This window comes from Passer domesticus, chromosome 6, assembly GCF_036417665.1.
Source record: "Passer domesticus isolate bPasDom1 chromosome 6, bPasDom1.hap1, whole genome shotgun sequence".
Taxonomy (NCBI): Eukaryota; Metazoa; Chordata; class Aves; order Passeriformes; family Passeridae; genus Passer; species Passer domesticus.
In genome coordinates, this window is record NC_087479.1 from 70,648,739 (window position 1) to 70,789,525 (window position 140,787).

The window sequence follows — 140,787 nt, forward strand, 5'->3', positions numbered from 1 at the left end:
AGGCAAAGGGGGAAGGGCAGCAGTGCAGCCGCCTTTTCGTTCCACCCTGTGTGCGAGCTGGCATTGCCGCGGGAGCCGGCAGGCCCCGGCCGCTGTGAAAACGTGCTCTGCTACTGGGACTGTGGCTGACCAATGTGGAGCGGGTGTGGGAACCAGCACAGCCCCAGGGAGTGGGGGAATCCCAGAAAACGGAGACCATCCGGGGGCTGCCCGAGCCAAGGACACCGATGTCGTCCAGAGGGCCGGTGGCGCCGATTGCACAATCCAGACACGTGGAGAGACGGCGGCCGCCACAGCCCCGGCAGCCGACCCGGGCGGGCACACCATGCCGCCCTGCCCTGGGGGAGCAGACCATGTGGGGAACGCTTCTGCTCCCCCCCGGGGACACCATGCCATGCAGCCGCTCCGAGCCCTCCCGGGTTACAGGGGAATTCCGCAGCCATTACACCGTGCCACGCAGCCACTGAGATCGCCCCCCACCATTCGCACCGGGGCCGCCGCAATTCCCATCACCACGGAAACCGAGTGGACTGGCTCCAAAGTCACCCCTCCCTGGAGCCCAGCGTGTCTGCATCGTGAGTGGCCCTGCCCCCGAGCCTGCCTCCAAGGTCGGATCTGAGAAGAGCTGCAGACACCAAAGCCAGAAGCAGAGTGTAGGAAAAGCCCCTGTGGGGGCCCAACCAACAAAATACAGTGGAAAGAAGCATGCCAGGGTGTGGGGCCGTGTCAGCAATAGCAAGCAAGCCGTCCTGAAAAGATGCTGCTGGCCACATGCTATGGCCATTTCACAGCAGCTGAGAGAGGGCCACTTTCTCACCAAGTCCAAGAGAAAGCCAACATTGCCCTACAAAGCTTTTCAAATCAAGGCTGTCATGTTTCAAAAACTCTAATAAACACACTGAAGGGTTATCACACAAAAGTTAGAAAAATGTACAACTGTTTGTAAAATATGCCTTAGAGTTCATAGTACAATACTCATTATGACTGTTTGCGATTGTTAGGACCAAAATCAATAGGCCTATGATTGGGAAAATGTGCTATTTCTTCTTCAGGCAATAACTGCTGTGCATCAAGGAAGCCTTAGTGTGTCTATTAATATGTGTTTTCCTAGTATTCCTACTAATTATTATTGCCTTGTTTCAAGAAGGATGGTTAAGCTCCAAGGGATATCCACTAAAATACTCATTTAAAAAAAAAAAAAAATCAATTTGTCATAACCAAATTACTGTTGCAAAGTTCTTTCACTGAAGTTCTACCACTTGTCATCATTTTGTCCTAGATTGCAAGATAATGTGTGTATTCTATTTGCCATCTGTTAGAGGTGTGGCTCTGTTATCTTCTCTTAATTGGGCAGTTTTCTTTATCTCTTCCATGACCAATCCTCCCTCTGGGGACACATCTGTGTTAATGGGCCATTGAGTGCCACAGCATGACTGATAAAACTACATCATCCCACACTGTGAGAAGCTCTGCCCAGAGGGAGGAGCCAAGCATTCCTAACTGGATATCATCTGAGATTTTGGACACCAGGACAGCCTTTTCCACTGGATTCCCAGAGGAGCAGCTGCCTTTTCCACTGGATTCCCAGAGGAAGACCAGGCCCATCCACACAACCACTGGGTCATCAGAGGATGACTACACCTTTCTACAGGATCACTGCTTCAACAGAACCACACCTGACACTCCAGGAGGACAGCAGCCACCATTCCAATTGGACTGCTACCAAACCCCTGACCAACAGGGTGTCTGTTGGAGTGTTGGAGGACACAAGGCAGATGATGGACTTTGGACCGGGTTAACATAAGAGATTTGATAACAGGATGCCTTGGCAAAAGCAAACGGAACTTTGAAAATTAGACTTAGATTGCAAGAAGATTAAATCAAAGAGGTTTACCAGAAAAAGAAAATCCCATTAAACTCTGCAAGCAGGAGATGTTGTTATATGCATAAGTTTGTGTATGTGATTTTAACCTAATCATTGTAGTACACATTACTAGTCTCCCTGAAGTAGTATATAATATAAAAGTGTTTGTATCCCACAATAAAATTGGATTCTATCACTGAGTCAGTCCTTCGTCTCTCTCCATCGCTGACAGGTGTCAGGTTGTATTCTGACTCTGGCAGTGTTGTTTTGTATTACTGCATTGTTTATTTGACTTTTATTTTCTTCCCTAATAAAGAACTGTTGTTCCTGCTCCCGCATCTTTGCCTGAGAGGCTCCCTTAATTTCAAAACTACAACAATTTGTAAGGAGGGGTTTCACATTTTCCATTTCAGTGGAGGTTTCTGCCTTCCTCAGCAGACATCTGTCATTTCAAACCAAGACACATTTTAAAAGTTAAAAGTCATCTATTAAATCACTAACAAAATGTATAACTTTTAACAAGGGGAGAAGGGTGGATTGCTTGCACTGTTATTCATGTCTAAAGTTTTCGTGCACTAGATATTAGTAAAAGTTTGTTTTTAAAGTATAAATACAAAAAACCTCCCCCAACCAAGCTCATGATCCTGATCAAGCCATGAACTTGGCTGGTAAAGAAAAATATATTATTAAACCTAGATTCTCTTTTTCCATTGAGAGAAATGAAAAAAGCCTCATCCAGAGAGGTTTTTCTCAGGTTCTCATAGTGAAAAAGAGACTCAGGCAGAGCTCAAAACCCATGTTTTGTCCTTATTTTTATTTATTATACAAAGAAAAAAGGGGAAAAAGGGGTTGTTGTGAAGGTACGTCTTTGACTCTTAAGTAAATAATATAACAGTATAATAACCCTATGATATTCAGCTGCCTAAAATACACTTCAGTGGAAACCACAGACAAGCATCCTGAAGTCTACCCACCTCATGGACAGTTCATATAAGAACTTGATTTGTTTACAATCTATTCCTTAAAATATTAGACCACATCCTATTGTAACTGGTCCTGTTAAAAAAGCTGTCTCCCACTTTCTTCAAAGCCACCCTGAAGTTTTGGGAAGTGGAGCTAAAGTCTTCCTGGGGCCTGTTCTTCACAAAGCTGAATAACTCCATGTCCCTCCACATTTCCTGAGAGGAGAGCATTGCTGGCCAGGGGTCTGTGTCAATCCATGAACAGGACGGGAATGCTGAGGAACGCACCTCGAGCTGTTTGTTTTCCAGCTGTTTGGTTTCCACTCTCATTACATGGTTATGACAATGGGAAGATGCCAGCAGCTCATGTCCCCGGCAGCACACAAAGAACTTAATGTTACCTTACCTTAAAAAAGTAAACTTTTTTGACCAATCCCACAAAGCAAAAGCATATTGACAATAGTTCTATCCAACCCCTAGAAGCACAGGTACCTTTTGTTCAAACAATGCTTGCTAATTTGGAATGAAATACCCATTGTAAGCCTTAAAGTACAATGCACAGAGCTCCATTATTAAGCTCAGAAGTTCCTAATATCTCACTAGATATACTTTTCTGTAGCTTAGGGAGTTATTCTAGCCAAGCGTTACTACAAAGACCATTGTTCCATTTGTCCTTACTTTTTTACGTCTTATGTAATTTTGCTGCAGACTTATGGCTGCTGATTAGCTCTAATCGCAGTTCTTATGTCTTTGAGCCCTGCCTTTTGCAGCTTTCTCAAAACCTTCTGATTTTAAGGATTCCCACAATTCTCCCTCTCGGTTTGACTAAAAAAACCCTTCAAAACCATGTTATTTATTAACTGCCTTGCGTTTCATAGCTTTACTATAGTATATCGGCTTTTTACTTGCTTAAAGCATCCTTTTTGCTCACATTAAGCCTTGCTATTTTACAACAGCAATTTTAATGTTGTGAAAGTCCAGTCAGTTCAAAGGGCATAAGTCATGTCTGATAGCAATTACAAGTCATTGTCAGAAGAAGTCTCACCTGTTCCAAGGTCTTAATTCAAAACCTTCTTCTGTGTCAATACCTTCATCCACCATCTCTGTGAGATTTTGAGAACTCTCTGTGAATCCATTTCCTACCTATGTCTCTTATATGCTAAACACTTCTTTGATAGTTTTGTCCATCATTTGTGGCACACACTGAGGTATGCAAGGTATTACTACAGTATCACTGCCAAAACACCCAACACATATAGACCTATTTTACTAAGTTCCCTTTGTCAAGGTGCAAGGCTCCATCCTAGGAACAAATCATCTAACCAGAATCCAGCATCTTCTTTAATTGGAGCTGTCAAGTCTTTCAGCTTTTGTATACTTTTGTGGATGGATTCAGAATGATCAGACAGGTTCATGCAACAGAATCCACAAATTCCTCACAACCATGTCCATGTGCCAGGAAAAAGAAAAAATCAACAGCTGTTCTATTTCAAAGGGTAGCATGCCCAACAATCTTAACATCTGTTTAACAGTGATATGAAACAGATGTTAACATCTGTTTAATATCACTGTGTTATTGCAGTGATATTGGCATTAGTTTGTTAAATTGTTAAACAATTAAAAACAACCAACATCAGTGTATCATTCAATTTTGCTCCATTCTTTTCGTGAGCTAATTTTTGGCAAAAGAACCTCCCATATCTTCCTCAATTTAAAAACTTTGCTTTTGACCTTTAATAAAAACTTCACTTTTGAAAACCCAATAGAGGGGATCTATAACGTCACAAAACAAAAACCACACTTTTGCCAAAAAAGCTCTACAAAACCAACAATTGACACATTTATAAACAGCATAAAATCAGAGTTTGCAGGTCCCAGCAATGAACAAGGAATGTCAGGTGTGACACGTGACCCCCTATTCAGCTCACGTCTGTGTACTTGCTTCTACAGTCTTGGACTCATCAACACCTTCTGGGGTGTGATATGGTTTGATGTTTTTCACTGGGACCCACTTAATTCCTGCACCTGTAGAGACAGAAGCATACCCTTTGCCCCAAGTGGTTAATCAGAAAGGACCTTCAATTTGTCCTGTCCCAGGGTTTCTAATTAAAACAGGGGGATTTTCTTTTCGTTGCGCCTGAGTGTTATTTGAAAAATGCCTAAAAATTGGTGGATCAGGTTCTGCAACAGAGCAGTTCAAGAAATGAAAAATATATAAAGCTTTGTTCAATCTCATCTGTGGTGTGATCTCTACTCCCCCCCTCATTCTTGATCAAGAATGTGTTCTAATGTCTGATGTGTCCTCTCAACAATTGCTTGACTTGTGGGAGAATGGTGACAAACAGTCCAATCCTTTAAAAATGTGGCCAATTTTTGAGATATGTATGCGGGACCATTGCAGACTTTTACTTTTTGGGGCACACCCAATGAAGCAAAAGCTTGCAAAAAATGTTGACAAGCATGGTTACCTGTTTCACCTGTGTGAAGAGAAGCAAAAACTGCACCAGAGAATGTGTCTACTGAAAAATGAGCATTTTTAAATTTACCAAAGGAAAGGTATTTAGTGATATCCATTTGCCACAACTGCAGGCTCTGCAAACACCGCGGGTTGACCTATCCTGTAGAAACAGGAGGCTGCACAAGCTGGCAGTCAGGGCAAGTACTGATGACAGCTTTAGCCTGACTTTTAGAAATTTGAAACATTCGCACAAGTGCTTGCACATTTCAGTGAAAAAGGACATTACTCAGTTTTGCTTGTTCAAAAATGTTTTGCAAAGTGTTTGAAATAACCATTCCCAGTTTGTCTGCTCTCGCATTTTCTTCCACTAGAAATCCAGGAAGTGAAGAATGAGCCCTGATGTGAGAAACAAAATATGGATTAGTTCTATATTGCAATGATGTATAAAGACAGGGAAGCCAACAATATAAAGTGTCATTACTAACATCCTTTAGAACTGATCCTTCTAATCTTTTAACCACATTAGCAACAGAATCTCTGATTAAATTAAAAGGTTGTGGGAAGAGCTGAAAAGCCTGAACCACAGCAGCAAGCTCAACAATCTGAGGAGATCCTTCTATTATTAGAAAATCTGATTCCCAGGTTTTAGATGTTTGGTTCAACCAAATTACAACTGATTTATGACTTTTCCCAGATCCCTCAGGGAAGAGAGTTATTGCATTTAAAGGTTCCTCACTTAACACAGGTTCCTCTCTAAAACTCAATTTTGCTTGCAATAATTTGTGAGCCACGTAAGGAACAGAACAAATACCTGTAAAATTTAATAATGCATATTGTAAATCATCAGAATTTTGCATTGCCCAATCAAGAGAATCTTTTTTTCAGTGGTAAATAGATAACTGCAAATTCTTGACTTGCTAAACTGAACAATCTTGTTCTGGCCTTAATGACAATTTGTGCTATCATCCCTAACACTGTAAAACTAGTCTTTGGAACCTGTAGGGAAGAAAAACCCATTCTATTCTCAACAAAGGATATCTCTCAGAAAGGTCCCATTGAAAAATGAGACCATAAAGTCACATTTTTAATGTGACATTTTTAAAGAAAGAAGTCCAGGCTGAAGAGGTCCCATGTCTTCAGTCATTCCATTCATCTTCCTCAGGTCATGAAGCAACCTCCAGGAACCCGATGTCTTCTTGTGGATGAGGAATATTGGTGAATTCCAGGGACTATTCATGGGTGTGATGTGATCTTGGACCTCTAATTGCTCCTTTACCAATCTCTTAAGGATATTTAATTTTTTCTCTGTTAAAGGCCATTGATCAATCCTTATAGGATTATTGTGTGGCAGAGGGCCCTCGAATGGGGGGAATAATGTGCATTGACTCCATGATTGCAGAAGGCTGAGCAATTGCTTTATCGAGCTATACTATATTATAGTATAGTATAGTATAGGCTGAAGAATTGCTTTATTAAGCTATGCTATATTATATTACACTACTACACTATACTACTAGGAAAAACCCATCTCCATTCCCAGCCAGTCCAACACACTGGATCCAATTGGTCAAGGAATCCAACACCAGCACTAGAGTCCAATTAGGAAACTACCTTTTGGTAAACAACCTCCAGAACACATTCCACATGTGCACAACAACAGGTGCAGAGATTAAGAGAAGAATTAGTTTTCTCTGAGCTTTCTCACAGCTTCTCAGGAAAATCCTGGCAGAGAATGAAGTCTCTTTCTGTCCACAGAATATGTGAATACCACAAGAGGATGATCGGATTTCCAGTTCAGGTTTAAAGTGGTAGGTTTTGATGTGGTTTGCTCCCTTCCCTGACGGTGAGAAGCTTCTGAACAACAAAAGGACACACTGTGGCTGTCCCTTCTTCAGGAGCTCTGCTTTACACTGTGTTTTCTTTTTTTCTCTCATCACTCCTGTATCTGATACAGAAGAACAGGTAGTGTTGGCACAGTAACCAGCTGCCCCAGGAGCCCTGCCAAGAAAGGCGCAGGAGCAGAGCTCCAAGTTCTTGGCAGTAGGGTTATAAATAAGTTAGCTTTTGTAGGCGGGGACATGAATTGTTACCTAATGCAATCAATTGTTATACTTAATTTAGGTAATAAGTTATAGAGTAATAAGTTACGGAATTAAATGTGCTGAAATAGGAATGCATGCCCAGTAGAGGGAGGGTGGTGAGATCTGGGTGAGGGAATTTGCTAGAAAACTGCCTCAGGAGATGATGACATTAATATGAAACATGATTGCAAGAGCAAGCAGCCAATGAAGCCTCAGAACTCTGGAATGATTGGCCAGAGATGTACCATTTTATGGAGCAACCAACAACCAAGAAAAGGAGCAAGCAAAAGGTGGATTGAGAGTGCACCACTCCTGTGGCTTTAAGAGACTTTAAAAGCCGCGGGTGCTGAGCACCTGGGTCCTTCTGCCCAGCCCGTGCCCAAGGAAACACCCTGTGCAGCACGCAGCATTGTTAGCTTGGAACTCGGACTTGCCGCCCAGGTCCCAGGCTCACCCTGGGCTTTCCTCTGCGCTTGTCTTGACTTTCAATAAACAGGCCCGAGCCTTTGGAAAGATCTTGGCTTCATTTTGCCAATTTCACTCAGCAGTGAGGCTCTTAAGACAGGGTGGCCAAACAAACTTTCTGCTTGTGTTGGGTTTTCACCAGCTATCGGTCACGCGAGTTTTTCAACTAGAAAATATTTTCTGCTGAATCATGACTCCTGTCACAAAATGTTAACTATCCAAATCTAGCACACAAATTCCACACTGAGAGGAGCTAGAAATAAATTTATACTTCTTGTACTAGAGGAATTACTTTCATCTATACTACAACACTTATCTTTCAGCCAAATGAGGCTGCCACATAAAGGAAGGAGGTCAAGGGCTTCTCTTTTCTTGGCTACTTTTTTCCTATTCTTTTTGCTTTGTTTTGTGCTGTGGCCTCATCACAAACCAATATAGAATGAGATTGGTTTGCCAGACAGCAAGCTGGCACCTGATGAAAATAAATTGAATAAATGTGGAAAGCAGAAAATGGAGTGAAATTTCTTACATGGAGAAATAATTCAACTGTGTTAACTGTGCTATTAGACCTCTTAAAAAAAAAAAAAAAAAACAAAAAAAAAAACCAGCAGATGAAAAAGTCACTATGGCTTTCAGAATCCATTATGATACAGAGTTGGATATATAGAAACAAATAATGTAAAGAAAAAACCCTTTTCTTTGATTGCATAAAACAAATGTTAGTGGTGGAACATCAGTTACTGCATTCACCTACTACACGAAGAGAGCTGTCACATGCATGTGATATAGAAAACACCCACCCACTCAGCCTGAAATACCCACAGGCCCACTTTTGAGCAACTAGTGACATGTGCTCTGTATGCATCACCACTCTGCAGTCAGGTTTCTTGTGTGCCATCAGGATGCCTATTAAAGATGGATATCATAAAAGGATTAAGGAGTCTGTCACATGCATTGTTTTCTGCTCTATTTCCTAGCCTGAGGGATTAGTCGGTGTAAACAGCTCAAGATCTCCACATTTTCCAGATGAGTCTGTGAACAGAAAACAGTCATGAGAGCATCCAATATGAAACTTGGAAAGAAATGTGATTGAAGGCTGTCCTGACTTGCAAAATGATTGGTGCTGGTTTGCACTGTTGGAAACTCCTTGCTCTATGGAACCTCTTGTTTTCCTGACAATGAAGTCTGTCATTCCTGAGTAACAGCAGGCTCACACTTCCATAGCAAAAAGGTACCATCACAGCACCTAGGTGTATTTCCAGTCAATCACAGTCCATTTATATCTCACTAAGCCATTCTGAAAGCTTCCTTATACATTTTACATCTTATTAAAAACCTATAGTACTTGTTTAAATAATTTAACTTTGGAGACAGGAAGTTTTAGAAGTGACTCTCACAGCTGATGTTCTTTAAGTTGCTTGCAGCTGGTTACTGCATAAAGCAAGCTGCTGAGATGGATGTCAGGTCCCAATATCCCTAAAGATTAGTAGATGATATTGGTCCCAAGTGCAAAATCAGCATTCAAATGTCATGTATTATTCAAAGCATCAGATATTTCAAGTATGAAGAGACATGGGTTAGCTTCTTCTCTAACAAAAAGAGTTTCCTATCTTATAGGCTGGAGATGATTTAAACAATTTAGAAGTGATTTAGAAATCACTTGGGGTGATTTAAACAGAACTCTTCACAGCTCTCCCACAGCTTTCTGAAATATAGACATAGTATTTAATTTATGCAGCCATTTGTAAAGAAGAAAAGAATTTCTTATGTTCAATAAACAGAAATTCTTTTATTCATAAAAGTCATCCTAATTTTACAGAACAATGAAAGTAAAATCAGAAAAATACATTTCTATTTACAATGCAATTTTCAGAAATCCTTTCTCTGCTAATTCATATTTGATGGGATTTTTTAACTCTTTCACCAGCACTTTCAGAATGCAGTCTGCTCAGAATAGTGAGCAAGTTTCTCCTAATTCAAGAAGCTGCTCAACTGCAGAGCATTGACAACTGCCTTTGTGAAATCCAGTATGAATTCACTTGTGAAAGTCAATTAGAATTTGGTATTTGGTTAGAGATTCTTATGCACACAACATCCAGACACCTCGCCAGTCAGAGTGTCTCAACACAGATGTGCACAGATTTATTTTACTTGCAATTTGTTTCTTTACCTTATCACAGAATGAGATCCCTACCAACATAGGAACAAATTAAATCCCTTGCCCTTCAGCACTAGGGGTATTCAGCCCACTGCTGTCATTTTTTAGCAGCCTGCTGATTTCCTGCTTGTAGATAATTGTATTACAATATGCCAGAAACCCATCACAGAAGTAGTGTAAAGCATCTCAGTACTTCTGTTTCCCTTCTTTCTAAGGAATGCAAATTGATTCCTCCACCCCTCCTTGCACTCCTTTGACATCCACTACAGCTGCTCCTTGTCATATCTTATGGGCACACAAAGAGCATGACACAGCTGACACAGCTTCCAGCAGTGCAAAAACAAAGTGCATAAAGTTTTTGTTGTCTGGTAAGTAACTTACCATGGCAGTCATGATGTAGATTACAAACAAACAAACAAAACAAAACAAAAAAAAAAAAAAAAAGAAAAAAAAAAAAGCTGAGATAATATTATAGATTTCCATAGACCAGAAAACAAATAACCGAAACAAAGAAATGTAAAAAATAGATAGACTGAAACTCTTAAGCTATCAAGAGACCAGAAAATTTTAAAAAGCAAACAACAAACAAATCAATGCTAGTCAAGACTTTTTTATTCTCTGTTCCTCCCTTTTCGAGCCCTTCAAGCCCTGAGCGAATACGAGTGCCCCTCCTTCATAAACCAGTTTGTCAAGCTGACCTTCGACGCAAGATCTGCCGAACTTCATCTGCAGGCTCAGAAGATCCAGTGTCCTTTGGCCACTCCCACTTCCCACTGAAGATGGGAGCACCTGCAGAGCAGAGGGGACCAGCTGCAGCTCCAAGCCCAGCTCTTGCTGGTCACAGCTGAGCCTGTGGCAAGCTCCAGGAGCTCCTGCCTTCTTGCTCCCTGTTTGCAGCTCCCTCCCTCTAGCCCCCTGGCCCTGCCCATCCACGTTTTTCCCTCCCAGTTCACCCCTTTGCTTGGCCTTCCCTTAATAAACACTTTGGCTTTTTCACTTGACCCGTGGCTCCCTCTGTGGAGCTGAAGCAGCACAAATCCTGAGCCCGGGGACATGCAGGGCCCTGCTGCCGTTCTCTTCCACGCCGTCGTCTGTGCATGGGCAGAGAGGAGCAAGAGCAGCTCAGGCTGCAAAGGTCCCTGTCCTGCTGCTCCAGTTGCACAGCACCGTGGAGTTAAAGGTTGTGCTGAGCACACTGAAGGGAACAAGGACCCTGGGTTTTAGAAGAGCCAGCTTGAGTATGCTCTTCTATGGCAAACATCCACCAAGGGCAGAGGAGCTTGCCATGCTGGAAGTTCTCCCCGAGAGCTTGCTGAAAGCACAGGAATGCTCCATGCATACACAGGGACAGGAAGAGGGCAGAACCAGACACCATGATGGCCTAACAGTGAGCTCTGGGTGTGCCTCAAAGCAAATGAAGCAGCAGCAGCAGTGCAGTGGCTGTGACTCAGAGGCGCGAGCGTCCCAGTGGCTGCAGCGCTGTCAGGCAGTGCCTGCAGGCTGGGTGCGCTTCTGGCAGCTCTGCTCTCCCCACAAGTGAGGAATCACAGCCTCTGCCTCAGGCCCAGTCAGAAAGACAACCAAGTGAGACCAGAGGCAGGGGACCCTTCCCAGCTGTCTTGGGCATGGCTGCAAAACAGCGGCTGAGTCTTCCTGTGCCTGTGTTTGGGGAGTGCTGAGCCCAGAGCCGGCCAGCTTGTGCTCTGCTGTGCCAGGAGTGCTCTGGGCGGGCAGAAGAAGTGCTGCGTGCACAGCGGAGCATCCTGCAAGGGGCTGAGCAGAGCCTCCTGCGGGAACAGGGCTCCGCTCCCTGGCTGGGAACAGCCTGGTTTTGCTGCCGTGAGCGCAGGCAGGAGTTCAGGCACGTGCAGAGGCAGCGGCAGCTCGTGTTTGTAGGGACCCGGGGCTGCACGCCCAAAGCGACACGTGGGCGTGGGGAAGGAAGTGACACAGAGCTGGGGGAAGGAAGATGAGCTCGAGCTGGAGTGCCTGTGCTGCAAGGAGCAGAAGGAATTCAGCCTTGCCAGGGTTTCTGATGTGTGTGTTGGTGTTCTCTGGGAAATGCAGACATTTGGGGAAGTGTCTTTGGAGGAGAGGAGCTTGATTCTCAAGGAAACTGCTTCCCCAGGTCCCAGGGTCAGAATCCCACCTGCTCTACCCTGGCTAGATGTTTCTTTTCACCAGATGGAAAGAGGGAAGCTCGAGTCCTGGATAATTTCAACTGAGTTATTGCAAGGTGCAAAAGTGATAGGAAAATATGGAGGATAAACTGAGGAACGGACGGTGAGTCAGAGGGACAGCAGGATCGGGTAACAACCAGTTAGAAGGACACCAGGGGAGTGCAATGTCCTTGGGGAAAGTTACTGTTTTTAAGCACAGCAGCAAGTAAGAGGGGTTAGGTACAAAATGACCCAACTCGTGGGTCATTGGAAAGTTCGTGGGGAGGGCAAAAGGTGGCGTGATACATGTTGAGGGGGATGGGGAGGGGAAAAGTTTTTACAGGAATAACTAATGAAAGATACAAAGGGTACAGGTGTGAAAGGGAGTACAGCATTTGAATCAGCATTTGAATCATGGGAAAGGAATGAATTTTCCCTAATGTAGACAATGGTGCTTTCCCATGTTATTCCTGAAAATCTGGCTTTCTCACCCCCAATGCCCATGCCCAGGAGCCCCCAGTGAGGTAGGTGCAGCTGTCTCCCTTTGGCTCCCTGCGCTCCTTTCAGTCCTTGAGGCCCCTTGCACTTGGCAGAGGAGCAGGGAAGGGGGAAGGATGTGAAGAGCAGCTTTGACATCTGCCGGGCTTGTGGAGACCAAGCCAAGCACCTGTGGTAGGGTGTGTTCCCCCGCTTTGAGCACAGGTCTGAGACGGATCGTCTCTGTCCACGTGAGAGCCCCAAAGCTTTCATGGAGAGCTGTGAATTCAAAGGCCTTTATGCACACACTAATGCCACGTCCCTGTCTGCTGTGTTTTAACTCTTGGCAAGATGCATTCGCATCTTGCTTGCTGGAAGCTGCTCTGCTCCAGGGCCAGCACTGAGCTGGGCTGTGCAAGCCAGGCACTGTGGAGAGTCCTTCCCTGAGCACTTGGTTGATTTTGGTGTGTCCCGGGCTGCCTTAGACACTTGGGGCAACACATTCCTTCCAATTGGAGGCACTTTGGGTGGGGTGGGGGAGGCCCCAGGGCACATGGCAGCGCGTCCGAGGGCCCTTTGTGACACGCTGCAGCATGGTCACTGTGGAACGGAGTTGGACAGGGTGTGCCAGCAGCCCTTTGTGACACACGCTGACATAGGTGCTGGTGGCGACGCGGGCAGGCCCCAGTGCTCGGTGCACACGACGGGACAGGACAGGAGAGAGTGGTGCTGTGAGGAGACCCCGCACAGCTGGCTCACCCCTTGCTGACCCGGAGCTTTTCTGAGACGTTACTCCTGTGGCTGGCCCTGCGGCCAGACTGCAGGACTTGGTGACTCAGCGCTTTCCTGAGGCATCTCCCATCCCTGCGGCCGGTGCCCTCGTGGCCTGGCCGTGGGACTTGGTGACCTCCATCCCTCACAAGGAGTCTCCTGTCATTGCGACAGGAGCCCTTGAGACCAGAGTGCAGGACTTGCTGTCCTGTGGCCTTCCTGAGACTTCTCTGTCGCAGGCACCTGGAAGGCGCGACTGCTGCACCCGCTGACTTGGACCTTTGCCGAGGCATCTGTCTCCAACGTGCCCTCGAGGTCAGACAGCGGGATGGCAGGCAGAGTGCTCAGCCTGTTCAGGATGCTTCGGGGGAAGAAAAAGAATGGCGCTGCAGCTGCCCCAGCGCAGCAGCCTGCAGAGCCAGAGCAGTTGCAACCACTGCAGGACGGTGAGTGGCAGGGCTGGGCCATAGGGCTGGTGCCTGCAGCCAACCTGGCCCCATCCCATCCCTGCCCCTCTGGACATGCCCATGGACAGGACGGAAGAGGGGCCAGGGCTGCCCTCTCGGTGGCCGTGCTCTGTCTCTTGGGCATCCCAGGGCTGCCCTTGCCTGGGGATCACAGGGCTGGGCTGTGTTCTCCAGCCTTTCCTGCAGCCCCTCAGCTCTGGCTGCACTTGCTCTTTGCCAGATGCAGGAAAGGATGGGACACGAGAACAGGATCCCACCAGCGGACGCTTCCACAGAGCAGCACAGGTACCTGCGGCCATCCCGGCCTGGGCTGGGCCTGCTGGCACTGCTCGGCACAGCCCCGCGCTTGGAGCAGACCCTGGAACGTCCCTCTCTTCCCGCCCTTCCTTCTGCTGCAGGCACTGCGGAGGTTCCTGCGTGTTCGGCGCAGAAAGACCAGTGCCACCGCCACCGAGGGCATGGCCGAGCGCGGCTCCAGGCCCAGCGAGCTGCGGGCACGGCCTGGTGCCAGCGCGGCGTCCTCTGAGCATGCGGCAACCTCGGACAGGGCAACAGCTGCGGGCCGGGCGAAGGCTGTCATGACTCCGACTGAGGGCACGGCCAGCACAAACAGCTGGAAGCGAAGGACACCAAGGACTCGGGCCATCTCAAAGATGAACAGCACGGCCACTTGGACTGGGATTCCTGCTCCCATTCCGGATATTTTTTCATCTCAGCAGCAGGTAAGCAGCCTGGGGCCAGGGCTGCAGGCCTCCCAGGATCGTGTGGCCCCTTAGGCCACGTCCCCTGGGTCCCCTTAGCCATTGAGGCCAGCACAGTGGGGTGGGAAGGCAAGCACTTCCTGGGGGAAGGTGGGCAAGTTGCTCCCTTAGACAGCACTCCAAGCTATCCCCATGCCTCCTCCAGGTGGCAGCCAGGGTGGGGGACATTCACCAGAGACTCGTGTCCCGTGTCACTGCGGACACGGGGCTGGAAACAGACTTTCTGAGCCTGGCTGAAGAACACCCTGCTAATGTGGTGATGAGCCTCCTGCGCTGTGCCCCATCCTGTGACAGGTACGGGGCACAAGGGCCTCAAGAGCTCGGTGCTCACCGGCCCATAGGACCCCTCACCCTGCACAGCCTGTCCAGAGGGGTCTGCCAGAGAGACAGGCAGAGAGCTCCAGGACCCTCGGGCCCCTCTGTTTCCTGAGCTGCTGCCATGCTCCCCCCCTGCCCCTCAGGGCACCGGGGCTCTGTCACCCGGCCCCACGCGGCTGCACAGGGCACGGTACTGACGTGCAGCTCTGCTCCCACAGAGCTGCTGTACTGATGTGGAGAAGCATCGGCACGTCAAGACCCGCAGTGCAGAAGGTGCTTCCAGCACTGTTCTCTGTGATAGAGGACAGGCCACTGTACAGTATGTTTTTCTACAGTGGGGATAACGAGGCCGTCTTTGCCCTGGCTGTGAGTTTCTGCAACTGGCCTTTGCTCACCCTCCGGGTTGCCTCTCCATGCTCTCCCTGCCCTGCAGCTCCCTGCCTCAGCTGCTGGGCTGAAAGCTGGGCTAGGGGCAGGCTCAGGGCCAGCAGGCTGGGTGCTCGCCCTGCGTTTCCCCTTGGGCCCTGCCACATGCACAGCTGGGCACTGAGCGCTGCTTCGGGCTGCTCTCTCCTTGCAGGCAACTGTGGTGCTGTGGAAGATTGCCCACATGCCCGAGTGGCACGACGCAGTAGTCCTTCATTCGGCCCAGCTGTTTGTGGCTCTGCTCTTCCAAGTTTTCTCCACCACAGAGCAGATACCAGAAGAGGTTGAGGACTTCTGGAGAGCGTGCCAGGAGGAACACCGCCTTCCCACCAAGCCTAACAGGTGCCAGTTGCCCTGTCCTTCCCATGGCCCTGTGGCCAGGGCCAGTGCTCCCAGTGTGACCTGGCCTTTGCTCGGCACACAGGTTTGCAGTGCAGGCCGTGAAGGCTCTGCTCTGCCAACTGGGCTTTGAGAACAAGCTGGTGGCTCTGGAGTGCAAGCAGGTCTGGGACACCCTGCTCTGTGCCGACACCCAGCATTATGCAGTAGGTCTGCTGGCCAGGTGAGAGCCCCTTCTCCCCGCCACCACCACCAGCATTTGTGCCCTGTGCCCGGAGTGCCCCACACAGTCCCTGTGGTTTTGGGCCAGAGTGCCTTGCCACATAGGGGCACCCAAGCAGACTGGAAAAGGCTGGCAGAGGAGGGTGCCCGGGAGCAGCTGCCTCCCAAAGCACCCACGTCCCCTGGCAGTGCTAGGGACAGATCAGACCTCTGTGAGTCAGTCCTGGGAGAGGTTTTCCTGCCTGGCTTAGGGCTTTGGTGCCTTTTTTCCCCTGCCAGGGAGATGCGCCGTGGCTTGGCCCCCTTGTGTTCCCGCATCGCCTTGCACCTGCTCAGCCTGCTCATCAGGAAGCAGCCACGCTGGCATCTGCCTGCCCTGGCGTTCTTGGTGGAGGTGAGCCTAATGGCCAGCGCTGCCTGGCTGAGCTGCCTCCCAGCTCTCTGGCCTCTGGTAGCTGCAGCCCCTGGGACGCTGCCCGTGCCCGCTGCTGCTGCCTGGGCCCAGCCCTGTGCGGCTCCGGGCTCCTGCTGGCCAGGTCCCCATCACTGCCCTGTGCATTTCAGCTCCTGGAGTGTCTGGACTTGAGCAAACACGGTCACAGTGCCCTGTCGGTCGTATCCAGGCACCTGCCCAGCGAGTGCAGGGACAGGCTGCGCCTGGAGCTCAGAGGCCTCGTGGTGCTCAGCAAGGAGCCCTTGCTGGTGAGAAGGGGGCAGTGGCTGAAGCCACACTGGCAGCGTGGGGCTGGGGAACACAGACCTTTGGGCTCAGCTGGCCTTTGGCACCAGAGGCAGCTGCTCCCAGCTCTCCTGCCTCCCGCTTCAGCTGCCCGAGTGCCCCAAGCAGCTGCTGCTGCTGCAGCTGTCCTCAGCTTCACAGCACAGCCTCGTCTTGCACACAGAGTGGAGGAATACGTGGCCTGTATCAACACCTGCTGGAGCAGCTGGCTGATCCTGATGCAGAGATGGTCGGGATGATCCTCTCCGTGCTTACATATATGCTCCAGGAGAAAGACCTCAAGATACCCGGCATCACCGCCCTGAAGCTGGCTGAACCACTCCTGCCACACTTTGAGAATGTAAGGCTCTGTGCCCCCAGCCAGGAGCACTCGAGGCTGCCTAGAAATTTTGTATCTTGTGCAGTTTTAGGCCTCTGCCCTGCTGGGCCTGGAGTAGTTGGTGCTGAGGTCTTTTTCTTTGTTCCAGGAGAGCAGCCATGTGCAGCTGCTCTCCATTCAGCTCTTCAGCAAGGTGATGGAGCTGGTAGTGGAAGAGGGCAAAAAGCCTTTGACAAGAATTGTGAGCCGCAGCCTGCTCCCTCTCTTCTTCTGCTGGCACAATGAGAACCGGCGTGTGGCCAAGGTGAGGCTTTGTGTGATGCTGCCACATCCCTGGCAAGGGGTTCGGCTGCCTCCAGCCCTGGCAGCTGGCAGGCTGCAGCCTTGCATGGCCTTGGCACAGGGACACAGGTCCTGTGCCCTGGGCTCTGGTTCCACCTCTGGCTGTGTGCTGCTCTCCAGGCCTCTTTGGAAACACTGCTTTGTGCGGCCCGGTTCCTGAGGAGGAGGGACATGGAGGAGCTGCTGAGGAAGGAGCAGCGGATGAAGTTTGCCGAGCACCTGGTAAGGAGAGCCTGGAAGCGCCAGCCGCGGGCTGGAGAAGCCCCCTGGCCCCGGTGCTCAGTGTGCGGGGCTGGCAGCTGTGTCCCTGCCCAACGCTGCCCCCGGGGCCGCCAGCCCGCGCCCCGCACGCCGCTCCCTGCCCTGGGCCGTGCGGGCCGGCTCGGCCGGTGCTGGGCGCAGGGAGCGCCCGGCCGAGGGGCAGAGCCCGCGCCGAGCCTTTGCTCCCCGCAGCTGCTGCAGGACGCGAGCCGAGCGGCCGAGCACCTGCGCTGGGCCCTGCCGCGCCTGCAGAGCCCGCAGCGGCCCCTGCGAGAGGCGGCCGTCAGGATCATCGGTGAGCCATGAGCCCGGCGTCCCTCCCCGCCTCCCGGCCCGGCCCGCTGCAGCCCCGCCCACCCTCGGCGCTGCCGCCGCCCTCCCGCAGCCGTGCCCTCCCTCGGGCGGCAGCGTGCGGCAGGGCCCGGGCTGAGCCCTGCCCGGGGAGGAGGGCGTGCGGCCCCGGGGCTGCCAGCGCTCGTGTCGGGCAGCTGTGCCGCCTGGGGCCCCACAGCCTCTGTGTTGCCAGGGGTGGCCGGAGTGCTCCTGATGGGACAGAAGGAGGAGCTCCAGGTCCTCAGTGAGGGTGAGTGAGGGCAGCCGTGTGCCAGCAGGGACCGCCGGGGGCAGCTGCACATCCTGGCCCCGGAGCTACAATCCCTGCCCGGGCTGCCCAGGGCTCTGCTCCCTGTGTGGACCAGGGGCAGCGGGAGCAGAGCCCGGAGAGCTTTCAGAGACACGTGCGGGATGCGAGGCCAGCGCCTTCTGGCCAAAGCCCTTGTCAGCCGCTCACTCCTGGCCATGGCAAAAGCTGGGTGGGAAGGCCCTGGCAGGAGGCTTTGCTTGGATGCCAGCAATCAGGCCTGTGACCGTGGCACTGTTCCTTTCTTTTCCAGCCCTTCAAGCCCTGAGCGAATATGAGTGCCCCTCCTTTATAAAGCAATTTGTCCAGCTGACATTCGACGCAAGATCTGCCGAACTGCGCCTGCAGGATGGGAAGAACCAGTGTCCTTTGGCCACCCCCACTTCCCACTGAAGATGGGACTAACTGCAGAGCAGAGGGGACCAGCTGAAGCTGCAGGCCCAGCAGCTCTTGCTGGTCACAGCCGAGCCTGTGGCAACCTTCAGGAGCTCCTCCCTTCTCCCTTCCTGTTGGTAGTTCCCTCCCTCTAGCCCCCAGGCCCTGCCCATCCCCTTTTTTCCCTCCCAGTTCACCCCTTCACTTTGCCTTCCCTTAATAAACACTTTGGCTTTTTCACATGACTCGTGGCTCCCTCTGTGGAGCTGAAGCAGCACAAATCCTGAGCCCAGGGACATGCAGGGCCCTGTTGCCATCCTCTTCCACGCCGTCGTCTGTGCATGGGCAGAGAGGAACAAGGGCAGCTCAAGCTGCAGAGGTCCCTGTCCTGCTGCTCCAGTTGCACAGCACCATGGAGTTAAAGGTCGTGCTGAGCACACTGAAGGGAGCAAGGACCCTGGGTTTTAGAAGAGCCAGCTTGAGTATGCTCTTCCATGGCAAACATCCACCGAGGGCAAAGGAGCTTGCGGTGCTTTTCACTACACCCGTCCTGTACTGAAGTGGCTGTTGTGAAAAATACAGCCAGCCCCATGAAACTTACCAGTGTGAAGAAACTGCTGCACAGCAACAGCTGAACTTCAGTGTGTCTGAGCCAGTGCTGCAGGCTCAAATGCTGCCAGCATTATCTCTGCACCCTGGGACACTTCCCGGTTCCTGTGCCTTGACACTGCTTTCCCATGGGGCTGGGGAAGGAGTTTGGCTCTATGAACTGCCTGGTGCTGTGAAACAGGTTCATTTTTGTCAGATGAGATGATGGTGTGCACGTGTCCACATGTCTCCCTGCCTTAGTGCCCTTTGTGAGCTGCTTACTTCTGCTAGAATTTGTGGAGTGTTTAAAGCTTGCTGCCTTTTATTTCTTTGCTCCTATTCAGAGAAATGAGTTGTTGAAGTCTTTGAAATGTTCCATTTTCATCCTTACGCAAGATAGTGAGGAATGCCTTCTTTTCATCCCTTAGGTAATTCTTTGCTTTATTATTGCATGCAGTGAGATAGGATTAGTGTGGGTTACAAGTAGTAAGAGAATATGGAATAAGAGAACAATAAGCACAAGAGCAAAAGATAAAAATAGTCTCAGGAATTAACCTAGTAGTTTGATATTTCTATGAATATATAAAACACTTGCAACAATGCTTAAATCTCTTTTTCTTTCTGATAAAAAATGTGTTTTCAAGTATTTTGCATACAGGATTCCCCTGGGATGTAAGAACTTGAAGCATTTCAAGTCTGCAGCTTCAGGAATGAAATAAACTTTTGACTCAAGTTGTCAACCTGAATAAACTCTTAACTACCCCACAGCAATTGCAAGTTATAGCTAATAAGAATGGAATAGAAACACAATTGCTCTTTTTCCTCTTAGCATTTTCTCCCTGGCCCTATAAAATTTGGTTTTTTGCCTTGTTCCTTAGTTTGCTTTCCAAACCATTCCATGTCCTCAGTAGATCTGGAGAACTGTCTCATGCGTAGATCTGAAGAATCAGTTTTGAATCTAGGAAATTAAAGGAAGAATCACACTTCATAAGCTTGGGCTTGGATTGAAAGCTTGAGATCATTCAAGTAGACATTGCTGAATGTTCAACCTGGTCTGGCAGGCTCCTCTCTCTGAAAGGTGGGCAACTGAAACCTCTGTGTTTGCAGAGAAAGGCAAGTTTTGGGGTAGCTGGGAAATGGCTCTGGCCAGCTGGTGTCCCAGGTGTCATCTTTAATAGTTGTTTTCTTATGTTATTAGTAACCAGGCTATTAGGCCAAGCACCTGTAGTGTTTGGGTTTTTGGTTGTGCTTGTTTTAGTTTTGGCCAGCTGCATTGGCAGGTGGCTGTGAGTGCACTGTAGTACCCCCTGCTGCTGCCCAGTTCTGCTCTATTATGTTTCTTTTTCTTAGCCAGGTCTCATAAGCCCTCAAAAGAAATATAATACACCCAAGGACAGCTTATCTATTACTCTGGGGGCATAAAATTAGCAGGATGACTTCTGCTGCAGTGTTAGAAACAAAAAGGTTTAATAAAAGGTATAATAACAAAAAGAAAAACTTGAGCCAGGTGCAGCAGTCTGCTCCTGGTAAAAACACTTCACAAAAGCACTTAGCTCTTTTCTTCTCTTCTTTTTCTCCCTGATGGATCAAGCGGGACTTTTTGGCTTCTATCCAATTAGATGTCCTCAAGTATTTGGTGAAGTCCCTGAGGTCCCATGAGGTGGCTTTTCACCTAATCCTTGAGAGAAACTTCTGGCCTTCTTTTCTTTTCTGGGGGACAAAGGCTAGTTTTGCCACTCTGCCATTAGGGTGCACACTCCTGCAGACATGGCTCTCTTTTCTTTCTTGGTCTCTTACCCCTCTGGCACTCAAAGCCATACTTGCTATTGTAGTCATTAGGTACATGGTCCTGCTAGGATGGTTGACTAATTCAGGAACAAACAGCCTTGCTGCCATACCAGGGACACTGCTCTGGAAATGGGCAAAAAGAGAAAACATTTAATGTTTTTCACTTTAGAAATGTCCACTGCAGCTTTATTTGCAGCAGAGTTACATTTACTGGACTGTCCAATACAATTCCATGTGTCCAGAGCTAACTTTAATCACATAATTTAGGAGTGTCCAGCTGTAAATCTCACAGCCATGGGATCAAAAGTCCTTTCCACTTCTGGTTAAGTGGCTCTCCTTTCCGGGTCTGGATGTACACCCAGTCTCCTGACTAGTGAGGACATTCTTGAACATTCAGGCTTATTAGTGAGACCAAAACAACAAACTTGCACGATGATAAAAGCATTTTCTCCTAAGGGTTATGCTCTAGCAGCAGCATTTCGGCTTCCAGCCTTTGGTGGCAGACAAGGCTCAATAGCCAGGGCTGCCAGAAGGAGGCAGGGCAGGAGCAGTTTGCAAAGCTTCATTAAGAATCCGGGGAAACTGAGTCCCCATTTAATCCCCATTTTCTTTCCAGAGAGCCTCTAGGGATATTTCAATCCACCACCTTCTATCAACAACCATAACTTTTTGGAGGTGGTGCCAAGATTTTGTTTTCTCAGTTTTGATCCTTGAATGTTGAAATAACTTACAATAACACAGAAGAAGGTCAACAGGCATTAGCTGTTTCTCATGCATTGTATGGGGTTCCCCCCTCTGCAAGGGGTCCAAACTTTTCATACCACAAGTTGTTCCCTGAGCAAAAGACCAGTGCTTTTCACCATGTGCTTCCTTCTCCAAAAGTTCTATTTCATTCCCCCAAATCCAAATTCGCAAAACATTCTCCATTTCCCTTTCTTTGCGATCATTGCTTATTTTCCCGTGTAGTTCAACCACTTCTGTTGCAGAATGAGGTATCACTGCAGACACTGCATCCTGGTAAGTGAATTCCTTCTTTATCAGTGAGCAGGGCTTGGGATGAGGAGGGAAGAAGATTGGCTTTGCAGAGCCGAACCTCTCCTCCAGGGAGCAGAGGAAGGTGACATCATTTTCGGGGCATCCTGCCTCTGTATTTTATAGGGGTGGGGAGAGTTTAGGGTGAGGGGCGGGGTTGGACTTTGAGGCACTAAAAGCCTCCCAAGGGCTGTGGGGCTGACCTTGCAGTCAGGAAGGCCTGGCTGTTCCTGGACTACGGAAAACACTGCTTCCGGGCCTTCCCCAGCAGTGTTGAATTGCAACTCTAAAGCTCTTTGGCTTTGGAAGAGCGTGTTTCACTGGTTTCTCATGGTTTGGGGGCTGGCTTCATCCTGGCATTCAATCCCTGCTCTGGCCTGAGGCTGGCTATTTTTTCAGGCTCTGAAGCAATTTGCAGCTGATGCAGCTCCTTTTCCAGCTGATGGGCACCATACAGCTCTGAGTCAAGCCTCCATGCATATGGATACCAGGCATGGTCCTTTACTGGGAATTTTTAATTTTCTTCTACCAAATTTCATGTTTCTCCATAAGTAACTGTGGATGGTGCTAGTTTCTCTCCATCCCCATCTCTCTTTAGGGCTGGACAAGCTTTCTATATAAGCTTTTAGCAAGTGTGTCAGTGGAGAGCAGTTCAGATCAGTTTCTGCGTGGGATTCTATTACTTTTCTGCCAGAAAAGAGCAGCTTTGACTGACAATTTATTTCTCCTTTATTATGTCATGAACAGTTAATGCTGTATAAAAGGCCCATCTCACCTCAAGAGTACCCTGCTTGCTGTGCCAATTAAAATGCAAGCCTCCAAAAACATTGCTCTATGAGATACTTTAAAAGGATTTAAACTTGTTCATGTACTCTAAGTTAGAAAAGCAGGAGAAATACTGACGAGATGTTCTCAAGAGTTCGGAACAACATCAAAACCCTTCACTGGCAACATTTGAAAATAAGAGAACTTTAAAGCCAAAAATAATTTAGAGCAGGATTCAATCAACATAAAACATCCCATGAAGCATTAATTTAGCCCATTCAACTTATAATCTTAGTAAGTTAATTTACATTTAGATTACTAAACCTGTTACATTTTAAGTTATTTTCAAAAATCTGAGAGGAGGGAAAAGGGAGAAGAAAGAGAAAAAGAGAATGACAGAAAAGAACCAACACAGCTATCACTCCAGGTTCCAGTGGTGTTCAGCTGATAGAAATTCCAAGAAGAGGTAGGGTCAAGACATGTGGTGGCCACATATCCCAAGGTAAATAGCCTTTGGCTCTCCTGGGGCCTTCCCCCACATGGGGCTCCCACTCACCTGGCCATTTAGGAGCTGGGTTAGGGGCTCCAGACACAGGTGTGGAGCATTGCCTCTGGTGTGCCAGGGATCAGTGGCCACTGCTGGGCTGGGATACAGGCCTGGGGGTGTGGGGCGTGCCGAGTGGGGCATGGCCTCACCAGAGCAAGGCTTGATCTGCCCCTTCCCCACATACAAGCCCCTGAAAAGTGTTGAGCCAGCAATCTCCTCTAGTCTCTCACAACAAGGTGTCCAGGTTCCTGTGCTTCTTGGCTGTCAAGACTCCACAGATTTGTGGCTGGATATTAAGAAACTTGGATATTTATTCCTTGCAAAAGCAGCAGCATGAGGGTTGTTTATTCTTTCTAAGGCCTTCCCTCCATTCTATGTCCTCTTCTTGAGGTAGTCCTTGTAAAGCCTCTCCTCTCTCTCCTTCTCCATGACAATGGAAAGGGTCAATGGAGAAAACAATAAATGAGAGGTTAAAACTATTAGAGTTATAATGTAGTGAGGAAATAAAAAGCAGTGCACAACAATAAGAAGAAAATAGTGCAAAAGGAGTAATGGCTTAAGCAACAAAGGTGAAGTGTCACATGGGGCCCCTGGAACAAAGACAGGATGGCGAGGGCTTACAGAATGGTTCTGATGGTAGATGGGGGCTGCTGGTGCTGCCTGGAGGAGCTGTGCACCTGCAGTGGCAGTTTCCTGCTCCCTCTCTGCAGCAGGGATGGTGGCAGTGGCGATGGTGATGGGTGTCTCTCTGTCCCTGCAGAGCTCTGTTTGGCACTGCCGCTGCCATCAGTCTGCCACGCTGGGCATGTGTGTGGGAATGGGATCTGCCACTTAGCTGCCTCTTCCTACCACCCTGCTGGGCTCCACTTGGCTTGGCTGGACTCACTTGGGATCAGTGTCACCACTCTGGCTTGCCTGGTTCTGCTGCAGTGGAAAAACAGTCCCACATGCCACACTGGCCCTGATGGTTTCAGCTGTGTGTCAAAGCTGTCACTTCCGTGCCCCCCATCTCAGCCCCGCCTCCTGACTAATACTGTGGAAGGAGAAAAATGGGGGAAAAAATGGTGGTGGTGCTTTGGTCCCAAGGCCTCCCTGCTAGAGTGAGTCATACAGAACGATCCTCCTTGCATTTTCTGTCATGGCATTTCCCTGCTGTGGGAATGCCATTTCCCATGGCTATGATGTAAAATGTTTTGAATATATAGTATTCAATAATATAATACACATACATATATATAGATATATATATATATATATATGTGTATATATAAATAAAATATATATATACAGAAAGATCCATGACCATGTCTCTGTACCTAGGAAAAACCTCTAAATGTAATTAAAGCAGTGCTTCTCCTTGTTTTCTGATTTCTAGAACAAAGGAATAAGCTTTCTGGTTTTTGCTCAGCAGAAATAGTGGTCAAAGACCACTACTGCGGCTCCTCACATCCTGGTCCCTTCTCAGTGCTCAGCTTCTCAGTGTGGGCTCTAGGGGCTAAGTGTGTTTCTACTCTTACATGCCTTGAGCAACAGGTGATGGGCTAGGAGGGCTTTGTGTGTTGCTTTGTAGCAGAGGAGAACTTTGCAGGCTTCTTTTGGCATTAGGTGTAGAGCAGGTCTGGTTCTATGCATGAATTCACAATCCAGCCTAGGGCGGCTGCTATTGTGATGTCAGCGGCCGCATCCCGGCGTTGTCAAGGCAAAGTTGCTGTGCTGAGGCCCGGAAGGGCTCAGTGTGCAGAGCAGCTCTGTGGCACGCTCACTGCAGGCAGAACCTGCTGATCGACGAGGTCTCTGCCAGCAGGACTCGGAATATTTTTGGTTTTTCCCACAGGCGTTGTCTGGTACAGACTTGAGCAGCGCTGCTCAAGCCATGGAGGGAGTGTGTGCTGCAGTTTGCGCGGCTTTTTCCGTGGCTTATTCTGGGTACTTTCTCACCCACCTGGCACGTAAGTAGATGTTGCAGCATATGGAAATGCCACAAAGAGGCCTTTGGTTGGGTAAAGCCGCTGTCAACAGCTCCAGCCAAGAAGGGGGTGTCTCTAGCCAGTGGGGAGTGGGCAGCATTTGTAATGTGGCCTGCAGGGGCTTCACTCCTCCTGTGGCACAGCCTGTGGCTATGGAGTTTAGTCTCCTCAGTTTACTGGCTCAAGGAAGACAACTTCCAAGATAGGAAGAGTGGGAGAGCTTGTCAGGAGTCCTTGTAAAAGCTGTGCACTGCTCTCCAGGACTGAGGGAATGTCCCTCAGTTCAAGTCTTCTTGTCTGCATTCCCTCATCCCAGCATGTGCCTGTGGACCTTGACACTTCCTGCACACTAAAAGAGCCATTTGTTCTGTGATGAAGTCACAGAATCAGCTTGGAAAAGGCCTCTGAGACAGACATTTCAGAGGAGTTCTTGTATGCTCCCGAACCCTGGAGCTGTTCCCGTGCTGTGTCACGATAGAATTGCCACCCTGTCTAAGGGGCACTTGGGTGAAGCTTTTCCGGGGAAAGGTTTTCAGTGAGCTCATGGCAATTGCTGCATGCAATCTCTTGAGAAAACTGAAGCACAGGAAAGGGAGGAGCTGTAGCTCCTGCTGGGTGGGGTGGGGCAGAAGCAGTCATTGTTACAGAACCACTGGGCCTTTCTGAGTCTCAAGTTTCTGTGGGTTGAGTGGCCACAGAGGACAGAAGGTAGACACCAGGCAATATTTTGTGCTGTTGCCTTGCTTGCTGTGTGACACAGGGTTTGCAGCTGGAGTGATGTAGTGAAAGCAGAATGCTCTGTCTTTGGGTTGACTTTTTGTGGGCTTGCCCAGCACAGGCAGTTTTCTTACAGCATCTGGTTGTTTTTCCCTTGTGTGTTGCAGGTCACATCACCCGTGCCTGGAGAGAATCCGGTCTTTGGGTGAGTGGGAAAGAAGTCTCTGGCCTTGGTAGCATTTGACAATTGTGGAGCAAGCTGTGAGCTGGGTGTGTTGCAGTCCAGTGCCAGCCTGGTTGGATGAATGAAACTACAGTCCAGACCCTTTGCAGCAAGAGCAGCAGCAGCAGGAGGAGCCCAGGCTGTTTTCTCCAATTCCTTTTCAGAGCTTTTAAGCAGCTGGAAGTGGGGTTGCTTGGTGCTTTAAGCCATGACGGAATTTCCCCTGCACAAGAGAGTGCAGTCCCCTCTAATTGTCCCATTTTACTTCAGTGGGAACAACTTAGAATCCCATTTCTCTGCAGATGATTTCTCCTTAGTGCATCTGGGTCTAGAGCTGAACATAGAAAAGGTCACTTGTCCCTCACGCTGCTGTCTGTCTGCAGAGCCCAACACCAACCTCGGAGGATCCTCTGGCTGCGTGTCTTCCTGCAGAAGAGGCCAGAGGGGAGGAAGATGCTCCCCAAACTGCGCCTGCTGCCACTGCAGGGCCTGAGCATCCAGCATCAGTAAGTAGCAGCTCTGGGTCGTGCTGTGGCTGGAGCAAAGCATAGCTGCAAGTTTCTGATCAGACAGCACCTCCTGTGCCTGGCTGAAGATGCTGGAGGCCGGAATCTTTCCGGCCCTTCCCCCAGTCAGTGGAGCTTGGAAAAGCAGAGTGGAACTTGGATTGTTTATGCAGCAGCTTCCTACTGTTCTGAAAGGGGCTGTGAATTTGTCTTAGTAAGAGACAAGAGGTAGCATTAGGATGTCTTTGGATGCTCCTGGGGTACAAGTGAGGTCCTTGGTGGCCAGTGGCTGTGCAGGCTCCCTGTCCCCTGTGAGGAGAGCAGTGCAAAGATGCAGTTCACAAGCTTGCAGGATATGAGGAGGCACTGTCCCCAGCAGGGACCTGGCCCTCCCCACAGAGCAGCTAAAGTCAGTAGCTAAAGGAAGAGCTGAGCAGGGCCTGTAGCTGAATATAGGTAAGGTGGTGAATGACAGGTTCTTTCCTATCCCTCATGCTGCTGTCTGTCCACAGAGCACAAGGGCAGCGTCAGCACCTGCTCTAGCTGCCTCTGTACCTGAGGAAGAGGCTGAAGAGGAGGAAGGTGCCGATGAACCTGGCCCTGCGGTCAGCCCACGGCCGGAGCAAACAACACCAGTAAGTGCCCGCTTTGGGTAGCAGCGTCTTTGGTGTCATTTTGTCCGTCATGTAAAAACAGCCTTTGGATTTTGTGCCTTGAGCTGTTGAAGCGGGCTGCACAAGCTGAGAGGTGAAGAGCCCTGGGTGTGGCCAGCAGCATCTTCCTAGGGGCTTGCATTTGAAATGGAATGGGGGCATCTCTGCCAGGCTCATTTGTGACCCAAATTCATTTCTTGTCCCAGAGCTCCATCTCCTCTGTCCTGGCACCTGCACGAGCTGCAGCAGAAGGCTCGGGAGAAGGCTCCAGTGCCCAGGCTGGAAGCTCAAGCACGAGCAGCTCGTGCACCTGGAGCACAACCAGCTCGTCTGGCAGCAGAGAGCAGCAGCGAGAGAGGACAGAGGACAAGTGCCTGGCCATGCTGAGTAGGTCCTTTGTGATCCTTGTGTGCCGGAGCAGTGCCTTGTGTGCGCGTGTGCCGGCATGAGCTGTCCCACCTCCTGCTCAGCTGAGTGCCAGGTCCTGAGGCCTCCTCCACACAGGATCTGTTGTTGTGCTCTGAGGTGGTGAGGGATCAGCGGGGTGTTGCTCCTGCCTCTGAGAGCAGCTCGGCCTGGTTTGGCTTTGCCTGAGCTTCCCTGTAGGCAAAAGGCCAAGCAGAGATTGTTTCTGGCTGAGCAGGAGGCCGTGACCTCGCGAATGAGTAGGCCTCAAGGAGCTCCTGCGGGGCCCAGCTGCTGTGGGCACGGCCAAGGTCATCTTCAGCACTCAGCCTGTCCTGAAGGCTGAGGGACCTCATTCCTAAGGCCATCACAGTAGCTTATAACATGAGCTGCTGCTCCTGAAAGGCTGAAGGGCATTGTTTAGGCAAAGTCCTGCTTAAAGCTGGAGATCTGGGCTCTGCTGGAAGCACTTTGCGATATTCTTCCTGTTCTGGAGAGGGCAGCTGATGACAAAAATTGATTCCAGAACCCAAGATGCCTTTGATGTTTGCAAGGATGAAAGCTTGTGTTGAATGTCGCAGAGTGTTCATTGCCAAGAACAGGAAGGTTTTGTTTTTCCTGCTGCCCTTAATGTTTATAGACAACAATCACTTCTCTTGGTTAGAGTTTTCTGATCCCTGTCTCCTCTGACTGTTTCTCTGTGTGCTTAGATTTTACTTTAGGCTTTTAGTTTAGTGCTGGCCATCTGTGCTGCAGGGCTGCTTGTCTTGCTGCTGCTGTTTTTGAGGTGGTGCTGGTGCAGTGGTGTTGTTGTTTCCCGACTGACTGAGTTGAGAGGGCCCAGTGTCCCGGAGAGTGGGGCTGCCTTTGTGATCTGATGAAGGGTGGGATCTCTTTTGAAGTGAGCATCTGTCCTTGGGATTTTTACAGAGATGCTGGTGAGCGAGGGAGATCCTGAGGCTAAATACACAGAACTGGAAACTCTTGGCAAAGGGTGAGTGCAGCCACAGTTCCTTCTTCAAAGAGAGGGGCAGTGTGTTTTGCTCGTGTCCCATCTCCCCAGAGTGACATCAGGCAAGTTCCAAAGCTGTTCAGACACTGCGTTAAGATGATGCCAGGTGATCTCTCAATGCTGGCCAGCATTTATAGCTGTGTTGTGAAGGCACAGCCAAGACACCTGGATGCTGGCAATGTCTTGTCTGCGGCAAAGAGCAGCACCTGGCAGCTCTCCTGTCCCTCAAGTGTGTTTGCACCTGTGTCCTGGTTTAGGGCAAGTTTGGGAGATAACCCCCAAAGGGGCTTCTCTACAACAGCAGATTCAATTGCCCCTCCCCCCTCCAACCGGTTCGGGAGAAAATATCTCCTTGGAGAAAAGTGGAAAGAAACCTGTTTATTAAACAATAGAAACCAAACAATATTAAACAATAAAACAATATTAAACAATCTAAGGAAAAGCAAACTCAGAACAGTCCCCTCCCCGGGTTGCAGCTCGGCTCACTCAGTCTTTGATCAGTCTCTCTGGTGCTGGAAATGCTGTGGCCCAGGCCCGGCCAGGGGGGCCACAGGTGGAGCTGCCGGTACTCTTCTGGGTGTTCAGTGCAGAGCAGGCTTGAACAGGTCCAAGAAAAAAGGAAAAAATCACAATCCGGAGAACTTCTTTGCCTCAGCTAGCTAAAACTAACTAAAAGCAAGAAAAAGGGAAAAAAGGAGCTCTGTCCGGCTGTCTGTCCATCCGCAGACAACACAGTCCAGGAGCAGGAATGTGGAGGAGTGAGAGCAGTCTGAAAACAAACTGCGCGCTTCTTCCCTCCCCTCCTCACTGTCTGGAAGAGAGTCTTAAAGGTGTAAAACTTATTATTCAGTATAAACAGAACAAGACGATTGGGGATAAAAGCATCATATAGTCAACCCAGGACTTTGCCGCTTTTCATAGGAGAAATAATTTTTGAGTGTCTCAAAAGAATACAGAATACGTGGGAATGAAAGGAGGAGAAACTTCATTGTCTCAAAGGTCAAGCTAGCAGCTGACAGCTGTCAGGGAACAGCTCTCAGTAACATTTCTTTCCAATATTTGCTGCAAATAAAATTCAGTAGTCAGGATGACCACCACCTAGTCTAGAAGCCAAAAGCAGAAATGAAAGAAGCAGCTCTCTTTTGTGGCTGCAGTGGCAAAAGACAAAGTTTCAGGGGACTGCCCAGTGGCAATGCACTCTAGAGGAAAAGGCATCATCTGCCTGATGGCAGACTCCTCGTGGATCCTGTGGGGTTTAGGCGTTTGCTGCAAAGAATCCACCAAGCTGTTCCCTTTGAAAGCCAGCTCTGCTGACTGTAGATGGGATTGATTTGCAACATTTTCTCTGTACCAGGTGTTCTGGTTTAGGGCGAATTTTGGAGGAAACCTCCAGAAAGGGCCCCTCCTAAAAGCAAACCCACATGGCCACTGCCCCCAGCCAGTTTGGGAATAATTTCCTCGGACAGAAGTGGAAAGAAATTGTTTATTTAACAGGGAAATCACTCCCCAGCACACAAAATGAACAATACCGGATGACAAAACTCATTTGCTGCTCTGAAGAGATGGCAAGTTCAGAAAGTCTCTCCTGGGGGTTGTCATTCTCCAGTGCTGGGAAAGGCTGCAGAGTAGGCCCTGGTGGGCTACAAAGTGTGAGCTCTCGGTGTTTTGCTGGGTCCCAGTCTGGAGCAGGTTCGAATGGCTCCAAGAAAAGGGAAAGAAAAACACTAAAGGCGAAACTCAGACTACCTTAGTTAGCTAAACTAACTAAAAAGCAAAAGGAGTGTGGTGTGTGGCCCCATCTGTGCCCAGACCACAACACTGGAGTTCTGTGTTCCAGCAGACTGCGGGGGAGAGTGCAGCTGATAACAAAACTCTGTGCTCCCTCTTCTCCCGGCCCCTACTGTCTGATCCCGTCTTGGAGGCACAGAATATAACATCCAGCATAAACAGAACAAGTGACTGGGGAAACAAGCATCATAACGTCACCCCAGAACAGAAGCCAAATGTACAAGAAGTCGCCAGAAAAGTGGAGTCCTTCCAGTGTCTGTTGCATCGAAGAGAAGCAGCTGCCAATGGCTCTGGACCCAGAACACAGCTGCCTAAAGACCCTGTGTTTTGAGGATTTCTCCATTTGTGTGCAGCAATGGAAGCCTTTGCCTGCTATGGCTGTGGCTGGACACTACTTTCCTTGCAAGCTGGAGAAGGGATCTGTGTCTAGAGGCTTTCCTCCAATGGCTGTTACATGGCTTCAGGCTTCTCAGAAAAGCCTGAGTGGTAGTGCTTGAGTTTGGCAGACAGACTCCAAGGAGAGGTGTAAGAAGACCCAACGGGCATATTCCTGGAAAAATCCGACACATGCACAGCTAGAGAAAGAGAAAAGGGAGAAAAGACCCAGAGAAGAATCTGTCATGTTCCATTTACTCTTTGCTCCAGGACTTTGTTCCTGTTGGACTGCAGTGTTTTGCACTAGCAGGGACTAAAGGACTTGTTCTTTCTCTGCTGCTGTTTTGTTTCTAGGGGTTTCGGCACTGTGTGCATGGCAGTGGAGACTGCCACAGGAGAAGAGGTAAGCCTCAAGCAGCGCCACAGCTTCTGCAGCTCTCGAGTGCCCTCCCCTCTGCTGTGAGCTGTGGCTGAGCTTTGGCTCACCAGTGGAGCTTTGCTGCAAAGGCAAATGGAGTGCAGAGCAGTGTCTGCCTGCCAAATACAGTGGGGACAGATTTTGTCCTTCTCAGCTGCCCCAGGGGATGCAAGGAGGCCAAGCGGTATCATTCAGAGGAGGACACAGGGCTGGGTCTACGTGCCCAGGTGGTGTCTCAGAGCATGGCACTGCTCTTTGGGGCTGCAGCGTTCCTGAATTCTCATTTCTGGCTGTTAGCCAATACATGGAAATCATGCTGGCAGTTCTGCAGCCACCTGCAGTGCTGCCCTTGGGATCTGTGCTTAGAGAGAACAAGGTCTGCAAGGAGTGTCTCAAGGGCCTGAGTCCTGCTCAGAGCCTGGTGTGCATCCCTAGAGGATCAAGGCATGGGTTATTTCTTTTTACAGTCAGGCAGTAATTGCAAATATCAGTGGTGTGAATTAAAGTATTTTAGTGGAACGAAATGCAAATTCCTGAAGTGAGGAAGTGCTTGGATTGTCTTTTTTGGAGGTGTCCTTAATGATGTTTTCATCATCACAGCATTTTTTCCGTGAAATATGTAGGGTTGTGTTTCTTATGGGGAATAACCCTGAGGATGATTTTAGGACAAACAGCATTTTATCAGTCATGTCTGTAAGAGTTTGCTTTGTAGTTGTGCAATGGAGAATGCTAGTGGTTGCTGGAGTAATGATCAAGCCCCCTAGAAGTGCCCAAGGTTTCCCAGCAGTTTTGTTCCATTTCTACTGGCACAGAATCGATTCCTGCTTGCAAGAGGTGTGTCAATGACAATGGGGATGATAAAGGAAGGTCCTGGGGAAGACAGTGGGCACAGTGAGTGTTGTTAGAGCTTTGAGGTGGAGAGCTTAGACCATGTTTCTCCCAGGTTTACAAGGCAAAGGATATCTGTCTCTCTGTCCTGGGAGGTGCCCAAGCATGGGGTTTGATGTCCAGTCACAAGGCAGTTTGGCCCAGCCCAGCTGGGGCTACTGTCATCCCATAATCACTGTCTTCATGTTCCCTTTGTGCTCCTGTGCCACAGACTTCTTTGGTTCATGGCTTTCCATGTTGTTTTAGGTGGCCATCAAGAAAATTAGTCTCCTGCAAGAGAGCAGCAGCGAGCTGTGCCTGAATGAAATCCAGGTCATGCGTGGCAGTAAGAATGCCAACCTTGTGAACTATGTAGACAGGTGAGTGGTTCTGCTGTCCTGCCATGAAAGGTCATTCTCATCCTGCAAGCCAGAGGTGCAACCACTCCTTTGGTCGCTGGCAAAAGAGGATGGAGCTGTTAATTCCTGTTCTTGGGCTGATCTACAGCGTCTTGGGAGGAGATTGCATTGGGCCTGCATTCATCTTTCCTGGCATACCTAGTGTGAAGGGCACTTTCAAAGACAGGACTGGGCCCTGTCTTACTGAGCCAACAGCCTCCAAGTTCCTGTCCTCTCTCCACATTTTTTTTGTTGGGTTTGGGATTTGATTTTTTCCCTGTGTCTGAAGTGCTGACAAAGCACTGTCTATTGTATTTCCCTTGGCCTGTTGCATTGGTGTGGATACCGAGCTGTCTTTTAGACTGCTCAGAGTTCAAGCCCTGCAGAGCGTCGGGAATGACTACTCACTTCCTCCTGTGTTCCTCTGAGAGAGACACAGAAACAAGAATCCATCAGGTTGTGTAAGTGCGTGCGTTCATCTCCAGGCAGTTTGCTCCTTTCAGCTACCTGGTGGATGAGGAACTCTGGCTGGTGATGGAATACATGGACGGAGGTTCTTTACATGATGTCATCAGGGAGACTCGCATGGCAGAAGGAGAGATAGCAGCTGTCTCTCGGGAGGTAAGGGATGGCACTTGTGCTTCCCATGGCTTGGTTGGGATGGTCCTTCCAAATGGGTGATAAGGAGAGGAGAGATTTCATCTTCCAAGCCTTTCTCTTATGTCCTTGGCAGTAGCAAGAGCATCTGAAGTGCCTGCCAGTGTCCCTGCCCTTCTTCTGGTGTGTTTGTCTTTGCCTCTCTAAACACTTGCCTGGAGCCTGTGTGTGCTGCATTCCTTCCCTGTAAGGGCAAAGGCGCTGGTGGTGCAAAGTGAAGCAAGGGGCAAAGATGAAGAGATACTCACAGGACTTTCCCAGAGCTCAGCCTCAAAGGAGAGCCTTGCACCCAAAGTGGTGTTTGCAAAAGCATCCACTGCTGTCTGGCTGCAGAGAGCACAGCCACTGCAGCAGGGCTCCTTCAGCCTGTGTTTGCAGGGCACTGGCCAGAGGAACAATTGCCCTTTCTCTTTCAGAAGCAAACATATCCTCACTTAGAAAGGCACTGCTGTTCTCGTGGTGGAGCAGCAGGCTCCTGCCCTTGCCAGCAGCCTGTCCTGCCATGGCTCACCATCCCCCAGGAAGTCAGTGTTGCAGATGTGCCACTTTTCTGCCTGTGGGATGAAGTCCACTTAGGCTCGTGTTTCTTTTTCCTCTCTCAGTGCCTGCAAGGCCTGGATTTCCTGCACTCCAAGCAAGTGATCCACCGAGATATCAAAAGCCACAACATTCTCCTGGGCTTGGATGGATCAGTCAAGTTGGGTGGGTGTTGCTGGCCAGGCTCAGCCGTGGCAGGCTGCGGTGTGGGGCTGCCTTTGGGTGGCTGCCAGTTCCCTGCAGTGGTGCCTGTGGCCAGGCTCAGCCGTGGCGGGCTGCGGTGTGGGCTTGCCTTTGGGTGGCTCCAGTTCCCTGCAGTGGTGCCTGTGGCAGTGCAGGCTGCCCTGCTGCAAGCACAGAGCACAGCCACAAGGTGCAGGGAAGTGTTGCTGGGAAGAAGGGCTCAGGGGTGGCTTTGGGTTGTGTGTGTCCCTTCCCAAGCAAGGCAGTTACAGTCTAATAGCTTCAGGGGACTAAAATCCACTGCCTGAAACTGGGGGGTTTTGCTAAGTGGCCAATTCCGTATTTCCTTGGCTGCAGGCCTGAGGTATGGCCTCTTTACAGCTGGGTTCCACACTGCCTTCTTGGACATTGGTACAATGGGGATTTCTTTTGTTTGCTTTCCTAATTCACGCTGGCTTGATCAGAGTGGTTTTTCCTCCTCAGCTGATTTTGGCCTTGCTGCTCAGCTCACCACCGAGCAGAACAAACGGAGATCAGCTGTTGGAACAACTTACTGGATGGCGCCAGAAATTTTCACCAGGAAGCCCTATGGCCCCAAAGTGGACATCTGGTCCTTTGGCATCGTGGGGATCGAGATGGTGGACGGAGCGCCTCCGTACCTGATGAAAACCTCCCGCACGGTACGCTGCAGCTGCTCTCAGACACTGCTGTCACCCCAACAAAATCTGCTCCCATTCTTCTGCCTGGGAAGCTTGCCAACACCTGAAAATGATAGGTTCCAGGCTGCACAGTCTCTCGTGCTTCTTGGCCAGATCATCCCCTTGCCATTTTTGTGCATGAACAGGACCTAAAAATCAGGATGCCTTTTGCTTGGCAGAAGCTTTGCCTAAGGGAGCAGTGAGCAGTGCTGAGCTGCATTTTATGGAATAATCCTTGGAAATAGAAGAGTTAGATGAAAGTCAGTCTTCCATGTCACTTGTAGAGGCTGTGTCAGTGCTCAGAGAAGCAAAGTGTGCTTTAGCTGATGGAGCTGCTGCTGATTCCATCATCCAGTGAAATGAGTGGTCAAGGCAAGAGCCTTTGCCTACTGGACTGGCTATGGCTGCCTCTGGCTTTGGGTTGTTTTAGTAGGGCTAGGAAAGGTATCTGCCACCCTGTGGCAGGGAGTAAAGTGCCACTGCAGAGTGGAGCTTGTCCAATGGGCTCTGTGTGAGCAGTTTGGGGTGCGAAGGAGACAGGTAGAGTGTGGCATTTCCTTCTTCTCTAGGTTCAACAGCTGATAAGCACCGGGGCCCCCCCGAAGCTGCAGAAGCCCAGGCAGCAGTCGGCGTGGCTGCGAGACTTTCTGCACTGCTGCCTGGAGAGGGACGAGGACAGGCGCTGGTCTGCCCAGGAACTTCTGCAGGTAACAGGCAAAGCGGCTGCAGGTCCTGGATGTGGAGAGAGAGGTGCACAGAATGCCCTCCTTTCTGTATCTTTCTGCTAGCCAGAGAAAGCCTGCTTCAGGCTGTGGGGAAAGTAGAAGCTCATTGCTTCTTTTTCTCTTTGGGCAGCATCCATTTGTAACATCAGCCAAGCCAGCCTCCTCCCTGACGCCTCTGATCATGGCCACGCAGGAGTTCATGGCCGACAGGAGATACTAGCCCTGGAGGAGGCCTTTGTTGTTGTTTGTTGTTTGAAGTTTGTAGTTTGTAGTTTATAGCTCGTAGTTTGTAGTTTGTTATGAGTGATAGTCAGAATAAATACTGTAATAAATAAATAAACCCTTTGTGTTGGAAGCTTCCTTTTGTTCTCACCCTGTGAATAAGCTCTAAATTTGCTTCTGAATGGTCAGGTGTTTCTGCTATGTGGGAAGACCCATGGATGGGGTTTGTGGCACGGTTTGTTTGTGAGCAAAGATCTTTTTCCTTCCTCGCCTCCAGGCCACAGCCTCTTGTGGAGATACAGGCTTGCAGCTGTGACTAGAGGAGCAGAGCAGGGCAGAATGGAGCAGAGCAGTGGTGTCACTGCTGGGGATGCTGCTGTGCCTGTGGTTGTGTTGCAGCTCTTGGGAAAGGTTGGGAGTGTCTGTGTTGCTGTGGGCAGAGGGGGAGGGAGCCGGGCTTCTCCACAGGCTCAGGTGCAGGTGAGTGTCCAGTGGGAAGGCATGTTCTGCCACGGGAACTGATGCCAACACAAGGGAGTACTACACATACTTGCCTTGGTGGAGTAATCTTCATGCTTTGCTCCGAGGAGCTGGCATGAAGTCTGAAAATTTACTGAATGTGGTAAAAAGATACAGCTTTGGCGATTTGAACAAAAATAGGGTGTTTATTTAAAGGGGAAAAACAAAAAGGGAGGTAAGGAAAAAGAAGAAAGGAAAGAAAGAAAAAAGGATAAAGTCCCAGGCCCAAGGATTGAGGAAACCTCTAGCTGAACTGGCGTCTGGCCCCAAGGCAAGAACCCGAGGGCATTGCAGTGAATCCACTTAGTCTGCCCTCAAATCTGGAATAAGGTCTCTAAAAAGAGATATTGACTGAAATCTGCAGTGTGGGGTCCCCTGCTGTAGGTAAGTCACAGTCCCAGGAACAGTAAAAGACAGCAAAGACAGCTCTTCAGGCCAGGTTGCCCCTTTGATGTTCTCAGTCCCCTCAGTCTGTACTTGCAGTCCTGCCCCCATAGTCTCAGGTGATTGGTGCTAGTAGATGATGGGCTAAGATCTTCTTTCCCAGAGTGTGCTGTCACTGGGGTGGGATGATATCTCTGAGGTTTTTGATGGGAAGCTCTCTCTCATTAGTATGCACCATTGCTGTGGCATCAAGTTACCAGTTCAACCTGGAGTGGGCTAGAAATTGTCTGTAAAATGCTGCATGCTGTTGGTGAGAGGAAACTGCACTGGGAACTTTGAAAGTATAAGGCTACTAAAAAGAGATAATTAAATTTACAAATAATGTAATTAGGTTAAGAACAAAGGATTATAAAAATAATATAGTTCTTATTTTGCTACCTATTTTAACAGGACTGTTAAACATTCAGTTGGGATCTACTGAATAGCTAGTATAACTTGATAATGATTTTATATTATTTACTTCATTAATTTGAACACTTTTACTTGATCAAACTAGTAACTTTAAACAGTTATAAATGCAAAAGCTAATTAACAGTTACAAATATAAACCAGTCACAAGTGCAAAAGCCATGTAAGGGATTTTATAAATGACAGTTCCTCCCTCTTTCTCTTATGTTAGTCATTGGCTTTTGCATTTACATAAATGTAAAAGTTCTTTGTTGATAGTGTTTAATTGTTTAAAATTAATCTAAACTTGCTGGGCCTTTTTACCCGTTTTCCTATCTGTTTTGATTGGATTGAGATTTATGATTTTCTTGACAGTAGGCATAGAATGTTGGCTCGTTTGAAGATTTTGACTAGCGAACATGCTTTGTACTACTGAGGTAATTAGATGAATGAAACATGGGATTAAGCACGGGAGAAAGAGAAGGCTAACTAAGGAAACTCGAAAAATAATTAAGGCTTTCTTCTACCACTCCCTAGAGAACATATTTTTCCACTAATCAGGTGAAAACTGGACTGGAACATGTGTAAGCTTTCTGATGTTTTGGGTAATTTTAGTAATAGTTTCACCATGGTCATCAATATGCAGACAATAGTCTGATGTGTTGAAATTGCCGCATATTCCACGCTCTTTGGCTAATAAATAATCTAGGGCTAAAGAGTTTTGATATACAGCTGTTTTCATTTGCTTCTGTTGGGCGTTGAAAAAATCAATTGCACTCTTGGCCTGATTAGATATGACGTGAATCAGGGCTTGTAGTCCAGTAATGTGATTTAGCATGTAAATGGGAGTTTGATAGCCCCAGCTCCCCTCCTGAGCCCAAGTGGCAGGTCTGTAAGTTTCTAAAATTCTCTCTGGTGGCCACTCTTCCTTACCCCATTGTTACATTCCCCCTATTTCACATCTTTTTAGTCTCTTTAATTTATCATCTAGGGGAACTCCGAGCTGGTTTCCAGCTGCTTCTGATAGTAGAAAGGGGCTAGGTCGTATTGCTCCTAAGGTACAATTGCCACACCAGTGAGAAGGGAGTTTAGAATATGCTCTTTGCCCACAATTCCAGTATAAACCTTGGGGAGCCTCCCAAAAATGTGAAAGCGTGATAAAAGTGGAGGTCCAATACTTAGAAACTTGGGGTAATACTGAATAAAGGCTGACTTTTAGGGTCCCAGCACTGATAAAGTTGTTCATTGGGATGTAATATGCAGTTCTTGTTTCTGATTTTCTTCTTTGACCAAAAGGTATCTGGTTCGTTCAGTATCCACCACTGATACATCCATGTGATCCTCAGTTAGTAAATATCTTTTACAGGTAGTTTCTACAACTTCCTCAGTGTATCTTTTTCCTTTTCTCCAGATGCATTCTTCTCCAAGAACTGTGTCCCTCAATAGCCAATTGTCTTGATCTCTTGGAGTTTGGGAGGGGAAATAATTTAGTTTAAGTCATTTGAGGGGTCCAATACTGACTCCTTGCTGAGGCCAGGCTTCTGATTTGAAGGTGCCTCCACAAACCCAACAATTGGTTATATTTTGATTTTTACTAATTTGTTCTGCTAAAACAGTAAATAAGTTTTTATCGGTAGCTAATGGATTGTCCCCCTTTTGTTTCCCCCTTTCAGTTATTACAATTTCTCGAATCAAATCAACATCATAAGTTTTCCTTTTTAACAAATCCTTCTTTTTCGTTATATAATTAAATTTGACATATAGCCAAATCTCTTGATCAGGACACTCTCCATTCCTTTTCTGGTTTGCATTTCCAATATTTCTACCAATCCATTGGTTTTTGTCCGATTGTCAGTATCTACTCAGTGTCATCATATTATAACAAAAGGGATTTACATAAGAATGTGCCTGGAATGAGTGTTTTATGAGGTAGGAGTTTCCTTTGGTCAGGTACACTGTATGTTAGCATTGGTGGCAGCAGATGCAGGCTCTGACAAGGGGGATCTACAGGATCCAGAGGGAGAGTATGAGGAGTAGGGCGCACCTTCCCTTCCCTCGCTCAGGGGTCAATGGGAAGATTGAAGTGCTGTGGTACTCTTTGATAGGTGGTGCAGACCATTCAACCTCTCTGGTTTTCCTACTGGGTTCAGACCCCTTGGTTTTCATGGGAGTGTACCTGGATGCAGGAAGGGACCTAAATGCAGGAAAGTCCTACCTGGAACTGGCCTTGGTTCTATTCATGTTGTTTCTCCTAAGGAAATTTAAAAAAAAAAAAAAAAAAAAAAAAAGACATAGTTATTGGAGAGGAAGGGTCATTTCTCAGGGAAATGATACTCTTCACTGGTGGAGAAATGGAATTGAAAATTCATAATAACTTGTTAAATAGTAAGTACAATAACCATTAGATTCTCTACTGTAAAACAGTGAGAGAATAACAATTGATATAATAATTTCAGGAATAACACCGGGGAGGACTGTTGTAGAGAGTAGTTCATGGAGGTTTCTCGTTATCTTGCGGTGGTGTTACTGGACCTTTTACTCGGCTGACGGAAGTGCACCCTTTTTCCTGTGCTCGGATGGCTGTCTCTGTGGTCAGTTGAACTTGGAAAGGACCTTCCCCTGATGGAGTCAGGGATTGTTCCTTCCAGCATTTAATAAGTACCTACTCTCTGGGGCATATCTTATGTAAATAGAAGTCTAAAGGAATGTTCTGGGGTACAAGACCTCTCTGCTTTAAGTCTTTTAGATTCTGGGCAATCATTTGAATATCCCTTTGCACATTTATATTTCCTCACTCTTTGGCAGTTACTTGATGCGGGGTGGCTAAATAGGGAAGCCTGTATAACATTTCATATGGGGAACAACCTAAGTCAGCTCTGGGTTAGCTCTGGATTCTGAGAAGGGCAAGGGGTAGGCACTTTATCCAAGTCCACTTCATTTCTAACATCAGTTTGGTCCAGGCTGTTCTAATAGTCTGATTCATGCGTTCTACCCCTCCCGAACTTTGAGGGTGCCAGGGGTATGTAATTTCCAAGTTATTCCTAATTGTTGAGCCAACTGCTGCAATACTAATGATGTAAAATGGGTACCTTGGTCTGAATCAATGTTATTTATAATTCCATATCTTGGGACTATCTCTTCTAGGATTACCTTACTTACTGTTTGAGCAGTGGCATTAACAGTGGAAATGCTTCAACCCCATTGGTAAGGTGATCTACAATCAGTAAGAAATACTTCCATCTTTGGGCATGGGGCATTTCTGTGAAATCAATTTGAATACTTTGGAAGGGTCTAATTGCAATTTCAATTCTTCCAGGTCTCGTTCTCCTCGTTAATTTTCTATTGACTTTTTGGCAAATTATACAACCTGTGGTAATTTGATTAGCTAATTCATCAATTCCCCGACATCCAAAATTCTGAAGAAAGTGATCTGCTAAAGCTTTAGATCCCCAGTGTGTGGATTGGTGGAGGTTCTGTAAAATTTCTCGAGTGAGCTCTTTATTTAACATTTGATGGCCATCAGGAAGATGCCACCGTCCCTCAGAATCTTCCTTTCCAGCTAGTGATATGAGTTTCTGTTTTTCATTGTCTTTAAAAATAGGGATAGGAAGGGTGTTGTCTGGTGTACTCTCGGGTGTGTCTCTTGGATAAAATCTGTATACCTTTAATTCCCCCTCAAAAGCAGCCTCCTTTGCAGCATGGTCTGCTAGGATGTTTCCTCTGGTTTCTCCAGAGTTCCCTTTTGATGACCTGGAACACGTACCATTGCAATTTCTTTTGGTAACTTAAGTGCCTCTAAAATTTTTAATATAAGTTCTTTGTGTAAAATGTCTTTGGCCTTAGATGTGGGAAACCCTCTTTCAGCCCAGCTTTTCCCAAACGTGTGGACTACTCCATATGCATATTTAGAGTCCGTATAAATGGTTCCAATAGCTCTGTCTAGTCTGTGCAATGCTTTTTCCAAAGCATCTAATTCACATACCTGGGTAGACCAGGAAGGTGGTAGTTTTCCTTTTCTAACCTGTACAGTTCTTTTCCATCTCTGATGGAGTATCCAGAGCACCTCTTTCCATTTACTACTCTAGATGATCCGTCGATGAACAGGATTTCTCCTTCATCTAATGGGCTCTCTAGGAGGTCTTCTTGAATTTTTGTTTGCAGGTTTATAAAAACTATGCAGTTGTGCACGAGATCTTGTTTTTGGGGAATTCCACATAGGAACTGTGCAGGATTGGTGTGGGTGGTTGTTTTCAGGGTTACAGTTGTGGAATGGATGAGGGTGCTCCCATATTGTATAATATGAGAGTCTGTTAGCCATTCGGCTGCTCGTTGTTTAAGAATGGTTTGGGTGGAGTGTGGTATGTATTCTGTCAGATTTCTCTCAAATGTAAGTTTTTGGCTGGCTGTTACTAGGATGGCTGCTGCAGTGATTGGTTGGATGCATGTTTGCCATCCTTGGGACACAGGGACCAACAATATGGACAAGTAGGCTACAGGTTTATGGATTCCTGACCACTCTTGGGCCAAGACCTCATAAGGAATTCCTTTCTCTATGTTAATATAGTGGTGAAAATCTTCTTCTAGTGAAGGAAGAAAGAGAACTGGGGTCTGAATCATCTTTTGCTTTAAATTTTCTAAGTTTTTATTATCCTCTTGGGTCCAATTAATAGGTTCTGATGTAGTTAATTTTTCATATAAAATTGTGACACTTTGTGTGTATTCATCAATCCATATTCTACAGTACCTCATTAAGCCTAATAATTGTCTAACCTCGCTCTTTGTTTGGGGAGGTTGTAAATTTAAAATCCCTTCTATCCTTTCAGTACTCAATTTTCTGGTACCATGACCAATTACATGTCCGAAATATTTTACTTTGGTTTAACAAATTGTAATTTGGATTTAGATACTATTAGTCCATTCTCTCCTAGAAGGTTCAGTAACTGAATGGTGCCTAATTTTACAGTGGATTCTTGCTCTCTGGAGAGTAGTATGTCATCTACATACTGTGTTACTTGTATTCCTGAGGGTGGAGAAAAGGGAATGAACAGGCTCTCCAAGGCTTGACCGAAGAGTGTGGGAGACTCCATGTACCCTTGCAGTCACCAGGTCCAGGTGAGCTGCTGTTTCCTTCCAGTGTCTGGATCTTCCCAGGTGGAAGCAAACAGGTGTCTAGAAGGAGAATCTACAGGGCATGACCAAAATGCATCCTTCAGGTCGGTTACTGAGAACCAAGAGTGTGTAGGTGGTAACTTAACAAGGTGTAAGGGTTTTGTACTAATGAGCACACAGCTTGCACTCTTTTATGTACTTCACGTAGGTCTTGAACTAGCCTGTAGCTATTGTCAGGCTTTTTAATAGCAAGAATGGGGTGTTGTATGGGGAAGTACATGGCTCTAGTATATTATAATGTCACAATTCAGTTATTATGGGTTTTAGCCAATACCTTTTGGTCTTTGTAAGGGGGTGCCAGGGTACTTTTGCTGGTTTAATATCTGGAAGGAGATTAATTACAATGGGTGTAATGTTCATTTTATCCCAGTTACCTGGTTGGGCTTACACTGTAGGATTAATCAGTTTTCATCTTGTGTGGATAAAGTAAACAAAATGACCTTCATCCTTCCTTCTTGTGGAACTACTCCAACTTTCAAAGGTATCTGGAGATCCTGGCCAAGTAAGTTGTTACCTGCTGGAGGTAGAAAAACAAATCTCCCTTTCTGGTTAGTCCATTACCCTTTATAGTGACATTCTTAATGATGGGAATGGGGAAGGATTCCCCTTTAGCAGCACAAATATTGAAAGTGTCTTTGCTTATGGCACATGCATTTGGTTTTTCAGTTAAACAAGTTGTCTCTGCTCCTGTGTCTACTAAAAATTCCATTAATTGTTCTAGGGGTCCTATCCTTGATTTTATCAAGGGCTCTTGAAGATGGTTTTTGTGCCCCAAGAAGAAGAGCCCCTGACCCCCTCAGTTCTCTGAGGGTTGATTCTCCACTTGGAGAATCTCTTAAGTCCCTCAATGTCTTAAAACAGCAGGATTGCATATGGTCTTCTTTCTTACAATAAAAGCAAATAGGTTTCTTCAATTGAATATTCTCCCCATCCTGCCTAATTGGTTTAGGAATTTGGACAGCAGCCATCATCTTAGCTTTAGTCTTCATTTTCTCTTCATTTCACCTGGCATAAACTTACTGTGCTTCAGCTAATAACTCATCTAAACTTCTTTCTGGCCATCCATCTAATTTCTCTAATTTCTGTTTTATGTCAGGCCAAGAATGTAACCCAAAGTGGACCTAGAACATTGTCTTCCCTCCTTCACTACCTAAATCTCTTTCTAAATATAATTGGATGTTATTATTTAAGCGAGTTATACAGTCAGTTGGGCTCTCATGTTTTTATTGTTTGCTACCAAAGGCTTTCTTCATGTTATTAACTCTGGGGACTGCCTCTTTTATTCCCCTTACAATTCGGGTTCTGTATTCTGCTATACTTTTTCTTCCCTCATCTGAGTTAGGGTTCCATTCTGGATCTGTTAATGGTAATTTCTTCTCTCCAGTTGTTCCTAAATTATGTTCTCTGTCCAATATATTGATCCCTGCAGTCTAAATAACTTTTCTCTTCTCTGGAGAGAAAAGGGTTTGCATTATTGAATTTCATTTTCCCCTAGGGTAAATCCTAGAGCCTAAGAACTGGTAAACTTTTTCTGACATACCTACTGGGTCACTGAATAATATCTCCATTTCCTTTTTAAAATGCCTCACTTCTGAAGAGGTGAGGGGTGCATTTACATATCCTATTCCACCTTGTGCACCCTCCATTGGGACCTCTCTGAGGGATGCCACCTTTGTTTTATCTTTACTGCTGGAGCAGGAGGAACATTTTTGTACTACCAGGGTTCTCCTTCAAGTGAAGAAGGCTGGACCTTCTTGATTGGATGGAACTTCCTGCATGGCTGAATTTGTAATTTGCCTGGAGGAGAATGATAGAATATACGTTTCTTCTGATGTCCCACTGCTACTTTCAATTTCTTCAGCCCTCTCAGTTACATGACTCATTGAAGCCTCCAATGGCTCAGCTGCAGTTGCAGCTGGTTCGTTGGGAGGTGCAGTAGGGGGGAGGAAATTTAATGAGTCCCACCTTGGTTGATTGGTTTTCCTCGTTGTGTCTTTATCATTGATCGTTACAGAGAGAATTTGGTTTATCTGTTTCTACTTCCTTTTCGCTGTTCCAATATTTAAACCAGACCTCCACATACTGCAATTCCAGTCTGCATTTAATTTATTTTGGGCGTAATTGTAAAGTACTTCGCAAATCCACATCCTGGTAGACCCATGCTTCAGCCAGCGAAGACCTTGTTTTAATTTCTTCTTTGGCCATTCTAACATGCAATGCACAATCTTGAGCTGTGGGTCTTTATCTTTAGTAAGTTGATGTTCTTCCCATTGTTTTAACATGGTTTCCAAGGGATTTTCAGGGAAGATACTGTATTTCTGTAATTGCTTGTTGTTCTTCCTATGCTTTTGTCCTATGCTTTTGTCTGATATTATGGGGGCAAAATAAATTAATAAATATTTAATTAACCAAGGTGAGTATAATGATTTGAATAGAGATGCTGTATTACAATGTTGAAAAAAATGAAACTTTGGGAATTAAAAAGAAATGAAAACTAAACCACTCAATATGGCTGTTGTCCATCTGTGGGAAAAGGTATGATCCCTCCCTGTGGGTATGATCCTGTGTGGGTGGATCATTGGGCCTTCCAAATGACAAATTAGAAGTGCTCCATGCCCCAGTACAGGAACAATTATTAAAAGGACACATTGTACCATCAACTAGCTCCTGACCCATGTCTTTTTATAAAAAACCTGGCAAAGACAGATGGAGGTTATTACAAGACTTTTGGAAAGTAAATTATGTTTTAGAAGACATGGGCTTCTTGCAACCAGGGCTCCCCTCACCTTCTGTACTTCCCAGGGACTGGCAGCTCACAATCCTTGATATCAAAGACTGTTTATTCAACATCCCTCTCTGTCCCGCACTCCCAAATTCGCATTTTCGATACCAATCAACTGTCAAGAACCCTTTAAAAGATATCATTAGGTCACATTGCCACAGGGAATGAAAACTTCCCCTGTTTTATGTCAAATGTTTGTGGCTGGGATTCTATCTCCAATCAGGAAAGCCTTCCCTGAAGCTATATTTCGGCATTATATGGACGACATTTTAATTTGCTCCCAAGAAAAGACTTACCTTAACCCAGTGATCAGAAAGACTGTGACAGCAGTTGAAGATGCAGGTTTTGATATTGCTCCTGAAAAACCCAGTAGACCTCCCTGTGGAAGTACCTTGGATTCCTTATCAGCGGGTGAGCCATTATTCCCCAAAATATCTCCATCAAAGATAAGGCTCAAATGCTAAGGGACATACAACAGTTGTGTGGCTCCATCACCTGGATCCGACCACTGCTTGGACTCACGAGAGAAGAGCTGTGCCCTTTGTTCAGCCTACTGAAGGGGAGCCATGACCTGACTTCCCAGCGCATCTTAACTCCAGATGCCCACGACGTGCTGCGAAAGGTAGCACCTGCTATCTCATCTCGAAAAGCACACCGCGCTGACTGCTCTCTAACCTCCCAGTTTGCTAGTCTTGGTAAATCCCCACATTTCCAGGCACTGCTTTTTCAGTGGGACCCGTCTTCTACAGAAAAATTGTTAATTGTAGAATGGGTATTTTTGCCACACCAAAAAAACTATTACAATCCCTCAAGAGCTTTTAGCTCAGTTAATCATTAAAGACAGGAACCACCTCCGAACCCCTGCAGCGTGTGACCCAACATACATTTATCCAGCATTTCAACTACACAAATTAGAATCGCTATTACAGACAAATGGATACCTTCAGTTTGATTTAGACAGCTATCCCGGACAAGTCTCTATTCATTATCCAAAACACAAGCTACTAAAAGAAACATTCCATCTAGTCCCAAATTCTCTAAAAGGTAAGGTTCCTCTTAAAGCCCTCACAGTTTTTACAGATCGCTCTGGAAAATCACACAAATCGGTTATCACTTGGAAGGATCCAAACACTCAGAAGTGGGAGTAGGATGTTCAAGTCATTGAAGGAACCCCCCAAATTCCTGAGTTGGCTGCTGATGTCAGAGCATTTAAAAAATTACAACAACCTTTTAATCTAGTAACTGATTTGGCCTATATAACCAGGACAGCTAAAAGGGCAGAACACTCCATGCTAAAAGAAGTGTCTAATCAACAATTATTTGGCTTGCTCTGCAAGTTGGTTTGGCTTGTCTCCCACTGGGGAATCAGAAGGCAGATCTTCTAGCTGTGACTGGTAACACCAATCACAGTCCCATGTACTGGGAAAGGTGCAGCAGATGTTGCCCAAGGCTTCGTTATGCTGCTAGCCTAAAATACGGAATTCTGGAGCAGAACTTTGACCCAACAAAGCAGCAGCACCACCACCAAAATGGGCTTTGACTCTCTACAAATCAGTTTCTCAAGGGCTGGCACCCTCAGATTCCAATCAGACCTTTCATTCCCCACTGCTTGCTAACATCAGCCATCTGGGCCGCCTTCATGGAGATGCTGCCAAATTTTAGAGATCTTTTGTAGCACCACAGCGTATCCCAAGAAGGAGCTGCCGGTGCTATGGCACCTTTAATACTTTCCTTACCAGCAAAGAGCAATTTGCTTCACAGAGAGAGACAGAGAGAGAGAGATTATTTTGGGTAGCAGAAAATGGGTAATCATGTGTCTTCACTAGTTTGACTGAATGTCAAAGCCATGCCCTAGACATGTGGGGAGGAAAACCAGAGATAAATAGATGTTAGGCAGAGAGGTAGAAATAAGACATGAGGAACTAGAGATAGCCACGTATTTATCCCACCCCCTTAGAGCTGTGGTAAAGGGGAGTATTTTCCTCCAACCTCCATCGTTGGCAGCCTGCTGCAGCCCCCTGCCATATCCAGCCCTTTTCTCAGCTCTTCGGGGTTTGGAAGAATTTGCTTAGGCCAATAGATTTTTGGGGTGGACACTGCGAATTCCAGCTTTCTGAGAGGAAGGAAGCACTGATAAGGATTCTTTGATTCCCAGACTGCGGGCAAACGGAAGAGGAGGAAAAGCCCTCCCAGAAAGGAGACTGGGGAGACAGGGAAGAGAAGCCGCAAGCGGGCTGGCAGCGCGGAGTGTCCCTGCTGCCAACCGCGCCAGCCGCCCCAGCCGGCGGGAGGCCCCTTTCCGTGCGGGCAGTGCCAACGATGCTCAAGTTCCTCCTCCTTCTGCTCCCAGCTGCCCCTTTGGCCTAAAGCACGCTGACCCTTTCCAAAGGCACCACAGGGCAAGCTGAGGCCACTTGCAGGATCGCCCCTGGCAGCCCTGCTCAAGCTTACAGCCCACTTGAAACCCAAACAGCTTCGTTCAAACCCAGCATTCCCAGTGAAACCTTGCCATGCCCCAACAAGACACAGTTTGTACAAGCAGGAACACATGCATCAAAGCTTGCTTTGATGCTGCTGATCCAATTAAACCTACGATGAAGCAAAAGGAGGAAGACATTTCAAGCAATTGCAACCAGAAAGATCAGACTCACAGTGCTGATCACTTTACAAAGATGTCACAGCCTGAAAAGACGGAAATTCATCCAAAAAGTGAGATCTCGGCGCCTGGCTTCATGGTGTGTATGAAGTTAACAATGGATGGTTTGTTTCCTGTCTTCCAGGGAGTTTGAAACCATCAAGGAGAGGAACAAGCATCCTTGCGTGGGAGAAGACATCACCCACGCAAGGATGCACAGCCTCTCCCCAAGAAGAAAAGGCCAAATTAGCCCTGCACTTGTCCAGGACTAGCAAGAGTTAGGCTCAAGAGGATTAGAAAGAAATAAGATAGCTTTTTAAGATTTTAGGATTCTTTATTCGTCCATTAAATTTACGTGGTAGGAATTTCTCAATTAATTAGTTCAGATACATTAATAATATAAAAGATGTATTAGTACTATTAGATGATAAGTTGTGTTAAATTACTAGTAGATTAATAGTATGTTATTTATCATTACATGTAAGAGGTTACGTGTTCACTATGCTCCATCCTTTCTCATTTTGTCTTTGTTGAGACATGATCTGTCTTTATCATTAAACCAAAGTTTGTTCCATTTTGCCTTTTTGTCTGTATGAAATCCCTGAGGCAGTGTTCGTTACATTTCCTTGGTGTTGGAAACACGACATTTGCCCTGAGAGGGCAATGTGGGCACATGAGTCCCCCCCAGGCCCAGCCCCTGGCTCAGCTGGCAGCACTTCCAGAGGCGTGTGCCCATTACTGCCAATGAAATCATGGTGGAGCTTCCTCCTTTGATTCCTGAACATCTCAGCTGGGAGTGGCTGGGGAGGCTTTGCTGAATTCAATGCACTGGATCTAAAGGAGTGCTCTTGTCTCACTGTACTTGCTGGGATAAAAGTAGTGGGTTGAGGCCTTTTGGTTGCCCAGCAACATAACTTTGTTTCGTTTTGGGGGACAGATGGACTTGAGCACCTTGGAGGACTTTTCTAACCTCTCTGATTCTAGAAAAGAAACATCCACATGCACCACAAAGACACCAGGAGTTCAGATCAGTTTCTCTTTAAAGGACCAGGCTCTGAGCCTCCAGTAATGTCCTCAGCTAAAGCAGAGCAGCTGTGAACCTGATCCTCTCCCTTCTCACAGCTTTGGTATTTGCGCCAAAGAAGAATCCAAGTCACTCTTTTACCGATCCCAGCAAATGGCTCTGCCTAGCAAGGCTTTGGCAGCAGGGGCTGTGGAGGATGGCGGGGGGCGAGGCAGGGGGGAAAGGCCAGGCTGCTTCTGGGAAGTGACCAAAGCTTGCCCTTGCCTGCTGGAGCCAGTGCAGGCGGGTCTGGAGCCTACAAAGTATCTGCCTTGCAGTGGGCCTTGTTCCAGGTGTTTTCCCAGCTGGTGGCTGGCGTAGGTGTAACATGCAGGCTGGGAAGGAAGCAAGATTTGCTTTTGCTTAAACCTTAGGCAGGGAAGCAGTACAAGTGGCTGGGTTTTGCCATATCTGGCACCTAAGTATTCAAACAAAGCTGAAGGTCATTAGTGTGGAAAAGAAATTCTCTTGGTGTTCCTTCCTTAGAGGAATGCCAGAGTAGTAGAGATGAACATTCTCCCTTCTTCAAGGGAGCTGGAAGAGAGACCTAGAAATTCTGCATGACCTGTTGACTACAGCAATGCTGGTGCACTGCCCCAGTGTGTGTGTCCCCATCAGCTCCCCTGAGAAACATCCCGATTCTCCAAGTTTCTGGGATGGGGTGTTGAGGTGAGAGACCAGCTCAGCAGGCCAAAGGAGGGAAAACATCAAGTGACATTATTGGGCACCAGACAATTGAGAAAGGGGGCAGGATGAATGCCGCCACTTGGAGAGAAAGCTCTGCACTTGGTTCTGCATGGAACGATTTGCAAGCTCTAGCTCCTCTCAGAGCCAGAGGAGAGGCAGCGGCAGGAGTCCTTGTGGTTCTGCAGTGCAGGAAATGTGGAATGGGCCCTTGGACAGAGCCAGCCTCCTCTGCCTGTTCAGCTGCAGGCACCTTACAGAGAAGCACAGAGGAGAGCCAGAGCTGTCCCTGCTCTGCTTTTCCCCGTCCAGAGGGCTGAGGAGAAAAGCCCCAATGGGGAGCTCCTCAGAGCAAACTCTCAGCAGAAGAAGTAGAAGGGGCAAAGGTGGCCTATCCCTGTTTCTGTCCCATGGTTCCCCTGGGGTTCTGCATGGAATGTTGGGCTGTGCCCATAGCAACTGCCCTTGTCTGCTGCTCCTGCGGCCGTTGGTGGAACACTGGTGGAGCAGCACTGGAGCAGCAGCTGCAGCATCTGCTCCTGGCTGTCCCTCAGCAGCCACCTTCTGCACTCAGCGCCATAGCTGGCCTCTGCAGCGACATCCTCATCTCCTCGTCTGCCGCCAGGCATCCCCACAGCACTTTGGCACTGTGCAAGGTAAGAAAATACCCATGGGCCCCAAAGCACTCACAGAACAGCAGGAGGCTCCAGCTGGCTCTGCCACCAACCACCACAGACATGGTGTGTGGTCACTTTCCCCAGACGAGGTTGCACATGAAAGCAGGCTGCAACTTCTCCAGGAATAATGCTGCCTCCAGGGGAAATACAGACCTTTCCATAGAGGATGTAGGGAGCTGTCACAGTGCACTTGTAGATTCTCGTCCACTGATCACCTGATTAGAAGTTCTTAGCACCCATTTACGTTGTGGTAACCCCAAAGCCAATTGGTCATTCCGGGGGAGGTCAGGGGTTCAGTGTCCACTAATCCTGTTACACCCTCACTCTGGTCACACCTCCTGCAAAGCTTCAAAAACCAGAAGGATGGGACTTCTCCTCTGGGATGCTTGCCCATCAGAGCATGGAAGCAGTTTGCTGGGCTTGTCTGCAGTACTGGCTTTCATCCTCAGAAATGATCTGGTTGTAGCAATTCTTATGTACTCACATACTTACATCACTTACAGACACTGGAACAATATTCTATTTTCATAGCTTTTTTGATTTTTTTCCACCTGCCTTGCATCTCTTTTCCAGAGAGATATTGCTATAGATTTGTCTGTGTTGTTCAATGTGTGTAGGGCTGGCTCTGCCTCACGGTCAGAGGCAGCTGTGAAATGTCCTCTTGAGTGGTGCTTCTCAGGAACACAATCACAGTATCACAGCATTTTCTGGGCTGGAAGGGACTCCCAAAGATCATGGAGCCCAGCACCTGGGTCTGCTCAGGACAGCCTTAAGAATCCCAGCCTGTGCCCAAGAGCAGTGTCCAAAGACTTTTGGAGCTCTCTCAGCCTTGGTGCTGGAAGCCCTTCCCTGGGGAGGCAGTTCCAGTGCCCAAGCCCCCTCTGGCTGAAGAACCTTTTCCTTCCATCCAACCCAAGCCTGCAGTAGTGCATCTTCCATGCATCCTCTTGGCTCTTCTCACTGGCCCCAAGACTCAAGGCACTCTAGTGCCTGCCCTTCAGCTTTCCTTCTTCAGGAAGCTGCAGACTGCTAGAGGGACCTGCCTCAGAAATTCCAAGTGAAAAACACAGCAATGACACCTAATGGAGGGGAGCTGGGACAGAGGAGCTTGGGGTTTTCAGTGGTGAGGATGAGAAGCAGGCTACCGACACATCTTGGCAGAATGAGTTTTATCTGGAGCGTTGTTTTGATCTCTTTCAGGTGGAAAGGAGAGGCACAATGAAAAGGAAAGTGAGAGCCCACACTGAGCCGTGAGTTTTGGCCTAGGGTTAAAGGACAGCAAACTTGAGGGACAGCGAGCAGGACAGCTGCTCTTTCAGAGTCAGGGTGGGATTGGTCCAAGGCCGTGGCTGCACGCCAGGTGTCTCTTGACCACTTGCCTTTCTTACGTCCTACTCCTTCTTCCTCTAGACACATCAATGTTGGCAGTGACTTTCAGGCCGAGCTCCCCGAGCTGCAGACCGGGCCGCCAAGTGAGGCTGAAGAGCCTGCAACCCTGGTCTGGAAGCCCTTGGAGGAAGACGACCCTGACCTGGATAAACCGGACAGAGGTAGCTGTCTAGCTTTCCTTCCACTCCTGAGATAGTCGGGCATGTAAAATGCTGGTTTTTGGGTAAAATGGCAGCTTTTGGCAGGCTCTGCTTCTCTCCTTGTCATGCCCATCTTCCCTTGTGGAAGTGGTAGGGGCAAGGAGAATGCTCTGCTTTTGCAGCAGAGCAGGAAAAAGAGCAACTGTGCTGCTCTCCAAATGGGTCAGGGGCATCTGCCACTGGAAGAGGGGAGATTGGCCCCCACTCCTTATGCCAAAAGCTGCATGGAAGGGAGAGGCAGCACTAGGTGGGCCCTTGCTTCAGCTGCCCCTTGCTTTGCTCTCCTTTTCGTGCTCTCCAAGCTGCAGGCTTTAGCTCTTGTGCTTTCCTTCTGCCTTGTATGGCAAGCCTTCCCCTTTGTTGGCTCAAGGCTGACTTTGGGTGGGTTTTTGTTGTGCTTGCAGTCAGAGAACTGTTGGACATGGCCAGCTCCCGTGGCCTTCCCGGGGCAGCAGCTCAGCTGGAGCTCGCCCTGCACTGCCTGCACCAGGCTCGCGGCAGCGTTCCGGTAGGAAGCGGCTGTTTGGGCGCGGACAAGAGTGGGCAGGGAATTGATAAGGCCCGGGCAGCGGGACAGCCTTTCCTGGCTGCTCCTTGAAGAAGGGAGTTCACAAGCAGCAGAGCACTCGCTGCCTGCTGTGTCTCGTCCAGCTGCGGCAGGGCTGAGCCCAAATGGCTCCAGCAGGGACAAGATCTCTCCTGGAGGCAGCGCCGCAGGAGCCTGCTGCCTTGAAAACCTCCTGGAGATCTGTGTTCTCTAAGACATTTTGAGGGGCAATTCCCAGAAGCCGCAGTCAGCTGAGGCAATTCAGGGTGCAGGAGGAGCAAAATCATGGAGTTGGAAAGGAAAATGCTACCCTTGGGAGCAGGAGCCAAGGGCCGGGCAGCAAAAATGAGGGACTGGGAGCAAAGCACAATCTTTGACCCATATGAGATCCAGTGGCCTGAATCCTCAGCTGAAGACGCAAAGCGGCTGAAGGGCAGCATGGGTGGGGTTTGGCTCCTTTTTTGTGTTGTGGGGCAGCTCAAGCCTTTTTCCTTTGCATCTTGCAGGAGGCTCTGGAGATGTTGCTCTCGGGGGGGCCTTCAACAGCTCAAGGCCATCCCTTGGCTGATTATCATTACGCAGGTAACCTAAGCCCAGCTTCTTCCTTCACTGACACATGCTGCCGTGCCCTTAATGGCCGTGTCAAGCATTTCTGCTTCAATTAGTTGTGCTTTAAACCAGCACACGATCTCGCCTTCTCTGGGGGCAGGGAAAGCACCAGCATCGACTCCTTCAGCTTGACTCGTTTTCCATGCTTTTTTCCCTGGGGAATGCCTGCTCTCGTCTTCATCACCTTCTGAGGGAGCAGACATGCACACACGTGAATGACGGCTGGAGCCAGCTTGCTTTCGGCAGCCAGTGGGATCTGCTTCAAGTGGCTAGAGGGATCAATTCAGCTGCTGCTTTTTCTTGCCAGGCTCTGATAGATGGACACCTGAGGAGAAGGAGGCCTTCCAAAAGGCTTTCCACACCTACGGCAAGGATTTCCATCTCATCCAGAAGCAGGTAAAGCCACAGGACATTTCTCACCTTGGCAGATCATCAGAAGGACAAGTTGACTATTGTGGTACCAAATACTGCACCTATGTCCCTCTTTTCTCAAGTACCAAAACTGTTAAAGCAGTCACAGAACAGGACATGGAAGGCCTGCGTGAAAATGGTGATCCGGCCTCTGCAGCCCTTCTCTCCAGGCTGTTTTGGAAGACAAAGCTCTGTTCTGTTAAACTTGTCTCCCAGGTGTGCTGCTGCTTCCACAACACCTTGTGCTGGGATAACTGCAGTGAACGGGGCAAAGAAGAACTCTGCTAGAGGGACTTGGTGTTGATCTGTGCATTATATGTGTTACCACGTAGCATAAAACTCAGTTTATTACATTGCATAATGCCTCTCTGACTCCTGCATATTGATTTCATTTTACACCCTCCTCAATTTTCTCCGTGACTTTAATTCCTACTTTACTCTGTAATCTCGTTGTTCTCCAATGCACCCTACAGGACGGCTGTTTCAGATTCCTTCTTTTTCTCTTCACAACAGATCCCGAGTAAGACCGTGGCACAGTGTGTGGAATACTACTACTGCTGGAAAAAAGAGCAGAAACTTGCCAGCAGCACTCTTCCTCAGGTGAGTGGGAAGAAAATCCAGACATGCCAGCAGGGTCAAGAAACAGGCAGAAGGGCACAAGCCCTGCTGGCAAGCCACGCCAGACACCGCTTTGCCTGGCTCCCTTGGTCCCACGCACTGGGAGAGGCGCAGCAGGTGCTGCCCGGGGCTTTCTTGTGCTGCTACCCTAAAATACGGAATTCTGGAGCACAACTTTGACCCAACAAAGCAGCAGCACCACCACCAAAATGGGCTTTGACTCTCTACAAATCAGTTTCTCAAGGGCTGGCACCCTCAGATTCCAATCAGACCTTTCATTCCCCACTGCTTGCTAACATCAGCCATCTGGGCTGCCTTCATGGAGATGCTGCCAAATTTTAGAGATCTTTTGTAGCACCCCAGCGTATCCCCAAGAAGGAGCTGCCGGTGCCATGGCACCTTTAATACTTTCCTTACCAGCAAAGAACAATTTGCTTCACAGAGAGAGACAGAGAGAGGGAGAGAGAGAGATCATTTTGGGTAGCTGAATATAGGTAATCATGTGTCTTCACTAGTGTGATTGAATGTAAAAGCCATGCCCTAGACATGTGGGGAGGAAAACCAGAGATAAATAGATGTTAGGCAGAGAGGTAGAAATAAGACATGAGGAACTAGAGATAGCCACGTATTTATCCCACCCCCTTAGAACTGTGGTAAAGAGGAGTATTTTCCTCCAACCTCCATGGTTGGCAGCCTGCCGCAGCCCACTGCCATATCCAGCCCTTTTCTCAGCTCTTCGGGGTTTGGAAGAATTTGCTTAGGCCAATAGATTTTTGGGGTGGATGCTGTGAATTCCAGCTTTCTGAGAGGAAGGAAGCACTGATAAGGATTCTTTGATTCCCAGACTGCGGGCAAACTGAAGAGGAGGAAAAGCCCTCCCAGAAAGGAGACTGGGGAGACAGGGAAGAGAAGCCGCAAGCGGGCTGGCAGCGCGGAGTGTCCCTGCTGCCAACCGCGCCAGCCGCCCCAGCCGGCGGGAGGCCCCTTTCCGTGCGGGCAGTGCCAACGGTGCGCAAGCTCCTCCTCCTTCTGCTCCCAGCTGCCCCTTTGGCCTAAAGCACGCTGACCCTTTCCAAAGGCAACACAGGGCAAGCTGAGGCCACTTGCAGGATCGCCCCTGGCAGCCCTGCTCAAGCTTACAGCCCACTTGAAACCCAAACAGCTTCGTTCAAACCCAGCATTCCCAGTGAAACCTTGCCATGCCCCAACAAGACACAGTTCGTACAAGCAGGAACACATGCATCAAAGCTTGCTTTGATGCTGCTGATCCAATTAAACCTACGATGAAGCAAAAGGAGGAAGACATTTCAAAGAGTTGAAACCAGAAAGATGAGACTCATGGTGCTGATCACTTTACAAATGTGTCACAGCCTGAAAAGATGGAAATTCATCCAAAAAGTGGGATCTCGGCGCTTGGCTTAATGGTGTGTATGAAGTTAACAATGCATGGTTTGTTTCCTGTCTTCCAGGGAGTTTGAAACAATCAAGGAGAGGAACAAGCACAGAAGAAGACATCGCCCACACAAGGATGCACAGCCTCTCCCCAAGAAGAAAAGGCCAAATTAGCCCTGCATTTGCCCCAGGCTAGCAAGAGTTAGGCGTCAAGAGGATAGATAGAAATAAGATTGTTTTTCAAGTTTTTAGGATTGTTTATTCTTCTATTAGTTTACATGATAGTAATCTCTCTGTTTATTAGCTAAGATATATAAGTATTATTCAAGATGTATCAGTAGTGTTAGATTTAGCAATAAATGTAACAGGTTTGGTGTTTCTATGCTTCAACTTTTCACATTTTGTCTTTGTTGAGACACAATCTGTTTTTATCATTAAACCAAAGTTTGCTCCATTTTGCCTTTCTGTCTCTATGAAATCCCCAAGGCAGTGTTCATTACATTTCCTTGGTGTTGCAGGCACGGCATTTGCCCTGAGAGGGCAATGTGGGCACATGAGTCCCCCCCAGGCCCAGCCCCTGGCTCAGCTGGCAGCACTTCCAGAGGCGTGTGCCCATTACTGCCAATGAAATCATGGTGGAGCTTCCTCCTTTGATTCCTGAACATCTCAGCTGGGAGTGGCTGGGGAGGCTTTGCTGAATTCAATGCACTGGATCTAAAGGAGTGCTCTTGTCTCACTGTACTTGCTGGGATAAAAGTAGTGGGTTGAGGCCTGTGGTAATCGGCGGAAGAAATGCGGCACTCAGTATGAGTGATCAGCAAATCTCAAAACTTTATTGATAGGCACATACATTTATATTGGTGCTAATGAGGCCAATACATATTGCAAAAGGCGAGCTCATTATTGGTTAGTTACTTATCAGCTAACCACGCCTACCTTAGCATTCTTGTGGCTACTATCTTGCAGCTGTCCACATCTTTTCTTCATATTTCTAACTAACCATCCTCTCCCCCATCCTGATGTTGCACCAAGGGCACAGTGCCCTTGCCAGGTTTGGACACTGACTGCTGACTCCTATCCTCATCTCCTTCTTGCTTAATTAAGGGTATTATATCAGTGTGACCTTTGTCAACTGGCTAGCTGTTCACAAAATCCTCCACACTTCCCCTGTTTTTCTGTTGCACAAGCATAGTCTGATTAGATGCAGCAAGTATCATTTTTTGAACCATGTTGTGTAAGCACATGCAAAAAACAAGGCAAAACTAACACTACTAACAAAGCTATAATGCCTACTATAATGATGACTCTAAGAATAGAGTGCAACCATGATCCCAAGCCTAAAGATTTGAGCCATTCATCAATACCGGAGCCCGATTCTACCTGTAAGTTTCCAATTAACCTTCGCAACTCAGAGAGCTGGGAGTGGATGGACTGGGAATGATCAGAGAGGTTCATGCAATGCATGCCCTCAAATTCCTCACAACCATGGCCTTGTGCCAGTAAAAGGAAGTCAATTGCAGCTCTATTCTGAAGCGTTGCATGGAGAATAGAATCAACATCAAGCAAAAAGCTAGAAAGTGCCAAAGAAGTGGCATTAGTTTGTTTAGCAAGCCAGCATCGTAGCTTGTTTAAAATGGCATGGGCACCTGCTGCTGATACCCCTGGAGCCAAAAAGGATGCTGCCACTATGGCCCCTGGGGACCAAAGTTTTACATCATCTTTGCAGTCAGCAGTAAATGCAGGGGCCATTCTTTTAATTCTATGATAGCGGTGGCTCATATTCAGGATCATGGATGTATTGGGTGTGAGTAGAGACAACCGTGCAATTGTACATGGCCCCCTGTTCAGCATCGATGGGACACCGGGCCAAGCACGGTCCCCACATATTAAAAAGAAACCTGCTGGTAATTGAATAGGGTCATTTGATGAGATTGACACCCTCTTTGTGGTATAATTGCACCAAGTTGTTGCATTACGGTAAATGGCCATGCTAGAAGTTACAATAGTAGAATAGTTCTTGGCTGGCAGCTGACTTTTATGCTTAAACCTAAGGCATGCATCCACTATCACTGAGCCTAACAGTTCCAAATCTTGGGGTTCCTGCGGTGCTATAGGAAAATGAGAAATCCATTGGTCCCAGTTATCTACACTGACCCTGGCGTCATTGGTTTTGCAGGTGGGTATTTTTGATGGGCATGGCCAGGGATCTGCCGGTAGTCCAATCAAACAGTAAATGGATTACCGGGAGAAGATAATGACAAGCAAATAGCCTCCTGGTTAGTTAAATTTGCCATGGTGATCCAAATATTAGTCTTGGGCTGAGGTGGGGCCCATGCTTGATGGGTTCTCACTCCTTTGGCAATGTCTGGGCTGTCTATTAAGAGGGTAAATATGAGTAAAACAGCAGCATAAGTCTGCCACATCACCCTGATTTTCCTGGGCGCTGTTTTGAACCATCCAGACATTTGGGAAATTAACAGGTTGCTCACAAACTGTTAAGAAAGTCTCTTCTTTCCTTTCCCCTTTTTCTTTCTCGAGCTGCCCAGACTTAATCTTTTTAGAACCCTTAAACAATCGTCCTACGCTTGGTTGGGATCTTGATCCCCCAGAATCGGACTTACAACATCTAACTGGGAGAGGGGAATACCCCAACCACACTTAGACAGTAAGATACACAATTGAGATTGCTGTAAAGCGTGTTTGGCAAAGTGCTGTGTTTCCCACCTAAACCATGCGAGAATTTTCTGTTCTGGGGACTCATACAGCTGTAACCCTTGGCAGCCAGGTAACCCTGTAAAGGCCTGGAGTTCTGCTTGCCAGGAATCCCACTGCCAATAAAATGTACAGCTTCTGCACCACAGCTCAGGTAACTGGGACTGATGCACCCACTTAGTTTGCTGACAAGCCCCGCAAAAAGGCAATATCCATGCAGCACACTGAGTATTTTGACACTTAATACAAGCTAATCTCTTAGGCCTTCTACGATAAAACGTATGAAGCGATGGAAGCAGGCTTAGTATATTGTCTAGAGATTGACACCGATCAATCGCTCGGTCAATGGCAAAGCTACAGTGTCCTTTCAGCTTGAGAAGTATCGGTCGAATGGTGATCAGCAGCTTTGCCTCCACTCGCCGACGGTCCTCTTCGCTCAGTTTTCTGGGGTCTGGTTCCATCTAACACGGCTGCTGGGGTCCATTTAGCAGCTACCCACAAGGATCCTGTAGGGGTAGAAACACAAAGATATCCACGGCACCAGTATAATACCTTAGCAGGACCTTGCCATTGTCCTGTCTTGGGATCTCTGTATTTTACCCATACATCCTGCCTCACACTATCTTTCTCTGTTACATAATGATGAATTACAGCAGGAACTTTGCTTTCCCCAAAAACACACAGGTGCTTTAAGACAAATAGACACTTTAGCAACCTTTCTTGCGGCTCTCTAATATCTTTGTATTTACCTAGATATCTTTTCAGGGTACCATTAGCTCTTTCTACCATCACTTGTCCTGTCGGGGAATTAGGGATGCCTGTCACGTGTTCTATCCCCCACATTTGCATGAACTGCTTTATTCTTTTGCTGCAGTAGGCAGGCCCATTGTCTGTCTTAATACGCCGTGGCACTCCCATTACTGCAAAGCAGCTACTGAGATGCCTCTCTACATGCCCTGCTTTCTCACCAGTCTGTGCTGTGGCCCATATAAAATGACTACAGGTGTCTATAGTAACATGCACATACTTTATCCTTCCAAACTCAGCAACATGTGTGACATCCATTTGCCAGGTCTCATTTGTATTCAGCCCTCTGGGGTTAACTCCTAGACCTAACCCGCAGCCCCCGTTATGATGACTACATATGGGACAGGCTTTGACTATTGCCCGTGCCTCTTCCATAGATATCTGAAATTCTCTATGGAGGCCTTTTGCATTTTGGTGAAACATGGAGTGTGCTTCTCTGGCCACAGTCTGCCTGGGAATTGGAGTCACATGTGTGATTGAGACTAGCTTATCTGCTCAGGCATTACCCTTTCCTAGACCAATATCCCACTTATGACTTCTGATATGAATGACAGAGAAAGGATACTTCCTCAGCTTAATTGCCCTCTGTAACTGTATAAACAGCTCATGTAACCTCCTGTTTTGAACCTCTTTTATAGAGGCATCTTCTATTCGCTCGCATACTCCTGCAACGTACAAAGAATCTGTCACTATATTGAGGGGCCCAGAAAAATGCATCATGGCCCAAACAACAGCCAATAACTCCATGGTTTGTAAAGTATCCAATTCGGAGGCCTGGAGAATCTGATGGTGCCATTGTCCCTTTTCCTGCCAGGTCACTGCAGCAATTCTGGATTTTCTTCCTGCATCCGTGTAGGCTGTTATGGCATCCGCCAGGGGTTTCTGTGACCTTTTTGGGCATTGAGTCCAACCCCATTGCCCTACCCAATTCAACGGTATATTGGGGATATCATCAGTGGCGATCACACTTCCGGCTCCTAACAGTGCCTCTTGTAATTCCATACTGTTTATCAGGTACCAGGTCAATGTATCTTTCTTCATTGGTACCCGTATCTGAGCAGGCTCCTTTCCCATGATCTGTAGTGTCCGTTCACAACCCTCCTTGATGAAATCAGCCAAAATTTCGATTTTTTGAAAGAGGGTTTTATGCTGTTGAAGTGGAGGAGATATCCATTCCAAGGCCCACGCCTCCCCCGTTTTTCTGTTTTGCTGAGTAAGTGCACCTAGTAAGTATTTAGTTCCACACCAAACTGTCAGCTGTATAGGGAGGTTAAGGTCTCGTCTCCGGACACTGCCCTGTGTCACACAGTCCAATATCTGTCTGTCTTCTTTGCTTGTTGAATGGTCAACATTTCTCTTGCTCTTGATAGAGTTTCACATTCTTCATTGAAATCCATCTGGACTTTGCACCTGTTAAAACACAAACAAATCCCACGTCCCCGCAGGACTGAAGAATTTTCTCAAAATCCTAGAGGTGAAGAATGGGTCCTGGTTTCATTTTGCAATGTTACATAGAGAAATGTTAAGATAAGAGTAATTAGGAATAAATTCAGATAATACACACCATCAACAGCACATACAAGATCAGAAAATTACCAAACACTACAACACTGAACTCTTATCCCAGAGTCTGTGACAGCTGATAAACCTTAAAATGACAGAGAATTGGGGAAATCATGTCCGGATTCATGGTTGTCCAAATTACCTCTGAAAATGGCTCAGCCATCATAGATGGTCAAATCGCCAAGTCAAAAGGACTTGAATACTATTTGATGCAGAAAACATCTGGGTCGATTGTCAGTCACTCTATCCAAATAGATTCAGAGCTTGGCCAGAGCCCGAACTCTAATTGGTGAGTATCACTTAACACATTTTTTAAACAGGACTTTTAAAAACAGCTGTTATAAACAAGAAACCTTAGGGTTACAAACCAATCAAACCAGCAAATAATTGAATCCTTCTGAAGTTTCTGTCAAGACAGAGATTTTCTAAACACAGCACACTTCTTGAATTCTCTGCTGGAGTATTTCTGTAATAATAATAAAAGAACCACAAAACTGGCAATTTGGATAAAAACCCTCAGAAACATCTAAATAGTTAGGAAATAAAAAGACAGGATCTTGAAGAGACACGTGTCTTGTAGGTGATCCCACAAAAAAAATAGAAAAACACATGAAAGCCGGCTGCAAACACCACAACAACACACCAACAACAACTCTCATCACAAAAATCTGAAAACTCCCTAACAAGAAGTGCTTGAAGGGGTTAAGACAACCTTCCCAAAGTATTCATCTAGTATTAACAACAATCGCTATCTATCAGCATTACTTACAAAAACCGAAAATAACAAAGGTTATAAACTTAATATAAATAATTCTTAAAACTTTGAATCATTGGGGAATCGACTGATGACCCCACAACAGGATCTGATTCACCTTTCCCAAATGCTTTGTCTTCCAAGACACCTTGAGTAATTAAATCTTTACTAATACTTTCATCTTTACACGACATTTTGTTTCCCAGGGAATAATTTTTTATAATAAAAGCAGTTCCCCCTTTTTTTTTTTTAATTTTGTTTTGTTGCTTTTTGTTGTTTTTTTTGGTTTTTTTGATGAATCCAGGTGGCATTTTGTTACACTGAGATTTCTTACTGATTGACAACAATCATTAACTGAAGGATAACAGGCTGGTAAAGCTGGACAGTTCGCAGAGATATTTTAAAACAAAACTGAGAAAGATGACAGATAATTTCAAACACAAATAATTTCACTTAAAATAAGGACAGTACAAAAACAATTCGCACATTTACATCCATTTATCTAATGCCATCTCTTAATGAATAGAAGAGAGCAAAGACCATAAAGACCATAGTATACAGAAATATTACAGTTTAAATCTTCTCACATGTAGTCCAAACAGAAACTAGGAAGTTTATTTAGATTCTGTTCCCTTAAAAGGTTGTTCCTGCCTCAGGTAAGGGAAAGGCAATGAAGTCATCAAACTTTAAGCCATCAAACCCAAATACTCTACCACTTTTAAAAAAGCAAACACATTTACAAAAAAACCACAAAACGGTAAACTAACTGTAAAGCCTGTGGAACAGTTGGGTGAAGTGCCCCGTGAAACATCTGCTGCATTTTCTGTGGAGTTGCCCTTTTTTTTTTTTTTTTTATAAAAAGCTGGATAAAGCACTGTGTGAATTTTCAGAAGTTTTCCATCCTGATCTTGAAGAAAATTCCTGACCTGTTTTTTCTCAGACACTTGTTTGAATTGCTGCGATGGGCTGGCTGCTGTGGTTGCCTGGCAGCTGTGACAGGGCGGTGCCTTGAGGAATGTCAGCTCCCGCCCCGTCTCCACCTGCTCCAGCACAGCCTCAGCCTGTGCCACCTCGGGGGTGTGGAGAGGAACGCCCTCGCCCGGACCCGCGCAGCCCCGGTCTCCTTTGGGCTCCGCTCTGCCTGGATCTCCGCTCGGGCTGGTTCCCCCTGGCTCTGCGCCAACACCCACAGCCAGCAGGAGAATGTCCCACACCGCTGGTGCTCTTGTGCGCTTGCAAAAAGTGAAAAAGCCCTCCCAGCTCCAGCTTTCGGGTTTCGTGTTACTGGTGCACGTCCGCGCCGCTATCACTGGCACTGCGCTTGTCGCTGCCGTGTATTCGGCCCCCGCGTCTCACCTTGGCTGGCCCGGCCCTGGCTGGCACTTCCCTCGCGATCTGTGCGCTTTCTCCACGGACAGCTGCCCTGTGAGTTTTTGTCACCGTGCGCGTCACTGGACCCGCGGTGCGCGTAACCGCCGCCGGCACCGAGCATGCCACCACTGCCACACGCGTTCTCGCCGCCGCGTCTGCCCCGGGCTCTCCCGCGGCCCCTGTCGCACTCCTGGTCCCGAACTTATGCCACTCTGTTAATTCATGTACTGTATAAGGATTTTGAGAAACTCCTTGTGCATACCCGTAAGCTAACAACTGTGGGAGCTCGTTCTGCAAATCTATGTCCTTAACCTGATGCTTTTTTAAAAAGCAAGTAAATAAATCATATTCTGCTTGCCTTTCCATTTCCATTTTTGAGAACATCAACGTTTTTGCAGCCCTTCAAGGTCTCGGCAGCACATATTGGCCGGGCTCTTCTATAAGGTCACCCAGGGCACGGCACCTTTCCCTTTTTCAGCAATGCTTATTCGCCGTCCTTGCTGCTGTAGGACCCGAACTCGTTCACCGATCCACCGTGGTTGCCGTTACCGGTTTCACGTCCAGGGTCAGCATTTGTGGTAATCGGTGGAAGAAATGCGGCACTCAGTATGAGTGATCAGCAAATCTCAAAACTTTATTGATAGGCACATACATTTATATTGGTGCTAATGAGGCCAATACATATTGCAAAAGGCGAGCTCATCATTGGTTAGTTACTTATCAGGTAACTACACCTACCTTAGCATTCTTGTGGCTACTATGTTGCAGCTGTCCACATCTTTTCTTCATATTTCTAACTAACCATCCTCTCCCCCATCCTGATGTTGCACCAAGGGCACAGTGCCCTTGCCAGGTTTGGACACTGACTGCTGGCTCCTATACCCATCTCCTTCATCCTTAACTAACGGTATTATATCAGTGTGACCTTTGTCAGCTAGCCAGCTGTTCACAAAATCCTCCACAGTGGAGGGCTGAAGGGGGAAGCTTTGTCCCTCAGCCTTGAAGTCTTGTTGAGGAGCTGCTTGTGCTCTGGGGGACGCACACCAATGATGTTTATCCAAGCCCTGCAGATTCATTCCTGAGCTTCCTGACTCGCCACAGAGACTTTGAGGCTGTCATGTTGGGGCACAAATTTCAGTCTGGGAACTTCTTGAAATGCTTCAATTACTCTGTTTTTGTTTGGTGTTTTTTTTAGGGTTTTTTTTTGTTGTTGTTGTTGTTTGTTTGGTGGTTTTTTTGTTTTGTTTTGGTTTGGTTTTTTGGGTTTTTTTCCTTGCAGAATTATTGCCATAATCTTTTGCTTCCAGAGAATCTTTTCCATGTCTTTAGGAAACTTCTCTCTGCTAGGCTCCCAGATGAGGCCAATTCCCAGGTTCCTTCCCACACTGAGGTGTAGGCCATGTTTTCCACTCTCCAGCTGGAACAGAAGAAAGCAGAGAGTTTGCTGTTGTGGGAGAGCAGCTTCTCTTTCCTGCCTGCTTTCTCTTTGGGACAGGTCGGTGTGTGCTCATTAGATAAAGGCAGGTTTAAACTCTGGAGGAGTTGTGTTCCAAATTGCTCCCTCCTCGAGCTCTTCTGTGGGCATCCTTGGACAAAAGGCCTCTTGGTGGGAGCTCCCAGTGGCAGGTTAAGGAAGGAGGTTGATATTTCAGGGCTGTGACTGCTGAAAGCAGCTGGTTTCCAGAGGTGTCCAGAGCTGGGAGTGGCTCCTTTTCTCAGCTGCCTGCAGAAAAGGAAGTTGCCAAGTGAGAATTTCCTTTGCAGAGATGGCCATCAGGGATTTTTCCAAGAGAAGGGCTGGCAGAGAGGCAGGTCTGGTGCTAAAGTGGCTGTGTGTTTGTTTTGATAGTGGGGAGGGTCGGAGATGCAGACACAGACACCAGCTGGAGGAATAGTGTCATTTACTGCAATGCAAAAGTGCAAGAAAGAGTCAGAAAAGGAGAAGCCAAGCAATGCACCCCAGCATTATTACAAAAGGTTGCCTCTAGTGGTTAAGAAAGATACATCAGCAGATACCCCAATGCTTTCCCCTTCATCCAGAGCGGCACATCAGCTGGGGGAAGCTGTCCCAGCCAAGCCCTGGAGAGCCACGGCCGGGAACTGGGAAATCCTGCAGAGCCTCCACCTTTGCTGGCCACGAGGCTTCCGAGTGCGCTGTGAGAGCAGCCCGGCTGTGACAGTGCTGGACAGGCAATGTGACAGAGCTTCTGCTGGGGGACAGCTGATTTCATTCTCCTCTTGGTTTTCTGCCCGAGCCTGCCCAGGGCTCAAGGAGGAGGCAGGGCCAGGTGTGGCCTTGTCCATTTTCCTAATGCAGAAAGGTGCAGACGTGTTTCCCCAGTGAATGGATGCATTGATCCTTTTGATAGCAATACTTGGTTAAGGAGCAGATACACAGCACATTTGGTTGGAAGGGTCACCTAGAGGGCAGCTTTGGCTCAGGTCCTGTTGTTGAGGCTTCAGGCAGGGTCTGAAGTTCAGGCTTCAGTCCTTCAGTATTTTGTGGTGCAAATCATTGCTGTGCAGAGCTGGAAACAAACAAGTCTGTCTTTAGCACATTTGAGACAGGGAAGAGGATTAGCCCTGCAAGGCCAGGCTAGGGCCAAGAGCAGAAGGCCAGCAGCCTGCATTTGCCCACAGGGAGCCCTCCAGAGCACGAAGCCACTCCTGGCCAGGGGCTGAGGTGCCGGAAGCTGCCTCCCCGCTGTGCAGCTCTGCAGAGCTCGCGCAGCGCCGGGTCCTGGGCAGCTGGACAGCCCGACTGCCCTGGAGCACAGGGAGTGTCCCAGAGAGAAGCTGCTGCCCTTTGCTTTGCAACTGTTTCACAGGGTCCTGTCATTAATCCATAGTGTCTGATATGTTTTCCTTTTGTCTCCCGTATTTAACACAGCTTTTTGATAAAATGGACTGATGTAGCTACTGCTGGTGGTGGTGCTTTTGTCTGCAGGTGAGGGCAGGTGATTTGAGCCAAGGACAGAGTCCACTGTTAACATCCCAGCTTTGCCAAGTCAAGGAAACCTCTCACAATTGGGCTCATGGTGCTGAGCAGTTTTCCTAGTTTTTGGAAAGCTTTGACCTTAAGAAACCCAGCAGATTTTCCTCCATGAGGATACCAGCAGTAGCATGATGCCAATTTTTTCCACGTCTTCTCTGTGTCTTTGTGCTTTTAGGAGTTCCTCAGTGCCCAGCAGGAATGAAAGGACCTGTGATGATGTGATTTGAGAGCTCTGTTGTTCCTTGCCACATGAGTGTTCATGACAAGCTGGACACCCCACTCGTGGCTCTGTTGAGTTAAATTCATCCCAATTCTGTGCAAACAGCAGCCCCGAGGTGCTGAGGAGAGCAAGGACAGTGGGTGGGTGTGCATGCACACAGCCGGGGCTGATTGCTGTGTGGGCAGAAGGTTTTGGACTGCTGTACATCTTCACTCTCCCAAGTTGGAGGAATATATCAAATCTGTACAAAATAAAAACATTTATCAAAATATACCAAAATGTATCACACAACACATATGAATGTATTATATATGTAATTTGTCATCTGTAGACTACACACTATATATTTTAATATAGATACTATAATAAACAGAAAATATAAAATATAGACTTGGTCTTTTTCTCAGCCATTGCCTGTGGGTCATACAGACCATCTCCTGGTGTTACTGCATTTGTGTATTCTGGTACTACTTATTATAGCATCCATATCCCTGGTAGTTCCTTCAGGGAACTTCACACAAAGGGCTTCCATCATTTCAGTGCTTGTCAGAACTTGTTCCTTCCCGGTTCTCCAGCCTCTTTCTGGATTTTGGAGCATCTCAGCACTTGTGTCCATGGCCCTTCCTTCATCCCCAGCCTGCAGCAGTCACAGTCACTGCTGCCTCCCCCTTGCTGCAGCTCATTTGCCCAAGTGCTGCCAAAGGCAGCGGAGCTGGCTCAGGATCCCTGTTGGCTTCTGGGCTCTGGGATGAGCTTCAGGGGGACACTTGGAGCTCTTCCTGAAGAGCTGCCCGTGGGATGGGGGGTGGATTTGTCCTCCCCAGGTGGCTCCTGCTTGGAGTTCTGCTCTCAGTGTAGCCCCGGAGTTTTCTCAGCAGACCTTGGCAGCGAGTTCTGAGCCAACGTGTGGCTCTGCTGCCATCCCAAATCTGGGCTGCCCTTGCCCAGCCTGAGTGCAGGTGGGGCCTGTGCTGGGCATGGCCGGGGATTTCCATGGCCCAAATCCTGCAGCATTTCCATCTGCTCCTGGCTTTGGGTAGCACAAATCTACAGTTCCTTCAATTGAATCATTACATTTATTGCAGATAGCTACACCTGCACTAGTAATGTACAAATATGCAAAAAACCCTTTAGTTTAAAAATGAAATTTGTTTTAAATTGCTACACTTGTGCTGCCAATGTATAAACATGCAAATATCAATTTAAGTTTAAATCTAATTCTTTTTGAGATAATTGTGCTTTGTAAATATATACAAATATCAACTTCAGTTTAAAAAATTAGTTTATTGCAACTCTACAACTCACTATACACAAATATGAATTGAAGTTTAACAATTAAATTTTTTACATATTACTACAACTGTACAGCCCATATACAAATACAGGAATGTGGGAACTCAGTACATCACTCCGGATGTCCAGAGCTACCGAGACAACCCTTGGGGGGCTCGGAGGCCCTGGAATGTTGCCAAAAGTACCTGGTGGCTTGACTTTGATTCTTTTAAAGAAATGACACCTGAAGGTGAGGAGATGAGAGAATTTCATGTCTGAATGGTGAGGGGATGTTATTCACTTGTTAGAACTTAAGTTAGAATGCACTGTACAGGGGGGTTTTATGTATTGTACAGGGGGGTCTAGAATTCTGTACATGGATCAGGAGTCCCAAGATGGAGGAATTTGGGCGTGCCCTGTCCTTCTTCTTTCTTCTCCTTGGCATCCATGTTCAAGATGATGTTGGCATGTGTGGATTGGTTCATAGAAAGAGTACACTTGCCAACAAGGGCAGAAAGTATTGGGAAGTAAAGGTAAATATCGAATACGTAATTTTCATTATAAAAGAGACAACCGCCTCGTGGGCGAGAGAGAGTGCCTTTGGCTGTCTTGCTGATCTGACCTCGGCTGGACAGACAGAAAATCTTTGTAGATAAGAAATAATAAACTCGACTGAAGACCTAAAAGCAAGAGTCCAGACTCCTTCTTCAAGAGCGCGGCCTACCCAGAACCACTTTTTCCCGTGCTGGGGCAGAGACAAGCAACAGCCGACCCCAGCACAGGAATATCAATATCCCTCTCTAAAGAATCTCAGATCCAGAACGAAATAAATACAATTTTAGAACTATGCAACTCCATATATATTTAAGTAGAAGTAAATACATATATATCCATAAGAATATATAGATGTAAATATGTATTACGTATTTCATTCCATATATGACTTATAATACACACATAACAAACATATCTATAAATATACAAATATCAATGGATCAATAAAAAAATCCATACAACCCCAGCAATAGAACTACACAGCTACACAAATGTACAAGTATGTAAATATAACTACAGATGTAAACCCATCAATATCCATGCATCAATATAACAATATACATACACAGATACCTACACAAATATCAGTCAATGTATGTAAATATCCCTACACTTGTAACTATCCAAGTCTAACTCTGCCCATCCATAAACAGAACCAGATCAGCAGGGATTGCAGCCCCCCATGTTCCCAGGCTCTCCCTCGGTCTCCTCCTCCCGTGCAGAGCAGCTCTCCTGGACAGGGACAGCAGATGGGACATCTGGGAAGCAAAGGGAACACTGAGTCAGTATGGGGACGTTTCCCTTGGCAGCAGCTGCACTTCCATCAGGGAAGAGGAAATGTCAGAGCCTCCCCAGGAGGATCAGAAGGAAAAGCAGCCGAGCAGGCCAGGCTGTGGTGAGCTGTTCACTTCTTTCAGGCATCCCAGTTGCCCTGGGGGAACTCCCTCATGTCACGTTATTGAACCACCTCTGCACTTACCTAGACTGTGGCCCCCAAATCAAGCAGTATTTCTGTCTCCAGCTGCTTGCACCAATGACAGGGAACGTCCTCTGACAGCGCTGGGGCACAAAGTTACCTTCCACAGCTCATCTGACAGGGCCTTGCTCTTCCTCAGCTTCCTGTCTTTCTCCTTATCTTCCACTTGGAATTTTTACAGCATTTCTTTTTCTTTCCCCTTGATCAGTGCTAAAATGAATATTTCTCTTCCAAGCTTGAGTTTGTTCAGTGATCCTGTCAAGCATTTTCTCAGAAGCCTTTCTCATGGAATTGAGTGTTAATTTCAGCAGTTTTGGTGATTTTCTGTGTGATTTCTGCAAATCTTCTGTTCATTATGGCACCACTTAGGAAGGTACAAAGAGAAAAAGGATGTTTCTGTACATCAGTCCACTGGTGGAATATTCATGGGTAGAGAGAGTGATTAGCTGCATTTTACATGTACTCCTAACCTGAAAGTGCAACAGGTAACTTGGGGAGAAATCAAAGCCAGATCTCTCCTTCTACCAGCCTGTATTCAAATGTAAAGTAAGTAGAGCAGGGTGAGAATGTTAGTGCTCCATTAGTGCATCCATAGATTCCTGCTATGCTTGGGAACCTGATGCTCGGAGTCTTCCGCGTTTAGGGGAACTGCATTTCAGCGAACTGCATTTCAGCAAAGAGAGTCCCTGTTCACAGGCACCAAAGGGAAGAGGGTCCCACGGAGAGTTGGCCGAGGAACGACACTCACAGCCCATGTGGCTACATGCTGCTCCCCTTTTTTAAGCAACTTTGGCACATTTATCCTTCTCTAGACACTGTCTCAGGCCACTAATGCTTAATGCTCCTTGGTTCAGTAGCTGCATTCACACATGCATGTTAATTACTGATTGGCTGTCACACCATAAGCATCTTTAGCTAAGGTGTGCCAAATTAGCAGTTCCCACTTGTGTGTGTTTGGCATTTGGTTTCATCTGGGCACAATGCTCCTTCTTCCTTGATGTATCTGTTGGAGGACAGTACATGGTCTGTCTCGTTCTGGGGACAGTACATGGTCTTCAGAGTAACTGTGTAAACTGCAGACCAGATTTTCCAATTCTCACAGGAGAATGCCATGGCCTTGTTCAGCCAGGAACCCTTCTACAGTTTGTGGACCCATTTTCTGTATGGCCAGAGGCTTTTCCTTGCCACAAAAAAACCCCAACAGAAAAACAAAAAAACCCCACAAACTTTCAAATACAAAACCAAACCAAACAAACAAACAAACAAACAAACAAACAAACAAACAAAATACCCAAAACAAAACCACCACCCAAAATCAACAATAGCAACAATAGCAAAAAACCCAAACAAACAAACAAACAAACAAAAACCAAAAAAACCAAAACAAAACAAAAAGGTAAAAAAAATAAAAATCAAAAAACAAAAAACCAAACCAACTCAAAGAATTACCTCAAGTAGTAATAAAAGAAAAACTACTAAGATTAGGATTCATTTATTCCTTTTGGAATGTCATCCATAGAGATTCTCATTTCAGAGCTGAAACTGTACAAAAGTTATCTAAAACACTCCCAGTTAAATGGGACCTACTCAGCCCATGGAGGTCATTCCCAGCAGCAAGACTGAGAGAACAAATCAGAGTCTAAAACCAGAAATGAATAAAAGTGGCCAGGAAAACTCACTGAAGTGGCCACCAGTGCTTCCCCTTGCTCTCTTGAGGTGCAGAATTCCAGTGGCTTCTAAAGAAAAAGTGAGCCCATAGGAAATGCTCTATGGAAGGCACTATAAAGTTCCAATGCTTTCTAGAGAAAATCATATGATAGGAAATGATAATTTCAGTCCCTTATCATCTTCTTGGAAAGTGCTCTCATTTTTCCACAAGTCTCTGCTGTGACCAACCCTGGTGACTTTGGATACTCAGGTACATCCTCATCAGCCTGGGGACTGTGTCTTATGTCAGAAAGCAGAGCAATAAGCCACCTAAAGAAAAGTGGAAAGGACCATTTGAAGTGTTCCTAAGCACTCCTGCAGCAATAAAAGGGGATGGGATCAGTACATTGATACACCTGTCCCCAAGGGAAGCCAGCCCCAACACATAAGGGACTGGAGGGGAAAATATAGATGAGAATTTGAAGCCTCAATTTGTTAAGCATGGAAATAAAACTTTCTAATGCAGTGTAGAGTGAGTTAGAAGAAATCCCATCAAGGGAAAGATATATCATGAAGGGGTAACCATGAAAAGTCCTCAGTCTCAGCCCAGCCTGGGCAGCAGCACTCTGGCACGCTCTGTCAAGCAGCAGCAGCCAGCAAGCCCAGGGGAGGCAGCCCAGCACAATTCACCCCATGCCCCCCACGGCAGCGTCCCTGGGGCTGCTGCACTGCAGAGCTGGAGGAGCACCCCTGAGCAAGGCAAAAATGGACCCAAGTCTCAGGGTTTAGGAGGTGACATTTTCTTGAACTTGGCTTGAAGGAGAGCAGAAGGGCAACAATGGCTCAGGTGTTCAATCACAAAACACCCCAAGGGCTCTCAGGTACAGGGACTCAACATCATTGGCTTAGAGACAATGGAGGAATTTGTGGAATGCTCTGCAAGGAAGAAAGGGGCATTCATAGCCACCTTTGAGTGTTCCCAAATATTATCCTCCCTCAATCAATTTCATATCCTTTCCCTAAAGACGCTTACAGCCTTGCTGGCAACAGCTCTACCATGTCAGCTGAATGAATACATGGAGGAAACTTAGGAAAAGTCTCAAACATCAAAGTCCCCATAGGTTTGTGCTGGAATCAAGATCTGTGTCTCTCTAGAAAGGCTGCTTGAGACAGATTAGTCTTAAAAATGCTAAGAAATTGACAGCATTTCCATAGGGACACTTGAACTGAATTTCCATTTAAAATCCATTGAAGTACCTTGCCTCCAACATTACTCCAAGTGTTTTAGAAAACTCTTACAGAGATCTGGATCTTTCCTGGCTCACTGACAAGGGGAGGCCATGATCTCCAAGCAGTCCTGAGAGCTGCTTCAGCTGACAGCTTAGAGCAGCCCATGTGCACTCCTCTGCAACCCTCCAAAACAAGGTCATTTGGGGACAGGTTTGTCCAACTTCTAAGCCTTTGACAACTTTGGCAAAGAGTTTGAATTTAACAAGAAAGGTCAAAACCCACCCCTACACTTATCATAAAGAATTTCCATCCACTACCATCTTTTCTTAAAATGAGCTCAACTTCATAGTAGAGGTAGTGGGCTTCCACCCTCTACTGATCAATTTATTTCAGTGGACAAACTTAGGACTTGAAGAAAACAAGTGACCAGAAGAAACCCAATGCAAATGATACAATCAACAAGGAGAGAAGGAATTACCAATAGTGAGATTTCTTTATTGTTAAATTTCAATACTATCATCTTTCAACTTTGACTTAAACTTACTAAACTTCTTTGAACTAATCCTACATTTATAAGAAATCACCTACTGCTCAGTGCTAAGATAACCTACTCTTCTGTACTAATTTAAAGAATCCTAAAAAATCTAATCTTCTAGTTGAAATGAAAAATCCTGATTTCAGAGATCTTCCATGCTGAAGCTGATGTCTGGTGCCAGTACTCCACTCACTGCTGGTCAAATTCAGAAATGCGGCTCTGAATATGGGCCAGCTTCTTGTGGAGGTACTGGCACCCACTCTTCATTTCAGAGTAGCTGGGGCTACCCTGTGAAGGAGAAAGCAAAAGAAAATCAGGGCACGCAAACACTTCTGCAGAGCTTAGAATCTGATGTCCTTTGCTTTAAAAATGCCTTGAGGCAAACTTAGCAGTTGCCATGGCCCTGCAGGTCTGGTGTCACACGTACCTGTTGTAACTGCTGATAATCTGCTAGGATTCGATAATGCAGCATCTGCAGGAAAAACAAAGAAACAAAAATAACAAATCATGAAGAATGTTTCACTGGCACCATAAAATGCACGCTTTGGTAAAACACTAAAAGTACATTCAGTCTGACTCTATAGAGATTTTCTTCTCTGTGAGCCACCACTCTTCTGGGAGCTCTGCAAAATAAATCTCCATCTCCCAGCATCACCCAAGATCTGTAATTAAGCCTCTCAATAGGCAACAGAAGGAGTCCATGCTCTAAGACTCTGCTTGGGACATCTCTCATAGACAACTGTTTCTTCATAGACAGCTCAAACAGGGGCTTTTGGGCAGGGTCTTGCAAAAATCAGACTCAGCCCAAGCAGTGTCTGAGCATATTTGCCAGTTCCACAGTTTCCCTCTGTCTCACTGAGCAGCTCCAGGGAATCCAAAACACTGCTGTGATGAAGCACAGTCTTCGTGGTTTTATCCTTCTTTACCTGATAAGCTTTGGAGCCTGGAGTCAGAGACTTCCATTGCTCCTGAAATTGTCTGAATTTCTTGATGATCTTGTCAATCTTAAAATATAAATTCCAATATTCCTCATATTCTGCATTGAAGTCGTCCTTGTAGTGCTAGCGTTGCTCCAAGGAGACAATTGCTCTGTATTTTCTAAAGGAAAAAATGAGACCATTTTTCTCTGAGTGAACTCTAAGAGAACATTTGAGTGTGTTTCTAATCCATAAAACACACATATAATTTGACACCAAGCACAGTGAAATCTCAAACACAGACAACCAAGCTTTGAGTCAGTGGCTCTGGGCCTGACAGTTTTTGCTTTCAAGCTCATGTGCATCAAGAGAATGTAGTCAGGTAACTCTGGGAATCTGCCACATTTCTATGTGGCCCATTTCTAGTTCAAAATCGCTGACATTGTAGAGGTTTCCTTCATGAGCAGGTGGAGCACATTTAGAAATTATGTGCCCTCATTTCAAATGTCAAAGGAAAAACAAACACAGCAGCTTCAGGAAGAGAAGACATAACTAAATTATAATCTCTTCCTCTGTAGGAAAAACTTAATTGAGTTACATATGACTGCAAAAATTCATCTGCAAAATATTTTTGTAAAGGAATGTATTTATGGAGATGAGTGAATTTTTGAGCTACATTCTTTTCTGCTAATGGTAAAGCAGAGTCAATGATAATATTTGATTCTTCTAGTGGAGAGCAAGTTACATCACTGACCTGGGAACTGAGGCATTTCTAATACACAAAAGGAAACAAAGCCACAAAAGCAAACTCTAGACAAGTCAGAAACTACAAGAAGAATACCCAAAGCACATCAGCTCCTAAGGAGGGAAAAACTCATTAATGCTCAAAGCCACTGATGGGAGTCAAACCTTCTTCATTTCCTTCTCCCTCAAATCAGCAGGTGTGAGGTTTATCAAGCTCATGATACAAATCCAAGATGAAGTGGCAATGAGAATAATAGATGTCACTTGCCAACACTCTCACACCAATGCTTCTGCTCCTCTGGGCCTTAAGGTCTGGTTCTTATTGGATGATAAAAACTCCCTCCACGTTGGAATCAATTCCTTCAAACCACCCTGAGATTAATTTTGACAAGCAGTAAATTGCTAACAAGTTGAAATTCAGTAGTAGGACAGACAACAACTTGTGCCAAGGATGCATGCCAGGCCTGATACACCTGACTAGCAGGATAATTTTGAAAAGAAAACCACAGATGCCTTTCCCCATTTTGGGCAGTCCCGGAGCAATGTGAGCCGGGGCCCTGCCGCGCCTGCTCCAAAGGCCGCAGCTGCCCCAGAGCCCCAGAGCTGCAGGAGGCCTGGCTGCCCCTGCCAACACCACTACCCTGACACAAGCTGCGAGCAGTTTCCAGGGCTTTATACCACACACACACTTCTCCCTCCTCTCCTGCAAATGCCATGAGGGGATGCAGCAGCACTGCTGCAGCTGAGCCTGTGCAGCTGCACTGCAGGAAGGGAGGGCCCGTCTGGGCCTAACCCACCTCGGTGTTCATCTCTGCTCTGAGCCTTGGAGGCCCAACAAAACCTGCTCAAACTCATCCTTTCAGCACAGCAAAGAGATGGACACTGCACCCCACTGAGAGTGGCAAGAGTGAATTGCTATTTGGCTCACCTCAAGTAGTCTGCTTGGTTGCTTGTTGCAGAGCATGTGGAGGCAATGGAAGGATCTTTTCTTGTTCCTGCAGAAAAGCAGAATTTTGACACTCTTCGTCAGGAGATCGTTAAAAGGCCAAAGGATCCCCATTGGACATTCTTGAGAAAAGTCCTTCAGTGCTTTCTTTTCACAATAAATTATTTAGAAGAAGCAGTAACATTTATTAATGGGGCACACACAACCCTCTCCACAGTAGCCTGTCCTGGGGTTTAGAAAGAGGGAATGGCCACTTTATCCTACAGGTTGTGCATTCCCACAGTGTTAGCCCCAGCTATATAATTTGTCATATATAAAGCATGAGGTGTCATCTGCAGAGCCATTCAATTATTGCAGCAACAGATGCAGCTTCACAAAAGACAACAGCTTGAGAGAGACCAACATCGAGGTTCTAACAAGAAATGAAGAAGGAAGCTGAGTTCTTCTCACACCATGTTTTATCCCCAATTCCCTGCCAGTTCCAGAGGCCCAAAGTTTGGAGGAGTGCCTGCACTCTTGTCAGCAGGAAAGCCAATTCCATTCTATTTGGCTTACTGGCACTAAGGCTCCAATGACCTGCAGCCAAAACAGATTAACATGGCAGGATGGGGTTGGAAACAGCTCTGCACTTGTGAATTGCCCTTTGGCTCTTTCCAAAGGCATTTGGGAAGCATTGCACACATAACCTCAAAGCCCTCTTTCCAAAGAAATGTTGAAGAGCTACGATGATAATAAAAAGAGCTGCCATAAGGAAAAGTCAGCAGAAACAGGAAGGAACACTCAGGATCTTGGTAATCTCTGCTTTCCACTTGAGGTTTTGTGCCAAGCATCAAAGACCCACAGGATCCTTTATGTTCCTTGTGAGCTTCCATTGCCCTTATTTACACAAAGTAATCTTGTTCAAACTCAGCCATTCTTGCCAATCTTTAGGCCACCTGAGCTTTAATTTTTGAGGAAAGAGCTGTCATGTGATATTCCATTTGCTTTTGTTGATTTCAGTGTTCAAACTATTACATGGTATAGCAGAAGTATAAAAAGAAGTGTAAATATAGTAATAAAGCTGGACAGAAATACCAATAGTCAGAGCATGTTCAATACAACTTGCCTTTGCTGTGAGCATTTAATTTCCAAAAGTGCAGTTGCTCTCATGGCTCAGTCCACACAAAAGCTTCAGCCTGAGCCCCAATTTGAAACACAGAACAGATTTTTCCTTCACCATCTGGGCAGAATTTTGTTACTGCCTCCTGATAAAAGCTGCTCATGTGTTTATGGATTCAAGCAGAAATCCTTCCAAAGGCTCCCAAGGTTTGCAGGTGCCGTGTGCATGTCCAGAAGAAATGTGGGAAGACCATCTCAAAGCACCTGTCTCTACAAGCACACCAGCACTTGCAAGAGGCATCTGCACACTCTAAACCTGCCTCCACGCCAAACCCAACTTGGAATCTGCAAGGTCAACCTCCAAAAGAGACAAGCCACAGATTTAACAAAGCAACTGAACTCTGCCCTACTGCCTGTGTCCCTGTCATCAGAAATCAAGTGTTCTTTTGCCTTTATGTTTAGCTTTTCAACACTGTTTTCAGTCTGTACTACTTCCACAGCTTTTGAAGAAGGAAATTCTGCAGCTGGGATGGAGAGGAACTCACAGCCCCATTCAAATCCAGATCTCCAGGAAACCACACCCCAGGTTTTGAGCCTTTGGAGTTTCCATGAAAAGGCTGAGTTCAGTGAAAAACCATGCAATCACAGAGATTTGACTGTTTCAGTAAACTAGTCTGAAATCAATGTGTGACAGGTTTGTGCATTCAGCATGCAGTCTTGGAAATCTGCTGATGGAAAAAGCGGTGTCTCAGTCAACGGTCAGTTTACTAGAAATCAAATGGAAAGAAATAACCCATTCCCTGTGGTTTTATAATGCCTGGTTCTTCATTTTAATCAGCTTCTCCCAACAGCAAGCAATTTCACATTTCTTTGTCCTCAACTGGTTTTTGCACTACTTAGAGGGAGAATTTCTAAAAATTAATGTCATTTTAGACAAGGTTCCAGCAGCACAGGTTCTGGGCTTTGCTGTTGTTGTCTTTTAAAGCAAGACATACAATCTAATCTAATGGCAGGAAAAAAAAAAAAATTCTTGATTTTTCATGACCATACAGCAGGGGTAATGGTAGAGCAGTGATGTAGAGCAGTGCCTTTGTGTATCCAGAGCCAGCTTTCAAAGCTCCCTTGTCACAAGGTGCAAGAGCACAATTAACTATTTCCAAACACTGTCAAAGAAGGATGTTTCCATATAATGAACCACCAGAAGAGGAATATGAGAGAAGCACAGATGGCAGGAAGAAAAGCACTAAGCCTTGGCCTAGCAGAGATGAAGGTTTGGAATTAGGACACCAGACAGAAACTCCACTGTAGAGAGTGTGGGTAAGGAGAATCACTGCTTCCATGGCTTCTAGCCCAAGACGTGGGGACAGCTGTGACCACCCTGTGGATCCCCCAATCTTGGTCAGTATAAAGGTGGTACCCCCAGAGAGACTTGGGAACCCCCACCACCGAGAAGACCAAGGGTGAGGAAGGACCAGCTGGATGACAGAGGGCCCATGTGGGGATGATATCTTCCTACTGAATGTCTCTCTCTTCCCCTCACCCTGCCTCTCTTCTCTTATTTCTTTCTATCTCCCTACTTTGCATTTCCTGTTCAATAACATTTTTACTCTTGACTGTGGAAAGAGGTGCGCTTGCACCTTAATTGCACCTTAATAACCAAATCTTTACACCACAGTTATGAAAACAGGAGTCAGGGAAACCAGCACATTAATACCTTCATCGAAATCCAAGGGATGCAACTGCTTCAGTCTTCCCAATTCATTTTTCTTCCTGTTTGAATTGGGGATCTCCTCTGCACTCTGGCAGGTGCTGGGATGATGGAACTCTGAAATTTCTCTCGTTTTTGCACCACATGAGTGCAGGGGGAAATGGAGCCAAAACTTGGAAGCATGTCCAAAAAGCAAAGGGATGTGGAAGGCAGAAAGAAGGAAGAAAAGTGGCCACCAGCTGCTGCCTGGACATGACTGGGCCAGTGACCAATTGTCCTCTTCTTCCTCATCACAGGACTGATAAATTCAGAAGCCAGAGGCCGTTTCTGCAACAATGACAACATAATTTGTTCATCAACCTAGGAGCAGGGTCAGCTTTTGCTCCCATTCTGAAAAGGCAGCATTTCTGAACTGGCCAAGGTTGAAAACACATCTTTCTTAACTAAAAAGAGCATTCAAACTAGCAAGTAAACTGCAGGTAAATACAGGCTCTATCTCATCCCTCCTTTCTCATCCTAGCACTTAGCAAGTCCTACTTCAAGTCTGGAGCTAAAATGCTTTGAGAGAAAGACATTCCCATTCAGGAGCTCCATCAAAACTTCCCGAAAAGGGAAGGTCCTGCACATTGACATCACAGCTTTTACACCACCAGCAAGTCTGCTAAAATTTACCATACAGTCCAGAAGGTTAAAAATGCACAAAATACCTGAGCAGGTCTTGCTGGAGCGTCTCTCTCAGAAGGTCCCAGAGATGTCACTTGACTGGTGTTGGTGGGGTTCTGAGATGGAGCTGATTTTCTGTATGGATGATCCAATAGTTCATGTTAAAAAGCCTGAATATCAACTGTCATAGTTCTTTCCATGCAAGGAAAACAGACCTTGAGTGTCAGGACTCAAGGAAACAGCATGAAGCTGAATTGAGGGAGCTTAATCAGGATATCATGAAAACATTCATGGCCCAGAGGGTGCTCGAGCATTGCAACAGGCTCCCCAAGCCAGTGGTCACTGCAGAAAGAGCTCAAAAAGCGTTTGGACAACTCTTTGGGCACAGGGTGTGATTCTCGTGGTGTCTGTGCAGGACCAGGATCCTGGCAGGTCCCTGCTACCTCAGCATATTCTAAGAATCTAGGCTTCATTTCCAGGGCTTTTTTTTTTCCCGTTCTCTGAACGACTGAATATTAACTTCAAATTCTGTCTGTCTGTGTCAGTGTAGCCAGGCCAATCAGTCTGAAGGGTTTGAAATAGATGTTCCTTCAGACTGAAGGAATTCTCCTTTGGATTCCACTTGGCTACCTATGGGCAGACATTTCAGAAAACAAATCTTCATTATGGTTGCTGCATGCACACTAGAGAAATATGATTGTTCCTGAATTGGGTGTGAGCACGCAATTAGAGCTGAACAATGTCTTTTTGCACAGAGCTGAATTATTCCCTTGCCGCATGAGTTTTAAGCCATATTAATGTTTCACCAATTGGAAACAACCAAGTATCTCCATTCATATCCAGCAAGACTTCCATTGAAAAAAACACATTTAGTGGTTTAGTCACAATATGTAAAGAGAGGGGGTCAGGAAGAGGTGGATGGCCCCTTCTTCCCTGAGAGCCAATTCCCTTTGCCCTGCCCCTTGCTACGGACCCTGTACCCACCCCCGCTTAAACCTTGTGCAGAGGACATGGCTCATATTTGTCTCTGGTTCCCCTTTGGGGCGCTCAAATAAACCTCACTGGAAGTGACCTTATAAAAGTCCTCTCTGCCTCTCTGCAGCTCCTACTATTTGAAGCAACTCAGCTGTACTGCAGAGTCACCAAGGCCTTGGTGTGCTTTCCTCGAGTGCAGGAATCTGTGCAGGGATTAAGGCCAATGCTTAGTATTCCAAGAGTGTTTACCAACTGGGCATTAGCAGTGACAAAGTGCCTGGTACTGGAGGAACATGCAGCAGAGGGGCTGCAGGCTTCCTCCTGAGAATTGCCTGCAGGGCAGTTCTATCTGGAAATGCCATATGGATGTGTCTCTTTGATGCATCTACAACTAAAATATCCAACAGGGATTTAAAAAAAAAAAAAAAAGTGTGGTCGTTTTCTTCTTTTGGGGCACTTTGAAAACAACTCTTCCTCTCTTATTTGTGCTGTCAACTGATATGCTCCTCCAGGAGGTCAGGCTAACCAAAATGTAGAGTTCTTATCAAACCCAAACTGTAGAAGGAGTAATAGATGTACTAACAGTCATAAAAACAACACCAGCATTAAACCAGCCACACAGCCAATCAATTTCTTGGAAGTATTTTGTCTTCAATGGCTGGTGACAAGTCAGAGTCTAAAGGGAATCTAGGAAGCCAAGTGTTCTCATCAGTTTGGCCAGACTAGCACACACACCTTCACGGAGGCATTGGCTGGGTTGCAGCCTTCTGCTGCTTGCAAAACAATCCCTGCTTTTGTCTTCACTGCACAGGGAAGCTCAGGCAAAGCCCACCCACTCCCAGCTGCCCTCAAAGGCAAAAGGAATGCCCCAAAGTGCTGCGTGGCTGCCCCTGAGCACAACAGTGGCTTCTGTAGAGATCCACAATGTCTGTCTGACACCAAAGGCAGGAGGAACATGTGCTCCAGGCCATGCTGAGGCACACACACCATGCACTGGTCCATCAGACAGAGAACACTCAGGACGTACTCAGCAGCTTCAGGCACCTCCTCAGCAGCCTGACAGCCGGCCTGCTCCCACAGCTCCAGCCTGGCTCTGCAGGGACCATTCTGGGGGACCTCCCTCCTTCTGAGACACAGCTCTGCCTTTCCCATTATCTTTGGGCCTGCAGTGCCATTCCTGCCTTCCTCAAACCTGCATTCTGGTAGTCTCTCACCTGACCGCTCCTTTCCCTCATGGCACAAAGGTCTCTCCAGCACTGTTTACCAAGGGCCAGCAGGGAGACAAAGCCACCCAGACTGACAGAGCCCAGAGAAACAGTGCCCATAAGGAGTGCAGAGCAGTCCAAAACAACACACAAGCTCTCTTTTCACACCCTTTGCCTTTTGACTGCTTCAGCTTCGTACCTCTTCTTGGTCACTTGCATGGTGGCAACTTCCTGCTTCATCTCAAGCAGCCTTTTCTCCTGCTCCTTCTCTACCTCTGCCAGGAAGTTTGCCCATGGTGCCAGCAGCTACTGTGCCTCCAAACGCTGCCCTTCCAGCTCCTGGTGAGGGGAGGAAGACACTTTCAATGTAGTCCCAGACAAGCTCCCCAAATAATCAGTGGAAGCTTCTTGCCTCACACCACCCCCCACCAGAAAAATGCACATCAGTAGTGACTCTGTGCCCTCCAGAAATGCTGTCCTAAGCAGAAATTCAGCAGGTGGGAGAAAAGGAGATGGCACCTTCCTTTCCTGCTCTGATGGCTCCCTCTTTCCTAGCCCCTCTCTTCTCTGGATTCCTACGTGCTCTCAGAGGCTCTGTTCTCCAGTGCTGACGTGGTCCTTCTCATTTCCTTTGCTTCCTGCATTCCCTTGCTGCAGGGATGGCAGCAATCAGGCTGTCAGAAGAGGCTTAAGAGAGGCTCTGCTGATTGCAGAAATGGATGCTGCCCAAAGGGAAAAAGAAACAAAACAAACCAAATTAAAAGAGACAAAGGAAAAAGGAACCATTCTTTTCCAAACTGATTTCCTAACAGGGTCGAGCTGGATTCCTCCAGCACCCAGAAATACACAGACATGGGGCTGAGGGCACCAGCAGCACATCTGCCTTCATGTCCAGCATGCTGCTGTCACAGGCAAACACAGCCCAGAACTGCACTAGTCCATTCCTCATGGTGTCGTCACTTGCTGGGATTTTTGTCCTCCTATAACTGTGGGATTGCTGCTTGCTGTCCTAAGGATTTATTCCTTTCAGGAAAGTCAGCAGACTTATTTAAGCTCCTTTTTTCTACAGACATGGGCTCTTTGAGTGTCCAAGAGAGATATATGGCAAAAGGCACTCCTCAAGAGACTCCCAAGAGCTCTGAAAAATGTTGATCCCACGTGTTGATCTCAGGAAAGCTGGACATGCAGGTTTTCAGCAGCAAGCCAGGAGCAAGGACACAAGCAGCAGGGTGCAGATGTGCTCAGCTCTGGCTTGCAGGAAGAGCAGTGTCTGCCTCAGCACACCCCACTCCCTCCTGTGCTGGCTGGCATCTTCCTTCACAGCAGGCACAGCCAAGGAAGTGGCCCGGTCACCAGCTCCTTGTCTGCCACCAAACCTGGCAGCAAAGCCACAGCCATTCTCATCTACTTGATGGGGCCAGGCAGCACATGGGGCTGGCACAAATCCTGCACAGCTGTGCCTGTTTGGCTGGCAGAAACCTCCAAGGGTGGGCCAGGAGGGACAAGCTGGCTGCCCTCGGATGCTCAGAGTGAGCTCCACCCCAGCCCCCACCTTCCCACAGACCAATCTAAAACCGCTTGGCAGGGACTGCTTTCATTGTGTTCCTCAAGCCCCCGTCCCCAGCATTGCAATACTTCAGTTCCTTTGCTACCAGGCAAACCTGAATACAGCACCTGAGAGCAAAAGAGGGACACAGAAATGACCAGAAGGTGCGAGCTCTCCTCTGAGGAAGGGCTGAGAGACTTGTGCTTGTTTAGCCTGGAGAAGAGCAAGCCCCAAGGAGACTTTTCAATAGTTTCAGGGGCTCCTAAGAAAGCTGGGGACATATCTTTTAGCAGGGCCAATTGCAAGAGGACAAGGGGGAATGGCTTTAAGCTAAAAGACACTCAATTCAGATTGGCTCTGAGGAAGAAACTGTTTGTGAGGAGAGTGCTGCAACACTGGCACAGGCTGCCCAGAGAGCTGGGAGGAGCCCCAAGCCCAGCAACATTCAAGCTCCGGTTGGATGGGACTCTGAGCAACCTGATCTACTTGAAGATGTCCTTGCCAGTGGCTGGAGTTCTGGGCTAGATGACCTTCACTGGGCCCTTCTAACCTCAGCAATCAAGAGCCTACTTGGCTTTCATTTGAAAAGCACCCAAAGCAGAGATTACTCTGTGGGGGGCCCATCTGATTCCCTGGAGTTTGGCCGAGGAGCAAACCCTGGCAGGGAACAGCTGTTTGGCCTGCAGCCGCTTTGCCTCGTACCTGCAGAAGTTCCTTGGCAGAGCCTTGCCTGTCCACATCCATCTGCAGGCAGCAGCCCAGAAATTCACACAAGCCAGGGGGTAGCCTGAGCTGGTGCAGATTTGGAACCCCTTGCTTGCCTATCAGGTAGCTGGCCTGAAGCAAAAGGAAACATGAGACTCTATGTGATTCTTCCATATCCTTCAGGGCTCACCTAGACCCCATCTTTGAAGCTCCAGTCTGCAGTGGCAATTTCTTGCCTACCAGATACTTAGAGATGAGCCTTCTCTCCCAAAGGAAAAAAGGTTCCAGTGCAGCCCCAGCTATTCCAAGCTGCACCAGGTCTTGCCTTGACAGCTGATGTGAGCCCCAGGGACCTTTTGAGAAGTGGCCCTTGCTGGAAGCACTTCAAGCTGTGGGAATGGGATTTTCTCTAATGGACTCGGAGCAGAAGGACACGGCTATCTGAGCACATTTGCACCTTACCTTGTCACTGGTCTCCTGCATATAAGGAGCCTCTCCTGTGGCCATTTCTATTCCCACAATGCCAAGGGACCAGGTGTCCACTTTGGGGCCGTAAGGCTCTCTTCTCACCACCTCGGGTGCCATCCAGTAAGTGGTCCCGACCATCGACCTCCGTTTCCTGTGCTCAGGGCTGAGCACAGCACAGAGGCCAAAATCAGCTGAGGAGGAAAACAAACACTGCTTCAAGTAGGAAACCAAGGAAAAGGGTTCCTCACTCTCAGTCCCAGAATGCAGTGCTGAATCAATCTGGAAAAGCAGCTGGGCTCTCCTTCCTCAGGGCTGCAGCCAAGGACATGGGCAATTGTGCAGGTGACAACCCGCCCATGACTCCTACAAAACCTTGGCTTTTCCTCATTGCCCTGAACGTTTACACTGTAACTCTCTCCCTTTGGAAGGAACACCCACAAACCAAAGTTACTCTGGATACCTGGTTGCTCTCTAGACCACTCAGCACCTTCCAGCTGCGGCCTGGGCTTGCACAGCGCTCCCTGCACTCTCAGCAGCCACTGCTGGCACCCGGCAGCCTCTCCAAAGAAGCCCCACACTGCCTCCCCGCAGCGCTGCGCCTCAGCAGGAATACCCACCCAGCCTGACGGAGCCGTCCCGGCCCAGAAGGATGTTGTCACTTTTGATGTCTCTGTGGATCACCTGCTTGGCATGAAGGAAAGCCAGGCCTTGCAGGCACTGCCAGGGGAAAAAGAAACAGGAGGCCAAAAGTTAGCCTGATCTGATTTCATCACATGCAAAAGGAGGCTGCTCCTGAAGATTCACAGATCTCCAAGGAGCAGTGAGTGCTGGCAGGAGGAAGAGCTTGCTGCTGCAGCACTAGGAGAGCAGGATCTTTCCAAGGGAAGGCATATTCGCTTTGGAGGGGGAAACATCAGTCAGTTGTTGCTCGAGACTGTCCCCTGCAAAGCCAGTCAGAATGAGCGCTGCTGCAGCGGATGCGCTCTTCCCGTCCGGATGACAAACAATGGTTTGCCAAAAGAGGAAAACGTCCCTGCCTTGGATACCAAGGAGATCACTGTCGGGCGGGAGACTGGAGGACAAGGGTTCTACGGCTGCCTCGACAGCAGACTTGGAAGTAGCTCCTTTGTCAGTTTTCAGCAGCAAGCACCATGCTGGGTGCCATGCCATCCTTTGGAGTGGAGACCTGTGGCAGATGAGTCTCTCTTTGGCTTGGCCTCTGGTTTAAAACTCTCACAGCAGCACCTTTGCACTTACAGGCAAAGAAGGCAGTGCAGAAAGGCTCTGGGCAAAGGCTTGGGGAGGCAAAGTGCAGAACAGAAAATAAAAAGGAAAAAGAGACAGAGAGTTCAATGATGGTGGATAAGAGTGAAGAACAGAGTACAGGAAGGGCAGGGACACTGGCAGGCACTTCAGTCCAGATGCTCTTTCTTCTCTGAAGCAGAAGAGCAACACAGAAAGAAAGCTCTGAACATGGAATCACTCACTTTGCAGTGCTTTCAGAGGACTAGCCTTGTCCAAGCCTTCGCAAGCACAAGCAGGACCCCTTACCTCCCGACACACTGTTGCTATGTGTCCTACAGCCATCCTTCTCACGGTGACCACATCAGCTAAGGAGCCTCCATCCATATATTCCAACACCAGCAGGACAGCCTCATCCACAAGGTAGCTGCAAGAGGAAAGCAAGAGCATGGAGCTGAATGTGCACAGCTAAATTGCTGTGGGGAAGAAAAGACTACAGCTGAGTTTTGTTTCCAGGTCACTGGTAAATGAAGACGGAATCAAATGAAGACACACTCCACCTAGGCTAGCCAGTGCCTGCCATCTGTGCCACCTAAAGGAGGAAGGCACATCCATGGAAAAGGAGACGGCTTAGGTGGCAAGCAGGGGAAAAAGGAGGTTTAGTGAGGAAAAAGATAAATCTGGAAGTGGACACATCCCAGCAGCTGCTTCATCATCTTCAGACACAAATTGCCGCATTCCTTTCAGGAGCAAGGAGACACAGTTTTCACAGCTTTTACTAAAGGCAAGTGGGTGTGCAGCACTGCCAACACCCTTTGGAAAACCTTGCAGAAAGGACAGTCACAAACAGGAAAACAATTTCAGACCTGGCAAATTATGTGTCTCCTAGCCTAGTCTTTTGGCATGCAAGGCTATGGAAAATAGTGGGAACAGCACAAGGTACATAATCTCTGGCATGTTTTCTCCTCCAACACTTAGAAAAAATCACGCCCCAAACCAGCAAAACCACATGCAGCAAGTGAACATACAGGCTGCTGGCTTAGTAAGAGAGCCACGTTTCTGAGATCAATCTTCAAGCTGTTTATGTCAGGAAGCATTCATGGGGACAGAATGCAAACTCCTCCCATGCCTGGTGCAGGAGTGGATTGATGTTCATTGAAAGATCCATTTTCTGCCAATGGCTAAAGAGCTTTTAAATCTTTGCCTTGCAAGTATGGAAATGAACGTTCCCAGAAAATCACCAGAACTACTTACCTTTCTAAGTAGCTGACAATATTGGCGTTCTTATTTTCTCTCATGAGCAGGATTTCTTTTAATATTCCCTCACAGCCCTGGTGCTGGAGATAAAGTTCCTTTACAGCCACCTACAATGACATCAAAAGCTCTTAGGGACAGACATGACCAGAGCCTCTTTCTCTGGCACTCATGGGCGTGGATGCCTTGTCACCTCGGAAAAAAGGGACTCTAAACCATCAACCACAAAGCGCTAACACCACCCTCTGCACTCGCAGGCTTCTCAAACAGACTTTGTTTAGCACTACTATTATCATTTACACACGCTTTGGAAGCCAAAAGTAATTTTTCTCCTGTGAAGAGATGGCTGCCAATTCAATTGTGTGCCAGAGTAAACACATACAAACATGATGGGGAAAATGCTGTCAAAAAAGAACTGCAAAGCGACTCAAGGTAAAGTTACAATCCCAGCACATCCTCACTTCTTCAGTTTGGCTTTTGCAACTTTGAAGAACAATCTTTAGACTTGAAATTATTGAATGGGTTTAAAAATGAATACCCCTTTCTGTGGTACACTATGGATGTGCCCCAGGTTCTAAGTACAGGGCTCAGGGCTTTCGGACGCCTCCGAGACCTCCCTCCAAGTGCAGTTCCTGAGCACAGCTCTGCAGCTGGATAAGGAACTACCTTCTTTAATTCCTTACTATTAAGGAAGATGGAATGTATTTCCTGAGAGTCAAAAAGGAGAATTCAGGACTTGGAACTTCTAGCCCCAAAGAGCAGCAAGACTCTCCAAGACACCACCATGCCTGTTCAGAACAGAGAGCATCTCTCTAGTGGAACACAGGATCAACACAAGGTTGTATTATTTAAGGCTCTTCATCAACTTCTTCTCATTCATCTGTGCACGTGTCTCTCTCTGTGTGTGTGTGTGTAGGTGTGTGTGTATGTGAACTAGGTTCCCTAGGACTGAAAGGCAAAACTGTGCTCCAGACAAGATCTCTCTTTCTGAAGGGCTTGCATTGTATTTTCCAACTGAATCACGTGATAGAAAACAAAATATCTGTGTCTGATCCTGGGCTTAAGAGGAATTGGGCTGGAATGATGGCCCTTGCCATCAGCTAATCTATGCATATTTATCCAGTAAGTCCAAGCTAGCGTGTCCTCTGAAAGACACCACGGCCATCCTTGCATTCATTCAGGTAGGTAGGAAGGACAAAGTCTGTCCCAAATGCATTTTGCAGCCTGCCTCTAGACAGACTGCTTCTGCAGAACAGCCTCTGCAGCAAAGACAGGCAGGCCAAAGCTCTGGCCACAGATCACATCACAGGGGAAAGCACTCAAGAACTGCAAGATCTGCATGGGCACTCACCGCTTGTCCCGTGGCAGTGTCAAAGGCCTTATAAACAGCTCCAAAGCCCCTAGAATCAGAACAGTGGCAAGAGCAGAGAAGTTGTTCAGTGCTGAGGAGCAAAAGGCACCCCAGGCAGGAGCTCTCTGCTGCCTGCAGTGTCTCTAAAACACTGGGCTTTGTCTACTCTTCAGCCAAGGCACAGCAGCCCAGCAGCCCTCTGCCATGCAGAGTGTCCAAGAGAAAAGCTGGCTCCCACAGGAAGAAAAAGGGCTGCTAGAATTCTCCAATGGACACACTAGCTTATGCATGTTGGGGGGTTTTCTTTGCCTTTTCCTTCTTGTGTCTGTGCCTGTGACGTGCCTTTCCAGGCAATGAAACACACAGTGCTGCTGGGCCTTCTCACTGCTCTCTTTTCATCCTACCTGCCAAACTCAGGCAATGCCATACAGCCTTTCTTATTTTCCTGACCACTGAATATTGTTTCCAGAAAAATACTACTAAGGAATGCTACTGAGAGCTGTTATCTGACAGCTGTCTGGTGGGAAACAACACACAAAACCTGCTCTCTCAGCTTTTCCTTCCTTCATGAGTGTGGCCATATTACTTTGAATCATACAAAACCATGTCTCCTGGGAAAATAGGCAAACTGGTGCCCCATCTTGGAGGGACAGGAGGGCTTCCAGGTCCTGCTCCTTGAGGCAGCCAAGACATTGTCAGCATCCAGTCATCTTTGATGATGCCTTGTACTGCCTCAGTAGTGAGACAGGGACAATCTGGAGCCAGGCTCTGAAAATGCTTGCAGCTTGCCTGACTTCCCACATGCTATTGCACCACCAAAATTCCTGGCCCGTGGTTCTGTGGCCCGTGGCTGCACTCACCCACTGCCAAGATGTTCCCATCCAGTGTACTTCTTTTCTGGATCTTCCACACTCACCACACACCCTGAAAGAAACAAAATGCAAGAAGCAAAGTTCAAAACAGAGAGATTGAGCTTGCAGGAGATCTGAAACCCAGCTCCACTCTCTGGGGCTCTGAGCAATTTGTGGTCTTTTGGCTAACGATAACATCAACAAGAACAACAACAACAGCAGCCCCAGCAAAAGAGGCAGCTCTGCACAGAGTCTGATTCTCCCACACTCCTTTGCAGGGTTGCCTTGACAGGAAACTAAGCCCATGGAAAAACCATCAGAGCAGACAGAGACCAGAAGAGAACAGGCACCAAGGCAAGCGGCTGTCATCTACAAATGGGAAGGAGGGCTGAAAAATCAGCAGCCTTCATTTTCTTGGGAAGAAACACTCTCTTGGGAGATTCAGCACAAGATTACATACTTCCAAAGATTCAGTGCACCCTGGGATCTGGGATGAATTTTTATCAACATCTGCTTTTTGCAGACCAGAAAGAATACTGCAAAGTGAATTCCAGGAGAGGAGGGGATGTTCCCTTCCTCTCAGCAGTTTGCCTAAAGAATGCCTTGACATTTTCAGAGAACAGCAGCTCATGCTACATCCAAGAACAATGGCTCTAAGAATTAGAACCCTTTTCATTTAGGAGCAGGCTAAGTTCTGAAGACCACTTTGCCTGTTCCTCATTCAGTGAAGAACTACAAGTGCTGGTCTTCAGCCCGGGCTGCAGCAGCCACGGGCACTGGACTTGGCCCCTTGAACAGCACCCACGTGCCCCATCTTCCCAAAGGGCACAGCCCAGACGGGTCACAAGGACAGCGCCGCTCCTCAGGCGCTGCCGTGACACAGACACCTGCACAAAGGAGATGCTGATCCTCTCACCAGCCCAGGCAAAGCTGCAGCAACGGGGCGGCAGCTGCAACCCCACAGCTGAGGAAGTCTCCAGCCCCTGCAGGCACAGCAGCTGTCAGTGGCAGGGCAGGTATGACAAAAAGCTTGGCAAAGCCCACGAACGGCCACTGACAGCCACTGTCAAGAAGCCAGAGGCACACCCAGCTCTGTTACAAGCTGTTGACCCCACTCAAGACAGAACATGGTTGTCTTTCTCTTCAGACCCACGGAGGAGTCAATCAATCCACCTTTTGTCCCAACAGCTGATGGCAGACACTGAGTAAACTGGGCTCTGCTCTGTGCCTGACCCGTCAGTCCCTGACAGCACTGCACTGGCAGCCCTTACTAGTTGTAAGAAGCAACTCAGCTGTACTGCAGAGTCACCAAGGCCTTGGTGTGCTTTCCTCGAGTGCAGGAATCTGTGCAGGGATTGAGGCCAATGCTTAGTATTCCAAGAGTGTTTATCAGCTGGGCATTAGCAGTGACAAAGTGCCTGGTACTGGAGGAACATGCAGCAGAGGGGCTGTAGGCTTCCTCCTGAGAATTGCCTGCAGGGCAGTTCTATCTGGAAATGCCACATGGATGTGTCTCTTTGATGCATCTTCCTAGGCATGCAACTAAAATATCAAACAGGGATTGTCAAAAAAAGTGTGGTGGTTTTCATCTTTTGGGGCACTTTGAAAACAACTCTTCTTCTCTGATACCTCGGGATTGTTCTAAGAATTTTAGCTTTTAGGGCACATTGAAAAGACCTCTTCCTCTCTTATTTGTGCTATCAACTGATGTTCTCATCCAGAAGGTCAGGCTAACCAAAATGTAGAATTCTTATCAAGCCCAAACTGAAGAAGGAACAGTAGAAGCACTAACAGTTATAAAAACAACACCAGCATTAAACCAGCCCCACAGACAATCAAGTTCTGGGAAGTATTTTGTCTCCAATGACAAAATTTTGTCTCCAATGACAGGTCAGGAGTCTAAAGGGAATCCAGGAAGCCAAGCGTTCTCATCAGTTTGGCCAGACTAGCACACACACCTTCACGGAGTCATTGGCTGGGTTGCAGCCTTCTGCTGCTTGCAAAACAATCCCTGCTCTTGTCTTCACTGCACAGGGAAGCTCAGGCAAAGCCCACCCACTCCCAGCTGCCCTCAAAGGCAAAAGGAACGCCTCAAAGTGCTGTCTGGCTGCCCCCAAGCACAACAGTGGCTTCTGTAGAGATCCACAATGTCTGTCTGACACCAAAGGCAGGAGGAACATGTGCTCCAGCCCATGCTGAGGCACACACACCATAAAACACTGCTCGGTCACACAAGAAATCCCCAGCACGTACTCAGCAGCTTCAGGAACTGCTTCTCTCTCTCCTGGCTTGAGCGGGCCGAGCTGCTCATGCTCTGGTTTTCAGGCTGTGGAGAGGAGGCTTCTTGGCAGGATGCTGCTGCACCAGCAGCTTCGATGGCAGATCCTGCGTCCACCTGGGAGAAGAAATTTGTTTGTGTCAGAAAGGTGCTTGGCAGAGATGCCCCAGACAGAGCATTTCAAAGGCAAGCCCTTAGGAACAGCACTGGTGTTAGGCTGCAAGCTGAGCTGTCAACTCTTCCTCCTCAAGTCAAACCCACACAAGCAGTCAGAGACTACAGCTTGTCACAGCCAGCCGTAGAGGAGAGTGTGAAAGGGAAAGAGCAACTTTACACTTCAGCCCGTTCTGAGGACTGCAGTCACCATGGACAGGGACAACTTGCTCAGAATCTGTGTGGGTCACCATGCTTACCTGAACAAACCCCTCAAAAAACAAAGGGAGCACTAAGAGGCCAGCAGAAATACATTCACAGGATTGCTGGCCCACTGGCCAAAGCACTAGCCCTGCTGCCCAGGGCAGCAGCTGAGGTTCAGCAGCCCAGGAAGTGTTCTTCTGTCCAGCTGCTATGGAGCCCACAGAGCACGGCGGTCAGAGACATTGCCCCCATCCACTGCTGCTCTGCAGGGGAAAGGCAACAAGGGCAGAGACCACTTGTTGCATGACTGCAGTGCCTCCTGCTCTTTCACTCACCTGCTTTTCTTCAGCCAGCCTGTACTGCAGCAGGACCTTGTGCATCCTTTCCATTTCCTCTTGGTGCCTCTTCTCCATTGCCCTCATCTTCCTCTCAGCTTCCTGCAGCTCAGCCTGCAGCATGACCTTGATATTCCATCAAGAGAAATCTTACTGGCACCTGCCATCACACTCACGTTTCCTCTTTTCCAGTCTCAAAAGCACTTCTATTCAGCCACTTCTTTCTGCTTCTTTACCCAGCTCTAACCCTTCCACCCCAGCTCTTCTTCCTGCTGCTCAGCACTGGAGCCTGCCAGGCTCTGTGCTTCCAGTGCGGGCAGTAGTCCTTGCCTCCCCTTTCCTCAGATCTCCAGTTCCTGCCCCCATCACTGCCCTTCCCTCTGCTGCCTGCCTACTCAGGCTCACCTGCTCATTCTGCCACTGCTCATTCAGCTTCTGCCTCAGCTGCTCACTTTGCTTCAGCTCTCTCTGCAGCTGGTACACCTTGTGGATGACAGCAGCCTTCTGACGCTGCTCTTCCTGCAGCACCTGCCCACAAAGGAAGAGAAGATGGCTTTAAACTTCCCACACTCCACTTGTGTGGCAACCAAGACTGATGTGCTCTCGCTTTCCAAAAGCATTTTGTTCTCATGCTCGTATTTCTGTGGGGCCAGCTAAGAGACAATGCCACCCAGACAGACAGTGCCCAGGGAAGCAGTGCCCATAGGGAGCCCAGAGGAGTCCAAAACAGCACACAAACTCTCTTTCCACACTCTGTGCCTCTTGACTGCCTCTGCTTAGTAGCTTTTCTTCTTCAGCTTGCATGATGCCAATTTCCCCCTTCATCTCAAGCAGCCTTTTCTCCTGCTCCCTCTCTACCTCTGCCAGGAAGTTTGCCCGTTCCTCCAGCTGCTTCCGTGCCTCCACATGCTGCTCTTCCAGTTGTCTCTCCTGATCAGGGGAACAGACAATTCCTGATGAAGTCCAAGCAATGCTCCCCATAGAGAGAAATGGAAGCTTCATCCCTCCAACAACCCGCCCAACTGGAAAGTGCACGAGTCATGACTTTGTGCCCTCCAGCAATGCTGTTCTAACCCAAAATGTAGAGGGAGTGTCAGCAGGTGGAAGGAAGGAGATGCCACCTTCCTTCCCTGCTCTCATGGCTGCCTGTTTTCTAGCCCCTCTCTCCTCAGCATTTCTGCCTGTTCTCAGAGGCTCTGTGCTCACATTCCCCCTGCCCTTTGATCAAGGAAGAGCTGCACATGGACTGCAGGATGAGGATGAGGCCAGCGCCTCCATGATCCAGTCACAAGGCAGGCCACCAGCTGAAATACCAGCAGCACGGGGCCTCTTGCGTATGATTCAGGCCCAAAGACATCTGTCCACCATGGGAGGACAGAAAGCAAGGAACCCGGTTGCTGGGACTGCAGTTGGCAGCAAGGTCAGCAGCCGCCTGCTGCATGGCACAAGGCTGTGGGGAAGATCCTGCCCCTTCGCTGCCATGCTTTGGGTGGCGACCACCCAGCCTCCTGGGGAACTTGGCTGATGCCCATCCTCAACCTGTGCATGCATATACTGTCCCAGCATTGTCCTCTGGCTCTTCACAGGCCTTCAAGTATGAGCCCTTGAAGGCCCCTGCTGCCTGGCCCAGCAACGTCTGGCCTACAGCAGATGCTTGTGGCCATGTCACATACTCAGGCTGCTCTTCTGCTGACCCAGCCCACCAAACCTGCCTGAAATCTTCAGGGGCCTCTTGTTTCTTACCAGTTTTTGCATGAGGTTCCTTTTTTCCTCTTCCTGGGCAGATTGCCAGAGTCTCAGAGCCTTGCAGCACTGTTCTTGTGCCCAGCGGAGCTGTTCAGCCATGTCTTCACATTGCTGCTGGCTGAGAGCTCTTACAGCCAGCAGCTCACAACGAAGGCCCCTCACATCCTCTGCAAACATGACACACGGCAGCAGTCAGACACTCCACAAGCAGAGCAATCTGCTGGCCTTAAGCCCTTCCAGTTTCAGGCAAGGAGGGACCTGCCCTCAGCTGCTTCACTGCTCAGAAGCCCTGGGCACAGAGCTGCCTTCGCAGCCACTGCACGGGGCAGGGCCACCAGCAGAAACAAAGCGCACCAGGCTCTCACCCAGTATCGCCTCCTTGGCCTGCCTGGCCCTGTGCACTTGGGCTTCCACAGGGCTCCTGGCCATCTCCAGCTCCCATATGTGCTGCTCAGCCTCCAGCAGGCTGCTTTGCAGGCTCTCCTTCTCTGACCTACAAGGCGTGAAGATGAAGAGCAATTGCTCCTGGCACACAGGGGCAGCTTCTCCAGTAAGATGTGCTTTAAGATCCCTACACCTTAGTACACAAAATGGCTTGCATGGAAACTCAGATACAGCAGGACTATCTTGCCACTTTACATAGCAAAGCAGGCCCCTCCAGGTGACTGGGCAGCCTTTCCTCATGACCTAGCCCAGCTCAGTTTGGTCTCAGCAACCAAAGCTGAAATTGCTGTTGCCTGACCTATCACACACGGGTGTGCCCACCAAGTATCTGCAAAGGGACAAAAGCCCAGCCTCTGCTCACAGCCCTGATCTCATCAGCACTTCCAAGTCACTCCGCAGGTGCAGGACAGAACAGGGCTCTCCTGGCTGACTCCTCAATGCTTCATGCCATTCATAGTGGACGTATAGGTACTTTGTTGGCCAGGCACTCTCTAAGTAAAAGGGACTGAAGGAATTCACCAAACCATATAGCAAAACCTCTGGCTTCTAGCAGCATGAGTAGGAAACCAGAAGTAGGTTTCTATCTGCACAAGAACTCTCTAGGAGGAGGGACAGATATCCGGCCAATTAAATTACTGGAATTGGATGAACAAGACCACTTGCTACCTTTATTTTTGGCTAACTAAGCCAGCAGTGCCCAAATATCTGGGCACTCTTTAAAAAGGAAGAAGGATCAGCCAAAAAGATCCTTGACAGGTTACAGAGGTGACTGGACAAGTGGGCAAGAATCAGTGCTCAGCAAGAATCCCCAGACACTGTCAAGAAGTCACAAGACCTTTCCCTTCTGCTGCTGCTGCTGTTTGTAAGTAGTTCTAGGTTCTGCACCATCCTTCACAAGAGTCAGCTCTGCAGGCTCTCAAGATTTTCAGCATGACCCTCCAGCTTCACCTGAAGTATCAGCGTCCTACTCACATCATTCACATCTAAGAGCCTTGAATTCCAAAAACCCCGTGTCAAACAACTTGGCAAGAAAAGATTGATGGTCAGATGCACTGAAGGAGAAAGCAAAACCAGAGGGAAACTTCTGGATTCAGCAAACATCTGCACAGTGTCCCTGGTCCTCAACTGAGTGCCAAGTTGGCTTGCTTTGCACTAGTCACAGGAATGTGCAAGGGGTCCCAAGCAGGCACCCAAAAAAAGCTTTGAGAGCTTGAGCTGGCAGAAAAGTAATATTCACATCACAGTATCCTTCCCTTTTTGCTTGTATCTCTTTGCTTCTCTGCCCAAGAAACATCTGGAGAGCACACAGCAGGCAGTAAATCCTGGCATAATGCTCACCACCTTTGTAACTACAGACCTTCAGTAATGTCCCACCCAGGGTCTCCTCCCTGCCTTTACCTGGCCTCTGGCAGCTGCTCTGAAAGGCCTCGCAGGTCCCGCTCCGTGGCTGCCAGTCGGGCTTCCAGGGCAGCGTTCTCTTGCGCCAGCACCGCCTTCTCTCTGCACACCTGGGACAGGGTGTGCCCTTGGCGGGAGAACTCCTGCAGCAGCTTCTCCAGGCCCCTGTGGGCTGGCCGCTGCCGGCGGAAAACCTGGCAGTGGGGGGGCACCATTTTTCAAGAGGAACAACAACAACAACAACACAGGCTCGGTCTTGGCTTACTGCCAGAAGCAGCATTCGGGGGAGTCTTGCTAGGACAAATCCCTCTCCCACAAGTGCTGCCTAGGAACAAGGTGAGCGTACCTTTGGCACTGCCAGAGGAACCGCTTCCTTCAGCAGATCCCTCTGAGGCTGCCATTCCTCCGCTGTCGGTGCTGCCACTTCAGACACCCTCTCTAGTGAGGAGTGGCGCTTTCTCTCAAATGCAGCCAACTCCTTCCACCTACGGCAAGCAGACAGACAAACAAGCCTTTAATTGCAACACAGTCTCCTTGCAAGACCAGGACTGCATACCATGTCCCACACAAGGCAGTCTCAGGGGCTTCCAACCGCCCTCTACTTCCACCTCAAGAGAATGCTGCAATTCCCTCCCTAGACCAGCATCTCTCTTTGTTGTTCCTGCAGGTGAAGGAGTCACCGCTGAGGAAGTCAAACAAGCTTCCAGAAGCCACAGAACACTTCCAGAAAGCTCAGGTACTCTCAGCGTAACAGCTTCCTGCCTGCTAGCTCTTACATTCCTTTCTGATTACAGTGGATACTGGACTTGTAAAAGTTCTTCTTTGGCTAAGACATGCTTGCTAAGTCTAGATGAGTACTGCCACAATTACTCTTGCTTTCACTAGTGAAACAAGGAAAGAGCCTGCAAGCCATAGCTTGGGCAGGAGGTGGGGACGATTTTCCAATCCAATTATCAAAGGATGGTTAGGCTGGCAGAGATCCCAGGAAGCCTCTAGCCCAGTCTTCAGTTCCAAGCACTTGGGGTCAGCATCTGGACAGGCTGCTCAAGGCCCCATCCAGCTGGGGCTTTGGAATGTCTAGGGCTGGAATCTGCCCAAGCTCTCTGAGACACTTGTTCTGCTGCATGACTGCCTTTGCAGGTCAATGCTGTGCTCTCCTTAAGCCCAGCCTGACCCTCCCTTGCTTTTACTCTGGTCTAGTTAGGAATGCTTTTTGTCAGGGTTTAAGGAGTGAGTCCCAGAAAGCAGCTGTGCTCTAGGTTGCTCAGCAGCCAGACCTGCCCTGGGCTGCCTTCCCTCATCTGTGCTGAGCAAGTCAACAATGAGAAAGCCAAATTTGTTCTTTGACACTGGGCCTCCTAAAGCCCAGCAATGCCCACCCCTGCTCAGAGAAAGCGAGAAAGCTCAACACACACCTGAACTCCTGGGCACCGTGCACTCTGTCCGTGCTCTCCTGCCGCTCTGCCTTTCCTGTCTGGGCCCAGGAGTCCTGACTGGCAAGATCCTCTCCTCGCGGGACCTGCAAGGAATAGGCAGGGAAAAAGCACAAACAAGCAATCAGGAGCAGGGAAGTTGGCTCCTGAGAGCTGCTAGAAGCAGCAAGCAGCAGCCCTCCTGAAGACAAAAGCTGTTGTGTGGGGCTGTTTATGTGGTATTGATGTGGTGTTTATGTCCCAACTAACCCTGGAGTTGCTCTGGAAGTGTCTGAATAGAAGCAGGGAACATTTCTCTGCTCAGCTCTGCTCAACTGGCTTCCCCTCAGGATTTCAGGCCTTCAAGAGCAGCCAACAGGAACTGCATTCCAGCCCTTCACAGACAGATTTTGTCTCTGCCATGCAGAGCTGCTCAGGAGTCTTTTCAACACACTTGGGTCATGTCAAAGTTAAGGAGGCAGTGGAAGCAGTGCCTGTAGCTACCTAGATAGGGCGTGGAGAGGGGTGGGTCCCTGCAGGCAACAGCGGCTCCTCGGCACCCCACAAGGCTGTGAACTGCACCTGGGGACCTCTCTCTGCTGACAGCAGGGAGCCTGCACAGACTCTGTGCACAGAGGGGCTGACTTCCACACCAGTAGCACTAAAGGACATCATGCTACCGCTTCTCTGACACCAAGGGAAGTTCACAGTCCCTGTGAGAATGCCAGGAAAATGATGCCTGCATGTCAATTTTCAGATGCCATTTCTCATGGGTCAGTGGCTGGGCTGAAGTGCGAGCTCATGGCAGGACTCCAGCCCACAGCATCCTCAGCCTCAAAGGGCAAGGGCTGTCTGCTCAGAAACTTGCAGCTCTGCACTGCCCCAAAGCTTTGCACTCAACCAACCAAAGCTGCCACTGATTGCTGTAGGATGCTCAGGCCCTGGACTGACAACGCCTGGAGGTTTGTTGTCCTTTGTGTCCCCTTTAGCCTCTGGAGGAAGAGAGCAAGCCAGAGGAGGTTCTGCTGCTGCTGTGGTGCTCTGCAGACAGGCAGCAGTGTGAGGGACAGGGAGTAACCTGTCATTTAGAGCCTGATTTCTCCTGAGCTCTATTCCCAGCTGTCCTAAGCACAAGTCATGAATTTGGGTAAAAGTGAGATGCTCAGGCATTAAAACTCAATTAAAAAGGGCTGATAAGGCTAATGTTTAGACAGGATTGTGCATGTTTCTGCAGGAGATATTTCAGGCTGGCTACAATCAGCATGCAGCCTCCTGCCTGCAAAGCTTGACTTCCATTAGTTAAAACCTCTTCAGTGGAAAAGGAGGAAAGGGATGGAATCCTTCTGGTAGTGTTCATACAGGCGCTGATGTGGCCTTTCTTTCAGCTTGCCAGGCTGGCACTCTACTGCAACAGGCCAAGCCCACAGCTTTCTCCACACTCCTCAGACACCAGGAATGTCAAGGGTGCCCGTCCCACTCACTGAAGCGCGCGCTGGACTCCTTCCACCTCTGAGGCGAGCTGCCGGGGGCAAGGGAAAATGAACCAGGTGCTGTTAGAAAACTCTTTGTGCTGAGGAATCCCACAGAACAAGTCCCCCCAAGCAGAAAGCATTCTCCTTTCACAACATCCCTCCAGGAGCAGCACTTCTTTAACACAGCAAGCAAGACTGCAGGCCAATACCCTAGGCTGTGTCTACCTTTTGCTCAGCTTTGCCACTAAGGAACTAGAAACTTGGCCGTGAAGATGCAAATTGTTCCTTAGCAGGCAGTGCCTACATTGGAGCTCATTGTCCAGCCTACAGCTAAAGCAGCTTTTTTCTCCTCTCTTTCCTGGACTTGTTTTTTTGTTTTGTAAATTGCATGAAGCATGTCCCACACAGTTGCTGTAAACAATTCCCTACAAAAGCTTCCACCAAACCCCTCTCAGCACTTGCAGTTCTGTTGGGACACAGCACAGGCCCAGCTCTGGGCTTCAGGAGCACACACAAAGTGCTCGGCAGTTTGCCCTGCAGCGCAGAGCCAATGGCTCTTGGAGCACACAGAGGGGGTCCAGTTAGACTGGCACATCCTTTAAGTATTGAATGCAATCCAAAGATGCTTTTCCTCAGTTCTGCAGAGACCTGCACAGTTTTTAGAAGGATGCATGCAAGGCTCTCCCAGTCTGCATTTTGGAGGTTCCTACACCCTGCTGGGCAAGAGACACCCCCTTCTCCAGCTGAAGCTCTTGACAGGAGCTTTACCAAACATATGGCATCTTTATGCCATTTGTGTCCCAACATGCTGCCCCAAAGGGAAAAAAAAACTTCTATTTACCAGCCAAATGAAGAAAAGCTTTCCGAGAAGCCGCCAATGAAAAGACGCTGCTGACTGCTCTACGGACTCGCTCCATCCTTTGAGCAGGGCTGCTCGAGTCCGTAGGCCAGGAAACAAAAATGGAAAAAAACCCCACTTGCACAAGTCCTGGGACTGTGCAAGTAAAAAGGGGAAAAACAGGACACTTGCACAAGTCCTGAGACTGTGCAAGTAAAAAGGGGAAAAAAAGGACACTTGCACGAGTCCTGAGACTGTGCAAGTAAAAAAGGGGTAAAACAGGACACTTGCACAAGTCCTGAGACTGTGCAAGTAAAAAGGGTAAAAACAGGACACTTGCACCAGTCCAAGGACTGTGCAAGAAAATACAGAGACAAAAGGAACACCGGCCGTAATCTGAGAACAGCTCAGACGAGGTGATCCTCCTGCAAGGAGCACGCCAAGAGCTGCTCTGGACGCTGAGGCCTTGTGGGCACCAGGAAAACCTCCTGGTGACAACTCTGTGACGTGGCAGCCCTCTGCTGACATCACAATAGCAGCTGCTCTGGCTTGCTCTGTGAGTTCATGCAAGGCAACCAAACCTTCCCTACAGCTAACACAACAGAAAAGCCCAGAAAGTTCTCCTCTGCCCCAAAGCAGCACAAAACCCCCTTGCAATCCATAACCCACAGCTCAAAGGATCCCAGAGTAACACAGAACAGGCACCAAGCCCATTCACCCTGTATGCCAAGCTGAACACTCAGAAAGAGCCAGCATGTGAGGAAGCCAAAGGCAATGTGCCCTTTTGCCCAGCAGTGCTTCTGATTAAAACCAAGAACATTTGCTTATATGCTGTGGATGAAATTGTGCTTTGCTAATATCCTGGAGAGTTCACTCAGCTGGAATGCCTGTCATTCCCACCCATTTGCTGCATGGCTAACATCAACCAGCAAACTGTAGGGCTTGCTGAAGGAAGAATGACACCTAAGTGGGGGGAAAAAGCCAAGTAACCAACCTGCTGCACACACAGCACACTGCTGCTGCACAATTACAGCACCTCAAAGAAGCCTTTGGGGCCTGTGCCTCACTTCTGGCAGCTTCCCTGCAGTATGCATCTGGCAGTCACAGGGATCTGACTCCAATGGACACACAGAAGGAAGGAAAAGAACCTTAAATCCCAATGTGGGACAATGTAGAAGCTGGTGGGGGGAGGAAAACCACCAAAATGGGAAAGTCCCACCTAAAAGGGAGTTATGAGGCAGAGACCAAATAGCTCAGCTGGTGGGCACACCTTAGCAAGGCAGGCTCAGGAAAACAGAGCAACCACAAGCTTTCCAAAGTTCAGAAGCTTCCTTCCCCCTCCTCTCCTCTGCCCTTGAAACCAATTTTTTTTCCTCCCTCCTAAAAATACCTTCCTGAGCACAAACAGAAAGTGCCTGGAAAAACCACCAGGTCTCAGTTAAAAACTAAAAAGAACGGAGAAAGATCTGGGCTTTTGCTGTTTGCCTGCTCTTGCAGCCATGGCAGCATTTTGGAAGGGCTCTACACAAGTCCAGGTGTTTCCCAGCCCCAGGACCACCTCTGGCATGAGCCCAGCAAGTGGAGTGGAGAGAGCAGCTGGTCAGACACCACATGTGACAGCTGGGAGGCTGCATATTGTCCTGATGCAAATTCCGTCTCCATGTCACACTGGAAGTCAGGACAATTCTCAAGAAATGTCTGATTAGATGAGGAATGCCTGTGGATCTGCACACCCCACATTTGTGCCTTACTGGTGTCATAATCCTGAAGCTTTAAGATGTTGCTGGGTGACCCTAATTTCCTCCAGGCTAGAGATCAGGGAATAGTTTCAAACATGCACTGCTTACAAAACATTCCCCAGAGCCAGGCATACCGTTTTCTGCCCACCATTCACAAAACACTGCTGTTTCCTCAAAGGAAAGCAACAGAAAGCTCCAGCAGCCTGCGCCCAGCCCAAGAGTGTTGCCATATTCTCTTCACAGAGAAAAGCAAGGCACAATTCTTCCCAGGAATATTTCCGGATTTCACATTTTCTGAACATCAGAGAAAGAGAAAAGACAATCCTTATGACTGTGTTGTGCCAAAGTAGAATGCAATATGGAGATTGTTTACCCAAAGTGAGGATGTTTTGTTCCCTTGGCCTATCAGGGCCACGAGAATGTGTGTGTCGGGACTGCCACGAGACAGACACGAGAGAATCAGAGTGGATGCAGTTCTGTGCAGCTGTGAGCAAGGGTGAGTGTGTGGCAGATTCAGTTTAGATGCAATGTATATAGTATGTTATAACAAAGTAATTAATTAGCTTTCTGATAAGGTGGAGTCAGATGCATCATTCTCTCTCCCTCTCCACAATGTCACAGTCACCTTGATTTTTGATACAAGAGTTCCCAACTGATTTTTTCCTCTACTTTCTATGTCCTATGTCTCAGCAAAAGTGGCTTCTGCCAGCACAATGAAGTGGACACAGACCATTCGTTCACATGCAACAGCACGGGTTGGTGCTCCAGCCTGAGAGCTGGAACTCAGCAATTGGGCAATCGTGCTTTGAGATGCAACAGCAGCCAGAGAACGAGTCTGGGGGTGACAGCTTGGGGACAAGGCTGGCCCAGCAATGGCATGGCACACAAGCTGTGCAGGAGGCACCGTCAGCATGACAGCCCTAAGAATGCCACAAAACCCACACAGTTTTACACATTTATGGGATGCTGGTTGCTCTGCATGTATGTCTGTACTGCTGCCTTTATAACCTTTTGGAAATGGTCAGAGCTAGCAGGATTCACCCCCACCAGGAGCTGATGCAGCCTGGCAACCTGCTGACTTACAGAGGCTTCTGGCTTTCCAGGTGAAGCCAAGGCAAGCCCTGCTGCTGCTGCTGCTGCTGTGGCAGAAAGCCCCGTCTGGGCAGGGATGGCACCACTGTGCCACGGGCTGTTTCTCCTTCCAGAGCTGGGTGCTGCTTTTGAGCCACTGATGACGGCTGGCGGCAGAAGGAAGGGGCCTTTTCCCGCACCAGCACTCATGGACGCACCAGGGCCACCTTCAGGGGAGACGTTCGGCCCCACAGAGTAAAGCAGAGGGCCACAGCTGGAAACGCTTCCTTTGGAGCCTTCCTCTCTCTGGAAAGAAGGGAGCCGAGGGCCAGGACGAGCAGCAGGGCCCGACCCCGGCCCGGGCCTGCAGGGAGGGGCGGCTGCCGCTGGGCGGCGCCATGGGCAGGGAGCGCGCCTGCGCGGGGCGGGCGGGGCCGGGCAGCCGCCAGGGGGCGCCCGGGGCGGGGCGGGGCCCTGTGTGAGGGGGGAGAGCCTCGGGCAGTGCGTAGCCACAAACGGGACTGTCCGTGCGGCACGCACAGCGCCAGGGACAGGGACAGCGCCAGGCACAGCACGGCTTCAGCGCAGCCTGGCCAGGAAGGGAATGCTCCCACGGAGTGCAGGAGTCAGGTGGTTGGATTCCCAGTCCTGTGCTGAGCTGGCAGGGCACAGAGCCTCCTCAAGCACCGCTGCCTCCTCTCCAGGCTTCCTGCACTTCCTTTGCTGACAGGGTCCCATCAGCCAGGCTGGGGGCAGGCTCAGCTGATGTTACAAAGTGCAAAGATTTTTACAAGGATTTCTTCAAATCCCAAATACATGTTTTCTTGAGCTAAGAGGCTTTGGCTCTTTTGATTCCGGTACACTGTGAGCACCCTTGCTCACAGTGTACCCCCAATTTTACCCTGTCTGTTTCAATGCAGCAATATTGTCTGCAGAACTCGGGAAGGTCCTGCTTTGGCTGTAGCAGAGCAGTTTCCCCAGCCTTTCAAGTACACCCAAGCTCTTGGTTGGAACTTGTTCACTGCTATGTCCAGTCCTGTTGGTCTGGAGATGGCCACTGCTCGCTGTAAGTCCTGTAGAGTTTTGCTGAGAGAAATGAGGTAATTATTCAAATCAACCTCTCCTTATATGTGTGTGTTTCCTGAAATGTGTGGTACTTGGTAGGGTCAACCATACAGCAGCTTACAGGGCCAGATTTTGCTGGTGCCCCATGTCTGAATCCTGATTCAAAGCAGAGCCATGGGTAAGGCTTGGAACCATGTCAAGGAGATTTCCTGACGTATTCTACCCAAGTTCAATTGGATTGTGTAATTCATTCTCTCTCCTTTGCCACTAGCTTGGGGCCTGTAAGGAGCATGAAGATCCCAAGCTATTCCCAAGGCTTTCCTAATCTCTTGTACCCCTTCTGCAAGAAAGTGGGAACCTCTATCTATGACATTCCCAAAGGTACCCCAAATCTAGGTATTATTTGATTCAACAGTTTTTTAGCCACTTCCCTAGATTGGTTGGTATGACAAGGGAAGTCTTCTGGCCACCCAGAAAAGGTATCCACCAGATGTAGGAGGGATTGATACCCCCATTTTCTGAGAAATTCAATGAAATCCATCAGGCATTATTCCCTTGGAACATCTCCAGATTTTATGGCTCTTAGCACTACATTGCAAGCTGTGCTACAGTTGTCTCTTTTACAAACTATACACTTTTGGAGTCTTGATTGTACAATCTGAGCCATTTCAGACCCAATTACAGATTTTTGCAAATGTTTCAAGAGTTTTTCAATACTCCAATGAGTAGCTTTGTGTTTGCAATCGATTTTTTCGCAGAGGAGTGATTCTGGGACTACTCTTTGCCCAGCTGGGATAAGTGCCTAGCCTTGTGGATCAAATCACGCTTCTACAGTTTCACTTAATTGACAGTCCCTAGCATTATACTCTGTTTTTTCTACTGGGAGAGGTATCTCTGGCAAGGGTATTAAAGATAAAGCTTTGTTTTCTAACATGTCTTTTTCTGCAGCCTCGTTGGCTAAATGTTTCCCCAATTCAAATTTGGTCCTATCCACTTGGTGTGCTCTGCACTGCCTGATGGCAACTTCCTCTGGTTTCTGGATACTTTCAAGTGTGTCCAAGATTTCTTTTCCATTTTTGATTGATGTGCCTTGAGAGGTCAAAAGGTCCCTTTCTTTCCAGAAATCCCATGTACCCGTAGCACTCCAAAAGTGTATAATGAATCAGTTCAAATGTTAACTCATTTTGCTCTACTCAGTTCCAAAGCTCGGGTGACTGAAATTAGTTCTACCTTCTGGGCTGGAACATCAGAGGGGAGTGTCCCCGATTGGATTACCTCGGGCTGTGGAGTCACTGTGTATCCAGATGTTTGGATAGGAAGATTGAGGGCATGGTCCTGTGAGAGAGCAGATGCTCCTGCTGCCCGCTCTGCCTTTGGCATCTGATATGCTGCAGGTGTGGCAGCTGCAGCAGGATTTCCTGTGGAAGAGGCAGCACTGCTGCCATGGCCCTCGACTGCAGGGGCCCTTGGCTGTGCCCCCAGCACAGGAGTGTCACCCACGGGGGGCACAAGGGGAAGGGGAAGGGCATTAGGAGGGAGAGAAACCAGTGTCTAGGGAGTGTGTGAGGGAAATACCAATTGATTTCCTTTTCCTTGAGTAAAGAGTTGCAAGAGCCCTGCTAGAGCTGCTGGTGGCTTGGCCTCTTGCAGGGCTGGGGAGAGCCCTGGGGCCAGGGCCCCTCCTCTTTTTGGGACACCAGGTCTAGCTGGGCAAACAGCCCCTGTTCCAGCCAGGAGCAGAGGTGCTGTGCCTTCTGCCCTGGGCAGAGGGACCTGCCACTGTCACCAGCTCTTCCCACAGCTCGTCCTGATGCTGGGCCTGCCCTGAAGGGATGGGCACAGGAGGGGAGTGGCTGTGAAACCCAGGGCGGGGCTTTCACATTGCCTGCTCTCAGTGAGTGTCTGGAAATGACAGTTTTCCATCTTCTGCCAACCAAGGCTGCCGGTGTTTCTGTGTTTGTATTGATGAGAAGGGTAGAGTGTGGGTTTGTGGTTTCATGGAGAGCAAAGCAGTCTGAATTCAATTGATTTCAATTTTTTCTTTCTTGGTATTTTGTCTGTGAAAAGTCTGAAAATCAAGGACATCTTTCTGGAATCCACTGTCTGTGACCTCAATACTGGCTGAGTGACCCTTCAGGACCTTGACCTGACTAAGCGAGTGCATGAACTCTTTTAGCTCTTTTTAGAGGGAGAAAATAAACCAAACCCAAACCTGTTTGTTGAATCTTTGGAAAATCTGACTTATCCAAGAAAGTATAATTTGGAACATACAGATTTTCTGTTCATAATTCATTCAGGTGCCTGTGAAGCCAGACCAGCAATGCCCTCTTCAAAGATTCAACACAGCTGATTGACATCAAGTCGCTTGAAATTTTGGCCTCAACTTTCAGTGATATTTTGAATATGACAATTCCCGTTTCAAGGAGGAGCAGAATGCATGTGCACAGTTCCATTATGGTTTGTTTTTTTTTTTTTCAACACACAGATTCTCTCATTTCCCCTTCTGTAGCCTTAAGCATTAAAATCAACCATCTGCTTTGGAAATGCAGCTGAAATGTAGCTCTTTCTGCTGTTTTGCTTAACTTTTTTTTAGGGGCTGAAAATATTCAGTTGTAATTTGCTTTACATTCTTTGTATTATTTGCCACTGTGGCATTGGAAAAATTCACAGGAGTTTCTCCCATCTTGGATTTTAAAATAATTTAAAATATTATTATAAAGACGATTTGGCAATATTTAATTTTTGCTGCTTGTGTAACTTTATTAAATCTGTGCTTTAAAACAGGTGTCACCTAGCAGGCTTTCAGTTCAATGACAGCAGTTGCTTTTCAGCAGGCTGATTTTCCTGTAGGACTAGCCAAGGAAAGTACCTTAGGAAACTGAGTTTTCCACATTGTTGCAGTGTAGGAATGGTATTCCCTAGTTGAGTGCTCACACTGATACCCCTCAGAGCACGTGCCCCTCACTGACTTCCCCACCACTTTCCCTGTGGCAGGATGGAGAGAAGAGCACAAATAGGTAAAGATCACGGGTTGAGATAAGAACAATTTACTAGAAAGAGCAGTGAAAAAAGAACACAAACGGTAATAACAACACTAAAAGGAGAGTGTACCAGAGGCAAACGAGTCACACGTGATCGTTCTCCACGCAGAACTTGGCACAGCCCGTGACTTGCTGACACGATCCGTCCTAAGGACGTGATTCGTGGAGGTTCTTTTTTCACTGATCTCAGGGTGCAAAAACTGACACGACAAGGGGATTTGCAGTAAAATCAAAATACATGTACTTTTATTAAATAGCCATAGCAAAGATGTGTTAGAGAAAGGGGGAAAGAAGAAAGGGAAAAGAATAAGGAAAAGAAAAAGAAGAGAGAGAGAGGGCAAGGAGGTATATAGCTACCAGACGCGCGGATGACAAAGTCCCTCGAAGTCCGGTCGACGAAGAGGCCTGTCGTCTTCACGTCAGGGGAGATCTCAAAGGTATCAGTCAGGTCTAACCTTTTTTATAGTCCTTTTGAAAAGGGGGAAGGGGACCCATTTCAAAATAGTCTATTGATAAAGGGTACAAGGAGTCCATCAGTAGTCCATCAGGAGCAGGCGTTGTCAGCAGCAGATGTCGTAGGCAGGAACCATTGTCTTCTCGGTCCAGTGGTCGCTTGCAAAACTTGCTCCGGTCCCCACACACGCCTTCCTTCACCCTACGGTGGGGATTTCAGTCTTAGTCCTTTTGGGAAAAGAGGGGAGCTTTTCCATGTAGGGGTCGCACGTCTCAGTCCTTGAGGGGAGAACCTTCTCCCATCTCAGTCCATCTGTCACGGTGGTTGATGTACGGTGAGTGGAGGGTCCTTTTGTGGCGACCTCCAGGAAGGTCATTCCAGAGAGAAAGTCCAGCCAAGTCAGAAGGGTGGAGAAATTCCAGCACTAGCGTTGCTAGGCGATGCAGGCGAAGGAGAGCACACTGCCCCTTCTTGGGTGCAGTGTTCCATGAGTTGAGCAAACACACCCGTAGGCAATAATCTGGCTTGGTGGACCAGACAGACCTGGATTTTCAGAACAGGATCTTTCCCTTTCTCCGGTGGTCTTGGCTTTCATGACGATCGAGAGGCAAAAAATGAGGGACGTTTCGGACAGATTCTCACACATAGCAACAGGGGGCCGGTGATGTTTTCCTTGGAAACTGACCATAGCAACAGGGAGCTAGGGATGGTTGCCATGGATACTGACCATAGCAACAGTATGCTGGTGATGTCTGCCATGAAAGCTGACCACAGCAACGAGGGGCTGGGGATGGTTGTCATGGAAACCGACCATAGCAACAAGAGGCTGGGTATGGTTGCCATGAAAACTGACCAGAGCAACAAGGGGCTGGAGACGTTTTCCTTGGAAACTGACCATGCCAACAGGGGGTTGGGGATGGCTGCCGTGGAAACTGACAATAGCAACAGGGGGCTGGAGATGTTTTCCTTGGAAACTGACCATAGCAAGAGGGGGCTGGGGATGGTTGCCATGGAAACTGATCATAGCAACGGGGAGCTTGGGATGGTTGCCATGGAAACCTGACATAGCAACGGGAGGCTGTGGATGGTTGCCATGGAAACTGACCACAGCAACAAGGGGCTGGGGATGGTTGCCACGGAAACTGACCACAGCAACAAGGGGCTGGGGATAGTTGCCACGGAAACTGACCACAGCAACAAGGGGCTGGGGATGGCTGCCATGGAAACTGATCATAGCAACGGGGCGCTAGGGATGCTTGCCATGGAAACCGACCATACCAACGCGGGGCTAGGGATGGTTGCCATGGAAACTGACCATAGCAACATGGGGCTGGTGATGGCTGTAATGGAAACCGACCATAGTAGTGGGGGGCTGGGGATGGTTGCCATGGAACCTGACAGAGCAACAAGAGGCTGGTGATGGTTGCCATGAAAACTGACCATAGCAAAAGGGGTCTGGTGACGTTTTCCTTGGAAACCGACCATAGCAACAGGGGACTGGGGATGGCTGCCATGAGAACTGAACATAGAAACAGGGGGTGGTGACGTTTTCCTTGGAAACTGACCGTAGCAAGAGGGGGCTGGAGATGGCTGCCATGGAAACCGACCATAGTAACGGGGGGCTGGTGATGGTAGCCATAGAAACTGACCATAGCAACAAGGGGCTGGGGATGGTTGCCATGGAAACCGACCATAGCAACAGTGGGCTGGTGATGTCTGCCATGAAAACTGACTATTGCAACGGGGGGCTGGGGGCGGTTGTCAGGGAAACCGACGATAGCAAGGGGGGGCTGGGGATGGTGTCCATGGAAACAGGCCGTAGCAACTGCGGGGTGTTGATGGTTGCCATGGAAACTGACCATAGCAACAGGGGGTCTGAGGATGGTTATCATGGAAACCGACCATAGCAACGAGGGGCTGGGGATGGTTAGTATGGAAACGGACCATAACAACGATGGGCAAATTATGGTCGTCATGGAAACCGACCATATGAACGAGGGGCTGGGGATGGTTGCCATGGAAACTGACCGTAGTAACATGGGGCTGGAGATGGTTGCAATGGAAACCGACCATAGCAAAGGGAGCTGGTGATGGTTGCCATGGAAACTGACCATAGCAACTGGCGGGCTGGTGATACTTGCGACGGAAACTGACCATGACAACAGGGGGGTGGGGATGGTTGCTATGGAAACTGACCATAGCAAGAGGTGTCTGGTGATGATTGCCATGGAAACCGACCATAGCAACATGGGGCTGGTGATGGCGGCCATGGAAACCGACCATAGAAACAGTGGGCTGGTGATGTTTGCCATGGAAAGTGACCATAGCAACAGGGGGCTGGGGATGGTGTCCATGGAAACTGACCATAGCAAGAGGGGGCTGGTGATGGTTGCCATGGAAACCGACCATAGCAACGGAGGGCTGGGCATGCTTGCTATGAAAACTGTCCATTGCAACAGGGGGCTGGAGACGTTTTCCTTGAAAACTGACCATAGCAACAGGGAGCTAGGGATGGTTGCCATGGATACTGACCATGGCAACAGTCGGCTGAGGATGGTTGTCATGGAAACCGACCATAGCAAGAGGGGGCTGGGGGTGGTTGCCATGGAAACTGACCGTAGTAACATGGGGCTGGGGATGGTTGCAATGGAAACCGACCATAGCCAAGGGAGCTGGTGCTGGTTGCCATGGAAACCGACCATAGCAACTGGCGGGCTCGTGATAGTTGCGACGGAAACTGACCATAACAACAGGGGGGTGGGGATGGTTGCTATGGAAACTGACCATAGCAACAGCCGTCTGGTGATGATTGCCGTGGAAACTGACCATAGCAACATGGGGCTGGTGATGGCTGCCATGGAAACCGAGCATAGTAACAGGGGGCTGGTGATGTTTTCCTTGGAAACTGACCATAGCAACAGGGGGCTGGGGATGGTTGCCACGGAAACTGACCATAGGAACAAGGGGCTGGGAATGGTTGCCATGGAAAGTGACTATGGCAACTGGGGGCTGGGGATGGTTGCCATGGAAACTGACCATAGCAACGGGGGGCTGGTGATGGTTACCATGGAACCTGGCATAGTAACAAGGGGCTGGGGATGGTTGCCATGGAAACTGAGCATAGCAACAGGGGGCTGGTAATAATTGCCGTGGAAGCTGACCACAGCAAGAGTGGGCTGGGGGTAGTTGCCATGTAAATTGATCATAGCAACTGGGGGGTGTTGATGGTTGCCATGGAAACGGACCTTATCAACAGGGGGCTGGTGATGGTTGCCGTGGAAACTAATCATAGCAACAGGCGGCTGGGGATGGTTGCCATGGAAACTGACCATAGCAAGAGGGGGCTAGTGATGTTTTCCTTGGGAAGTGACCATAGCAACAGGGGGCTGCTGATGGTTGCCGTGGAAATTGACCATAGCAAGAGGGGGCTGGGGATGGCTGCCATGGAAACTGATCATAGCAACGGGGTGCTTGGGATGCTTGCCATGGAAACTGACCACAGCAACGCGGGGCTGGGGACGGTTGCCATGGAAACTAATCATAGCAACAGGGGGCTGACGTTTGTTGACATGGAACCCGACCATAGCAACGGAGTGCTGGGGATGGTTGCCATGGAAACTGACCATAGCAACAAGGGGCTGGGGATGGTTGCCATGGAAACCGACCATAGCAACAGGCGGCTGGTCATTGTTACCATGGAAACCGACCACAGCAACGAGAGGCTGGGGATGGTTGGTATGGAAACTATCCAAAGCAGGAAGGGGCTGATGATGGTAGCCATGGAAACCGACAATAGCAACGGGGGGTGGCGATGGTAGCCATGGAAACGGACCATCGCAACCGGGGGCTGGGGACAGTTGCCATGGAAACCGACCATTGAAACGGGAGCTGGGGATGGTTGCCATGGAAACTGACCATAGCAACTGGGGGCTGGGGATGGCTGCCATGGATACCGACCATAGACAGGGGGCTGTTGAAAGTTGCCATGGAAACTGATCATAGCGACAGTGGGCTGGGGATGGCTGCCATGGAAACTGATCATAGCAACAAGGGGCGGGGGATGGTTGCCATGGAAAGTGACGATAGTAACAGTGGGCTGGGGATGGTTACCATGGAAACTGACCATAGCAACGGGGTGCTGGGGATGGTTGCCATGGAAACTGACCATAGCAACTGGCGGGCTGGTGATGATTGCCATGGAAACTGACCATCGCAACATGGGGGTGGGGATGATTGCTAAGGAAACTGACCATAGCAACAGGTGTCTGGTGATGATTGCAGTGGAAACTGACCATAGCAACATGGGGCTGGTGATGGCTGCCATGGAAACCGAGCATAGCAACAGGGGGCTGGTGATGTTTTCCTTGGAAACTGACCATAGCAACATGGGGCTGGTGATGGCTGCCATGGAAACCGAGCATAGCAACAGGGGGCTGGTGATGTTTTCCTTGGAAACTGACCATAGCAACATGGGGCTGGTGATGGCTGCCATGGAAAGTGACCATAGCAACAGGGGGCTGGTGATCTTTTCCTTGGAAACTGACCATAGCAATAGGGGGCTGGGGATGGTTGCCATGGAAACTGACCACAGGAACAAGGGGCTGGGAATGGTTGCCATGGAAAGTGACTATGGCAACTGGGGGCTGGGGATGGTTGCCATGGAAACTGACCATAGCAACGGGGGGCTGGTGATGGTTACCATGGAACCTGGCATAGTAACAAGGGGCTGGGGATGGTTGCCATGTAAATTGATCATAGCAACTGGGGGGTGTTGATGGTTGCCATGGAAACGGACCATCGAAACAGGGGGCTGGTGATGGTAGCTGTGGAAAGTGACCATAGCAACGCGGGGCTGGGGATGGTTGCCATGGAAACTAATCATAGCAACAGGGGGCTGACGGTTGTTGCCATGGAACCCGACCATAGCAACGGAGTGCTGGGGATGGTTGGTATGGAAACTATCCAAAGCAAGAAGGGGCTGATGATGGTAGCCATGGAAACCGACAATAGCAACGGGGGGTGGCGATGGTTGCCATGGAAACGGACCATCGCAACAGGGGGCTGGGGACGGTTGCCACGGAACCTGACATAGTAACACGGGGCTGGGGATGGTTGCCATGGAAACTGGCCATAGCAACTGGGGGCTAGTGATAATTGCCGTGCAAACTGACCATGGCAAGAGTGGGCTGGGGTTGTTGCCATGGAAATTGATCACAGCAACTGGGGGGTGTTGATGGTTGCCGTGGAAACCGACCATATCAACAGGCGGCTGGGGATGGTTGCCATGGAAACTAATCATAGCAACAGGGGCTGGTGATGGTTGCCATGGACACTGACCATAGCAACAGGGGGCTGGTGATGGTTGCCATGGACACTGACCATAGCAACAGGGGGCTGGTGATGGTTGCCATGGAAATGGACCATAGCAAGAAGGGCTTGGTGATGGTAGCCATGGAAACGGACCATAGCTACAGGGGGCTGGCGATGGCTGCCATGGAAACTGACCAACGCAACTGGGGGGTGTTGATGGTTGCCATGGAAACTGACCATAGCAACAGTGGGCTGGGGATGGCTGCCATGGAAATAGACCATAGCAAGTGCGGGGTGTAGATGGTTGCCGTGGAAATTGACCATAGCAACAGGGGGCTGACGGTTGTTGCCATGGAAACCGACCATAGCAACGGAGGGCTGGAGACGTTTTCCTTGGAAACTGACCATAGCAATAGGGAGCTAGGGATGGTTGCCGTGCATACTGACCACAGCAACAGTGGGCTAAGGATGGTTGCCATGGAAACCGACCATAGCAACGAGATGCTGGGGATGGTTGGCATGGAAACTATCCATAGCAAGAAAGGGCTGGTGATGGTAGCCATGGAAACCGAACATCGAAACGGAAGCTGGGGATGGTTGCCATGGAAACTGACCATAGCAACAGGGGGTTGGGGATGGCTGCCATGGATACCGACCATAGAAACAGGGGGCTGTTGAAAGTTGCCATGGAAACTAACCATAGCAACAGTAGGCTGGGGATGGCTGCCATGGAAACTGATCATAGCAACAGGGTGCTGGGGATGGTTGCCATGGAAACTGAGCATAGCAACTGGCGGGCTGGTGATGATTGCCATGGAAACTGACCATAGCAACAGGGAGGTGGGGATGATTGCTATGGAAACTGACCATAGCAACAGGTGTCTGGTGATGATTGCCGTGAAAACTGACCATAGCAACATGGGGCTGGGGATGGCTGCCATGGAAACCGAGCATAGCAACAGGGGGCTGGTCATCTTTTCCTTGGAAACTGACCATAGCAATAGGGGGCTGGGGATGCTTGCCATGGAAACTGACCATAGGAACAAGGGGCTGGGAATGGTTGCCATGGAAAGTGACTATGGCAACTGGGGGCTGGGGATGGTTGCCATGGAAACTGACCATAGCAACGGGGGGCTGGTAATGGTTACCATGGAACCTGGCATAGTAACAAGGGGCTGGGGATGGTTGCCATGGAAACTGGCCATAGCAACAGGGGGCTGGTAATAATTGCCGTGGAAGCTGACCACAGCAAGAGTGGTCTGGGGGTAGTTGCCATGTAAATTGATCATAGCAACTGGGGGGTGTTGATGCTTGCCATGGAAACGGACCATATCAACAGGGGGCTGGTGATGGTTGCAGTAGAAACTAATCATAGCAACAGGCGGCTGGGGATGGTTGCCATGGAAACTAACCATAGCAAGAGGGGCCTAGTGATGTTTTCCTTGGGAACTGACCATAGAAACGCGGGGCTGGGGATGGTTGCCATGGAAACTGACCATAGCAACAGTGGGCTGGTAATATTTCCCATGAAAACTGACATTAGCAATGGGGTGCTGGGGATGGTTGCCATGGAAACTGACCATAGCAACAGGGGCTGGTGATGGTTGCTATGACAACTGACCATAGCAACGGGGTGCTGGGGATGTTTGCCACGGATACTGACCATAGCAACAGTATGGCGGTGATGTCTGCCATGAAAGCTGACCATAGCAACGGCGGGCTGGGGATGGTTGTCATGGAAAACGACCATAGCAACAAGAGGCTGGGGATGGTTGCCATGAAAACTAACCATAGCAACAGGGGGCTGGAGACCTTTTCCTTGGCAACTGACGTTAGGAACAGGGGGCTGGTGATGGTAAGCACGGAAACCGACAAGAACAACAGGGGGCTGGGGATGATTGCCATGGAAACTGGCCATAGCAAAGGGGGGCTGTGGATCTCTGCCAAGGAAACTGACCATAGGAACAAGGGGCTTTTGATGGCTGCCATGCAAACTGACCATAGCAACAGTGGGCTGAGGATGGTTGCCATGGAGATTTACCATAGCAACTGGGTACTAATGGTGGTCGACGTGGAAACTGACCATAGCAACGGGGAGCTGGGGATGGTTGCCATGGAAACTGACCAGAGCATCAGTGGTCTGGTGATGGCTGCCGTGGAAACTGACCATAGCAACAGGGGGCTGGCGATGGCTGCCATGGAAACTGACCAACGCAACTGGGGGGTGTTGATGGTTGCCATGGAAACTGACCATAGCAACAGTGGGCTGGGGATGGCTGCCATGGAAATAGACCATAGCAACTGCGGGGTGTAGATGGTTGCCATGGAAATTGACCATAGCAACAGGGGGCTGACGGTTGTTGCCATGGAAACCGACCATAGCAACGGAGGGCTGGAGACGTTTTCCTTGGAAACTGACCATAGCAATAGGGAGCTAGGGATGGTTGCCGTGGATACTGACCACAGCAACAGTGGGCTAAGGATGGTTGCCATGGAAACCGACCATAGCAACGAGATGCTGGGGATGGTTGGCATGGAAACTATCCATAGCAAGAAAGGGCTGGTGATGGTAGCCATGGAAACCGAACATCGAAACGGAAGCTGGGGATGGTTGCCATGGAAACTGACCATAGCAACAGGGGGTTGGGGATGGCTGCCATGGATACCGACCATAGAAACAGGGGGCTGTTGAAAGTTGCCATGGAAACTAACCATAGCAACAGTAGGCTGGGGATGGCTGCCATGGAAACTGATCATAGCAACAGGGTGCTGGGGATGGTTGCCATGGAAACTGAGCATAGCAACTGGCGGGCTGGTGATGATTGCCATGGAAACTGACCATAGCAACAGGGGGGTGGGGATGATTGCTATGGAAACTGACCATAGCAACAGGTGTCTGGTGATGATTGCCGTGAAAACTGACCATAGCAACATGGGGCTGGGGATGGCTGCCATGGAAACCGAGCATAGCAACAAGGGGCCGGTGATCTTTTCCTTGGAAACTGACCATAGCAATAGGGGGCTGGTAATAATTGCCATGAAAACTGACCATAGGAACAAGGGGCTGGGAATGATTGCCATGGAAAGTGACTATGGCAACTGGGGGCTGGGGATGGATGCCATGGAAACTGACCATAGCAACGGGGGGCTGGTAATGGTTACCATGGAACCTGGCATAGTAACAAGGGGCTGGGGATGGTTGCCATGGAAACTGGCCATAGCAACAGGGGGCTGGTAATAATTGCCGTGGAAGCTGACCACAGCAAGAGTGGTCTGGGGGTAGTTGCCATGTAAATTGATCATAGCAACTGGGGGGTGTTGATGCTTGCCATGGAAACGGACCATATCAACAGGGGGCTGGTGATGGTTGCAGTAGAAACTAATCATAGCAACAGGCGGCTGGGGATGGTTGCCATGGAAACTAACCATAGCAAGAGGGGCCTAGTGATGTTTTCATTGGGCTACTGACCATAGAAACGCAGGGCTGGGGATGGTTGCCATGGAAACTGACCATAGCAACAGTGGGCTGGTGATATTTCCCATGAAAACTGACATTAGCAATGGGGTGCAGGGGATGGTTGCCATGGAAACTGACCATAGCAACAGGGGGCTGGTGATGGTTGCTATGACAACTGACCATAGCACCGGATGCTGGGGATGGTTGCCACGGATACTGACCATAGCAACAGTATGGCGGTGATGTCTGCCATGAAAGCTGACCATAGCAACAGCGGGCTGGGGATGGTTGTCATGGAAACCGACCATAACAACAAGAGGCTGGGGATGGTTGCCATGAAAACTAACCATAGCAACAGGGGGCTGGAGACCTTTTCCTTGGAAACTGACGTTAGGAACAGGGGGCTGGTGATGGTAAGCACGGAAACCGACAAGAACAACAGGGGGCTGGGGATGATTGCCATGGAAACTGGCCATAGCAAAGGGGGGCTGTGGATCTCTGCCAAGGAAACTGACCATAGGAACAAGGGGCTTTTGATGGCTGCCATGCAAACTGACCATAGCAACAGTGGGCTGAGGATGGTTGCCATGGAGATTTACCATAGCAACTGGGTACTAATGGTGGTCGACGTGGAAACTGACCATAGCAACGGGGAGCTGGGGATGGTTGCCATGGAAACTGACCAGAGCATCAGTGGTCTGGTGATGGCTGCCGTGGAAACTGACCATAGCAACAGGGGGCTGGCGATGGCTGCCATGGAAACTGACCAACGCAACTGGGGGGTGTTGATGGTTGCCATGGAAACTGACCATAGCAACAGTGGGCTGGGGATGGCTGCCATGGAAATAGACCATAGCAACTGCGGGGTGTAGATGGTTGCCATGGAAATTGACCATAGCAACAGGGGGCTGACGGTTGTTGCCATGGAAACCGACCATAGCAACGGAGGGCTGGAGACGTTTTCCTTGGAAACTGACCATAGCAATAGGGAGCTAGGGATGGTTGCCGTGGATACTGACCACAGCAACAGTGGGCTAAGGATGGTTGCCATGGAAACCGACCATAGCAACGAGATGCTGGGGATGGTTGGCATGGAAACTATCCATAGCAAGAAAGGGCTGGTGATGGTAGCCATGGAAACCGAACATCGAAACGGAAGCTGGGGATGGTTGCCATGGAAACTGACCATAGCAACAGGGGGTTGGGGATGGCTGCCATGGATACCGACCATAGAAACAGGGGGCTGTTGAAAGTTGCCATGGAAACTAACCATAGCAACAGTAGGCTGGGGATGGCTGCCATGGAAACTGATCATAGCAACAGGGTGCTGGGGATGGTTGCCATGGAAACTGAGCATAGCAACTGGCGGGCTGGTGATGATTGCCATGGAAACTGACCATAGCAACAGGGGGGTGGGGATGATTGCTATGGAAACTGACCATAGCAACAGGTGTCTGGTGATGATTGCCGTGAAAACTGACCCATAGCAACATGGGGCTGGGGATGGCTGCCATGGGAACCGAGCATAGCAACAGGGGGCTGGTGATCTTTTCCTTGGAAACTGACCATAGCAATAGGGGGCTGGTAATAATTGCCATGGAAACTGACCATAGGAACAAGGGGCTGGGAATGATTGCCATGGAAAGTGACTATGGCAACTGGGGGCTGGGGATGGATGCCATGGAAACTGACCATAGCAACGGGGGGCTGGTAATGGTTACCATGGAACCTGGCATAGTAACAAGGGGCTGGGGATGGTTGCCATGGAAACTGGCCATAGCAACAGGGGGCTGGTAATAATTGCCGTGGAAGCTGACCACAGCAAGAGTGGTCTGGGGGTAGTTGCCATGTAAATTGATCATAGCAACTGGGGGGTGTTGATGCTTGCCATGGAAACGGACCATATCAACAGGGGGCTGGTGATGGTTGCAGTAGAAACTAATCATAGCAACAGGCGGCTGGGGATGGTTGCCATGGAAACTAACCATAGCAAGAGGGGCCTAGTGATGTTTTCCTTGGCTACTGACCATAGAAACGCAGGGCTGGGGATGGTTGCCATGGAAACTGACCATAGCAACAGTGGGCTGGTGATATTTCCCATGAAAACTGACATTAGCAATGGGGTGCTGGGGATGGTTGCCATGGAAACTGACCATAGCAACAGGGGGCTGGTGATGGTTGCTATGACAACTGACCATAGCACCGGATGCTGGGGATGGTTGCCACGGATACTGACCATAGCAACAGTATGGCGGTGATGTCTGCCATGAAAGCTGACCATAGCAACAGCGGGCTGGGGATGGTTGTCATGGAAACCGACCATAACAACAAGAGGCTGGGGATGGTTGCCATGAAAACTAACCATAGCAACAGGGGGCTGGAGACCTTTTCCTTGGAAACTGACGTTAGGAACAGGGGGCTGGTGATGGTAAGCACGGAAACCGACAAGAACAACAGGGGGCTGGGGATGATTGCCATGGAAACTGGCCATAGCAAAGGGGGGCTGTGGATCTCTGCCAAGGAAACTGACCATAGGAACAAGGGGCTTTTGATGGCTGCCATGCAAACTGACCATAGCAACAGTGGGCTGAGGATGGTTGCCATGGAGACTTACCATAGCAACTGGGTACTAATGGTGGTCGACGTGGAAACTGACCATAGCAACGGGGAGCTGGGGATGGTTGCCATGGAAACTGACCAGAGCATCAGTGGTCTGGTGATGGCTGCCGTGGAAACTGACCATAGCAACAGGGGGCTGGCGATGGCTGCCATGGAAACTGACCAACGCAACTGGGGGGTGTTGATGGTTGCCATGGAAACTGACCATAGCAACGGGGGGCTGGGGATGGCTGCCATGGAAACTGACCATAGCAACAGTGGGCTGGGGATGATTGCCATGGAGATTTACCGTAGCAACGGGGTACTAATTGTGGTCGTTGTAAAAACTGACCATAGGAACGGGGGGCTGGGGATGGTTGCCATGGAAACCGACCACAGAAACAAGGGGCTGGGGATGGCTGCGATGGAAACTGACCATAGGAACGGGGGGCTGGTGATGGTTGCCATGCAAACTGACAATAGCAACATGGGGCTGGTGGTGGTTGCTATAAAAACTGTCCATTGCAACAGGGGACTCGAAATGTTTTCCTTGGAAACTGACCATAGGAAGATGGGGCTGGTGATGGTTGCCATGGACATTGATCACAGCAACGGGGGGCTGGTGATGGTTGCCATGGAAACTGATCATAGCAACAGGAGGCTGGTGATGGTTTCCATGGAAACTGACCATAGCAATAGGGGATTTGTGATGGTTGCCATAGAAACTGACCATAGCAAGAGGGCGCTGGGCGTGGTTGCCATGGAAACTGAGCATAGCAACAGGGGGCTTGTGATGTTTTCCTTGGAAACCGACCATAGCAACGGGGGGCTGGGGATGGTTGCCATGGAAACTGACCATAGTAACTAGGGGCTGGGGATGGCTGCCATGGAAACTAAGCATAGCAACGGAGGGCTGAAGATGGTTGCCATGGAAACTCACCATACCAACATTGGGCTGGGGATGGTTGCCATGAAATCTGACCATAGCAACAGGGGTCTGGTGACGTTTTCTTTGGAAACCGACCATAGCAACAGGGGGCTGGTGATGGCTGCCACGGAAACTGACCATAGCAACTGGGGGCTGGTGATGGCTGCCCTGGAATCCGACCATTGCAACAGGGGGCTGGAGATGGTAGCCATAGAAACTGACCATCGCAACAGGGGGCAGGGGATGGTTGCCACGGAAACTGACCATAGCAACTGGGGGTTGGTGATGGCTGCCCTGGAGTCCGACCATTGCAACAGGGGGCTAGGGATGGTTTCCATGGAAATTTACCATAGCAACGGGGGGCCGGGGATGGCTGCCATGGAAACCGACCATAGCAACAAGGGTATGGGGTTTGTTGCCATGGAAACTGACCACAACAAGAGGGGGCTGGTGGTGGTTGCCATGGAAACTGACCATAGTAATAGGGGCTGGTACGGTTGCTATGGAAACTGACCATAGCAACAAAGGGCTGGGGATGGTTGCCATGGAAACTGACCATGGCAACCGGCAAGCTGGTGATGGTTGCGATGTAAACTGACCATAGCAACGGGCAAGGGGATGGTTGCCATGGAAACTGACCATAGCAACGGGCGGGGGGATGGTTACTATGGAAACTGACCATAGCAACAGGTGTCTGGTGATGATTGCCATGGAAACTGACCATAGCAACGGGGGGCTGGGGATGGTGTCCATGGAAACTGACCATAGCAACGGGGGGCTGGGGATGATTGCCATGGAATCTGACCCCAACCAGATGGGGCTGGGGGTGGTTGCCATGGAAACAGACCATAGTAACTGGGGGCTGGGGATGGTTGCTATGGAAACTGACCATAGCAAAAAAGGTCTGGGGATGGTTGCCATGGAAACCGACCATAGCAACGGGGGGCTGGAGATGGTGGCCATGGAAACTGAGCATAGCAACAGGCGGGCTGGTGATGGTTGCGATGGAAACTGACCATAGCAAAAGGCGGGCTGGTGATGGTTGGGATGGAAACTGACCATAGCAACAGGCGGGCTTGCGATGGTTGCAATGGAAACTGACCATAGCAACAGCTGTCTGGTGATGATTGCTGTGGAAACTGACCATAGCAACAGGGGGTGGGGGTGGTTGTCATGGAAACCGACCATAGCAACGGGGAGCTGGGGATGGTTGCCATGGAAACCGAGCATAGCAACATGGGGCTGGTGATGGCTGCCATGGAAACCGACCATAGCAACAGTGGGTTGGGGATGGTTGCCATGGAAACTGACCATAGCAACAGGGGGCTGCGGGTGGTGTCCATGGAAAGTGACCACGGCAACCGGGGGCTGGTGATGGTTGCCATGGAAACTGACCATAGCAACAGTGTGCTGCGGATGGTTGCCATGGAAACCGACCATTGCAACAGGGCGCTGGTGATGGCTGCCGTGGAAACTGACCATAGCAACAGGGGTCTGGTGACGTTTTCCTTGGAAACCGACCATAGTAACGAGACCTGGTGATGCTTGCCATGGAAACTGACCATAGCAACAGGGGGCTGGGTATGGTTGCTATGAAAACTGACCATTGCAACAGGGGGTTTGTGATGGTAGCCATAGAAATTGACCATAGCAACAGGGGGCTGGGGATGGTTGCCACGGAAACTGACCATAGCAACGGGAGCTGGGGATGGTTGCCATGGAAACTGATCATAGCAACAGGGGGTGGTGATGGTTGCCATGGAAATTGACCATAGCAACAGTGGTCTGGGGATGGCTGCCATGGAAACTGACCATAGCAACAAGGGACGGGGGATGGTTGCCATGGAAAATGACCATAGCAACAGTGGGCTGCGGATGGTTACCATGGAAACTGACTATAGCAACGGGGAATGGTGATGGTTGCCATGGAACCTGACATAGTAACAAGGGGCTGGGGATGGTTGCCATGGAAAGTGGCCATAGCAACTGGGGGCTAGTGATAATTGCCGTGGAAACTGACCAGAGCAAGAGTGGGCTGGGGTTGTTGCCATGGAAATTGATCACAAGACAGGGGGCTGGTGATGGTTGCCATGGATACTGACCATAGCAACAGGGGGCTGGTGATGCTTGCCATGGAAACTGACCATAGCAAGAAGGGCTTGGTGATGGTAGCCATGGAACCTGACCATACCAACAGGGGGCTGGCGATGGCTGCCATGTAAACTGACCATCGGAACTGGGGGGTGTTGATGGTTGCCATGGATACTGACCATAGCAACAGTGGGCTGAGGATGGTTGTCATGGAAACCGACCATAGCAAGGAGAGGCTGGGGATGGTTACCATGGAAACTATCCATAGCAAGGAGGGGCTGGTGATGGTAGACATGGAAACCGAGAATAGCAACGGGGGGTGGGGATGGTTGCCATGGAAACGGACCATAGCAACAGGGGGCTGGGGATGGTTGCCATGGAAACCGACCATAGAATCGGGAGCTGGGGATGGTTGCCATGGAAACTGACGATAGCAACAGTGGGCTGGGGATGGCTGCCATGGAAACTGATCATAGCAACAGTGGGTTGGGGATGGTTGCCATGGAAAGTGATCATAGCAACAGTGGGCTGCGGATGGTTACCATAGAAACTGACCATAGCAACGGGGTGCTGGGGATGGTTGCCAAGGAAACTGACCATAGCAACTGGAGGTTGGGGATGGTTGCCATAGAAACTGACCATAGCAACTGGGGGTTGGGGATGGTTGCCATAGAAACTGACCATAGCAACGAGGGGGCTGTGGATCGCTGCCTAGGAAACTGACCATAGGAACAAGGGGCTTTTGATGGCTGCCATGGAAACTGACCATAGCAACAGTGGGCTGGGGATGGTTGCCATGGAGATTTACCATAGCAACGGGGTACTAATGGTGGTCGACGTGGAAACTGTCCATAGCAGCGGGGAGCTGGGGATGGTTGCCATGGAAACTGACCAGAGCATCAGTGGTCTGGTGATGGCTGCCATGGAAACTGACCATAGCAACTGGGTGCTGGGGATGGTTGCCATGGAAACAGACAATAGCAACAGGGGGCTGGTGATGTTTGATATGAAAACTGTCCATTGCAACAGTGGGCTGGAGATGTTTTCCTTGGAAACTGACCATAGCAAGAGGGGGCGGGTGATGGTTGCCATGGAAATTGACCATAGCAACAGTGGGCTGGGGATGGCTGCCATGGAAATTGACCATAGCAACAGTGGGCTGGGGATGGCTGCCATGGAGATTTACCATAGCAACGGGGTACTAATGGTGGTCGCCGTGGAAACTGACCATAGGAACGGGGGGCTGGGAATGGTTGCCATGGAAACCGACCGTAGCAACATGGGGCTGGTGATGGCTGCCATGGAAACCGACCATAGCAATGGGGAGCTGGGGATGGTTGCCATGGAAACTGACCATAGCAACAGTGGTCTGGTGATGACTGACGTGAAAACCGACCATAGCAACGGGGGGCTGGGGATGGTTGCCATGAAAACCGACCATAGCAACAGGGGGCTGGGGATGGTTTCCATGGAAACCGACCATAGAAACGGGGGGTGGCGATGGTTGCCATGGAAAGTGACCATAGCAACAGGGGGCTGGGGATGGCTGCCATGGAAACTGATCATAGCAACAAGGGGCGGGGGATGGTTGCCATGGAAAGTGACCATAGCAATAGTGGGCTGCGGATGGTTACCATGGAAACTGACCATAGCAACGGGGAATGGTGATGGTTGCCATGGAAACTGACCATAGCATCTGGGGGGTGGGGATGATTGCTATGGAAACTGACCATAGCAACAGGTGTCTGGTGATGATTGTCGGGGAAACTGACCATAGCAACATGGGGCTGGTGATGGCTGCCATGGAAATCGAGCATAGCAGCAGGGAGCTGGTGATGTTTTCCTTGGAAACGGACCATAGCAACAGGCAGGTGGGGATGGTTGCCATGGAAACTGACCATAGGAACAAGGGGCTGGGAATGGTTGCCATGGAAAGTGACTATGGCAACTGGGGGCTGGGGATGGTAGCCATGGAAACTGACCATAGCAACGGGGGGCTGGTGATGGTTGCCATGGAACCTGGCATAGTAAGAAGGGGCTGGGAATGGTTGCCATGGAAACTGGCCATAGCATCAGGGGGCTGGTGATGGTTGCTATGAAAACTGACCATTGCAACAGGGGGCTGGAGATGTTTTCCTTTGAAACTGACCATAGCAAGAGTGGGCTGGGGATTGTTGCCATGTAAATTGATCATAGCAACTGGGGGGTGTTGATGCTTGCCATGGAAACGGACCGTATCAACAGGGGGCTGGTGATGGTTGCCGTGGAATTTAATCTTAGCAACAGGCGGCTGGGGATGGTTGCCATGGAAACTGACCATAGCAAGAGGGGGCTAGTGATGTTTTCATTGGGAAGTGACCATAGCAACAGGTGGCTGCTGATTGTTGCCATGGAAATTGACCATAGCAACAGGGGGCTGGTGATGTTTTCCTGGAAAACTGACCATAGGCACAGGGAGCTAGGGATGGTTGCCATGGATACTTGCCATAGCAACAGTATGCCGGTGATGTCTGCCATGAAAGCTGACCATAGCAAAGGCGGGCTGGTGATGGTTGCCATGAAAACTGACCATAGCAACAGGGGGCTGGAGACGTTTTCCTGGAAAACTGACCATAGCAACAGGGGGCTGGTGATGGTTACCATGGAAATCGATCATAGCAAGAGGGGGCTGGTGATGGTAGCCACGGAAACCGACCATAACAACAGGGGGCTGGGGATGATTGCCATGGAAATTTACCATAGCAACAGGGGGCTGTGGATCGCTGCCAAGGAAACTGACCATAGGAACAAGGGGCTTTTGATGGCTGCCATGCAAACTGACCATAGCAACAGTGGGCTGGGGATGGTTACCATGGAGATTTACCATAGCAACGGGGTACTAATGGTGGTCGACGTGGAAACTGAGCATAGCAACGGGGAGGTGGGGATGGTTGCCATGGAAGCTGACCAGAGCATCAGTGGTCTGGTGATGGCTGCCGTGGAAACTGACCATAGCTACGGGGGGCTGGGGATGGTAGCCATGGAAACAGACAATAGCAAGAGGGGGCTGGTGATGGTTGATATGAAAACTGTCCATTGCAACAGGGGGCTGGAGATGTTTTCCTTGGAAACTGACCATAGCAAGAGGGGGCTGGGGATGATTGCCATGGAATATGACCACCACAAGAGGGGGCTGGTGATGGTTGATATGAAAACTGTCCATTGCAACAGGGGGCTGGAGATGTTTTCCTTGGAAACTGACCATAGCAAGAGGGGGCTGGGGATGATTGCCATGGAATCTGACCACCACAAGAGGGGGCTGGGGGTTGTGGCCATGTAAATTGATCATAGCAACTGGGGGGTGTTGATGGTTGCCATGGAAACGGACCATAGCAAGAGGGGGCTGGTGATGGTTGCCGTGGAAACTGACCACAGCAACGGGGGGCTGGGGATGTTTGCCATGGAAATTGACCATAGCAAGAGGGGGCTAGTGATGTTTTCCTTGGGATCTGACCATAGCAACAGGGTGCTGGGGATGGTTGCCATGGAAACTGACCATAGCAAGAAGGGGCTGGTGATGTTTTCCTTGGAAACTGACCATAGCAAGAGGGGGCTAGGGATGGCTGCCATGGAAACTGATCATAGCAACGGGGAGCTTGGGATGCTTGCCATGGAAACCGACCATAGCAACGCGGGGCTGGTGATGGTTGCTATGGAAACTGACCATAGCAACTGTGGGCTGGTGATGTGTGCCATGAAAACTGACCATAGCAACGGGCTGCTGGGGATGGTTGCCGTGGAAACCGACCATATCAACAGGGGGCTGGTGATGGTTGCTCTGAAAACTGACCATAGGAACAGGGAGCTGGTGATGTTTTCCTGGAAAAGTGACCATAGCAACAGGGAGCTAGGGATGGTTGCCACGGATACTGACCATAGCAACGGCGGGCTGGGGATGGTTGTCATGGAAACCGACCATAGCAACAAGAGGCTGGGGATGGTTGCCATGGAAACTGACCATAGCAACAGGGGGCTGGAGACGTTTTCCTTCGAAACTGACCATAGCAACAGGGGGCTGGTGATGTTTACCATGGTAACCGATCATAGCAACAGGGGGCTGGTGATGGTAGCCACGGAAACAGACCATAACAACAGGGGGCTGGGGATGATTGCCATGGAAACTGACCATAGCAACGGGGGGCTGTGGATCGCTGCCAAGGAAACGGACCATAGGAACAAGGGGCTTTTGATGTCTGCCATAGAAACTGACCATAGCATCAGTGGGCTGGGGACGGTTGCCATGGAGATTTACCATGGCAACGGGGTACTAATGGTGGTCGACGTGGAAACTGACCATAGGAATGGGGAGCTGGGGATGGTTGCCATGGAAACCGACCACAGAATCAATGGGCTGGGTATGGCTGCGATGGAAACTGACCATAGCAACGGGGAGCTGGGGATGGTTGCCATGGAAACTGACCATAGCAACAGGGGTCTGGTGATGTTTTCCTTGTATACCGACCATAGCAACGGGGGGCTGGGGATGGTTGCCATGGAAAGCGACCATAGCAACAGGGGACTGGGGATGGTTGCCTTGGAAACCGACCATAGAAACTAGGGGCTGGGGATGGCTGCCATGGAAACTAACCATAGCAACGGGGGGCTGGGGATGGTTGCCATGGAATCTGACCACAACAAGAGGGGGCTGGGGGTGGTTGCCATGGAAATTGATCATAGCAACTGGGGGGTGTTGATGGTTGCCATGGAAACTGACCATAGGAACTGCGGCCGGGGATGTTTGCTATGGAAACTGACCATAGCAACGAAGGGCTGGTGATGGTTGCCATGAAACTGTCCATAGCAACGGGGGGCTGGGGATGGTTGCCATGGAAACTGTGCATAGCAATAGGCGGGCTGGTGATGTTTGCGATGGAAACTGACCATAGCAACAGGTGTCTGGTGATGATTGCTGTGGAAACTGACCATAGCAACAGGGGGTGGGGGTGGTTGTCATGGAAACTGGCCATAGCAACAGGGGGCTGGGGGTCGCTGCCATGGATACTGATCACAGCAATGGGGGTCTGGTGATGGTTGCCATGGAAACCGACCATTGCAACAAAGCGCTGGGGATGGCTGCCGTGGAAACTGACCATAGCAACAGGGGGCTGGTGATGGCTGCCATGGAAACTGACCATAGCAACAGTGGTCTGGGGATGGCTGCCATGGAAATAGACCATAGCAACTGCGGGGTGTAGATGGTTGCCATGGATACTGACCATAGCAACAATGGGCTGAGGATGGTTGTCATGGAAACCGACCATAGCAACGAGAGGCTGGGGATGGTTGGTATGGAAACTATCCATAGCAAGAAGGGGCTGGTGATGGTTGCCATGGAAAGTGACCATGGCAACCGGGGGCTGGGGATGGTTGCCACGGAAACTGACCATAGCAACAGTGTGCTGCGGATGGTTGCCATGGATACTGACCATTGCAACGGGGGCTGTGATAGTTGCCATGGAACCTGACGTAGCAACAATGGGTTGGGGATGGTTGCCATGGAAACTGACCATAGCAACTAGGGGCTGGAAATGTTTGCCATGGAAACTGACCATAGCAACTAGGGGCTGGGGATGGTTGCCATGGAAACTGACCATAGCAACGGGGGGCTGCTGATGGTTGCCATGGAACCTGGCATAGTAACAAGGGGCTGGGGATGGTTGTCATGGAAACTGGCCATAGCAAGAGGGGGCTGGTAATAATTGCCGTGGAAGCTGACCACAGCAAGAGTGGGCTGGGGGTTGTTGCCATGATCATAGCAACTGGGGTGTGTTGATGGTTGCCATGGAAACGGACCATATCAACAGGGGGCTGGTGATGGTTGCCGTGGAAACTAATCATAGCAACAGGGGTCTGGTGATGGTACCCATGGAAAGCGACCATAGCAATAGGGGGGTGGGGATGATTGCTATGGAAGCTGACCATAGCAACAGGTGTCTGGTGATGATTGCCATGGAAACTGACCATAGCAACATGGGGCTGGTGATGGCTGCCATGGAAACCGTGCATAGCAACAGGGGGCTGGGGATGGTTGCCATGAAAACCGACCATAGCAACAGGGGGCTGCGGATGGTTACCATGGAAACTGACCATAGCAACGGGGAATGGTGATGGTTGCCATGGAAACTGACCATAGCATCTGGGGGGTGGGGATGATTGCTATGGAAACTGACCATAGCAACAGGTGTCTGGTGATGATTGTCGGGGAAACTGACCATAGCAACATGGGGCTGTGGATCGCTGCCATGGAAATCGAGCATAGCAGCAGGGAGCTGGTGATGTTTTCCTTGGAAACGGACCATAGCAACAGGCAGGTGGGGATGGTTGCCATGGAAACTGACCATAGGAACAAGGGGCTGGGAATGGTTGCCATGGAAAGTGACTATGGCAACTGGGGGCTGGGGATGGTAGCCATGGAAACTGACCATAGCAACGGGGGGCTGGTGATGGTTGCCATGGAACCTGGCATAGTAAGAAGGGGCTGGGAATGGTTGCCATGGAAACTGGCCATAGCATCAGGGGGCTGGTGATGGTTGATATGAAAACTGTCCATTGCAACAGGGGGCTGGAGATGTTTTCCTTTGAAACTGACCATAGCAAGAGTGGGCTGGGGATTGTTGCCATGTAAATTGATCATAGCAACTGGGGGGTGTTGATGCTTACCATGGAAACGGACCGTATCAACAGGGGGCTGGTGATGGTTGCCGTGGAATTTAATCTTAGCAACAGGCGGCTGGGGATGGTTGCCATGGAAACTGACCATAGCAAGAGGGGGCTAGTGATGTTTTCATTGGGAAGTGACCATAGCAACAGGTGGCTGCTGATTGTTGCCGTGGAAATTGACCATAGCAACAGGGGGCTGGTGATGTTTTCCTGGAAAACTGACCATAGGCACAGGGAGCTAGGGATGGTTGCCATGGATACTTGCCATAGCAACAGTATGCCGGTGATGTCTGCCATGAAAGCTGACCATAGCAAAGGCGGGCTGGGGATGGTTGCCATGAAAACTGACCATAGCAACAGGGGGCTGGAGACGTTTTCCTTGGAAACTGACCATAGCAACAGGGGGCTGGTGATGGTTACCATGGAAATCGATCATAGCAAGAGGGGGCTGGTGATGGTAGCCACGGAAACCGACCATAACAACAGGGGGCTGGGGATGATTGCCATGGAAATTTACCATAGCAACAGGGGGCTGTGGATCGCTGCCAAGGAAACTGACCATAGGAACAAGGGGCTTTTGATGGCTGCCATGCAAACTGACCATAGCAACAGTGGGCTGGGGATGGTTACCATGGAGATTTACCATAGCAACGGGGTACTAATGGTGGTCGACGTGGAAACTGACCATAGCAACGGGGAGGTGGGGATGGTTGCCATGGAAGCTGACCAGAGCATCAGTGGTCTGGTGATGGCTGCCGTGGAAACTGACCATAGCTACGGGGGGCTGGGGATGGTAGCCATGGAAACAGACAATAGCAAGAGGGGGCTGGTGATGGTTGATATGAAAACTGTCCATTGCAACAGGGGGCTGGAGATGTTTTCCTTGGAAACTGACCATAGCAAGAGGGGGCTGGGGATGATTGCCATGGAATCTGACCACCACAAGAGGGGGCTGGGGGTTGTGGCCATGTAAATTGATCATAGCAACTGGGGGGTGTTGATGGTTGCCATGGAAACGGACCATAGCAAGAGGGGGCTGGTGATGGTTGCCGTGGAAACTGACCACAGCAACGGGGGGCTGGGGATGTTTGCCATGGAAATTGACCATAGCAAGAGGGGGCTAGTGATGTTTTCCTTGGGATCTGACCATAGCAACAGGGTGCTGGGGATGGTTGCCATGGAAACTGACCATAGCAAGAAGGGGCTGGTGATGTTTTCCTTGGAAACTGACCATAGCAAGAGGGGGCTAGGGATGGCTGCCATGGAAACTGATCATAGCAACGGGGAGCTTGGGATGCTTGCCATGGAAACCGACCATAGCAACGCGGGGCTGGTGATGGTTGCTATGGAAACTGACCATAGCAACTGTGGGCTGGTGATGTGTGCCATGAAAACTGACCATAGCAACGGGCTGCTGGGGATGGTTGCCGTGGAAACCGACCATATCAACAGGGGGCTGGTGATGGTTGCTCTGAAAACTGACCATAGGAACAGGGAGCTGGTGATGTTTTCCTGGAAAAGTGACCATAGCAACAGGGAGCTAGGGATGGTTGCCACGGATACTGACCATAGCAACGGCGGGCTGGGGATGGTTGTCATGGAAACCGACCATAGCAACAAGAGGCTGGGGATGGTTGCCATGGAAACTGACCATAGCAACAGGGGGCTGGAGACGTTTTCCTTCGAAACTGACCATAGCAACAGGGGGCTGGTGATGTTTACCATGGTAACCGATCATAGCAACAGGGGGCTGGTGATGGTAGCCACGGAAACAGACCATAACAACAGGGGGCTGGGGATGATTGCCATGGAAACTGACCATAGCAACGGGGGGCTGTGGATCGCTGCCAAGGAAACGGACCATAGGAACAAGGGGCTTTTGATGTCTGCCATAGAAACTGACCATAGCATCAGTGGGCTGGGGACGGTTGCCATGGAGATTTACCATGGCAACGGGGTACTAATGGTGGTCGACGTGGAAACTGACCATAGGAATGGGGAGCTGGGGATGGTTGCCATGGAAACCGATCACAGAATCAATGGGCTGGGTATGGCTGCGATGGAAACTGACCATAGCAACGGGGAGCTGGGGATGGTTGCCATGGAAACTGACCATAGCAACAGGGGTCTGGTGATGTTTTCCTTGTATACCGACCATAGCAACGGGGGGCTGGGGATGGTTGCCATGGAAAGCGACCATAGCAACAGGGGACTGGGGATGGTTGCCTTGGAAACCGACCATAGAAACTAGGGGCTGGGGATGGCTGCCATGGAAACTAACCATAGCAACGGGGGGCTGGGGATGGTTGCCATGGAACCTGACATAGCAACAAGAGGCTGGGGATGGTTGCCATGAAATCTGACCATAGCAACAGGGGTCTGGTGACGTTTTCCTTGGAAACCGACCATAGCAACAGGTGGCTGGTGATGGCTGCCATGGAAAACGACCATAGTAATTGGAGCTGCTGATGGTTGCCAGGGAAACCGACCATAGCAACAGGGGGCTGGAGATGGTAGCTTTAGAAACCGACCATAGCAATAGGGGGCTGGGTATGGTTGCTATGAAAAATGACCATTGCAACAGGGGGTTGGGGATGGTTGCCACGGAAACTGACCATGGCAACTGGGGGCTGGTGATGGCTGCCCTGGAAACCGACCATTGCAACAGGGGGCTAGGGATGGTTTCCATGGAAATTTACCATAGCAACGGGGTGCTGGTGATGGCTGCCATGGAAACCGACCTTAGCAACAGGGGTATGGGGTTGGTTGCCATGGAAACTGACCACAACAAGAGGGGGCTGGGGGTGGTTGCCGTGGAAATTGATCATACCAACTGGGGGGCCTTGATGGTTGCCATGGAAACAGACCATAGCAACTGGGGGCTGGTGATTGTTGCCATGGAAATAGACCATAGCAACCGGGGGCTGGGGGTCGCTGCCATGGATACTGACCATAGCAACAGGAGGCTGGTGATGGTTGCCATGGAAACTGACCATAGCAATAGGGGCTGGGGATGGTTGCCATGGAAACTGATCATAGCAACGGGGAGCTGGGGATGGTTGCCATGGAAACTGACCATAGCAATAGGCGGGCTGGTGATGGTTGCCATGGAAACTGACCAGAGCGACGGGCGGAGGGATGGTGTCCATGGAAACTGACCATAGCAACAGGTGTCAGGTGATGATTGCCGTGGAAACTGACCATATCAACATGGGGCTGGTGATGGCTGCCATGGAAACCGACCATAGCAACGGGGGGCTGGGGATGGTGTCCATGGAAACTGACCATAGCAACAGGGGGCTGGGGATGATTGCCATGGAATCTGACCACAACAAGAGGGGGCTGGGGGTGGTTGCCATGGAAATTGATCATAGCAACTGGGGGGTGTTGATGGTTGCCATGGAAACTGACCATAGGAACTGCGGCCGGGGATGTTTGCTATGGAAACTGACCATAGCAACGAAGGGCTGGTGATGGTTGCCATGAAACTGTCCATAGCAACGGGGGGCTGGGGATGGTTGCCATGGAAACTGTGCATAGCAATAGGCGGGCTGGTGATGTTTGCGATGGAAACTGACCATAGCAACAGGTGTCTGGTGATGATTGCTGTGGAAACTGACCATAGCAACAGGGGGTGGGGGTGGTTGTCATGGAAACTGGCCATAGCAACAGGGGGCTGGGGGTCGCTGCCATGGATACTGATCACAGCAATGGGGGTCTGGTGATGGTTGCCATGGAAACCGACCATTGCAACAAAGCGCTGGGGATGGCTGCCGTGGAAACTGACCATAGCAACAGGGGGCTGGTGATGGCTGCCATGGAAACTGACCATAGCAACAGTGGTCTGGGGATGGCTGCCATGGAAATAGACCATAGCAACTGCGGGGTGTAGATGGTTGCCATGGATACTGACCATAGCAACAATGGGCTGAGGATGGTTGTCATGGAAACCGACCATAGCAACGAGAGGCTGGGGATGGTTGGTATGGAAACTATCCATAGCAAGAAGGGGCTGGTGATGGTTGCCATGGAAAGTGACCATGGCAACCGGGGGCTGGGGATGGTTGCCACGGAAACTGACCATAGCAACAGTGTGCTGCGGATGGTTGCCATGGATACTGACCATTGCAACGGGGGCTGTGATAGTTGCCATGGAACCTGACATAGCAACAATGGGTTGGGGATGGTTGCCATGGAAACTGACCATAGCAACTAGGGGCTGGTAATGTTTGCCATGGAAACTGACCATAGCAACTAGGGGCTGGGGATGGTTGCCATGGAAACTGACCATAGCAACGGGGGGCTGCTGATGGTTGCCATGGAACCTGGCATAGTAACAAGGGGCTGGGGATGGTTGTCATGGAAACTGGCCATAGCAAGAGGGGGCTGGTAATAATTGCCGTGGAAGCTGACCACAGCAAGAGTGGGCTGGGGGTTGTTGCCATGATCATAGCAACTGGGGTGTGTTGATGGTTGCCATGGAAACGGACCATATCAACAGGGGGCTGGTGATGGTTGCCGTGGAAACTAATCATAGCAACAGGGGTCTGGTGATGGTACCCATGGAAAGCGACCATAGCAATAGGGGGGTGGGGATGATTGCTATGGAAGCTGACCATAGCAACATGGGGCTGGTGATGGCTGCCATGGAAACCGTGCATAGCAACATGGGGCTGGGGATGGTTGCCATGAAAACCGACCATAGCAACAGGGGGCTGCGGATGGTTACCATGGAAACTGACCATAGCAACGGGGAATGGTGATGGTTGCCATGTAAACTGACCACAGCATCTGGGGGGTGGGGATGATTGCTATGGAAACTGACCATAGCAACAGGTGTCTGGTGATGATTGTCGGGGAAACTGACCATAGCAACATGGGGCTGGTGATGGCTGCCATGGAAATCGAGCATAGCAGCAGGGAGCTGGTGATGTTTTCCTTGGAAACGGACCATAGCAACAGGCAGGTGGGGATGGTTGCCATGGAAAGTGACCATAGGAACCAGGGGCTGGGAATGGTTGCCATGGAAAGTGACTATGGCAACTGGGGGCTGGGGATGGTAGCCATGGAAACTGACCATAGCAACGGGGGGCTGCTGATGGTTGCCATGGAACCTGGCATAGTAAGAAGGGGCTGGGAATGGTTGCCATGGAAACTGGCCATAGCATCAGGGGGCTGGTGATGGTTGCTATGAAAACTGACCATTGCAACAGGGGGCTGGAGATGTTTTCCTTTGAAACTGACCATAGCAAGAGTGGGCTGGGGATTGTTGCCATGTAAATTGATCATAGCAACTGGGGGGTGTTGATGCTTGCCATGGAAACGGACCGTATCAACAGGGGGCTGGTGATGGTTGCCGTGGAATTTAATCTTAGCAACAGGCGGCTGGGGATGGTTGCCATGGAAACTGACCATAGCAAGAGGGGGCTAGTGATGTTTTCATTGGGAAGTGACCATAGCAACAGGTGGCTGCTGATTGTTGCCGTGGAAATTGACCATAGCAACAGGGGGCTGGTGATGTTTTCCTGGAAAACTGACCATAGGCACAGGGAGCTAGGGATGGTTGCCATGGATACTTGCCATAGCAACAGTATGCCGGTGATGTCTGCCATGAAAGCTGACCATAGCAAAGGCGGGCTGGGGATGGTTGCCATGAAAACTGACCATAGCAACAGGGGGCTGGAGACGTTTTCCTCGGAAACTGACCATAGCAACAGGGGGCTGGTGATGGTTACCATGGAAATCGATCATAGCAAGAGGGGGCTGGTGATGGTAGCCACGGAAACCGACCATAACAACAGGGGGCTGGGGATGATTGCCATGGAAATTTACCATAGCAACAGGGGGCTGTGGATCGCTGCCAAGGAAACTGACCATAGGAACAAGGGGCTTTTGATGGCTGCCATGCAAACTGACCATAGCAACAGTGGGCTGGGGATGGTTACCATGGAGATTTACCATAGCAACGGGGTACTAATGGTGGTCGACGTGGAAACTGAGCATAGCAACGGGGAGGTGGGGATGGTTGCCATGGAAGCTGACCAGAGCATCAGTGGTCTGGTGATGGCTGCCGTGGAAACTGACCATAGCTACGGGGGGCTGGGGATGGTAGCCATGGAAACAGACAATAGCAAGAGGGGGCTGGTGATGGTTGATATGAAAACTGTCCATTGCAACAGGGGGCTGGAGATGTTTTCCTTGGAAACTGACCATAGCAAGAGGGGGCTGGGGATGATTGCCATGGAATCTGACCACAACAAGAGGGGGCTGGGGGTGGTTGCCATGGAAATTGATCATAGCAACTGGGGGGTGTTGATGGTTGCCATGGAAACTGACCATAGGAACTGCGGCCGGGGATGTTTGCTATGGAAACTGACCATAGCAACGAAGGGCTGGTGATGGTTGCCATGAAACTGTCCATAGCAACGGGGGGCTGGGGATGGTTGCCATGGAAACTGTGCATAGCAATAGGCGGGCTGGTGATGTTTGCGATGGAAACTGACCATAGCAACAGGTGTCTGGTGATGATTGCTGTGGAAACTGACCATAGCAACAGGGGGTGGGGGTGGTTGTCATGGAAACTGGCCATAGCAACAGGGGGCTGGGGGTCGCTGCCATGGATACTGATCACAGCAATGGGGGTCTGGTGATGGTTGCCATGGAAACCGACCATTGCAACAAAGCGCTGGGGATGGCTGCCGTGGAAACTGACCATAGCAACAGGGGGCTGGTGATGGCTGCCATGGAAACTGACCATAGCAACAGTGGTCTGGGGATGGCTGCCATGGAAATAGACCATAGCAACTGCGGGGTGTAGATGGTTGCCATGGATACTGACCATAGCAACAATGGGCTGAGGATGGTTGTCATGGAAACCGACCATAGCAACGAGAGGCTGGGGATGGTTGGTATGGAAACTATCCATAGCAAGAAGGGGCTGGTGATGGTTGCCATGGAAAGTGACCATGGCAACCGGGGGCTGGGGATGGTTGCCACGGAAACTGACCATAGCAACAGTGTGCTGCGGATGGTTGCCATGGATACTGACCATTGCAACGGGGGCTGTGATAGTTGCCATGGAACCTGACATAGCAACAATGGGTTGGGGATGGTTGCCATGGAAACTGACCATAGCAACTAGGGGCTGGTAATGTTTGCCATGGAAACTGACCATAGCAACTAGGGGCTGGGGATGGTTGCCATGGAAACTGACCATAGCAACGGGGGGCTGCTGATGGTTGCCATGGAACCTGGCATAGTAACAAGGGGCTGGGGATGGTTGTCATGGAAACTGGCCATAGCAAGAGGGGGCTGGTAATAATTGCCGTGGAAGCTGACCACAGCAAGAGTGGGCTGGGGGTTGTTGCCATGATCATAGCAACTGGGGTGTGTTGATGGTTGCCATGGAAACGGACCATATCAACAGGGGGCTGGTGATGGTTGCCGTGGAAACTAATCATAGCAACAGGGGTCTGGTGATGGTACCCATGGAAAGCGACCATAGCAATAGGGGGGTGGGGATGATTGCTATGGAAGCTGACCATAGCAACATGGGGCTGGTGATGGCTGCCATGGAAACCGTGCATAGCAACATGGGGCTGGGGATGGTTGCCATGAAAACCGACCATAGCAACAGGGGGCTGCGGATGGTTACCATGGAAACTGACCATAGCAACGGGGAATGGTGATGGTTGCCATGTAAACTGACCACAGCATCTGGGGGGTGGGGATGATTGCTATGGAAACTGACCATAGCAACAGGTGTCTGGTGATGATTGTCGGGGAAACTGACCATAGCAACATGGGGCTGGTGATGGCTGCCATGGAAATCGAGCATAGCAGCAGGGAGCTGGTGATGTTTTCCTTGGAAACGGACCATAGCAACAGGCAGGTGGGGATGGTTGCCATGGAAACTGACCATAGGAACAAGGGGCTGGGAATGGTTGCCATGGAAAGTGACTATGGCAACTGGGGGCTGGGGATGGTAGCCATGGAAACTGACCATAGCAACGGGGGGCTGGTGATGGTTGCCATGGAACCTGGCATAGTAAGAAGGGGCTGGGAATGGTTGCCATGGAAACTGGCCATAGCATCAGGGGGCTGGTGATGGTTGCTATGAAAACTGACCATTGCAACAGGGGGCTGGAGATGTTTTCCTTTGAAACTGACCATAGCAAGAGTGGGCTGGGGATTGTTGCCATGTAAATTGATCATAGCAACTGGGGGGTGTTGATGCTTGCCATGGAAACGGACCGTATCAACAGGGGGCTGGTGATGGTTGCCGTGGAATTTAATCTTAGCAACAGGCGGCTGGGGATGGTTGCCATGGAAACTGACCATAGCAAGAGGGGGCTAGTGATGTTTTCATTGGGAAGTGACCATAGCAACAGGTGGCTGCTGATTGTTGCCGTGGAAATTGACCATAGCAACAGGGGGCTGGTGATGTTTTCCTGGTAAACTGACCATAGGCACAGGGAGCTAGGGATGGTTGCCATGGATACTTGCCATAGCAACAGTATGCCGGTGATGTCTGCCATGAAAGCTGACCATAGCAAAGGCGGGCTGGGGATGGTTGCCATGAAAACTGACCATAGCAACAGGGGGCTGGAGACGTTTTCCTCGGAAACTGACCATAGCAACAGGGGGCTGGTGATGGTTACCATGGAAATCGATCATAGCAAGAGGGGGCTGGTGATGGTAGCCACGGAAACCGACCATAACAACAGGGGGCTGGGGATGATTGCCATGGAAATTTACCATAGCAACAGGGGGCTGTGGATCGCTGCCAAGGAAACTGACCATAGGAACAAGGGGCTTTTGATGGCTGCCATGCAAACTGACCATAGCAACAGTGGGCTGGGGATGGTTACCATGGAGATTTACCATAGCAACGGGGTACTAATGGTGGTCGACGTGGAAACTGAGCATAGCAACGGGGAGGTGGGGATGGTTGCCATGGAAGCTGACCAGAGCATCAGTGGTCTGGTGATGGCTGCCGTGGAAACTGACCATAGCTACGGGGGGCTGGGGATGGTAGCCATGGAAACAGACAATAGCAAGAGGGGGCTGGTGATGGTTGATATGAAAACTGTCCATTGCAACAGGGGGCTGGAGATGTTTTCCTTGGAAACTGACCATAGCAAGAGGGGGCTGGGGATGATTGCCATGGAATCTGACCACAACAAGAGGGGGCTGGGGGTGGTTGCCATGGAAATTGATCATAGCAACTGGGGGGTGTTGATGGTTGCCATGGAAACTGACCATAGGAACTGCGGCCGGGGATGTTTGCTATGGAAACTGACCATAGCAACGAAGGGCTGGTGATGGTTGCCATGAAACTGTCCATAGCAACGGGGGGCTGGGGATGGTTGCCATGGAAACTGTGCATAGCAATAGGCGGGCTGGTGATGTTTGCGATGGAAACTGACCATAGCAACAGGTGTCTGGTGATGATTGCTGTGGAAACTGACCATAGCAACAGGGGGTGGGGGTGGTTGTCATGGAAACTGGCCATAGCAACAGGGGGCTGGGGGTCGCTGCCATGGATACTGATCACAGCAATGGGGGTCTGGTGATGGTTGCCATGGAAACCGACCATTGCAACAAAGCGCTGGGGATGGCTGCCGTGGAAACTGACCATAGCAACAGGGGGCTGGTGATGGCTGCCATGGAAACTGACCATAGCAACAGTGGTCTGGGGATGGCTGCCATGGAAATAGACCATAGCAACTGCGGGGTGTAGATGGTTGCCATGGATACTGACCATAGCAACAATGGGCTGAGGATGGTTGTCATGGAAACCGACCATAGCAACGAGAGGCTGGGGATGGTTGGTATGGAAACTATCCATAGCAAGAAGGGGCTGGTGATGGTTGCCATGGAAAGTGACCATGGCAACCGGGGGCTGGGGATGGTTGCCACGGAAACTGACCATAGCAACAGTGTGCTGCGGATGGTTGCCATGGATACTGACCATTGCAACGGGGGCTGTGATAGTTGCCATGGAACCTGACATAGCAACAATGGGTTGGGGATGGTTGCCATGGAAACTGACCATAGCAACTAGGGGCTGGTAATGTTTGCCATGGAAACTGACCATAGCAACTAGGGGCTGGGGATGGTTGCCATGGAAACTGACCATAGCAACGGGGGGCTGCTGATGGTTGCCATGGAACCTGGCATAGTAACAAGGGGCTGGGGATGGTTGTCATGGAAACTGGCCATAGCAAGAGGGGGCTGGTAATAATTGCCGTGGAAGCTGACCACAGCAAGAGTGGGCTGGGGGTTGTTGCCATGATCATAGCAACTGGGGTGTGTTGATGGTTGCCATGGAAACGGACCATATCAACAGGGGGCTGGTGATGGTTGCCGTGGAAACTAATCATAGCAACAGGGGTCTGGTGATGGTACCCATGGAAAGCGACCATAGCAATAGGGGGGTGGGGATGATTGCTATGGAAGCTGACCATAGCAACAGGTGTCTGGTGATGATTGCCATGGAAACTGACCATAGCAACATGGGGCTGGTGATGGCTGCCATGGAAACCGTGCATAGCAACAGGGGGCTGGTGATGTTTTCCTTGGAAACTGACCATAGCAACAGTGGGCTGGTAATGTTTGCCATGGAAACTGACCATAGCAACAGGGGGCTGGGGTTGGTTGCCATGGATACCGACCATAGCAGCAAGGGGCTGGTGATAGTTGCCATGGAAATTGACCATAGCAACAGCGGACTGGGGGTCGCTGCCATGGATATTGACCACAGGAACTGGGGTCTGGTGATGGTTTCCATGGAAATAGACCATAGCAATAGGGGAGTTGTGATGGTTGCCATAGAAACTGACCATAGCAAGAGGGGGCTGGGGGTGGTTGCCATGGAAACTGACCATAGCAACAGGGGGCTGGTGATGTTTTCCTTGCAAACCGACCATAGCAACAGGGGGCTGGGGTGGTTGCCATGGAAACTGACCATAGCAACAGGGGGCTGGTGATGTTTTCCTTGGAAACTGACCATAGCAACAGGGGGCTGGTGATGGCTGCCCTGGAAACCTGACATAGCAACGGGGGGCTGGGGTTGGTTGCCATGGATACCGACCATAGCAGCAAGGGGCTGGTGATAGTTGCCATGGAAATTGACCATAGCAACAGCGGACTGGGGGTCGCTGCCATGGATATTGACCACAGGAACTGGGGTCTGGTGATGGTTTCCATGGAAATAGACCATAGCAATAGGGGAGTTGTGATGGTTGCCATAGAAACTGACCATAGCAAGAGGGGGCTGGGGGTGGTTGCCATGGAAACTGACCATAGCAACCGGGGGCTGGTGATGTTTTCCTTGCAAACCGACCATAGCAACAGGGGGCTGGGGTGGTTGCCATGGAAACTGACCATAGCAACAGGGGGCTGGTGATGTTTTCCTTGGAAACTGACCATAGCAACAGGGGGCTGGTGATGGCTGCCCTGGAAACCTGACATAGCAACGGGGGGCTGGGGATGGCTGCCATGGAAACTGACCATAGCAATGGCGGGCTGATGATGGTTGCCATGGCAACTGACCATACCAACGGGCGGCTGGTGATGTCTACCATTGATATTTACCATACCAACAGGGGGCCGGGGATGGTTGCCGTGGAAACTGACCATAGCTACATGGGTGTGGGGTTGATTGCCATGGAAACTGTCCACAACAAGAGGGGGCTGGGGGTGCTTGCCATGGAAATTGATCATAGCAACTGGGGGGGTGTTGATGGTTGCAATGGAAACAGACCATAGCAACTGGGGTCTGGTGATGGTTGCCATGGAAACTGACCATCGCAACTGGGGGCTGTTGATGGTTGCCATGGAACCTGACATAGCAACAAGAGGCTGGGGATGGTTGCCATGAAATCTGACCATAGCAACAGGGGTCTGGTGACGTTTTCCTTGGAAACCGACCATAGCAACAGGTGGCTGGTGATGGCTGCCATGGAAAACGACCATAGTAATTGGAGCTGCTGATGGTTGCCAGGGAAACCGACCATAGCAACAGGGGGCTGGAGATGGTAGCTTTAGAAACCGACCATAGCAATAGGGGGCTGGGTATGGTTGCTATGAAAAATGACCATTGCAACAGGGGGTTGGGGATGGTTGCCACGGAAACTGACCATAGCAACTGGGGGCTGGTGATGGCTGCCCTGGAAACCGACCATTGCAACAGGGGGCTAGGGATGGTTTCCATGGAAATTTACCATAGCAACGGGGTGCTGGTGATGGCTGCCATGGAAACCGACCTTAGCAACAGGGGTATGGGGTTGGTTGCCATGGAAACTGACCACAACAAGAGGGGGCTGGGGGTGGTTGCCGTGGAAATTGATCATACCAACTGGGGGGCCTTGATGGTTGCCATGGAAACAGACCATAGCAACTGGGGGCTGGTGATAGTTGCCATGGAAATAGACCATAGCAACCGGGGGCTGGGGGTCGCTGCCATGGATACTGACCATAGCAACAGGAGGCTGGTGATGGTTGCCATGGAAACTGACCATAGCAATAGGGGCTGGGGATGGTTGCCATGGAAACTGATCATAGCAACGGGGAGCTGGGGATGGTTGCCATGGAAACTGACCATAGCAATAGGCGGGCTGGTGATGGTTGCCATGGAAACTGACCAGAGCGACGGGCGGAGGGATGGTGTCCATGGAAACTGACCATAGCAGCGGGCGGGCTGGTGAATGGTTGCGATGGAAACTGACCAGAGCAACGGGCGGGGGGATGGTTGCTATGGAAACTGACCATAGCAACAGGTGTCAGGTGATGATTGCCGTGGAAACTGACCATATCAATATGGGGCTGGTGATGGCTGCCATGGAAACCGACCATAGCAACGGGGGGCTGGGGATGGTGTCCATGGAAACTGACCATAGCAACAGGGGGCTGGGGATGATTGCCATGGAATCTGACCACAACAAGAGGGGGCTGGGGGTGGTTGCCATGGAAATTGATCATAGCAACTGGGGGGTGTTGATGGTTGCCATGGAAACTGACCATAGGAACTGCGGCCGGGGATGTTTGCTATGGAAACTGACCATAGCAACGAAGGGCTGGTGATGGTTGCCATGAAACTGTCCATAGCAACGGGGGGCTGGGGATGGTTGCCATGGAAACTGTGCATAGCAATAGGCGGGCTGGTGATGTTTGCGATGGAAACTGACCATAGCAACAGGTGTCTGGTGATGATTGCTGTGGAAACTGACCATAGCAACAGGGGGTGGGGGTGGTTGTCATGGAAACTGGCCATAGCAACAGGGGGCTGGGGGTCGCTGCCATGGATACTGATCACAGCAATGGGGGTCTGGTGATGGTTGCCATGGAAACCGACCATTGCAACAAAGCGCTGGGGATGGCTGCCGTGGAAACTGACCATAGCAACAGGGGGCTGGTGATGGCTGCCATGGAAACTGACCATAGCAACAGTGGTCTGGGGATGGCTGCCATGGAAATAGACCATAGCAACTGCGGGGTGTAGATGGTTGCCATGGATACTGACCATAGCAACAATGGGCTGAGGATGGTTGTCATGGAAACCGACCATAGCAACGAGAGGCTGGGGATGGTTGGTATGGAAACTATCCATAGCAAGAAGGGGCTGGTGATGGTTGCCATGGAAAGTGACCATGGCAACCGGGGGCTGGGGATGGTTGCCACGGAAACTGACCATAGCAACAGTGTGCTGCGGATGGTTGCCATGGATACTGACCATTGCAACGGGGGCTGTGATAGTTGCCATGGAACCTGACATAGCAACAATGGGTTGGGGATGGTTGCCATGGAAACTGACCATAGCAACTAGGGGCTGGTAATGTTTGCCATGGAAACTGACCATAGCAACTAGGGGCTGGGGATGGTTGCCATGGAAACTGACCATAGCAACGGGGGGCTGCTGATGGTTGCCATGGAACCTGGCATAGTAACAAGGGGCTGGGGATGGTTGTCATGGAAACTGGCCATAGCAAGAGGGGGCTGGTAATAATTGCCGTGGAAGCTGACCACAGCAAGAGTGGGCTGGGGGTTGTTGCCATGATCATAGCAACTGGGGTGTGTTGATGGTTGCCATGGAAACGGACCATATCAACAGGGGGCTGGTGATGGTTGCCGTGGAAACTAATCATAGCAACAGGGGTCTGGTGATGGTACCCATGGAAAGCGACCATAGCAATAGGGGGGTGGGGATGATTGCTATGGAAGCTGACCATAGCAACAGGTGTCTGGTGATGATTGCCATGGAAACTGACCATAGCAACATGGGGCTGGTGATGGCTGCCATGGAAACCGTGCATAGCAACAGGGGGCTGGTGATGTTTTCCTTGGAAACTGACCATAGCAACAGTGGGCTGGTAATGTTTGCCATGGAAACTGACCATAGCAACAGGGGGCTGGGGTTGGTTGCCATGGATACCGACCATAGCAGCAAGGGGCTGGTGATAGTTGCCATGGAAATTGACCATAGCAACAGCGGACTGGGGGTCGCTGCCATGGATATTGACCACAGGAACTGGGGTCTGGTG

The 140,787-nt window shown here is 49.3% G+C and overlaps 4 protein-coding genes and 6 long non-coding RNA genes across 16 annotated transcripts; 6 read left to right on the forward strand and 4 right to left on the reverse strand.

The window, feature by feature from the left end:
- The first annotated feature begins 13,326 nt into the window (after positions 1-13,326).
- On the forward strand, positions 13,327-14,314 carry LOC135302226 (uncharacterized). The gene is made up of 3 exons (XR_010363924.1): positions 13,327-13,841; positions 14,083-14,147; positions 14,261-14,314. It is a non-coding gene; the product is annotated as an uncharacterized LOC135302226 (long non-coding RNA).
- Positions 14,315-14,320: 6 nt separating this feature from the next.
- Positions 14,321-18,019, forward strand: LOC135302354 (maestro heat-like repeat family member 5). Its single transcript, XM_064422724.1, has 11 exons — positions 14,321-14,584; positions 14,769-14,917; positions 15,160-15,307; positions 15,522-15,709; positions 15,792-15,929; positions 16,208-16,322; positions 16,493-16,630; positions 16,831-17,007; positions 17,135-17,290; positions 17,449-17,612; positions 17,842-18,019. Exons 1-11 carry the CDS (start codon positions 14,321-14,323, stop codon positions 18,017-18,019), a joined length of 1,815 nt encoding a protein of 604 aa, XP_064278794.1.
- A 46-nt stretch (positions 18,020-18,065) lies between these two features.
- Positions 18,066-19,794, forward strand: LOC135303969 (uncharacterized). The gene is made up of 2 exons (XR_010365401.1): positions 18,066-18,172; positions 18,483-19,794. It is a non-coding gene; the product is annotated as an uncharacterized LOC135303969 (long non-coding RNA).
- An 841-nt stretch (positions 19,795-20,635) lies between these two features.
- LOC135303968 (uncharacterized) lies at positions 20,636-24,968 on the reverse strand. 2 transcript variants are annotated; one of them, XR_010365400.1, is made up of 3 exons: positions 23,334-24,968; positions 20,990-21,103; positions 20,636-20,902 (listed from the first exon to the last, which is right to left on the reverse strand). It is a non-coding gene; the product is annotated as an uncharacterized LOC135303968 (long non-coding RNA). The 2 variants fall into 2 exon arrangements; XR_010365399.1 differs by having other exon boundaries at positions 20,636-21,103.
- Positions 24,969-25,072: 104 nt separating this feature from the next.
- On the forward strand, positions 25,073-27,285 carry LOC135303970 (uncharacterized). Its single transcript, XR_010365402.1, has 3 exons — positions 25,073-25,273; positions 26,176-26,213; positions 26,615-27,285. It is a non-coding gene; the product is annotated as an uncharacterized LOC135303970 (long non-coding RNA).
- Positions 27,286-27,656: 371 nt separating this feature from the next.
- On the forward strand, positions 27,657-35,794 carry LOC135303971 (serine/threonine-protein kinase PAK 3-like). 2 transcript variants are annotated; one of them, XM_064426275.1, is made up of 9 exons: positions 27,657-27,777; positions 28,726-28,789; positions 31,325-31,373; positions 32,523-32,635; positions 33,157-33,274; positions 33,913-34,012; positions 34,514-34,710; positions 35,298-35,435; positions 35,584-35,794. In XM_064426275.1, the coding sequence occupies exons 1-9, from the start codon at positions 27,771-27,773 to the stop codon at positions 35,671-35,673; spliced, it is 876 nt and encodes a 291-aa protein (XP_064282345.1). In that variant the 5' UTR covers positions 27,657-27,770; the 3' UTR covers positions 35,674-35,794. The 2 variants fall into 2 exon arrangements, with proteins under 2 accessions (XP_064282345.1, XP_064282346.1); XM_064426276.1 differs by lacking the exon at positions 27,657-27,777 and having other exon boundaries at positions 30,648-31,373.
- A 518-nt stretch (positions 35,795-36,312) lies between these two features.
- On the reverse strand, positions 36,313-47,040 carry LOC135303972 (uncharacterized). 4 transcript variants are annotated; one of them, XR_010365405.1, is made up of 5 exons: positions 44,160-47,040; positions 42,569-43,991; positions 42,030-42,207; positions 40,688-40,775; positions 36,313-39,276 (listed from the first exon to the last, which is right to left on the reverse strand). It is a non-coding gene; the product is annotated as an uncharacterized LOC135303972 (long non-coding RNA). The 4 variants fall into 4 exon arrangements; XR_010365404.1 differs by lacking the exon at positions 40,688-40,775 and having other exon boundaries at positions 41,008-42,207; XR_010365406.1 differs by lacking the exon at positions 40,688-40,775 and having other exon boundaries at positions 45,273-47,039.
- Positions 47,041-49,750: 2,710 nt separating this feature from the next.
- LOC135303973 (zinc finger protein 541-like) lies at positions 49,751-55,655 on the forward strand. The gene is made up of 8 exons (XM_064426277.1): positions 49,751-50,014; positions 51,236-51,285; positions 51,446-51,585; positions 52,029-52,132; positions 52,678-52,753; positions 53,088-53,176; positions 53,705-53,791; positions 55,279-55,655. Exons 1-8 carry the CDS (start codon positions 49,769-49,771, stop codon positions 55,285-55,287), a joined length of 801 nt encoding a protein of 266 aa, XP_064282347.1. The 5' UTR covers positions 49,751-49,768; the 3' UTR covers positions 55,288-55,655.
- A 16,122-nt stretch (positions 55,656-71,777) lies between these two features.
- On the reverse strand, positions 71,778-83,057 carry LOC135303975 (uncharacterized). 2 transcript variants are annotated; one of them, XR_010365407.1, is made up of 10 exons: positions 82,808-83,057; positions 82,343-82,477; positions 80,614-80,816; positions 80,294-80,433; positions 77,959-78,049; positions 77,258-77,578; positions 74,428-74,494; positions 72,765-72,936; positions 72,266-72,310; positions 71,778-72,126 (listed from the first exon to the last, which is right to left on the reverse strand). It is a non-coding gene; the product is annotated as an uncharacterized LOC135303975 (long non-coding RNA). The 2 variants fall into 2 exon arrangements; XR_010365408.1 differs by lacking the exon at positions 82,343-82,477.
- A 356-nt stretch (positions 83,058-83,413) lies between these two features.
- LOC135302355 (rootletin-like) lies at positions 83,414-98,256 on the reverse strand. The gene is made up of 16 exons (XM_064422725.1): positions 97,795-98,256; positions 96,963-97,000; positions 95,485-95,588; positions 94,416-94,554; positions 94,070-94,263; positions 92,593-92,720; positions 92,225-92,394; positions 91,340-91,411; positions 90,887-91,009; positions 90,482-90,607; positions 89,765-89,906; positions 87,521-87,584; positions 86,661-86,709; positions 85,310-85,419; positions 84,365-84,482; positions 83,414-83,530 (listed from the first exon to the last, which is right to left on the reverse strand). The coding sequence occupies exons 1-16, from the start codon at positions 97,868-97,870 to the stop codon at positions 83,414-83,416; spliced, it is 1,770 nt and encodes a 589-aa protein (XP_064278795.1). The 5' UTR covers positions 97,871-98,256.
- Positions 98,257-140,787: the final 42,531 nt, after the last annotated feature.

Excerpts from the sequence above, each read along its gene's own strand:
- LOC135302355 (XM_064422725.1), bottom strand. The coding sequence starts at position 97,870 with ATGGAGCGAGTCCGTAGAGCAGTCAGCAGCGTCTTTTCATTGGCGGCT. Across the intron at positions 87,585-89,764 it reads GCAGTTCCTGAAGCTGCTGA|GGTGTGTGGTGAGTGTGGAA; the intron begins GTACGTGCTGGG and ends TGTTTCTTTCAG. Across the intron at positions 85,420-86,660 it reads ACACTGCCACGGGACAAGCG|GTGGCTGTAAAGGAACTTTA; the intron begins GTGAGTGCCCAT and ends ATGTCATTGTAG.
- LOC135303971 (XM_064426275.1), top strand. Across the intron at positions 28,790-31,324 it reads CTGGAAACTCTTGGCAAAGG|GGGTTTCGGCACTGTGTGCA; the intron begins GTGAGTGCAGCC and ends TTTTGTTTCTAG. Across the intron at positions 35,436-35,583 it reads CTGCCCAGGAACTTCTGCAG|CATCCATTTGTAACATCAGC; the intron begins GTAACAGGCAAA and ends CTCTTTGGGCAG.
- LOC135302354 (XM_064422724.1), top strand. The coding sequence starts at position 14,321 with ATGGCCGAGCGCGGCTCCAGGCCCAGCGAGCTGCGGGCACGGCCTGGT. Across the intron at positions 15,308-15,521 it reads AGGCCGTCTTTGCCCTGGCT|GCAACTGTGGTGCTGTGGAA; the intron begins GTGAGTTTCTGC and ends CTCTCCTTGCAG. Across the intron at positions 17,613-17,841 it reads CCCTGGCCCCGGTGCTCAGT|AGCCCGCAGCGGCCCCTGCG; the intron begins GTGCGGGGCTGG and ends CCGCGCCTGCAG.
- LOC135303973 (XM_064426277.1), top strand. The coding sequence starts at position 49,769 with ATGGTTCCCCTGGGGTTCTGCATGGAATGTTGGGCTGTGCCCATAGCA. Across the intron at positions 51,286-51,445 it reads GTGAGAGCCCACACTGAGCC|ACACATCAATGTTGGCAGTG; the intron begins GTGAGTTTTGGC and ends TTCTTCCTCTAG. Across the intron at positions 53,177-53,704 it reads TCCATCTCATCCAGAAGCAG|ATCCCGAGTAAGACCGTGGC; the intron begins GTAAAGCCACAG and ends TCTTCACAACAG.